This window comes from Oncorhynchus gorbuscha, linkage group LG05, assembly GCF_021184085.1.
Source record: "Oncorhynchus gorbuscha isolate QuinsamMale2020 ecotype Even-year linkage group LG05, OgorEven_v1.0, whole genome shotgun sequence".
NCBI lineage: Eukaryota > Metazoa > Chordata > Actinopteri > Salmoniformes > Salmonidae > Oncorhynchus > Oncorhynchus gorbuscha.
This window is the reverse complement of record NC_060177.1, coordinates 88072353-88216531: the sequence shown is the minus strand read 5'-3', so window position 1 is coordinate 88216531 and position 144179 is coordinate 88072353. Positions and strand designations below refer to the sequence as shown.

The window sequence follows — 144179 nt, the reverse complement described above, 5'->3', positions numbered from 1 at the left end:
CAGCCCTTTCAATAATAGGTAACAGAATTTATTCTCGGAGCGCGCTGCCACGTTACCACGAGCAACAGTTTATATACCATAACATGATGTCATTTCAATGCTTAATTAACATCTGCTAACCATGTGTATGTGACCAATAAAATTGGATTTGATTAGTGAAAAATGAATGTGAAAAGTACACGTGAAAAATGTATGTCAAATCACGTGCATCTGAAAACCACATGTGAATTATTGATTTTAAAAAGTATAAAAAAATTCAGATGTGATTGGTTCAAACGTGTCTGGAAACCACATTACTTTTTTACACATGATATTTTCAAGCTTTTTTGTAAGGGAAAGCACTGTCTCCTGATATTCTGACTTTCTCACTTTGAAACCCATCAAGACTGTTATCACCACTATGGACTGTTATCACCATGACAGAACACTGAACTCAACCTTATGACTTAATATTGAACTAAACACAGAACTCACCCTTAGTACTAAATATTGAACTGACCACTGAGGTCAACCTTGTGACTGAACAGAACTCAACCTTATGACTGAACACTAAACTGAGCACAACCTTATAACTAAACACTGAGCTGAATACTAAGGTCAAACTTATGACTGAACACTGAGGTGTTTGTGTATATCTCAAAGAAGGGCACACTATCTCTGGTTTCAGTCTTATCCTTGTCTCCCAGTCTTTCACTGGACTGGACCAAAGTCAGGGATTCAATCAAAGGCACATTGTTGACAAGTGCACTGAAAATGTGTTTCTATAAGAAAAGGCCCATCCATTCTTTAACCATCCCACTATAAAGTAACAGTCTGATTTGTTAAAAGCTCTATCCAAAGTACTAAATGCTCTGCACCCCGTCATACAGTTGAAGTCGGAAGTTTATATACACTTACAGTTGAAGTCGGAAGTTTACATACACTTAGGTTGTAGTCATTAAAAACGTGTTATGTCTAGGGGGCAGTATTCGCAAGTTCGGATGACTGACATGCCAAAAGTAAACTGCCTGTTACTCAGGCCCTGAAGCTAGGATATACATATAATTGGTGGTATTGGATAGAACACACTCTGAAGTTGTTGGGAAAATTATGATTAAATGACTGAACAAATCGTTTTAAATGGACCTGTAACTAAGTAAACTTATACTCTGTTTTATTATATTTGAGATTGTGTGACACGGACAAGGAGTAATTAAAGTTAATGAACACCATTCCAACTAGGCAGAAACTAATGGGTTGTGGATTAAGTAAACCGATAAGGTAGTTAACCTATGGTTGAACTGACCAAACTGAGCTCTGGGGTGTTTTAGATAAGACAGTGAGTGCATTCCTAGGTTTTCTGTTAATTAGAACTGTCAGCTAAGTGGTGATCGATAATGTTGGGGGGTCAAAAGTTAATTCAGTTATGTTGTGTGACCTGTGAGTGTGTTAGTAAGTTAGAATTAACTATTGACCTCACTTTGTCCCGGTCGAGAGGAGGGGATTCTGTTAAACGACTATTGCCCCGTAGCACTCACTTCTGTCATCATGAAGTGCTTTGAGAGGATAGTTAAGGATCATGTCACCTCTACCTTTCCTGACACCCTAGACACCACTTTAAGTAGCTTACTGACCCAATAGATCCACAGAGAATGCAATTGCCATCGCACTGCACACTGCCCTATCCCATCTGGACAAGAGGAATACCTATGTAAGAATGCTGTTCATTGACTACAGCTCAGCATTCAACACCATATTGCCATATTACACACAGACAGTGTGGTGATGAAGGCACAACAGTGCCTCTTCAAACCTCACAAACTTCTACAGATGCACAATTGAGAGCATCCTGTCGGACTGTGTCACCGCCTGGTTTGGCAACTGCCCAACACATCACGGGGGGTAAACTACCTGGCCTCCAGGACACCTAAAGCACCCAATGCCACAGGATGGCCAAAAGGATCAGCAAGGACATCAATCATCCGAGCCATGGTCTGTTCACCCCGCTATCATCCAGAAGGCGAGGTCAGTACAGGTGTATCAAGCGAGAGATTGAAAAACAGCTTCTATCTCAATGCCATCAGACTGTTAAATAGCCATCAATAGCTGGCTTCCCCTGGTTATGCAACCCTGCACCTTAAAGGCTGCTGCCCTATATACATAGACGTGGAATCACTGGCCACTTTAATAATGGAACATTCGTCACTTTAATAATGTTTACATAATTACATAATGTTTACATACTGCTTTACTCATCTCATATGCATATACTGTATTCTATTCTACTTTATTTTAGTCAATGCCACTCTGAAATTGCTCAATCTGATATTTATATTCCATTCTTTAACTTTTAGATTTGTGTGTGTTGTTGTGAATTGTTAGACACCTCTGCACTGTTGGAACACAAGCAATTCGCTACACCCGCAATAATATCTGCTAAATCTGTGTACGTGACCAATGCAATTGGATTTGAGTTGGAGCCACGGGAGGCCAAGGATGACTTCACCTCACTGCGGAGGTAAAGAGAAAGTGAAGGCTTTTTAGGTGCTTGGGTCCCACGGTGGGGGTGAGTGTTGCAATGTGAACGCCAAGGCTGTGGTGTCTTGGTCCCACGGTGGGGGTGAGAGTTGCAATGTGAACGCCAAGGCTGTGGTGTCTTGGTCCCACGGTGGGGGTGAGAGTTGCAATGTGAACGCCAAGGCTGTGGTGTCTTGGTCCCACGGTGGGGGTGAGAGTTGCAATGTGAACGCCAAGGCTGTGGTGTCTTGGTCCCACGGTGGGGGTGAGAGTTGCAATGTGAACGCCAAGGCTGTGGTGTCTTGGTCCCACGGTGGGGGTGAGAGTTGCAATGTGAACGCCAAGGCTGTGGTGTCTTGGTCCCACGGTGGGGGTGAGAGTTGCAATGTGAACGCCAAGGCTGTGGTGTCTTGGTCCCACGGTGGGGGTGAGAATTGCAATGTGAACGCCAAGGCTGTGGTGTCTTGGTCCCACGGTGGGGGTGAGAGTTGCAATGTGAACGCCAAGGCTGTGGTGTCTTGGTCCCACGGTGGGGGTGAGAGTTGCAATGTGAACGCCAAGGCTGTGGTGTCTTGGTCCCACGGTGGGGGTGAGAGTTGCAATGTGAACGCCAAGGCTGTGGTGTCTTGGTCCCACGGTGGGGGTGAGAGTTGCAATGTGAACGCCAAGGCTGTGGTGTCTTGGTTTGTGCTCTTTGCTAACACCATTGCTATCTTTGTCAAACAATGTTTGATGCTCCATCCTGTTGTTCAAAGTCTGTGGTTAACCCAGATGTCAGTCATCTGTGATAAATGCAAAGACTGTCTGCATCTTTGAGAAGTATATATGTCCTGCACTAAATCTAGGGCAGAGTGAAGAAGATGTTCAGTAAGAAAACTATGCCTTTAATCTAAGAGAGACTTGTCACAATGAGAGACTCCACTGCATAAACATGTTCAGTGTTGCAATGTGAACACCATAGCTGTGGTGTCTTGGTCCCAGATTTGTTTGTACTCTTGCTTGTGTAACAGTGTTGCTTCCGTCCCTCTCCTTGCCTCAACCTGGGCTCGAACCAGGGACCCTCTGAACAAATCAACAAATGCCTCCCACGAAGCAATAATAATAATAATAATAATAATAATATATTATATTATATATATTATATTATATTATATTATATATATGTTACCTATCGCTCCACAAAAGCCACGGCCCTTACAGCTCAGGGGAAACAACTACTTCAATGTCTCAGAGCGAGTGACGTCACCAATTGAACGCTAATAGCGTGCACCGCGCTAACTAGCTAGCAATTTCACACCGGTTACTCACACCCCCCTTTGACCTCCTCCTTTTCTGCAACAACCAGTGATTTGGGTCACAGCACCAATGTAACAGTGTTGCTTCCCTCCACAAACAATGTTTGAGGTCATCAAATGAACCTAATACAGTATAGTAAGGCACAGGGAATATAATTACAATGTTTCAGTTGATAACCAGTCACATCTAGTTCATGGTGAATATTATTACAATGTTTCAGTTGATAACCAATCACATCTAGTTCATGGGGAATATTATTACAATGTTTCAGTTGATAACCAATCACATCTAGTTCATGGTGAATATTATTACAATGTTTCAGTTGATAACTAATCACATCTAGTTCATGGGGAATATTATTACAATGGTTCAGTTGATAACCAGTCACATCTAGTTCATGGTGAATATTATTACAATGTTTCAGTTGATAACCAATCACATCTAGTTCATGGTGAATATTATTACAATGTTTCAGTTGATAACCAATCACATCTAGTTCATGGTGAATATTATTACAATGTTTCAGTTGATAACCAATCACTTCTAGTTCATGGTGAATATTATTACAATGTTTCAGTTGATAACCAATCACTTCTAGTTCATGGTTGTCACGCCTTGGTCATTGTATTTTGTGTTTTTGTTATGTTTGGGTAGGCCAGGGTGTGACATGGGTTTATATGTAGTTTTCGTATTGGGGTTTGTATTATTTGGGATCGCGGCTGATTAGGGGTATTGTATAGGCTTGGCTGCCTGAGGCAATTCTCAATCAGAGTCAGGTGATTCTCGTTGTCTCTGATTGGGAACCGTATTTAGGGAGCCATAGTTTCGCTTTGTATTTCGTGGGTGATTGTTCCTGTCCTTGTGTAGTGTTCACCAGATAGGCTGTAATAAGTTTCACGTTCTGTTTGTTGTTTTGTATTTATGAGTTATTTCATGTTACGCTCTTCATTTATTAAAGTCATGAGTAACCAACACGTTGCATTTCGGTCCGACTCTCTTCCTTCAACAGACGAACACCTTTACAATGGTGAATATTATTACAATGTTTCAGTTGATAACCAATCACATCTAGTTCATGGACCAAAGGGCCACATTTCACATATTTGGCCACTTTGGGGTGACAAAGTCTAATGATGATTTTCAGTAAGGTCCATGTCTGTGGGCTATATTTTGGTTTGATAGACATGTATTGGAAGCAGCTAAATGTGGTTATCACTGCATTATAAGTCTAATAAGAAAATTATGCCTTTAATTTTAGAGACGTATCAAAATGAACAGCATACACAAGTATAGTATTGCAAAGACTGTTAGTATTATTATACGTGTTATAATTGTTATTTTAAAGGTCGACAAAGACAGAATATAATCAACAGCAACAAAATATGAATTTTAGCATCAAAGTCCAAATACAATAATTCACTGGTTAAATTAAGACATATTCATTAATGAAGGTTATATTGTTTATAGTCTAGAAATAAAGAGGACCATCACTGTGGTCTAACAGACTCATGTTTTTAGTATTTCACTTGAAAGCTACAGTTTTCACAAACAGTTCAAATACAGTGTATGTGATAGTAGTAATGTCTATATCATTTTACATATTTTATTTTTAAAAATGTCACTTTTCACACATTTAATGCAGCAATCTATATTATACCATTGACCAATATTACACCACAGTTAGGGTTGAGGGCCTTCCTCAGGTAGTGGCATCTAGCCACTTCTTCAGTTATCGTTCCTTGAATTTGTTTAGCTCTTTTCTGGTTTCCGTTTTTGTTCCATGAACTGTGGCTCAGCTGAGTTCAAAATCAAAAACAAGAGCTCATTATATCAGAATATAGATCTGATATCTTGTCAAAATCAAAGTCCTTAAGGGTGTAAATTTGGATCAGTCCATTTTGCACATCAGTATAGGTGGTGCTGCTGTTTTCCCAGACTCCTTCCTCTGTGGTTGTTTACATTTACATTTACAATTTACATTTACATTTACATTTAAGTCATTTAGCAGACGCTCTTATCCAGAGCGACTTACAAATTGGTGCATTCACCTTATGACATCCAGTGGGACAGTCACTTAACAATAGTGCATCTAAAACTTAGGGGGGGTGGGGTGAGAGGGATTACTTAACCTATCCTAGGTATTCCTTAAAGAGGTGGGGTTTCAGGTGTCTCCGGAAGGTGGTGATTGACTCCGCTGTCCTGGCGTCGTGAGGGAGTTTGTTCCACCATTGGGGGGCCAGGGCAGCGAACAGTTTTGACTGGGCTGAGCGGGAGCTGTACTTCCTCAGTGGTAGGGAGGCGAGCAGGCCAGAGGTGGATGAACGCAATGTTATAACCTAGCCTGGGTGCCAGACATGACAATTATGTAAGGAGTTGGCAAGCCAGCCATGGAGGAATCACAGTAGGCTACAAATAAAAAAATATTTATTATTATTATTCTTGGAGGAACGAACAACCCAACCATCACAATGCACTTTACAGTTCTCTCAGAAGATTGTTCATTGACAGGAGGTTGCAGAAGCTCTTTATAAAAGAGGAAATACCTTGTAGACATTCACAGGGCCAGTTTCCCGGTCACAGATTAGGCTAAGCCTGGTCCTGGACGAAAAAGCACTTTCAATGGAGGTTCTTGTTGAGATTGCTTTACAAATCAAATCAAATTTTATTGGTCACATACAAGTGTTTAGCAGATGTTATAGCGAAATGCTTGTGCTTCTAGCTCCGACAGTGCAGTCATATCTAACAAGTAATATCTAACAATTACACAACATATACACACAAATCTAGTAATGGAATTAAGAATATACAAATATATGGACGAGCTATGTCAGAGCTGCATAGAATAAGATACAGTAGAATAGGATACAGTATATACATATGAGATGGGTAATGCAAGATTGGTTGTTAGTCCAGCACAAGAATCAATCTGTCTGAGAAACTAACCCATAGTGCCTTGGCTTGGGAAAAATTGGGTAATTATATAAAATGTTGATCTCCTAATTTGTTGTTTAGCTAGCTTTTGTTGTTTAGCTAGCTAACCATGGCCTTTTTCCACAGCTAAGCATGCAAGCTCTCATCTCTTTTTTTGTTCCATAGGTCAATATCTTTGAAGTATGGTTATGTAATCCTAGAAATGCAGGAATGGCCTGCACTCACATATAAAACTATATAAAAAAAATGTATTGTATGTATGTGTATACGACTTCAGCGCTAGTTATAAATAAAACAAATTGAATACATTTGCATTTTATGCATGCGTTTGTGAGAAGGGGGAGGAGTTGAACAAATATAGAGGTCAAAGGTCACACCTGTGTTGGAGTCGACAGCCTGCAGTTTGAAGTAGCTAGCTGTTTTTAGTTATTGAAACCAAGGTTCCGCTATATCAATGTCCACTTAGGAAAGAATTGCAAAAACCACAGATCTGTTAATATTGAAATAGAAAATTCCTGTCAATATTTTCTGTTTGTCTGCTAGCTAACGTTAGCTATTTTGCTTACCTCGCGCTAGCTAGGGAGACCAAGGCACCATCTTAGACCCTCGAAATGCTATCAAATTCAAGTCATGTGGTAAGGAGCAAGTTGCCCATAAACTGATCATTATGTTGTTGTTTTGGTTACTTAGTAACTTGATAATGTGTCTCGACATAGCCATGTCACTAACTTTACTCTTCTTGATTGCCAAACTGTCAATCAGCCAAATAACTAGTTGTTAACGCTAGCTAACTTGACTACATACTGTTAACTAGCTAACTAATAATCCTTCGTGCTTCCCTGTATCCTCCTTGAAAACCCCTCCAGCCGAAGCTCTACCTGTCCATCATAGATGATGTGATTGAGAGCATGCGGGAGGTGTTTCTGGATGAAGGACTGGAGGACCGTGTCCTTGATGACCTGAGACAGGTGAGTCAATTAAGTCATTTAGCAGACGCTCTTATCCAGAGCAACTTACAAATTGGTGCATTCACCTTATGACATCCAGTAGAACAGTCACTTTACATCTAAATCTTAAAGGGGGGGGGTGAGAAGGATTACTTATCCTATCCTAGGTATTCCTTAAAGAGGTGGGGTTTCAGGTGTCTCCGGAAGGTGGTGATTGACTACGCTGTCCTGGCGTCGTGAGGGAGTTTGTTCCACCATTGGGGGGCCAGAGCAGCGAACAGTTTTGACTGGGCTGAGCGGGAACTGTACTTCCTCAGTGGTAGGGAGGCGAGCAGGCCAGAGGTGGATGAACGCAGTGCCCTTGTTTGGGTGTAGGGCCTGATCAGAGCCTGGAGGTACTGAGGTGCCGTTCCCCTCACAGCTCCGTAGGCAAGCACCATGGTCTTGTAGCGGATGCGAGCTTCAACTGCAAGCCAGTGGAGAGAGCGGAGGAGCGGGGTGACGTGAGAGAACATGGGAAGGTTGAACACCAGACGGGCTGCGGCGTTCTGGATGAGTTGTAGGGGGAGCCCAGCCAACAGCGAGTTGCAGTAATCCAGACGGGAGATGACAAGTGCCTGGATTAGGACCTGCGCCGCTTCCTGTGTGAGGCAGGGTCGTACTCTGCGGATGTTGTAGAGCATGAACCTACAGGAACGGGCCACCGCCTTGATGTTAGTTGAGAACGACAGGGTGTTGTCCAGGATCACGCCAAGGTTCTTAGCACTCTGGGAGGAGGACACAATGGAGTTGTCAACCGTGATGGCGAGATCATGGAACGGGCAGTCCTTCCCCGGGAGGAAGAGCAGCTCCGTCTTGCCGAGGTTCAGCTTGAGGTGGTGATCTGTCATCCACACTGATATGTCTGCCAGACATGCAGAGATGCGATTCGCCACCTGGTCATCAGAAGGGGGAAAGGAGAAGATTAATTGTGTGTCGTCTGCATAGCAATGATAGGAGAGACCATGTGAGGTTATGACAGAGCCAAGTGACTTGGTGTATAGCGAGAATAGGAGAGGGCCTAGAACAGAGCCTTGGGGGACACCAGTGGTGAGAGCGCGTGGTGAGGAGACAGATTCTCGCCACGCCACCTGGTAGGAGCGACCTGTCAGGTAGGACGCAATCCAAGCGTGGGCCACGCCGGAGATGCCCAACTCAGAGAGGGTGGAGAGGAGGATCTGATGGTTCACAGTATCGAAGGCAGCCGATAGCTCTAGAAGGATGAGAGCAGAGGAGAGAGAGTTAGCTTTAGCAGTGCGGAGCGTCTCCGTGATACAGAGAAGAGCAGTCTCAGTTGAATGACTAGTCTTGAAACCTGACTGATTTGGATCAAGAAGGTCATTCAGAGAGAGATAGCGGGAGAGCTGGCCAAGGACGGCACGTTCAAGAGTTTTGGAGAGAAAAGAAAGAAGGGATACTGGTCTGCAGTTGTTGACATCGGAGGGATCGAGTGTAGGTTTTTTCAGAAGGGGTGCAACTCTCGCTCTCTTGAAGACGGAAGGGACGTAGCCAGCGGTCAGGGATGAGTTGATGAGCGAGGTGAGGTAAGGGAGAAGGTCTCCGGAAATGGTCTGGAGAAGAGAGGAGGGGATAGGGTCAAGCGGGCAGGTTGTTGGGCGGCCGGACGTCACAAGACGCAAGATTTCATCTGGAGAGAGAGGGGAGAAAGAGGTCAGAGCACAGGGTAGGGCAGTGTGAGCAGAACCAGCGGTGCCGTTTGACTTAGCAAACGAGGATCGGATGTCGTCGACCTTCTTTTCAAAATGGTTGACGAAGTCATCTGCAGAGAGGGAGGAGGGGGGGAGGAGGATTCAGGAGGGAGGAGAAGGTGGCAAAGAGCTTCCTAGGGTTAGAGGCAGATGCTTGGAATTTAGAGTGATAGAAAATGGCTTTAGCAGCAGAGACAGAGGAGGAAAATGTAGAGAGGAGGGAGTGAAAGGATGCCAGGTCCGCAGGGAGGCGCGTTTTCCTCCATTTCCGCTCGGCTGCCCGGATCCCTGTTCTGTGAGCTCGCAATGAGTCGTCGAGTGGAGGGGAGTTGCAATGAGGTTAGTGGAAGAACAGCATCTAGTAAAGATGAGGTCGAGCGTATTGCCTGCCTTGTGAGTAGGGGGGGAAGGTGAGAGGGTGAGGTCAAAAGAGGAGAGGAGTGGAAAGAAGGAGGCAGAGAGGAATGAGTCAAAGGTAGACGTGGGGAGGTTAAAGTCGCCCAGCACTGTGAGAGGTGAGCCTTCCTCAGGAAAGGAGCTTATCAAGGCATCAAGCTCATTGATGAACTCTCCGAGGGAACCTGGAGGGCGATAAATGATAAGGATGTTAAGCTTGAAAGGGCTGGTAACTGTGACAGCATGGAATTCAAAGGAGGCGATAGACAGATGGGTAAGGGGAGAAAGAGAGAATGACCACTTGGGAGAGATGAGGATCCCGGTGCCACCACCCCGCTGACCAGAAGCTCTCGGGGTGTGCGAGAACACGTGGGCGGACGAAGAGAGAGCAGTAGGAGTAGCAGTGTTGTCTGTGGTGATCCATGTTTCCGTCAGTGCCAAGAAGTCGAGGGACTGGAGGGAGGCATAGGCTGAGATGAACTCTGCCTTGTTGGCCGCAGATCGGCAGTTCCAGAGGCTACCGGAGACCTGGAACTCCACGTGGGTCGTGCGCTCTGGGACCACCAGATTAGGGTGGCCGCGGCCACGCGGTGTGGAGCGTTTGTATGGTCTGTGCAGAGAGGAGAGAACAGGGATAGACAGACACATAGTTGACAGGCTACAGAAGAGGCTACGCTAATGCAAAGGAGATTGGAATGACAAGTGGACTACACGTCTCGAATATTCAGGAAGTTAAGCTTACGTAGCAAGAGTCTTATTGACTAAAATGATTAAAATGATACAGTACTGCTGAAGTAGGCTAGCTGGCAGTGGCTGCGTTGTTGACACTACACTAATCAAGTCGTTCCGTTGAGTGTAATAGTTTCTGCAGTGCTGCTATTCGGGGGCTAGCTGGCTAGCTAGCAGTGTTGTTTACGTTACGTTGCGTTAAAAGAACGACAATAGCTGGCTAGCTAACCTAGAAAATCGCTCTAGACTACACAATTATCTTTGATACAAAGACGGCTATGTAGCTAGCTATGTAGCTAGCTACGATCAAACAAATCAAACCGTTGTACTGTAATGAAATTAAATGAAAATGTGATACTACCTGTGAATGCGACCGGGTTGTTGAGTCTATTCGGTAGACGTTGGCTAGCTGTTGGCTAGCTGTCGGCTAGCTGTTGGCTAGCTGTTGGCTAGCTGTTGGCTAGCTAGCAGAGTCTCCTACGTTAAGGACGACAAATAGCTGGATAGCTAACCTCGGTAAATTAAGATAATCACTCTAAGACTACACACTCTAAACTACACAATTATCTTGGATATGAAGACAGCAAAGACAGCTATGTAAGTAGCTAACACTACACTAATCAAGTCGTTCCGTTGAGTGTAATAGTTACTACAGTGCTGCTAATCGGTGGCCGTTTGCTAGCTGGCTAGCTGGCTAGCTGCTGGGCAAATAGCAGTGAAGACTACGTTAGGACGACGAAATACGATAATTATGCAATTATCTTTGATACAAAGACGGCTATGTAGCTAGCTAAGAAGAAATTGCTAAGATTAGACAAATCAAACCGTTGTACTATAATGAAATGTAATGAAAAAGTTATACTACCTGCGGAGCGAAGTGCCGATGCGACCGCTCGCTCCAACCCGGAAGTGGTTGTGGTTGTAATGGTTGGTCCACCTTCTCCCTGTATGGCTGTGGTTGTGATGGTTGGTCCACCTTCTCCCTGTGTGGTTGTGGTTGTAATGGTTGGTCCACCTTCTCCCTGTGTGGTTGTGGTTGTAATGGTTGGTCCACCTTCTCCCTGTGTGGTTGTGGTTGTAATGGTTGGTCCACCTTCTCCCTGTGTGGTTGTGGTTGTGATGGTTTGTCCACCTTCTCCCTGTATGGCTGTGGTTGTAATGGTTGGTCCACCTTCTCCCTGTGTGGTTGTGGTTGTAATGGTTGGTCCACCTTCTCCCTGTGTGGTTGTGGTTGTAATGGTTGGTCCACCTTCTCCCTGTGTGGTTGTGGTTGTAATGGTTGGTCCACCTTCTCCCTGTGGGGTTGTGGTTGTGATGGTTGGTCCACCTTCTCCCTGTGTGGTTGTGGTTGTAATGGTTGGTCCACCTTCTCCCTGTGTGGTTGTGGTTGTAATGGTTGGTCCACCTTCTCCCTGTGTAGTTGTGGTTGTAATGGTTGGTCCACCTTCTCCCTGTGTGATTGTGGTTGTAATGGTTGGTCCACCTTCTCCCTGTATGGCTGTGGTTGTAATGGTTGGTCCACCTTCTCCCTGTGTGGTTGTGGTTGTAATGGTTGGTCCACCTTCTCCTTGTGTGGTTGTGGTTGTAATGGTTGGCCCACCGTCTCCCTGTATGGTAAAGGTTGTAATGGTTGGCTCGCCTCCCCCCTGTGTGGTGGCGATTGTAATGGTGGGCCTGCCTTCTCCCTGTGTGTTGGTGGCTGTAATGGTTGGCCCGCCTTCTCCCAGTATGGTGATGGTTTACGGGCTGCATTCGAAAGGCGCGGTAGTCGTTTTTTACTATGATAGGCTTTTTCAATATGAATTTCAATAAGAAATTTTTCAATAAGAATTTCTGTCTCTTCCCAAATATTCTCCTCAAATAGTGCCCTGTGGTAAGGTTTGACATCCATGCATTGTCTACAACATCAATTCCTCCAAAGTATTACAGTCAGAATAAAATTCCCAACAAGCAGAACCAGAATCGGTCCTGAGGCAAGAACTTGAAACAAAATGTGAAAATGTTCAATCCCCCCTAGACTCAATCCCCCCTAGACTCAATCCCCCCTAGACTCAATCCCCCCTAGACTCAATCCCCCCTCAATACTCTGGTAAAGACATCAGAAACACACGCAGACCCAGTGGTGAAACAGAGAAGAAACTGTCTGTACTGTAGAGTTTTGATGCAGATGTTTTACCAGATAAAGTCAAATTAGGTTGTCAGTTATCCTGTGAAAGCTTTTGTTGTAAGAGGTGCGTACTGGCGGCAGAGAAGTCAGACGCAAAAACTGCGTTTCCATGGAAACGGCGCAGTTTAATAAATAAAAACACAGGAAAACAGAACAATCAAATAATAGGTACATAACCCGACTCACACCAGGACAGACGTGCACAAGCACTTACAATAAACAATCACCGACGAAGACATGAGGGGGAACAGAGGGTTAAATACACAACATGTAATTGACGGGATTGGAACCAGTTGTGATGGAAGACAAAACCAATGAGGAAATGAAAAGAGGATCAGCGATGGCTAGAAGGTCGGTGGCTTCGACCGCCGAACGCCACCGGAACAAGGAGAGGAACCAACTTCGATGGAAGTTGTGACATTTGACATGAACCCATTACAATGTTTTAGGTGCCAATATGCCCTAAAAGGTCAAGTGGCAGCAGTGTGTAGGAGGAAGATTCCAAGATGTGAGAAGTGTGCAGGAGGACATGAGACAAATTAATGTGTACTATCGGTGGAAAAGTTCTGTATGTAAACTGAGAGAAAAGGCAGGTTGAGCTTGCCAGGATCAGAGTAGTGCAGAAGGTGTCATATGCTGAGGCAGTGAAGAAAGTAGAGGAAGATGGGTCCTGGGTCAGGGATTCTAAGATCATCATCCATCTTTGAATCAGTTTGTCTAACAGTTACAAAATCACAGGCTTTCTAAGCTAGCAGCTAACTAACAGTCAGATACGGAGGAGAATGATGTTGTCATGATGGAATAAGAATTCAATGTGAAGCTAGACACAATAGGGATGAGCCACAATAGTGAAATTTGTTGTTTACCTTAGTGAGATCAGACGGTGAGATTGTGCCACAACATAATTAATAGCTTAGCTATGAATCCACCTAAAAAATGTTATTTTTATTGTGTCTAGGCACAGATCTGGGGAAGGATGCGCCTCAAAAACATCTGCCGAATTTGCATTCATCAGAATGCACTCCCAGGAATCCCAGTTCCACAATAAATGTTTGTCTTGTTCGATAAAGTCCATCATTTATGTCCAAATACCTCCTTTTATTAGCATGTTTAGTTCAAAAATCCAAACTCACGAGGCACGGGCAAGTCCAGGCGAAAGTTCAAACGAAAAGTCCAAAAGGTTATATTACAGTTCGTAGAAACATGTCAAACGATGTATAGAATCAATCTTTAGGATGTTTTTATCATAAATCTTCAATAATGTTTCAGCCGGACAATTCCTTTGTCTTTAGAAATGCAATGGAACGCAGGTCGCTCTCACGGCCTTCTGCCAGACACATGATTGAAACAGGTCTCATTCGCTCTCCCTTCACAGTAGAAGCATGAAACACGATTCTAAAGACTGTTGACATCTAGTGGAAGCCTTAGGAAATGCAATATGACCCCATAGACACTGTATATTCGATAGGCAATGAGTTGAAAAACTAAAATCTCAGATTTCTCACTTACTGGTTGGATTTTTTTTCTGGTTTTCGCCTGCCATATGAGTTCTGTTATAATCACAGACATCATTCAAACAGTTGTAGAAACTTCAGAGTGTTTTATATCCAATATACTAATAATATGCATATATTAGCTTCTGGGCCTGAGTAGCAGGCAGTTTACACTGGACACACTTTTCATCCAAATGTGAAAATGCTGCCCCCTATCCCAAACAGGTTAGAACTTCTTCAGGATCGGTGTCCCATCCATGGGACAGTTGAGCTAATGTAGGCTAATGCGATTAGCATGAGGTTGTGAGTAACAAGAACATTTTCCAGGACGTAGACATATCTTATATTGGCAGAAAACTTAAATTCTTGTTAACCTAACTGCGCTGTCCAAATTACAGTAGCTATTACAGTGAAATAATACCATGCTAATGTTTGAGGAGAGTGCACAATTTTGAACATGAAAAGTTATTAATTAACAAATTAGGCACATTTGGGCAGTCTTGATACAAAATGTTGAACTGAAATGCAATGGCTCATTGGATCAGTCTAAAGCTTTGCACATACACTGCTGCCGTCTAGTGGCAAAAATCTAAATTGCAGCTATGCTGGAATAATACATGATGGCCTTTCTCTTGCATTTCAAAGATGATGGTACAAAAAAATATAAAGAATGGTTGTTTCTTTCTTTGTATTATTTTTTTTACCAGATCTATTGTGTTATATTCTCCTACATTCCTTTCACATTTACACAAACTCCAAAGAGTTTCCTTTCAAATGGTACCAAGAATTTGCATATCTTTGCTTCAGGGTCTGAGTTACAGGCAGTTAGATTTGTGTATGGAGATGGAGATTATATAAGGGGGATATAGATATAATTTTAGGCGAAAATTATAAAAAGGGGCGGACCCTTTATCATTGATGCAGTAAAGGACCCTTTATCATTGATTCAGTATTGGACCCTTTATCATTGATGTAGTAACGGGCCCTTTATCATTGATGTAGTAACGGACCCTCTATCATTGATGTAGTAACGGACCCTCTATCATTGATGTAGTAACGGACCCTCTATCATTGATGTAGTAACGGACCCTTAATCATTGATGTAGTAACGGACCCTTTGTCATTGATGCAGTAACGGACCCTTTATCATTGATGCTGTAACATAGTCTTTATTATTGATGCTGTAACATAGTCTTTATTATTGATGCTGTAACATAGTCTTTATTATTGATGCTGTAACATAGTCTTTATCATTGATGCTGTAACATAGTCTTTATCATTGATGCTGTAACATAGTCTTTATCATTGATGCTGTAACATAGACTTTATCATTGATGCTGTAACATAGTCTTTATCATTGATGCTGTAACATAGTCTTTATCATTGATGCTGTAACAAAGTCTTTATTATTGATGCTGTAACATAGTCTTTATCATTGATGCTGTAACATAGTCTTTATCATTGATGCTGTAACATAGTCTTTATCATTGATGCTGTAACATAGTCTTTATCATTGATGCTGTAACATAGTCTTTATCATTGATGCGGTAATGGCCCCTTTATCATTGATGCTGTAACATAGTCTTTATCATTGATGCTGTAACATAGTCTTTATCATTGATGCTGTAATATAGTCTTTATCATTGATGCTGTAACATAGTCTTTATCATTGATGTCGTAATGGACCCTTTATCATTGATGTAGTAACGGACCCTTTATCATTGATGCGGTAATGGCCCATTTATCATTGATGCTGTAACATAGTCTTTATCATTGATGCTGTAACATAGTCTTTATCATTGATGCTGTAACATAGTCTTTATTATTGATGCTGTAACATAGTCTTTATCATTGATGCTGTAACATAGTCTTTATCATTGATGTCGTAACGGACCCTTTATCATTGATGCGGTAATGGCCCCTTTATCATTGATGCGGTAACGGACCCTTTATCATTGATGCGGTAACGGACCCTTTATCATTGATGCGGTAACGGACTCTTTATCATTGATGCAGTAACGGACCCTTTATCATTGATTCAGTATTGGACCCTTTATCATTGATGTAGTAACGGGCCCTTTATCATTGATGTAGTAACGGACCCTCTATCATTGATGTAGTAACGGACCCTTAATCATTGATGTAGTAACGGACCCTCTATCATTGATGTAGTAACGGACCCTCTATCATTGATGTAGTAACGGACCCTTAATCATTGATGTAGTAACGGACCCTCTATCATTGATGTAGTAACGGACCCTTAATCATTGATGTAGTAACGGACCCTTTGTCATTGATGCAGTAACGGACCCTTTATCATTGATTCAGTATTGGACCCTTTATCATTGATGTAGTAACGGGCCCTTTATCATTGATGTAGTAATGGACCCTCTATCATTGATGTAGTAACGGACCCTCTATCATTGATGTAGTAACGGACCCTTTATCATTGATGTAGTAACGGACCCTTTATCATTGATGTAGTAATGGACCCTCTATCATTGATGTAGTAATGGACCCTTTATCATTGATGTAGTAACGGACCCTCTATCATTGATGTAGTAACGGACCCTCTATCATTGATGTAGTAATGGACCCTTTATCATTGATGCAGTAATGGCCCCTTAATCATTGATGCTGTAACATAGTCTTTATTATTGATGCTGTAACATAGTCTTTATTATTGATGCTGTAACATAGTCTTCATCATTGATGCTGTAACATAGTCTTTATCATTGATGCTGTAACATAGGCTTTATCATTGATGCTGTAACATAGTCTTTATTATTGATGCTGTAACATAGTCTTTATCATTGATGCGGTAATGGCCCATTTATCATTGATGTCGTAACGGACCCTTTATCATTGATGCGGTAACGGACCCTTTATCATTGATGCAGTAACGGACCCTTTATCATTGATTCAGTATTGGACCCTTTATCATTGATGTAGTAACGGGCCCTTTATCATTGATGTAGTAACGGACCCTCTATCATTGATGTAGTAACGGACCCTTAATCATTGATGTAGTAACGGACCCTCTATCATTGATGTAGTAACGGACCCTCTATCATTGATGTAGTAACGGACCCTCTATCATTGATGTAGTAACGGGCCCTTTATCATTGATGTAGTAACGGACCCTCTATCATTGATGTAGTAACAGACCCTCTATCATTGATGTAGTAATGGACCCTTTAACATTGATGTAGTAACGGACCCTTTATCATTGATGTAGTAACGGACCCTCTATCATTGATGTAGTAACGGACCCTTAATCATTGATGTAGTAACGGACCCTTTGTCATTGATGCAGTAACGGACCCTTTATCATTGATGCAGTAATGGGCCCTTTATCATTGATGTAGTAACGGACCCTCTATCATTGATGTAGTAACGGACCCTCTATCATTGATGTAGTAACGGGCCCTTTATCATTGATGTAGTAACAGACCCTCTATCATTGATGTAGTAACGGACCCTCTATCATTGATGTAGTAATGGACCCTTTAACATTGATGTAGTAACGGACCCTCTATCATTGATGTAGTAACGGACCCTCTATCATCGATGTAGTAACGGACCCTTAATCATTGATGTAGTAACGGACCCTTTGTCATTGATGCAGTAACGGACCCTTTATCATTGATTCAGTATTGGACCCTTTATCATTGATGCAGTAATGGGCCCTTTATCATTGATGTAGTAACGGACCCTCTATCATTGATGTAGTAACGGACCCTCTATCATTGATGTAGTAACGGACCCTCTATCATTGATGTAGTAATGGACCCTTTATCATTGATGTAGTAACGGACCCTCTATCATTGATGTAGTAATGGACCCTTAATCATTGATGTAGTAACGGACCCTCTATCATTGATGTAGTAATGGACCCTCTATCATTGATGTAGTAACGGACCCTCTATCATTGATGTAGTAACGGGCCCTTTATCATTGATGTAGTAACGGACCCTCTATCATTGATGTAGTAACGGACCCTCTATCATTGATGTAGTAATGGACCCTTTAACATTGATGTAGTAACGGACCCTCTATCATTGATGTAGTAACGGACCCTCTATCATTGATGTAGTAACGGACCCTTAATCATTGATGTAGTAACGGACCCTTTGTCATTGATGCAGTAACGGACCCTTTATCATTGATTCAGTATTGGACCCTTTATCATTGATGTAGTAACGGGCCCTTTATCATTGATGTAGTAACGGACCCTCTATCATTGATGTAGTAACGGACCCTCTATCATTGATGTAGTAACGGACCCTCTATCATTGATGTAGTAATGGACCCTTTATCATTGATGTAGTAACGGACCCTCTATCATTGATGTAGTAACGGACCCTCTATCATTGATGTAGTAACGGACCCTCTATCATTGATGTAGTAACGGACCCTTTATCATTGATGTAGTAACGGACCCTCTATCATTGATGTAGTAATGGACCCTTTATCATTGATGTAGTAACGGACCCTCTATCATTGATGTAGTAACGGACCCTTTATCATTGATGCAGTAATGGCCCCTTAATCATTGATGCTGTAACATAGTCTTTATTATTGATGCTGTAACATAGTCTTTATCATTGATGCTGTAACATAGTCTTTATTATTGATGCTGTAACATAGTCTTTATTATTGATGCTGTAACATAGTCTTTATCATTGATGCTGTAACATAGTCTTTATCATTGATGCTGTAACATAGTCTTTATCATTGATGCTGTAACATAGACTTTATCATTGATGCTGTAACAAAGTCTTTATTATTGATGCTGTAACATAGTCTTTATCATTGATGCTGTAACATAGTCTTTATCATTGATGCTGTAACATAGTCTTTATCATTGATGCTGTAACATAGTCTTTATCATTGATGCTGTAACATAGTCTTTATCATTGATGCTGTAACATAGTCTTTATCATTGATCCTGTAACATAGTCTTTATTATTGATGCGGTAACATATTCTTTATTATTGATGCGGTAACATAGTCTTTATTATTGATGCGGTAATGGCCCATTTATCATTGATGCTGTAACATAGTCTTTATCATTGATGTCGTAACGGACCCTTTATCATTGATGCGGTAACGGACCCTTTATCATTGATGCGGTAACGGACCCTTTATCATTGATGCGGTAACGGACCCTTTATCATTGATGCGGTAACGGACCCTTTATCATTGATGTGGTAACGGACCCTTTATCATTGATGCGGTAACGGACCCTTTATCATTGATGTGGTAACGGACCCTTTATCATTAATGTGGTAACGGACCCTTTATCATTGATGTGGTAATGGCCCATTTATCATTGATGCTGTAACATAGTCTTTATCATTGATGTCATAACGGACCCTTTATCATTGATGCGGTAACGGACCCTTTATCATTGATGCGGTAACGGACCCTTTATCATTGATGTGGTAACGGACCCTTTATCATTGATGTGGTAACGGACCCTTTATCATTGATGTGGTAACGGACCCTCTGTTGACTATTTATCAGACCACTGGCAGAACAGCATCTCTCCTTTGTAAAGGACACCAGCATAGTTATCTATATTATTGAATCTCTTGATCCTCTCCGTGAAAGTACTTACTTGTTAGTTACTTTTGAAATTGAGTCGTTATACACAAATATTCCACACGAGGGCGGTATTGAAGCACTGGAACATTTTTTTCTGCATCGTGACCCTAAAGAATTACCTTCCAGTGCATGCATTATAACATTGGCTGAAAGAGCACTCACACACAACTAATTCATGTTTATAAAATATTTCTTTATCCTGACGGAGGGTATTGCCATGGGATCCCCCATGGCTCCTAACTATGCTAATTTTCATGTGGTTTACATGGAGAAACACGCAATTCTTAATCCTGTCAAAAAAAATCTTGCCTAACATCATTATTTGGAAAAAGGTACATTGATGATATTTGTGTTCTATGGAGGGGTGATGTTAAACAGCTCTAGACATTCCATGCTTTTCTTAACTCTTGTTCTGATTACCTGAGATTTACTCTGCAATCTGACACATGTCAAATCAATTTACATTTACATTTACATTTAAGTCATTTAGCAGACGCTCTTATCCCAATTTCCTTGATCTTCTGATTTTGTGTGAAGATCATGTTCTATACACTGATCTTTACAGGAAACCTACTGATCGTAACAGTTTGTTGAGGGCTGATAGCTGTCACCCCTCTTCCCTTGAAGAACAGTTTGCCCTACAGCCAATTCTGTCAAATCAAAATAATAATTATCCCAGTTATAGATAATTTCGATTCAGAAATTGGGGAGTGGTTTCTTCCTACAACAGCACAAAACTTTAGCATTTCTAGGCATCGTTCTTCTTCTTCTTCTACGTCTTCTTCTATGATATAATGGTGGTCCGCAAACCAACGTTGAAGGTGCATGCTGCCACCTACTGTGCTGGAGTGTGTGGTCAATCACGGTGTACAACATTTCTTAATCCTCGTACCTACTCAGTACTTCTGAGAAAATCAAAAAGAGCCCTACTAACTGCTAATAGACCCTCTCCCATCCCCCAAATCCCCCCCAACTCTGTCCAATGACCCTACACTTCAATCTTTCCCTCTCTTCAACATACAGTATTACAATGTTACAGCACGTGCTCCACCGTTTCATCAACCACACACTCCTCTAGCCGTCTTTGTAAAGCCAGTCAGGTAAATAGATGTTTTTCTCTATTAAAGGGGCAGTGCTGTATTTTGAGACAGGCTTGAATAAGCTCAGTAGCTTTATAGGAAGGTGGCATCATTTGTCTGATTCTCTGTAATAATGGAATAGGAATAATAATTCACTTTATTTTGTAAAGTTGTTTCTTGTGTCTAACAACACATTTTCAGTCACCTCCTTGTCTGAAGGACAAGTGGATAAACATGTTAATGTCGAGCCCTGCATATGTTTTACAAAATTCTCACGGAATGTAGGGCTGTCACGCCTTGGTCATTGTATTTTGTGTTTTTGTTATATGTTTGGGTAGGCCAGGGTGTGACATGGGTTTATATGTTGTTTTTCATATTGGGGTTTGTAGTATTTGGGATCGCGGCTGATTAGGGGTGTTGTATAGGCTTGGCTGCCTGAGGCGATTCTCAATCAGAGTCAGGTGATTCTCGTTGTCTCTGATTGGGAACCGTATTTAGGTAGCCTGAGTTTCGCTGTGTATTTTGTGGGTGATTGTTCCTGTCTTTGTGTTTGCACCAGATAGGGCTGTTGGTGGGTGATTGTTCCTGTCTTTGTGTTTGCACCAGATAGGGCTGTTGGTGGGTGATTGTTCCTGTCTTTGTGTTTGCACCAGATAGGGCTGTTGGTGGGTGATTGTTCCTGTCTTTGTGTTTGCACCAGATGGGGCTGTTTGGTATTTATTTTAGAGACTCTTCAAAATGAACAGCATAAACATGTATAGAAATGCAAAGCGAACACCACAACTGTGGTACATTGAAGACAGGAGATACAGATTGTTAGTAATATTATATATAAATATATTTTTTGTTAAAGGTAGACATAAAGGCAGAATATAATCAACAGTAACAACATATGAACAAAAAGACAAAAACAATATTTCATTGGTTATATTAACACATATTCATTAATGAAGGTTACATTGTTTATAGTCTAGAAATAAAGATGACGTTGAACAGCCTGTCAATCATCACTGTGGTCTAACAGGCTCATTTTTGCCACCCGGCTCACATTTCCACCCTGTGACATTATGAAAGCTCATACAGGGTCGTTGTTGAGGTTTATCACCCACAGTTGTTCGCTCCCCCTCATATAACCCCTTCTAGTTGTATTGTACCAAACTACTGCTGCCACCTTAACCAGAAACACAGTTTATTGTGAGACAGATGTATCCTTATAAACACTACAGTTAATTTTTGTGTGACTGATTTGAGTATTTCACTGGAAAGCCACAGTTTTCACAAACGGTTCACATACAGTGTATCATACTATTAATGTATATATAACATTACATATTTGATGCTAAATATATTACACCAAAGTTAGGGTTGAGAGCCTTCATCAAGTACAGGCATCTGGCCACTTAATTAAGTTATCGTTTCTTGAATGTGTTTGTTCTGGGAACATCGAGCGGATTATTTTAGAATAAAGCTCTGTCAACCATCACTGTTTTCTAACAGGCACATGTTGTCACGTATGTCGTATTGCAGCGTGGTGAGCGTACATGTTCCTTTTTATTAGAAATGTCACCAACAAAACAATAAACAATACAAAATGACCGTGAAGCTTAACAGGGTAAAATGCCTCTAACAAAGTCAACTACCCACAAAGACAGGTGGGAAAAAGGGCTGCCTAAGTATGGTTCCCAAACAGAGACAACGATAGACAGCTGTCCCTCATTGAGAACCATACCAGGCCAAAACAAAGAAATACAAAACATAGAAAATAGAACATAGAATGCCCACCCCACATCACACCCTGACCTAACCAAATAGAGAAATATAAAGCTCTCTAAGGTCAGGGCGTGACACGTTTGCCACCCGGCTCACATTTCCACCCTGTGACATTATGAAAGCTCATACAGGGTCGTTGTTGAGGTTTATCACCCACAGTTGTTCGCTCCCCCTCATATAACCCCTTCTAGTTGTATTGTACCAAACTACTGCTGCCACCTTAACCAGAAACACAGTTTATTGTGAGACAGATGTATCCTTATAAACACTACAGTTAATTTTTGTGTGACTGATTTGAGTATTTCACTGGAAAGCCACAGTTTTCACAAACGGTTCACATACAGTGTATCATACTATTAATGTATATATAACATTACATATTTGATGCTAAATATATTACACCAAAGTTAGGGTTGAGAGCCTTCATCAAGTACAGGCATCTGGCCACTTAATTAAGTTATCGTTTCTTGAATGTGTTTGTTCTGGGAACATCGAGCGGATTATTTTAGAATAAAGCTCTGTCAACCATCACTGTTTTCTAACAGGCACATGTTGTCACGTATGTCGTACGAAGGAGACCAAGGTGCAGCGTGGTGAGCGTACATGTTCCTTTTTATTAGAAATGTCACCAACAAAACAATAAACAATACAAAATGACCGTGAAGCTTAACAGGGTAAAATGCCTTTAACAAAGTCAACTACCCACAAAGACAGGTGGGAAAAAGGGCTGCCTAAGTATGGTTCCCAAACAGAGACAACGATAGACAGCTGTCCCTCATTGAGAACCATACCAGGCCAAAACAAAGAAATACAAAACATAGAAAATAGAACATAGAATGCCCACCCCACATCACACCCTGACCTAACCAAATAGAGAAATATAAAGCTCTCTAAGGTCAGGGCGTGACACGTTTGCCACCTGGCTCATATTTCCACCCTGTGACATTATGAAAGCTTATACAGGATAGTTGTTGAGGTTTATCACCCACAGTTGTTCACTCCCACTCATATAACCCCTTCTAGTTGTATTGTACCAGATTATTGCTGCCATTTTAACCAGAAACAAAGTTTGTAAACACAGTGTCGCTGCTCACTATAGTTGATTTGTGTGTGGCTGATTTGAGGATTTCACTGGAAAGCCACAGTTTTCACAAATGGTTCACATACAGTGTATGATAGTATTAATGTCCATATCATTTTACATATTATAACCAAATATGTGACATTTCACACATTTGATCCAAAAATCTATATTATAGGAGTTTACCAGTATTACATCACAGTTAGGGTTGAGGGCCTTCCTCAAGTAGTGACATCTGGCCACTATCGTTCCTTGAATTTGTTTGTTATTTTCTGGTTTCCTAAATGATTCTGTTGCGGCTTGGCCTGTCTTCTCCCTGTTTGGGCTGTGGGTGGGCTGCAGGGGCTGTAGAGACTGCAGAACTGGGCAGTTCATCTAACAAAGATCTGAACATATTAGAATGGAGATCAGATATCTTGTCAAAATCAAGGTTGTCAAGGGTGATCACTCTATCTTCCACCTCAGGACAGGTGGTGCTGCTCCTACTATCTTCCATCTCAGGACGGGTGGTGCTGCTGCTTGCCCTGTCTCCTCCCTGTGTGGCGTGGGTTGGAGGGGCTGCATTCGAAGAGGGCGGTAGTAGTTCTCTGATTTTAAGAACTACACACTCCTTAGCTGTTTTCTTTAACTCTTTTTCAATAACAATGTCTATCTCTTCCAAAATACTCTCCTCATAAAGCATCTTGTGATACATTTTGATTGTACTGCAATCGTTAATGTTCTGGTACCCTGTACATTTTCTGCGTATAACAGAACAGACATCCCTCCATGGTACTGCAGTCAGAATAGAAGTCACAACAAGCAGAACCAGAACCAGAACCAATCCAATAACCTGAAACAAAATGTGTTTTCATGTTAAAGGTAATCAAATATATTTAGACCAAACTATACTCTGGTTCCCCCCCCTCAATATTCTGGTTTCCATAAACCCCCTCCCAATACTCTGGTTCCCCCCTCAATACACTGGTCTTCACCCCCCTCAATATTCTGGTTTCCATAAACCCCCTCCCAATACTCTGGTTCCCCCTCAATACTCTGGTCTTCACCCCCCCCTCAATATTCTGGTTTCCATAAACCCCCCTCCCAATACTCTGGTTCCCCCTCAATACACTGGTCTTCACCCCCCCTCAATATAAATATGAATAATATGCCATTTAACAGACGCTTTTATCCAAAGCGACTTACAGTCATGTGTGCATACATTCTATGTATGGGTGGTCCCGGAATTGAACCCTCTACCCTGGCGTTACAAGCGCCATGCTCTACCAACTGAGCTACAGAAGGACCGTATTCTGGTTTCCATAAACCCCCCTCCCAATACTCTGGTTCCCCCTCAATACTCTGGTCTTCACCCCCCCTCCCAATACTCTGGTCTTCACCCCCTCAATATTCTGGGCGGCGTCAATCTGTTTTTATGTTCTGAAACATTCAGTTTTAGGGAAACAGCATTGCACTGAACGGGCAGATGAAAAACTTGGAGGGGTTGTGTTGTGTCTGGGGGAACGCTGTCAGCATGGCCACTGTCCTTTAAATACGTCTCTCATTGCTTCAAGCCACTCCTCCCGGGACCACCCATACGTAGAATGTATGCACACATGACTGTAAGTCGCTTTGGATAAAAGCGTCTGCTAAATGGCATATATTATTATTATTATTATTATTAAAAGGGAGAAAACATTCCTTAAAGTCTGGACTGATCTGTTCAAGAATCTAAACGTGGGGAAACATATTCAGTACAATCCGTTCCGCAATGTGGCAAACGTTCAAGCATACTGAACACACCACTGGTCTCCACCCACCCCTCCCCAGTACTCTGGTCCCCCCCCTCAATTTCTGGGGAATTTAATAATCAATAACAAGTAAATAATGAAAGGTACTCACCATGGACTCCGTTTTGAAACGAGCTTCGAGTTGCTTTTCTAGTTCCTCTTGGAAGGGTGTGGTGATGTTCCTGCAGGGAAGCATCACTCTTTTAAAGCACACGTACCAGTCCCCATCAAAAAGCACAGACACAACCCACAGCGACCCTATAGCGACCGCCTTAAAGAGCATTGCGAAAAATCTTCTCCACAAATTACATCTGCATATGTGTATAATTCTCAGGACTCGTTGAAACTCTCCGTCCATCCAGAGAGTCAAGAGAAACAAGATCAGAGCTGGAAACAACATGTAGATGGTACACTGGTTATAGGTAACCTCTGGTTTAACACCGTCTTTACATGAGCATTTTAGGTGCTCATCCAACACAACTTGGTAAAGAAAAAGAACGAAGAAGGTCACTGTAAAACTGGCTGTTTTTCTCAGTTGGTCGATCAGACTGTTAAATGCTGGCTTGAAGTGCTCCATGTTTCACCTTATTATAACCTATTAGTATCAGAGTTTCTACAGCGTCTCCTGACTACCCTCCTGTCTACTTTCCTCTCCCCAGAAGAACAGAGTGATGATGTTAGTTGCTGGTACACCTCTGTTTGTCTGGTTACACCTCTGAAAAACATGCCTCAGTTGCAGCTCCATCCTGTTGTTTTACAGTCTTGTGTTTTGTGTCCCAAGATTGGACAGATACAGAGCAAATGAGTACACCTTGCACTTTACTGACAAACAACTTGTTCAATAAGAAAAGTAGGCCTTTAATTTCAGAGTGACTTTTCAAAATGAACAGCATAAACATGTTCAAAATCTGGTCTCAATACAGCAAATTTGAAAGTGTTAATTTTAACACTCGTCCAGTGTTAATATAGGGCCACTCTTATTTTAACACTTTTAGTACTTTAATATTGAAACACTCTGAGTTTTAACACTTCTCTAGGATAGGCGGCAGCATTTTCACATTTGGGTGAAAAGCATACCCAAATTCAACTGCCATCTACTCATCCCCAGAAGATAAGATAAGGATATTATTAGTGGATCTGGATAGACAACACTTTGAAGTTTCTAAAACTGTTTGAATCATGTCTGTGCGTATAACAGAACTTATGTAGCAGACGAAACCCAGAGGACAAACAATTCAGATTTTTTTTTGAGGTCACTCTCTTTTCAACGGATTTTCATTGGGAATCCAGATTTCTAATTGACCTTCTTGCAGTTTCTACCGGTTCCACTGGATGTCACCAGTCTTTAGAAATTGGTTGAGGTTATTCCTTTGTGTAATGAAGAAGTACGGCCATCCAGAATGAGGGTAACTAGAAAGCTAGCAGTTTGTTTTAATCCTGTATTGAACACAGATCATCCCGTCTTCAATTGTATTGATTATTTACATTAAAAAATGCCTAAAGTTGTTTTACAAAAGTAGTTTGAAATGTTTTGGCAAAGATTACAGGTAACTGTAATGCATCCTGTAGCTGAATTGACACCAGGAATCACTAATTATTCACACTAGGAAATAACATTTGTTGTTTGGTATTATCCCACTCATAAATCAAGCCTGCACGTTTTAGCTGAGTTAAACAAGGGCAATAAAGGGTTCCTTACCAGAGTAATGACTCTGCTCTGTTTCCTTTATTTAGGCCAAAGTGAGAACAGTACATCACAGGCATAATAAAATGAAATTACTGCATCCCAGGTGCATCAGAATGAAATCAATGCATCACAGGAAGACCAGAATGAAATCAGTGCATCAGAATGAAATCAGTGCATCACAGCTGCATCCGAATGAAATCAGTGCATCCCATGTGCATCAGAATGAAATCAATGCATCACAGGAAGACCAGAATGAAATCAGTGCATCAGAATGAAATCAGTGCATCCCAGGTGCATCAGAATGAAATCAGTGCATCACAGGCACCTCAGTACATGTACTATATGAGAACAAGAGTATTTGCAAAGTTGCTATTTAACACAAGTGGAAGTCCTCCTAAGACTAGGTATGCAAATGTCTTGACAAAGTTGACAATAATCTGACTATTACTTAATCATGTCAAACAAAGGAAGAACGTAAAGGCTCTCCTCACCACCGCAAGCACTTTGAAGGACAGAATTTCAGATACACTTTTACCACAACTTTGTCATCAGCACAAACAAACACAGTGAATGCTTGGTAATGTTCACTGAAATTACCAGTATGAAACTTGTCCAGCAATAGGTATACAATATTGTCAACCATAAAATACTGGTATTTCATGCTCCATCTTACTGCTGTCACGCCCTGATCTGTTTCACCTGTCCTTATAATTGTCTCCACCCCCTCCAGGTGTTGCTGATTTTCCCCAGTGTATTTATCCCTGTGTTTCCTGCCTCTCTGTGCCAGTTCGTCCTGTATGTTTCCAAGTCAACCAGCGGTTTCCCCGGTCTCCTGCTTTTTGCTATTCTCCTTTTTCTTGTCCTCCCGGTTTTGACTCCTGTTTCTGGACTTTGTACCCCCCTGCCTGAACATTCTGCATGTCTTGACCACAAGCCTGTCTGCCACTCTGTACCTCCTGGACTCTGATCTGGTTTGAACCTTTTGCCTGTCCACAACCATTCTCTTGCCTAGTCCTTTTGGAATAATAAACATTGTAAGACTCCAACCATCTGCCTCCTGTGTCTGCATCTGTCTCGCCTTGTGTCACGATAACTGCAACCTAACAGTCCCTCTCTGTACTCCGTGTCAACAATCTTAACCCAGCTGGTAGAGTAAATGGCTTTTTGCATAGTTACCTGAAGTGACGCTTCCAACTCCTCACCACCAGTAAAACTACTCAGGGAAAATGCTTTCATACTCAGTATGTAGCCATGCTGATGTCTCCCAGTGATGGCCTTTAGCAAATTGGTGTTTTTGGGCAAGGGACTTAGTAATGTTCTTGAAGTTTGAGGGTGTTCTTAAAGAATTTGTGCTTTGCCTCAAACCTCCACATACAGTTGAAGTCGGAAGTTTACATACACCTTAACCAACTAGATTTAAACTCAGTTTTTCACAATTCCTGACATTTAATCCTAGTAAAAATTCCCTTTCTTCGATCTCAAGGCCATCAGACTGTTAAAGGTCTTACTCACATCGGCTACAGAGAGCATGATCACACAGTCGTATGGAACAGCAGATGCTCTCATGCATGCTTCGGTGTTGCTTGCCTCAAAGCGAGCATTGAAGTAATTTAGCTCGTCTGGTAGGCTTGTGTCACTGGGCAGCTTGAGGCTATGCTTCCCTTTGTTGTCTGTAATAGTTTGCAAGCCCTGCCACATCCGACGAGCATCGGATCTGGTGTCATACGATTCAATCTTAGTTCTGCTTTGCCTGTTTGATGGTTAATTGGAGGGCATAGCAGGATTTCTTATCAGCTTCCCGGGTTCGAGTCCCGTTACTTGAAAGTGGCAGGTTTTTTACATGGATGATAAATTGGAGATTATGTAAGAAACAATAGAACACTATGAACAATCTGGGACAACAGGTCTGGTACTCATAGTTGACGTAGAAAAGGTATATGATAAAGTATGAATAGAATTGATATATAAATGCCTGGAATCTTTTAATTTAGGAGAATCTCTTATAAAATGGTTTAAAGTGATGCATAGGAATCCCAGGTGTAAACTAGTAAATAATGGCTACTTCTCAGAAAGTATGTCTAGAGGAGTGAAACAAGGTTGTCCACTGTCGGCATATCAATGTATAATTATCATTAAAATATTAGCTATTAAAATCAGATCCAACAATAGTATTAAGGGGAAATCCAGGGCTTAAAAACAAAAGTGTCATTGTATGTTGCTGATTTGTATTTCATTTTTAATCCACAATCTGGATCTCTGCACAGCCTCATATAGGATCGAGACAATTTCACAAACCTCTCCGGATTACAACAGAACTATGATAAGTGTACTAGTTGTGAAATTGTTAGATTACTTGTTAGATATTACTGCATGGTCAGAACTAGAAGCACAAGCATTTCGATACACTCGCATTACCATCTGCTAACCATGTGTATGTGACCAATACAATTTGATTTGTATTGGATCACAAGAAAATACTAGATTTACATTACAGTGTAGTTTACTAATAAAATGACAGTGAAGTGGACATACTCGGTACTCATACCTCGAAAGAAAGAAACAATCTCACTCCAATATATTCTAATAGAAAGTTAATAAAAATAGATAAGATCTTGCCACCATGGTAAGGTAAATACCTGTCTATTCATGGAAATATCACCCTGATTTTGTCATATCCCAGTTGACCTATTTACTTTGGCCCTGCCTACACCAAAGAACTTTATTTGGAATGGCTAGCCAGACAATTGAATGGGTGTAACGGCTGTCGTGGGAAGAAGAGGACCAAAGCGCAGCGTAGTAAGTGTACTTAATGAAAAAACTGAACACTGAATAACAAACAAAGAAACAGCCGAAACAGTTCTGTCTGGTGCAGAGACTGACAATAACCACCCACAAAACACAAATGAAAACAGGCTACCTAAATATGGTTCTCAATCAGGGACAACGATTGACAGCTGCCTCTGATTGAGAACCATACCAGGCCAAACACAGAAATAGAAAATCATAGAAAAACTAACATAGACAACCCACCCAACTCACGCCCCGACCATACTAAAACAAAGACAAAACAAAGGAACTAAGGTCAGAACGTGAAAATAGGCCTATTCATTTAACTAGTATGAATTTGGAGGCCTGAAATTATTAAATATTAAAGCATTGAACCAAAGGCTTCTGTCAAACCAAAGTTGAACTTACAGTACCAGTCAACATTTTGGACACAGCTACTCATTCAACGGTTCTACATTGTGGAATAACAGTGAAGAAATCAAAACTATGAAATAACACATATGGAATCATGTAGTAACCAAAAAAGTGTTAAACAAATCAAAATAGACTTTGTATTTGAGATTCTTCAAAGTAGCCACCCTTTGCCTCGATAACAGCTTTGGACACTCTTGGCATTCTCTCCTCTTCTTGTGCTCTCTTTATTTTTCTCTTCTTTTTCTTGTCTGTCCATCTCCAAGAGATGCAAACAGAAGCAAATTGACATGGACGAGGAAGAAAGCGAGACAGAGAAAGAGAGAAAGAGAGAGAGAATGGATAAGAGACAGAAAAAATGTAAAGGGAAAAAGAAGAGGAAGGACAGAGAGAGGTGGAAGAACAAAAAAAAGATAACCGAGAATAAACAGAGAGGAAGGAGAGCGAGGGAGAAAGGAGAGAGAGGAAGAAGAGGGAGAACAAAACTCAGAGAGAGGAAGGGCAAAAAAAGATAGAGAGAAGAACAACAAGAGTAGAGAAAGAGAAAAAAATAAGACAGGAACTGAAGCAAATTGACATGGAGAATGAGGGAAGAGAGAGAGAGAGAACAAGAGAGAGAGAAGAGATAAGAAAACTAAAAGAGGATAGATGGAAACAAATGGAGAGAGGGAGAGAGAGAGAGAATGAAAAACAGAGAGAGATAGAATTAAAAGAACAGAGACAGAAAGATATGGAAATAAAAAACAGCGACAGAAAGAGATGAAGAGAGAGAGAAGATGATTATGAGAGAGAGGGAGGAAGTGAGAAGAGAGGAGGAGCAGAGAACAAGTTTAAATTGTGCGACAGAAAGAGCAGGAGAGAGAGAAGAGAAAAGCAGAAACTGATTGAGGAAGCAGAGGAGGAGGAAAGAGAGGAGGTACAGCTAGAGGAACGGCGAGGTCTCTCTTTGTCACTCAATGATGGAATTAAAGTAGAAGATTTACAAGCAAAGGAACGGCTCAATGGGCGTAAAGTGAGGAGTCTAGAAATATTGAAGGGGGAAAGAGAACAGATAGAAAAATAACAGCGAATCAGGAGGGAAAAGCAGGATAAAAACTGCAGATTGAAGAGGATACGACAACAAGAAGAGCAGGATAAAAACTGCAGATCGAAGAGGGTACGATAACAAGAAGAGCAGGATAAAAACTGCAGATTGAAGAGGGTATGACAACAAGAAGAGCAGGATAAAAACTGCAGATCGAAGAGGATACAACAACAAGAAGAGCAGGATAAAAACTACAGATCGAAGAGGATAAGACATCAAGAAGATCAGGATAAGAACTACAGATCAAAATGGCAAGACAAAAGAAACTGACAGACTTAGAGAGGAGGAGAGGCAAAGGAGGAAGAGAGAGAGGAGGAGAAGAGAAAGACAGCCATTGAAGGCCACATATCTTTAATCAGAGAAAGAGAGCCATTCACGGCCACATAGCTTTAATCAGAGGAAGAGAGAAGATGACAGAGGCAAAAAAAGAGAAAGGAGATGAAAGAAGGGAGGAGAAGTACAAGAGGGGTGAGTTAGAGAAGACTGAAGATGAAGAGAAGAACCCTGAAGAGAAGGAGGATGACAAGGAGGACCTTCCCCAGCCAATACAATTATCAGAAGCAGAGCTGTACACTGGGTGAATAAGAAGTGGGAGAAGAGGAACATCAAAAGACAGAGAGAATGTATCAGAGAGGAGGAGGGCTACGAGATCATCAACATAGGAAAGACCTGTTTTCCTTATGACATCATCATCTTTAGTCTCCTCTACACAAATTAGTTCCACCACCTGTCATCATGTTGTGTCATTGTTTCACTGTAAAACTATTGACCAAACTTGTCAAACTGATCTGGTATCGACACAGGGAATCTAGAATAGAAAACCCCATGGGATCTCAATGACCCTGATCAAAAGTAGTTCACTATATAAAGAATACGGTAGGGATTCATATTTTTCTGAAAATCTACCAAATTCCAATATCGTGAATAAGTAGGCCTCGATAAAGAGCACGCTAAGGATGCAGAGAGCATGCCCCGAGTAGGCTATAGCGTTTTGTCGAATCATGCAGACTTTGTCACAGCAGTAAAACAAAAGACAAATCACCAAAGTTGCTAAGCTTCCTAGATAACCTCCAACGAATGACAGAATATCACCAATTTGGCCAAATTGAGTTCATGGTTATACAGACAGCAGATCAGCTGATGAATAACGGAGAGATGAAGAGAGGACATACTGTAAAAATCAAGCTGTCTTAACCGTGTCATGTTTGTCATTTATTATCATGTCTTGTCCCTGTGCTCCCCATTCTATTCGCTTCCCTCTGCTGGTCTTATTTGGTTCTTTCCCTCCTTCTATCCCTCTCTCTCCCCCTCCCTCTCTCACTCTCTCGCTCTCTCTTCTCTCTATCGTTCCGTTCCTGCTCCCAGCTGTTCCTATTCCCCTAATCATCATTTAGTCTTCCCACACCTGTTCCCGATCCTTTCCCCTGATTAGAGTCCCTATTTATTCCTTTGTGTTCCGTTCCTGTCCCGTCGGTTCCATGTTTAGTATTCACCATGCTGTGATTGCGTTTCGCCCTGTCCTGTCGTGTTTTTGCTGTGATTGTGTATCGCCCTGTCCTGTCGTGTTTTTTGCCTTCATCAGATGCTGCGTGTGAGCAGGTGTCTCTGTCAACTACGGCCTGCGCCTACCCGAAGCGACCTGCAGTCTGTGGCCGCTTCTCCAGTTATTCCCCTCTACAGAATAGAGGATTTCTGTTATTCCCTGTTTGGACTTAAATAAACTCTGTTTCTGTTAAGTCGCTTTTGGGTCCTCTTTCACCTGCATGACAGAAGGAACCGACCAAGGAATGGACCCAGCGACTTCAGACGCTCGTTACACTGCCGTCGAGATCCAAGGAGCCATGCTCGGCAGACACGAGCAGGAATTGTCTGCTGCTCGCCATGCCGTGGAGAACCTGGCCGCTCAGGTTTCCGACCTCTCTGGACAGTTCCAGAGTCTCGTCTCGTGCCACCTGTTACTTCCTGGCCTGCCGAGCCTCCAGAACCTAGGGTTAATAACCCACCTTGCTACTCCGGGCAGCCCACTGAGTGCCGCTCCTTTCTCACGCAGTGTGAGATTGTGTTCTCTCTCAACCCAACACATACTCTAGAGAGAGAGCTCGGGTTGCTTACGTCATTTCACTCCTTACTGGCCGGGCTCGAGAATGGGGCACAGCTATCTGGGAGGCAAGGGCTGATTGCTCTAACAAGTTCCAGAACTTTAAAGAGGAGATGATTCGGGTTTTTGACCGTTCAGTTTTTGGTAGGGAGGCTTCTAGGGCCCTGGCTTCCTTATGCCAAGGTGAACGGTCCATAACGGATTATTCTATTGAGTTTCGCACTCTTGCTGCCTCTAGTGAGTGGAACGAGCCGGCGCTGCTCGCTCGTTTTCTGGAGGGACTCCACGCAGTGGTTAAGGATGAGATTCTCTCCCGGGAGGTTCCTTCAGATGTGGACTCTTTGATTGCTCTCGCCATCCGCATAGAACGACGGGTAGATCTTCGTCACCGGGCTCGTGGAAGAGAGCTCGCATCAACGGTGTTTCCCTGCTCCGCATCGCAACCATCTCCCTCCTCTGGCTCAGAGTCTGAGCCCATGCAGCTGGGAGGGATTCGCATCTCGACTAAGGAGAGGGAACGGAGGATCACCAACCGCCTGTGCCTCTATTGCGGAGTTGCTGGACATTTTGTTAATTCATGTCCAGTAAAAGCCAGAGCTCATCTGTAAGCGGAGGGCTACAGGTGAGCGCAACTACTCAAGTCTCTCCATCAAAATCCTGTACTACTTTGTCGGTCCATCTACGCTGGACCGGTTCGGGTGCTACATGTAGTGCCTTGATAGTCTCTGGGGCTGAGGGTTGTTTCATGGACGAAGCATGGGTTCGGAAACATGACATTCCTTTCAGAGAGTTAGATAAGCCTACGCCCATGTTCGCCTTAGATGGTAGTCATCTTCCCAGTATCAGATTTGAGACACTACCTTTAACCCTCACAGTATCTGGTAACCACAGTGAGACTATTTCTTTTTTGATTTTTCGTTCACCGTTTACACCTGTTGTTTTGGGTCATCCCTGGCTAGTATGTCATAATCCTTCTATTAATTGGTCTAGTAATTCTAGACCAAGGCTCTCGAGGATTATTTGTCTGTGTCTCTTGACGCCGGTACCATAGTGCCTTCTTCTTCTCCGGCCGGGGCGGGGTTCTTTTTTGTTAAGAAGAAGGACGGTACTCTGCGCCCCTGCGTGGATTATCGAGGGCTGAATGACATAACGGTTAAGAATCGTTATCCGCTTCCCCTTATGTCATCAGCCTTCGAGATTCTGCAGGGAGCCAGGTGCTTTACTAAGTTGGACCTTCGTAACGCTTACCATCTCGTGCGCATCAGAGAGGGGGACGAGTGGAAAACGGCGTTTAACACTCCGTTAGGGCATTTTGAGTACCGGGTTCTGCCGTTCGGTCTCGCCAATGCGCCAGCTGTTTTTCAGGCATTAGTTAATGATGTTCTGAGAGACATGCTGAACATTTTTGTTTTTGTCTATCTTGACGATATCCTGATTTTTTCTCCGTCACTCGAGATTCATGTTCAGCACGTTCGACGTGTTCTACAGCGCCTTTTAGAGAATTGTCTCTACGTAAAGGCTGAGAAGTGCTCTTTTCATGTCTCCTCCGTTACTTTTCTCGGTTCCGTTATTTCCGCTGAAGGCATTCAGATGGATTCCGCTAAGGTCCAAGCTGTCAGTGATTGGCCCGTTCCAAGGTCACGTGTCGAGTTGCAGCGCTTTTTAGGTTTCGCTAATTTCTATCGGCGTTTCATTCGTAATTTCGGTCAAGTTGCTGCCCCTCTCACAGCTCTTACTTCTGTCAAGACGTGTTTTAAGTGGTCCGGTTCCGCCCAGGGAGCTTTTGATCTTCTAAAAGAACGTTTTACGTCCGCTCCTATCCTCGTTACTCCTGACGTCACTAGACAATTCATTGTCGAGGTTGACGCTTCAGAGGTAGGCGTGGGAGCCATTCTATCCCAGCGCTTCCAGTCTGACGATAAGGTTCATCCTTGCGCTTATTTTTCTCATCGCCTGTCGCCATCTGAGCGCAACTATGATGTGGGTAACCGTGAACTGCTCGCCATCCGCTTAGCCCTAGGCGAATGGCGACAGTGGTTGGAGGGGGCGACCGTTCCTTTTGTCGTTTGGACAGACCATAAGAACCTTGAGTACATCCGTTCTGCCAAGCGACTTAATGCCCGTCAAGCTTGTTGGGCGTTGTTTTTCGCTCGTTTCGAGTTTGTGATTTCTTACCGTCCGGGTAGCAAGAACACCAAGCCTGATGCCTTATCCCGTCTGTTTAGTTCTTCTGTGGCTTCTACTGATCCCGAGGGGATTCTTCCTTATGGGCGTGTTGTCGGGTTAACAGTCTGGGGAATTGAAAGACAGGTTAAGCAAGCACTCACGCACACTGCGTCGCCGCGCGCTTGTCCTAGTAACCTCCTTTTCGTTCCTGTTTCCACTCGTCTGGCTGTTCTTCAGTGGGCTCACTCTGCCAAGTTAGCTGGTCATCCCGGTGTTCGAGGCACTCTTGCGTCTATTCGCCAGCGCTTTTGGTGGCCGACTCAGGAGCGTGACACGCGCCGTTTCGTGGCTGCTTGTTCGGACTGCGCGCAGACTAAGTCGGGTAACTCTCCTCCTGCCGGTCGTCTCAGACCGCTCCCCATTCCTTCTCGACCATGGTCTCACATTGCCTTAGACTTCATTACCGGTCTGCCTTTGTCTGCGGGGAAGACTGTGATTCTGACGGTTGTCGATAGGTTCTCTAAGGCGGCACATTTCATTCCCCTCGCTAAACTTCCTTCCGCTAAGGAGACGGCACAAATCATTATTGAGAATGTATTCAGAATTCATGGCCTCCCGTTAGACGCCGTTTCAGACAGAGGCCCGCAATTCACGTCACAGTTTTGGAGGGAGTTCTGTCGTTTGATTGGTGCGTCCGTCAGTCTCTCTTCCGGGTTTCATCCCCAGTCTAACGGTCAAGCAGAGGGCCAATCAGACGATTGGTCGCATACTACGCAGCCTTTCTTTCAGAAACCCTGCGTCTTGGGCAGAACAGCTCCCCTGGGCAGAATACGCTCACAATTCGCTTCCTTCGTCTGCTACCGGGTTATCTCCGTTTCAGAGTAGTCTGGGTTACCAGCCTCCTCTGTTCTCATCCCAGCTTGCCGAGTCCAGCGTTCCCTCCGCTCAAGCGTTTGTCCAACGTTGTGAGCGCACCTGGAGGAGGGTGAGGTCTGCACTTTGCCGTTACAGGGCACAGACGGTGAGAGCCGCCAATAAACGCAGGATTAAGAGTCCAAGGTATTGTTGCGGCCAGAGAGTGTGGCTTTCCACTCGCAACCTTCCTCTTACGACAGCTTCTCGTAAGTTGACTCCGCGGTTCATTGGTCCGTTCCGTGTCTCCCAGGTCGTCAATCCTGTCGCTGTGCGACTGCTTCTTCCGCGACATCTTCGTCGCGTCCATCCTGTCTTCCATGTCTCCTGTGTTAAGCCCTTTCTTCGCTCGGTGAGTGGGGGGGTACTGTCATGTTTGTCATTTATTATCATGTCTTGTCCCTGTGCTCCCCATTCTATTCGCTTCCCTCTGCTGGTCTTATTTGGTTCTTTCCCTCCTTCTATCCCTCTCTCTCCCCCTCCCTCTCTCACTCTCTCGCTCTCTCTTCTCTCTATCGTTCCGTTCCTGCTCCCAGCTGTTCCTATTCCCCTAATCATCATTTAGTCTTCCCACACCTGTTCCCGATCCTTTCCCCTGATTAGAGTCCCTATTTATTCCTTTGTGTTCCGTTCCTGTCCCGTCGGTTCCATGTTTAGTATTCACCATGCTGTGATTGCGTTTCGCCCTGTCCTGTCGTGTTTTTGCTGTGATTGTGTATCGCCCTGTCCTGTCGTGTTTTTGCCTTCATCAGATGCTGCGTGTGAGCAGGTGTCTCTGTCAACTACGGCCTGCGCCTACCCGAAGCGACCTGCAGTCTGTGGCCGCTTCTCCAGTTATTCCCCTCTACAGAATAGAGGATTTCTGTTATTCCCTGTTTGGACTTAAATAAACTCTGTTTCTGTTAAGTCGCTTTTGGGTCCTCTTTCACCTGCATGACAAACCGGGACCAACTCTGTTTCAATAAATATCCATATCTACTCTCATGCTGTTTGTTGATCACAAATTATCTACCGAAGCTCTCATATGGGCAGCAATACGAGACGGCACAAAGAAGCAGGAGAAATATTGTAGCATTTTGTGGCATGCATAGGCAAGAAGTGCTTTGATACTGCAACCTATAGATTATAGAATACAATTAGGGATTTTCATGCGAGATAGGAGTCAGGAATTTGGGTTTCTGTCATGTTTTGTCTTAGATTGTCTTGTCATTTTGCTTTTCCTTCTGTTCGTTTTCCCCCTGCTGGTCTTTTTAGGTTCGTTCCCCTTTTTCTCTCTCCCTTCCTCTCTCTCTTCTCTCTATCGTTCCGTTCCTGCTCCCAGCTGTTCCTATTCCCCTAATCAATCATTTAGTCTTCCCACACCTGTTCCATATCTTTTTCCCTGATTAGAGTCCCTATTTCTCCCCTTGTTTTCCGTTCCTGCCCTGTCGGATCCTTGTCTATTGTTCACCGTGCTGTGTCTGTGTATCGCCCTGTCGTGTCGTGTTTCCCTCAGATGCTGCGTGGAGAGCAGGTGTCTGAGTCTGCTAGGTTCAAGTGCCTTCCCGAGGCAACCTGCATTTCTTGATCGAGTCTCCAGTCTGTTCTCGTCATTACGAGTGGAATTATGTTTTATGTTTGTAGAATTACTTTACTGGATTAAAGACTCTGTTTTCGCCAAGTCGCTTTTGGGTCCTCATTCACCTGCATGACAGAAGGATCCGACCAAGAATGGACCCAGCGACTATGGATTCTCTCTACTCTACTCTCGAGTCCCAAGGAGCCATGCTCGGCAGACACGAGCAGGAATTGTCTGCTGCTCGCCATGCCGTGGAGAACCTGGCCGCTCAGGTCTCCGACCTCTCAGGACAGTATCAGAGTCTTCGTCTCATGCCACCAGCTACTTCCGGGTCTTCCGAGCCTCCGGAACCTAGGGTTAATAACCCACCATGTTATTCTGGGCAGCCCACTGAGTGCCGCTCCTTTCTCACCCAGTGTGATATAGTGTTCTCTCTCCAACCCAACACATACTCAAGAGAGAGAGCTCGGATTGCCTACGTCATATCACTCCTAACTGGTCGGGCTCGGCAGTGGGGCACAGCTATCTGGGAGGCAAGCGCTGAGTGTACTAACAATTATCTGAACTTTAAAGAGGAGATGATAAGGGTTTTTGATCGCTCAGTTTTTGGGAAAGAAGCTTCCTGGTCCCTGTCTTCCCTATGTCAAGGTAATCGATCCATAACGGATTACTCTATAGAGTTTCGCACTCTTGCTGCCTCCAGTAACTGGAACGAGCAGGCGTTGCTCGCTCGTTTTCTGGAGGGACTCCACGCTAAGGTTAAGGATGAGATTCTCTCTCGGGAGGTTCCATCCAGCGTGGATTCTTTGATTGAACTCGCTATTCGCATTGAACGACGGGTAGATCTTCGTCACCGAGCTCATAGAAGAGAGCTCGCGTTAACTGTGTCTCCCCTCTCTCCGACACTACCGTCTTTCCCCACTGACTCAGGTGTTGAGCCCATGCAGCTGGGGGTATTCGCATCTCGACTAAGGAGAGGGAACGGAGAATCACCAACCGCCTCTGTCTCTATTGCGGTTCCGCTGGTCATTTTGTCATTTCATGTCCAGTTAAAGGCCAGAGCTCATCAGTAAGCGGAGGGCGACTGATAAGCGCTACTAGACGGTCCTCTCCGTCAAGTACATGTACTACCTTACCGGTCCATCTACGCTGGACCGGATCGGCAGCTTCCTGCAGTGCATTAATAGACTCTGGGGCAGAGGGCTGTTTTATGGACGAAGCCTGGGCGCGGGAACATGACATTCCTCTCAGACAGTTAGGGGAGCCCACGGTCATGTTTGCCTTGGATGGTAGTCCTCTCCCCAGTATATTATATGAAACACTACCTTTAACCCTCACTGTATCTGGTAACCATAGTGAGACCATTTCTTTTTTTATTTTTTGTTCACCTTTTACACCTGTTGTTTTGGGTCATCCCTGGCTAGTGTGTCATAATCCTTCTTTTGATTGGTCTAGTAATTCTATCCTTTCCTGGAACGTTTCTTGTCATGTGAAGTGTTTAATGTCTGCTATTTCTCCTGTTTGTTCTGTCCCCTCTTCTCAGGAGGAACCTGGTGATTTGACAGGAGTGCCGGAGGAGTATCATGGTCTGCACACGGTCTTCAGTCGGTCCAGAACCAACTCCCTTCCTCCTCACCGGTCGTATGATTGTTGTCCTGTTCTCTTCAAGAAGCGTTTTGCATCCGCTCCTATCCTTGTTGCACCTGACGTCACTAAACCGTTTATTGTTGAGGTTGACGCGTCGGGGGTGGGCGTGGGAGCCATTCTGTCCCAGCGCTCCGATACTGACGATGGGGTCCACCCTTGTGCGTATTTTTCCCATCGCCTGTCACCGTCGGAACGTAACTATGATGTGGCTAACCGCGAACTGCTCGCCATCCGTTTAGCCCTAGGCAAATGGCGACAGTGGTTGGAGGGGGCGACCGTTCCTTTTGTCGTTTGGACTGACCAAAAGAACCTTGAGTACATCCGTTCTGCCAAACGACTGAATGCGCGTCATGCTCGTTGGGCGTTGTTTTTCGCTCGTTTCGAATTCGTTATTTCTTATTGCCCGGGTACTAAGAACACCAAGCCTCATGCTTTATCCCGTCTCTTTAGTTCTTCTGTGGCTTCGACCGATCCCGAGGGGGATCCTTCCTGTTGGGCGTGTTGTCGGGTTGACTGTCTGGGGAATTGAGAGACAGGTTAAGCAAGCACTCACGCACACTGCGTCGCCGCGCGCTTGCCCTAGTAACCTTCTTTTCGTTCCTGTTTCTGCTCGTCTGGCTGTTCTTCAGTGGGCTCACTCTGCCAAGTTGGCTGGCCATCCCGGCGTTCGGGGTGCGCTTGCTTCTATTCGCCAGCGGTTTTGGTGGCCTACTCAGGAGCGTGACACGCGCCGTTTCGTGGCTGCGTGTTCAGACTGCGCGCAGAAGTCTGGTAATTTTTTTTTCTGCTCCTGGTCTTGCTGGGTCTCAGTCTGTTCCCTGCCATCGCATCTCTCCTGTTCTTGTTCCTGCCCTTGCTGTGTCTCAGTCTGTCCCTAGTTGTTACTCTCCTGGTCTGTTTGGTCCTGTTTGCTCTAAAGCTTTCAGTTCTCTACCCGTGTCTCATTTTTATTTTAGAGTAGTACCCTAGTTTCCCTTTTTTTTCGTTTTTTCCGTTACGGTCCTGAGGAGAGGAGTTGGGTTCTTTCTCGGGACGTGCTGGACCGTTTGTGATCTATGATTTCCTCCGTTGCCGCCAGTGTTCCTCCTCGAGAGCGCCAGGAGGCGCTCGGTGAGTGGGGGGGTACTGTCATGTTTTGTCTTAGATTGTCTTGTCATTTTGCTTTTCCTTCTGTTCGTTTTCCCCCTGCTGGTCTTTTTAGGTTCGTTCCCCTTTTCTCTCTCTCCTTCCTCTCTCTCTTCTCTCTATCGTTCCGTTCCTGCTCCCAGCTGTTCCTATTCCCCTAATCAATCATTTAGTCTTCCCACACCTGTTCCATATCTTTTTCCCTGATTAGAGTCCCTATTTCTCCCCTTGTTTTCCGTTCCTGCCCTGTCGGATCCTTGTCTATTGTTCACCGTGCTGTGTCTGTGTATCGCCCTGTCGTGTCGTGTTTCCCTCAGATGCTGCGTGGAGAGCAGGTGTCTGAGTCTGCTAGGTTCAAATGCCTTCCCGAGGCAACCTGCATTTCTTGATCGAGTCTCCAGTCTGTTCTCGTCATTACGAGTGGAATTATGTCTTATGTTTGTAGAATTACTTTACTGGATTAAAGACTCTGTTTTCGCCAAGTCGCTTTTGGGTCCTCATTCACCTGCATGACAGGTTTCAGTGGGATTGGAGCGATAGGAAAACAGCCTCGGCTCTATATGTGGCTATTTAAAGCTACTACGTGAGTCAATAGATGAATAATACTCTTGATTAAGGCATCATTATTACACGCTAAATGTTTCTGATCAGTGATATATGAGCAAACAAATAAATTATCTACCACTTCCACTTGTCCAGCCAGAGATCAATAAACCAAATATTATACAGACAGATTCTGTAAAATTCAGGCTAGCTTTTTCAAACTGAAATTGTCATGCTGTAGGACAAACTACAAACAGTTCTGAGACACTGTAAAGTCAATGGAGAATAAGGGGACCTCCTCCCAGCTGCTCACTGCACTGAGGCTAGGAAACACTGTCACCACCGATAAATCTACGGCAATCGAGAATTTCTGGATGCATTTTTCAACGGCTGCCCATGCTTTCCAAATGGCTACCCGTACCCCGGTCAACAGCTCTGCACCCCCCACAGCAACTTGCCCAAGCCTCCCCCATTTCTCCTTCACCCAAATCCAGATAGCTGATGTTCTGAAAGAGCTGCAAAATCTGGACCCCTACAAATCAGCTGGGCTAGACGTTCTGGACCCTTTCTTTCTAAAATTATCCGCCGCAATTTTTGCAACCCCTCAACCTCTCTTTCATATCTTCTGAGATCCCTAAAGATTGGAAAGCTGCCACAGTCATCCCTCTACCCTGCCTTTCAAATTTTTTCAAAAGCCAAGATAGCAAACAGATCACTGACCATTTAGAATCCCACCGTACCTTCTCAGCTATGCAGTCTGTTTTCTCGAGCAGGTCATGTGTGCACCTCAGCCACGCTTAAGGTCCTAAACGATATCATAAACGGCATCGATAAAAGACAATACTTTACCACAGTTGTTGGCTAATGGTTGCTAGCAGCTATACTGTAGTTAGATCAATGATCCTGGACCCATGTCAACTCCAACTCCTCGTTGCTTGGAGGCGTGGAAAGAAGGCCACAACAACTTTCTCTGTTTGGTAGTGTTATTACCAACTTGTAAATAATACAATTCACTTAGACCGACTAGCTCCAACATGAGAACTAGCTTGGTTCCATGCTGGGGTAATATATAATTGTCACGAATATTACCGAAGGTGACTCCCCTTCTTGTTCGGGTGGCGCTCGGCGGTCGTCGTCGCCGGTCTACTAGCTATCGCCGATCCGTTGTTCTGTGTTCGTTTAGTTTTGTCTAATTGGTAGCACCTGTTTCTAGTTTGATTGTTAGGATAGGGTATATATAGTCTGTTTAGCCCGCTTCTGTTTCGTGCGGGCTTGTTCGTCTGTTTTGTTGGTTGAGTGTATTTTGTTGTATTTTGGGTTACACGCTGTCCGGTTATATTTCTGTTCATTTGTATTTTCACTTTGTACATGTATTGTTTCGGGTCATTAAAGCGTGTTGTTTTTCCCACATCTTTGCTCTCTGCGCCTGACTCCACACCTCTTCACTCAATACTGTGACAGAAGCCCGCACCACGATATGGAGTCAGCAGGAGCAGCGACCACTCCTCTTCCCACTATGGAGGAGAGAGTCCAACATCACACATCCATCCTCCATCGCCTAGGATCAGCGATGGAACGGATGATGGAGAGGATGGATCGTTGGGAGAGGAATGGTTTCCCTACTACTCCACCGACCCTCCCACCAGCAACTCTACCATCTTCCCCATCTGGATCCGGTTCCAGCGCTCTGCTCATGACGCCTCCGAGGAAATACGATGGAACAGCGACAGGGTGCCAGGGATTCCTGCTGCAATTAGACCTCTACCTGTCCACCGTTCGACCGGCCCCCTCAGAGGAGGAGAGAGTAGGGGTCCTCATCACCTGCCTGTCTGGTAGAGCCCTGGAGTGGGCTAATGCGGTCTGGAACGGGCCCGACTCGGCAAGAGACAACTACTCAGAGTTCATCCGCCGTTTCAGGGCCGTGTTCAATCATCCTCCAGAGGGTCGTGCGGCAGGTGAGAGATTGTTCCATCTGAGACAGGGGAAGAGGAGCGCGCAGGACTTCGTGCTGGAGTTCCGGACCTTGGCTGCGGGAGCAGGGTGGAACGACAGGGCCCTGATAGACCATTACAGGTGTAGCCTGAGAGAGGACGTCCGTAGGGAGCTGGCCTGTCGGGATACTACACTTGGCCTGGATGGACTGATAGACCTGTCGATCCGGTTGGACCATCTGCTAGCTGCTCGTGGACGTTCTGAAAGGGTCTTGTCAGTTCTACCACCTGATCCTCCTGCCCCTATTCCGATGGAGTTAGGAGGTACCGCATCAAGGGAGATCGGAGGAGGAAGCTCCTCCTGTACCAGTTGTGGCCGGAGAGGGCACACGTCTGGTCGGTGCTGGAGGAATTCATCTGGGAATCATGAGGGCAGGCAGAATACTCATCGGTCACCCCAGGTGAGTAAGCACCACACTCTCCCAGAGTTTCCTGTTGGTCACATGTTTCTATTAATTTGTTTCCTAAATTATTCTCCTTCTATCCAGCATAAGGCACTGGTAGATTCAGGCGCAGCTGGAAACTTTATAGATCGCGGACTCGCTCAGAGGTTGAGGATTCTGTTAGTTAAAGTAAACCCCCCTTTTCCCGTGCACTCTTTAGATAGTCGACCATTAGGGTCAGGGCTGGTGAAGAAAGCCACAATTTCGTTGGAGATGATTACGCAGGGGAATCACAAGGAGCGAATTAGTTTGTTCCTTATCGATTCACCTGCGTTTCCAGTTATTCTGGGGATTCCCTGGTTGGCTATTCATAATCCTACGATTTCGTGGAAACAGGGAACTCTACAGGGGTGGTCTGATGAGTGTTCAGGCAGGTGTGTAGGGGTTTCCATCGGTGCTACAACGGTGGAGAGTTCAGACCAGGTTTCCACCGTGCGCATTCCAGCTGAGTATGAGGATTTGGCTATCGTTTTCAGTAAAAAGAAAGCGACCCAATTACCACCCCATAGGCAGGGGGATTGCGTGATAAATCTCCAGTTTAACGCTGCACTTCCCAGGAGTCATGTGTATCCTTTGTCTCAGGAGGAGAAGGTGGCTATGGAAAATTATATCACCGAGGCTCTGGGACAGGGGTACATTCGGCCCTCCATGTCACCTGTCTCTTCGAGTTTCTTTTTGTGAAGAAAAAGATGGTGGTTTGCGTCCGTGTATTGATTATAGAGGTCTAAATTCCATCACAGTGGGTTTTAGTTACCCACTACCTCTCATTGCTACGGTAGTGGAATCATTTCACAGAGCGCAGTTCTTCACTAAACTGGATCTCAGGAGTGCTTATAATTTGGTGCGTATTCGGAAGGGAGATGAGTGGAAAACTGCATTTAGTACTACGTCGGGCCATTATGAGTATCGCGTCATGCCATACGGTTTAAAGAATGCTCCAGCTATATTTCAATCCTTCGTGGATGAAATACTCAGAGACCTGCACGGGCAGGGTGTAGTGGTTTATATTGACGATATTTTGATCTACTCCGCTACACGCACTGCGCATGTATCTCTTGTGCGTAAAGTTCTTAGACGACTGCTGGAGCATGACCTGTATGTGAAGGTGGAGAAATGTGAGTTTTTCAAACAATCAGTTTCCTTCCTGGGTTATCGTATTTCTAGCTCTGGTTTGGTAATGGAGGGTGATCACGTTAAGGCCGTGCGTAATTGGCCGACTCCGACCACGGTAAAGGAGGTGCAGCGGTTCTTGGGATTTGCCAATTACTACCGGAGGTTTATCCGGGGTTTTGGTCAGATAGCTGCCCCTATTACCTCACTGCTGAAGGGGGGACCGGTGCGTTTACAGTGGTCAGCAGAGGCGAACGGAGCTTTTCATAAGTTGAAGGCGATGTTTACTAAAGCGCCGGTGTTGGCACATCCGGACCCTTCTTTGGCGTTTATAGTAGAGGTGGATGCATCCGAGGCTGGGGTTGGAGCTGTGCTCTCACAGCGTTCGGGTGTGCCACCGAAGCTCCGTCCCTGTGCTTTTTTTTCTAAGAAACTCGGGCCAGCGGAGCGGAATTATGATGTGGGGGATAGGGAGTTGTTGGCTATGGTTAAGGCCCTGAAGGTGTGGAGACACTGGCTTGAGGGGGCTAAGCACCCTTTCCTTATCTGGACTGACCATCGTAACCTGGAGTATATCCGATCAGCTAGGAGAATGAATCCTCGTCAGGCAAGGTGGGCCATGTTTTTCACCAGATTTAATTTCACTGTCTCATATAGACCAGGTTCCCTCAACACTAAGGCTGACGCGCTGTCAAGACTTTACGACACTGAGGACAGGTCCATCGATCCTACTCCTATCATTCCGGCAGCTAAGCTGGTGGCACCGGTAGTATGGGATGTGGACGCGGACATTGAGCGGGCACTAAGGGGGGAACCTACGCCTCCACAGTGTCCGGAGGGTCGTAGGTACGTGCCGCTGGCTGTTCGTGATCAATTGATTCGATGGGCTCATTGTCTACCCTCGTCTGGTCACCCAGGTGTTTATAGGACCGTGAGAGGTCTTGAGAGGAAGTACTGGTGGCCCACTTTGAGGAGGGATGTGCGATTCTATGTTTCCTCCTGTTCGGTGTGCGCCCAGAGTAAGGCTCCTAGACACCTGCCAAGAGGTAAATTACAACCTCTTCCCATTCCACAACGGCCGTGGACCCATCTTTCGGTGGATTTTCTTACTGACCTTCCCCCCTCTCAGGGTAACACTACTATCCTGGTTGTTGTGGATCGGTTCTCTAAGTCCTGCCGTCTTATCCCATTGCCCGGTCTCCCTACGGCCCTACAGACTGCGGAAGCTCTTTTCACCCATGTCTTCCGGCACTACGGGGTGCCCGAGGATATAGTTTCTGATCGGGGCCCCCAATTTATCTCCCGTGTTTGGAGAGCATTTATGGAACGTCTGGGGTCTCGGTCAGCCTTACCTCAGGGTATCACCCGGAGAGTAATGGTCAGGTGGAGAGAGTCAACCAGGAGGTGGGTAGGTTTCTGCGGTCGTATTGCCAGGACCGGCCAGGCGAGTGGGCAAGATATATTCCCTGGGCAGAAATAGCCCAGAATTCACTAAGCCACTCTTCTACCAACATGTCACCATTTGAGTGCGTGTTGGGGTACCAGCCGGTCTTGGCACCGTGGCATCAGAGCCAGACTGAGGCTCCTGCGGTGGAGGAGTGGGTACAGCGCTCTAAGGAGACCTGGAGGGCAGTCCAGGAGTCATTACGCCAAGCTAGTATAAGGCAGAAGAAGAGCGCTGACCGTCACCGCAGTGAGGCCCCCGTGTTTGCACCAGGGGACAGGGTCTGGCTCTCGACCCGTAACCTGCCTCTCCACTTGCCCTGCCGGAAGCTGGGTCCGCAGTGTATAGGGCCATTTAAAGTCCTGAGGAGAATAAATGAGGTTTGTTATCAATTATCACTTCCTTCGTATTATCGTATTAACCCCTCATTTCATGTGTCTCTTCTCAGGCCGGTGGTAGCTGGTCCCATGCAGGAGAATGAGGTACCGGAGGTTCCTCCACCCCCTCTGGACATCGAGGGGTCCCCGGCGTACAAGATACGAGCTATTCTGGACTCGAGACGCCGGGTGAGAGGCTTGCAGTACCTCGTCGACTGGGAGGGGTACGGTCCGGAGGAGAGGTGCTGGGTTCCGGCGAGGGATATTCTAGACCCATCCATGTTGAGTGAATTTCATCGCCTCCGCCCGGATCGCCCAGCGCCTCGGCCTCCGGGTCGTCCCCGATGCCGACGTCGGCGCGCTGCGGGAGCTGCGCGTCAGGAGGGGGGTACTGTCACGAATATTACCGAAGGTGACTCCCCTTCTTGTTCGGGTGGCGCTCGGCGGTCGTCGTCGCCGGTCTACTAGCTATCGCCGATCCGTTGTTCTGTGTTCGTTTAGTTTTGTCTAATTGGTAGCACCTGTTTCTAGTTTGATTGTTAGGATAGGGTATATATAGTCTGTTTAGCCCGCTTCTGTTTCGTGCGGGCTTGTTCGTCTGTTTTGTTGGTTGAGTGTATTTTGTTGTATTTTGGGTTTCACGCTGTCCGGTTATATTTCTGTTCATTTGTATTTTCACTTTGTACATGTATTGTTTCGGGACATTAAAGCGTGTTGTTTTTCCCACATCTTTGCTCTCTGCGCCTGACTCCACACCTCTTCACTCAATACTGTGACAATAATGTCAAAATCTGATGCTTAAACCAGAACGCAACAAATATAACTGATCAACTCTCATGTGATTGGCTGGTAAACCATCACTCATACAATAAATACATAGGCAGAATCTCTACTTACAACAGTATTATACAGTATGTTATGAATTTGCAAAAATTACTATATGTTACGAATTTGTAGAACGTATAAAATGTTAGCTAAAATAGGGGTTAGAGGTTAGGATTAAGGTCAGAGTTAGGGGAAGAGTTAGCTAACATGCAAAGTAGCACAAAAGTAGTAAGTCATTGAAAAGTTGCTAAAAGGCTGAAGTTGTCCATGATGAGATTCAAACTTGCAACCTTTGGGTTTGTTAAAGATTTTGTGCTCTGCCTCAAACCTCATTCTCCACATGCTATATGTAAGAACAAAAATATATTTGTCTAATGCATGCTGGGTAATGTATCATAAAGTAATGTTTGGGTATTACGTTTTCATGTGGGTACAACTGTTTGAAAAGTGTGTTCAATGATCAACTGCTTCAGATACACAGCCCTGCCAAAGAAAATGGGAAGCAACCATGTTGATTATTTGCAGTAAGATGAGCATCACATTCTAGTTCACCCAAAATCAAGGAAACGTTTCTCACAAGACACAGAGTTTGAATAGAATTAAGTGCTACGTTATTTCCACTGTTCTCTTGGTTGACTTTAGTTGGGCGGTTTTTGCACTCTAAGTACCCATAGTCAAACAAGTGGATTCTAGAGAGAAGCGCACGTTTCAAAATACAATGTTCAGAGACATTTGTGACAATTTTTTTTAAGTTCAAGCAGCTCTCCTGTGACATTCGCCAAGTTTCCTGAATCACATATTCAAATAACAAATTTAACTCAAACTGGCCCACCCCTATAAGAATGTCTTGCATAATGTCCACAAAAAAAATCGCTACAAACATGGAAGTGCTGCAAACTGTTTAGTTTAGAATTTTTCTTTACACAGAACACAGATGGAAGCTGTGGGTGTGTTTGCAACTGATTCAAATGATAGTCTTGACCACACAAGACAATCTTAGGGTCATCCTCATGGTAAACCGTCTGAGCTTTAGACTTTTCTATGAAACAAAACCGGCAAAAGTAATGACCACTGAAGGACTCTGTGAAACCAAGGACTGCAGCATCCCCAAATGGACTACCGTTATTTGACAGACAGTGTCATGAACTCTATCAGTGGAAAAAGGGTCATTTACACCATCACTCTCTAGTTTTTTAACATAATTAACCAAGAAGTCTAGAATGGCATCAAAGGCATATTTCTTTAGATCTTGATAGTGAAATAATGACACCAAATTACTATTCATCACAGCAGAATTAAACTTGGGTGACGGATTCCTGAGGACAAAATAAATGGCTCCTATCTTGTGAACACCACTCTTGGATCCTAGCGGGTTGGCAGTTTCACAGTCATCATAGTGGATCTGTAAATTGCTTCTATGTTTTGATAACAAGGGATGAGTCTTACAGTAACTTTCTTCACAAAAGTCTTCATAAGTGTCTCCCACAGATGTATCCCTGGGTGCATTATCCACATGAACATCAATGTTTTCAGTATAGGAATGTACACAAAATTGTCTTTCACTGGGACTTGATCATACGTGCCTGTTTGTTTATTTCGCCTGCTATCAATGCTATCAAATCTCACTCCCAACACTACTTCTACTGGCTCCACAACAAACCATTTTTGGTTGAAGTACATTGTTCTCTTAGTTTCTGTGTTAAAACTGGCAAATGGGTTTTCAAAGTTCTCAAAACTATCCTTTCCAGCAGATGTAGAGAGGTTATCCATAGGCAGAACTGACAGAACATATTGTTTAATTTGGGAGTGCAGCCTAATAGTTCTAGCCTAGCTCTTCTAAATCACATACTACTGTTGACACAACACTATTTGCAACACCACTAGCTTGCAACTTGGCAATGATGGAGGCACACATATCTTCAGCAAGACTCTGTCCATTCTTCTCAAAACATTCACTTGAGTGTTATGTCGTGGAATTATTATAATCAAAGCAGAGAGACATTTAGATTTTCTTCAAAGCAATTGAACTTTATTATTTAATTACTGCAGTCTTGGAGTTGGTCGGTAACTGAGGAACTCTACAAGCAGAACTAAGTCACAGCAGTTTATAGTTGAGACACTTCCTCCTGAATACGTGACAAACAACAGATGTGTGGAATGGGTCAAAAGGTTTGGATATGTTATGAAATTAAATGAATACTTCAGATCAGATAGTATCTACTGTGAAGACTGTTTTCATTGTATGGAAACCAGGGTTTGGCCCCAAAGACGAGGTTCTTCTTATCAGCTAATCATAACATATCTCGTCCCTGGTACCTTACAGACACCAATTCAGTCTATGAAATGCAGGCTCAATCAGACAGAGACATCTCCCTCATATGCACCACTGATCATAGAATGGAATGTGGCTGTTGCTTTCATCACCATCACTTAATCAGATGCCAGCCCACGTTCCAGAGGTTCAACTAAGATCACACAGACTCAAATGAGAGAGTTCTAAGAACCCTATTCTATTGCATAAAACAACCATTCGATGCATAAACAGTATTATAACATAATCTTGTAATTTCTCCACCACAGTTAGCATGTGGGACACCAATGTCGCCACCCATTTGTGGAGCTTCTGACTTGACTGGAGAATCAGCAACATTAGAGGGGCCTTCTAAGCTTAATGCATCAACTACTTGACCAATATCCTTATGAATACTATTCGAATGTTTTTTGAAACCTGAGTATGTTGAAAACTGCCATCTACAACCATCTGGAGCACAGACCAATCTGATCTTGGTGGAGGGATAGAAGCTATGCTCAATTCTCAAATGAGATATCAATGACTGGCTGTTTCTGTGCAATGCTTGACAACAAAAGCACCTTAACATACATTTATCTAGTTAAGACATTTTGTCGTCAACTCTATCAAGTTAAGGGCCTCTCTTGTTTGGCATCAACATCAATGTTGTAGATGGTTGTCTGCACAAATGTGTAGAAGTTGACAACAGCATCATCATGGTCCTTCTGTAGCTCAGTTGGTAGAGCATGGCGCTTGTAACGCCAGGGTAGTGGGTTCGATCCCCGGGACCACCCATATGTAGAATGTATGCACACATGACTGTAAGTCGCTTTGGATAAAAGCGTCTGCTAAATGGCATATATTATTATTATTATTATCATACGTCAGGTTAAAGACAAAGTGGGTTTTGACCAGTTCATCAAATGAACACAGACCACTAGTTGCCTGGCAGGAAACAAGCCTCTTGTCCACCACGATGTTAGTAGTTGTCAATGTTGCTCTGTCTTCTTTCCGACGGCAAGGAGGTATGTCTGTCGACCATGGCTCCCATCGAGATGGTGTTCAATGCTGCAGCATGACTGCAACACACAAAGGGTCTTTTGAAGTCACTCGCATGGTGAGACAAAGAGACAACCCAAAAAAGAAATTACACAGAAATGACTGTATCAGTTTACCTTATGAAAGTGCACTAGTCTAGCCACAGCTTCACTGGCACAAGGACTTTGCAGCTGTGTCATGATGTTTGACAGCCAAGATGGTACATATAGCAATGCAAATGTTAGAGTGCACAGCATGTTGTCTCCTTGTTATTGTGTTAGGATGTTCTGTGACTTTGCTCCATGTTATTGTGTTAGGATGTTCTGTGACTGCTCCTTGTTATTGTGTTAGGATGAACTGACAGAAAGAAGGAAACACATACAGTAGATACTACTGTATGTGTGCAAGGTCATTATCAGCTTATTTCACCCTGAGAGTAGAGACGCCTAGAATGAGTATTTGTGCTAAAGGGGAACACCCCGTCAGAGATTTTAACAGACTTGTTCTTTGAGTGTTAAGTTTGTTGTAACCTCTCCAACCGAATATTTGTTCATTTAACTAGCTACGTAACATTGCAAAAAAAAATTCTGTCCAAAAATGATGTTGAAAAATGTATCTGTTATGCAGGTGAGTGAGGACCCAAAAGCGGTTTAACAGAAACAGAGTCTTTTAATGTTCAAACAGAGAGAGAAATAGAGACCTAATCAGAGGGAAAAGAGGGAACAGGTGTGAGAGAGTAAACGAGGTCGTTAGAGGAGATTGAGGGACAGCTGGGAGAAGGAAAGGGACCATAGAGAGAGAGAGAGATAGAGGGAGAGAAGGTAACCTAAAACGACCAGCAGGGGGAAACGAGAAGAAGAGAAAGAACAGGAACAAGACATAACATGACAATACATGACAGTATCCATGCTTTTGTCACTTCTAGGTTAGACTACTGCAATGCTCTACTCTCCGGCTACCCGGATAAAGCACTAAATAAACTTCAGTTAGTGATTAATACGGCCTCTAGAATCCTGAGTAGAACCCCAAAATGTTATCATATTACTCCAGTGCTAGCCTCACTACCCTGGCTTCCTGTTAAGTTCTGGTCAGATAATCAACAAATAACACAACTTTTTGTCTATGCAACTCCCTAAAATTGTTACTTTCTATACTTTGCTGAAATGACACAAGAATGTTAATGGCGCCCTATTGATGCAGTATCGGCCCATCTATCGAAGGGCTCCACTCTTTTTTAAAGGACACCAGCAGTATGATCTCAGAACAGCCCCCCTCCTTTGTAAAGGACACCAGCAGTATGATCTCAGAACAGCTCCTCTCCTTTGTAAAGGACACCAGCAGTATGATCTCAGAACAGCTCCTCTCCTTTGTAAAGGACACCAGCAGTATGATCTCAGAACAGCCCCCCTCCATTATAAAGGACACCAGCAGTATGATCTCAGAACAGCCCCCCTCCGTTATAAAGGACACCAGCATTATGGTCTCAGAACAGCCCCCCTCCGTTATAAAGGACACCAGCATTATGGTCTCAGAACAGCTCCCCTCCTTTGTAATAATAATATAATATATGCCATTTAGCAGACACTTTTATCCAAAGCGACTTACAGTCATGTGTGCATACATTCTACGTATGGGTGGTCCCGGGATCGAACCCACTACCCTGGCGTTACAAGCGCCATGCTCTACCAACTGAGCTACAGAAGGACCACAGCTCCCCTCCTTTGTAAAGGACACCAGCAGTATGATCTCAGAACAGCTCCCCTCCTTTGTAAAGGACACCAGCAGTATGATCTCAGAACAGCTCCCCTCCTTTGTAAAGGACACCAGCAGAGTGATTTCTATTATTGAATCTCTTGATCCTCTCCTTGATAATACTTTGTTAGTTATTTTTGATTTTGAGTCGTTAAACAGAAAATATTCCACACGAGGGCGGTATTGAAGCTATGGAACATTTTCTTCTGCAACGTGACCCTAAAGAACTACCTTCCAGTGCTGCATTATAACATTGGCTGAAAGAGCACTCACACACAACTAATTCATGTTTATAAAGTATTTCTTTATCCTGACGTAGGGTACTGCTGTGGGATCCCCCATGGCTCCTAACTATGCTAATTTGTATGGGGGTTACATGGAGAAACAGTCTATTTTCAATCCTCTCAAAAAATGTTTTCATGACTAACATCATTATTTGGAAACAGTACATTGATGATATTTTTGTTATATTTAGCGAAGATGTTAAACAACTCCAGGCATTCAATGCTTTTTTTAAATGTTGTTCTGAGCACCTGAGATTTACTCTGCAATCTAACACGCGTCAAATCAGTTTCCTTGATCTTCGGATTTTGTGTGAAGATAATTATCTATACAGTGATCTTTACAGGAAACCTACTGATCGTAACAGTTTGTTGATGGCTGATAGTTGTCACCTGCTTCCAACGTCTCAGACAAAACAACTTGCATACTAACACTAACACAACATTAAACAAAACTATAAACACACATACCATCCAACAATTACATATTATGTTAAAAAACACGAAAGTGACTAAGATGCAAAGAAAATTCAAGGAGAGGCGCTACGAAATAGTCAGATTAATACTAATATTAATATTAATACAGATTAATACAGATTAATACAGATTAATACAGATTAATGGTCAGATTCCCATTGAGAACATCCAAAACAAGTCTAGACATGATCTCTTTCAAGGACAGTCTCGCAAAAAGAAGCATTCTTGTGTTCTTACTACGCTCTATTCATAGTGCTGAACAAATTAAGGGAATCTTTCAGGAACATTGGCACATTCTAAGGTCAAGGGACGTAACTTTGGTTTTAGAAGTGGGGGGGACATCAGTCGGATAAACACTACAAACAGCCTACCCGACCACTTGGAGGTGTCAGCTTGGTCCTACAGCACACCCTTGCCTGGTTATGTATCACATTACAATTATGCACGTGCTCATACTCTTTGCTAGTAAGAGAGTTATTATCCCAGTTATAGCTCATTTTTGCTGTTATCTAGTGTACTATATAAAATAGACGTACCTCCTATTCTTAGCACTTTGCGCGATCATAATCAAGGTTACAACTATCTTTCTAGGGCTTCTGATGCTTCTAGCCTTGAGATGCATTTTGATAACACATCTACAGTATTTCACTTGTTAATGTGTATAGCATTGTTTACTAATTGTTGTCCAATGAATTCTGTAACCACTCCCTCTTCAAGTCAGGGTTGATTAGAATAAGCTGTTCAGAAGAGGACATAGTATTATCATATCTTTGTACTCCCTGACGAAGGCCGTGAAGCCAAAACGTTTCCCTTGAACATGCCATACAAATGAAGGCATTTTAATTAATTATGTGAAGAGTGCCTTAGTCCTCCTTTGTTTGTGATGACTAATTTACTTCTATTACCAAAGAGCACCTTCTGTCTACCAAAACCTACTGTTGTGTAGCTTAGTACCTTCTGTCTACTAAAACCTACTGTTGTGTACCTTACCATCTTCTGTCTACCAAAACCTACTGTTGTGTACTTTAGTACCTTCTGTCTACTAAAACCTACTGTTGTGTACTTTAGTACCTTCTGTCTACTAAAACCTACTGTTGTGTACCTTACCATCTTCTGTCTACCAAAACCTACTGTTGTGTACTTTAGTACCTTCTGTCTACTAAAACCTACTGTTGTGTACCTTAGTACCTTCTGTCTACTAAAACCTACTGTTGTGTACCTTAGTACCCAGCTAGCAATGAGGAATCAGCCCAGAAGCGGCCCTCTTCCTGGGGGCCGGAACTAATTGAATCTCTCAGCCCGGAATCAAAATGAATGACTGACCAGAATCGGCCCAAGTACATCGGGTCGTTTCCGTCTACCGGAATTTTAAAACATTACTATACAAATGATACAAATGCATAAAAATGATATCTATCCACCCCAAAAAATGGTTATGTCGGAGGAAACACATAAACCCGGTGACTGTGTCAGCGTGCATGCCCCTGGCCCGCCACAGGAGTCGCTACAGCGCGATGGGACAAGGACTTCCCCAGCCGGTCAAACCCTTCCCATAATTTGGACGACGCTAGACCAATTGTGCGTCGCCTCATTGGTCTCCTGGTCGCTGCCTGCACGGGGAGCGAACTAGCATCTGCTGTAATGCAGTTTACACTATGCAGTGTCTTAGACCACTGTGCCACTCGGGAGGTTCCATCCACATTAGTTTTTAATGCTGATCAATTGCCTTGCAGAAAGTATCAAAATACTACTTAAAGAAGACTCTTCATTAAATAATTGAATTGACCTGTTCATTGTATTTTTTGATCACAGAAACAATAAGAAAATGTGTCTAAATAAATAAATAATTAAATGTTTCTCCTCTGCCTGGTCTTCGTACCACTGCCTCAACACCGTTTTGCCACTCTCTGACTGACTGGCCAGGGCTGCCCTGCAGAGAACCCACCCTGGTGAAGTCACCTCTCCCCTCCCATCTCACCCTCCCTGCCCATCTTACCCAGACCTTCCATCCTGAATGTAGCTTGTTTGAGTTGGAGTTTCAATGTGACTTTAAAAATCGTAAAGGACTTGGGTTGATGCATCTGAACATTAGGAACATACCTACTAAACTGGATTACATCAAGATCTGGGCTGTAAAGACACATCTGGACATTCTGGTGTTGACTGAAACTTGGATCTCTGGGGACATTCTGGACTCTGATATTAATATTGAGGGTTAGTTATCATGTGTTCAGACCTGACAGACAGGGTAGCGGTGTTGGAGTGGTAATTTTTATTTACAATTATTTCTCTCTCTTTACTGAAATCCATTTTCCTTGACAATTATTTTTTGCTACTATCTTTAAGCCTTTGTGTGGGAAAATGTATTCATAACTTTTATAGGGGTCTACCATCCTCCCTCTGCTGACCTGTGTGCACTCGAGGAGTTAACTACTTTGTCTTCTTTTACTAAATCAGAAGTTATTATCCTGGGCGACCTAAATTATGATTGGAAAATGAAGCCTTCAGACAATCTAACCCAGCTGGTGACTAAGTCTACATGGCCTAACCCTAGAGATATTTCAAAGTCAGCTCTAATTGATCTTATTTTAATAAATACATTAGTGACATTGCCCAGCTGTTTGTGTTAGAGATGTGAGAATAAAAAAATCTAAGCCTTGAAGAGGGGAGGAACTTTAAAGAGGAACTTTAAAAACTTCAGTGAACAGGCTTTTATACATGACCTTTATTTTAGTGACCTTGATGGTATTTCAGCTATCCCTGAACCCGATTAGGCTTTGAGCCTCTTTTACACGCTCCCTTCAATAAATTAAGGGTTAAAGATAGATCGAATGCCTGGTACACTACGGAATTATCAGAAGTCATTCATAAAAGAGATTATGCTTGGGACAGGGCCCGGAACACAGGCTTAGGCCAGGACTGGCAAGCTTTTAATAAGCAACTGAGGAATCATTGTGTAAAACAAATCAAAAAGGCAAAATCTTTTGTTTGTTTTTTGGTACTTTTTACCCCCTTTTTCATGTTATCCAATTGGTGGTTACAGTCTTGTCCCATCGCTGCAACTCCCGTACGGACTCAGCAGAGGCGAAGGTCGAGAGCCATGCGTCCTACGAAACACGACCCTGTCAAGCCACACTGCTCGCTTCACCTGGAAGCCCCACCAATGTGTGGGAGGAAACACCATCCAAATGGGGACTGAAGTCAGGGTGCTTAGACCCAGCCCGTCACAGGGGGTTGCTAGAGCGCCATGGGGCAAGGAAATATACCGGCCGGCCGAAAAAGCCCTCCCCTAACCCAGACAACGCTGGGCCAATTGTGCGCCACCTCATGGGTCTCCCGGTCGCGTCCGTCTGAACACAGCCTGAGATCAAACCCAGATCTGTAATGATCCCTCATGCACTGCGATGCAGTGCATTAGACCGCTGCGCCAATCGGGAGGCAGAAATGCTAAATCTGATTATTATGTAACCTCTCTTTCAGATTGTAATGGGAACCCGGCTAAATTCTGGAAACTTTCAAATCCCTGAAGGGTTCTACTTCCTCTTCTCTGTCACAACAAATTAATTCAGACACTGGCCTCATAATGGGAAAAAAATTGCATCATTGATGCATTTAATCAACATTTTATTTCAGATGTCTATCTCTCTTTGAAATGACAACTAAGTCTATTTACAATGATATTGGCTGGTTGCTGGTAGGAGAAACTTGCTGAATGATCAGAGAAATAAAAGCTTTTCTTTTAGGCTGTTTACAGAAAAATAACTGTATTCATTACTACATTTCGCTAACATTAAATAGTTAATCCAGAGATTATTACCTTTGTCTTGATTTGGCCATCCTGTCTTGATCATCCTGTAGTTCTTTATGATAGCCACATTAGCAGCTAATTAGCATTACATTTTTGTGGGGTAAATACGGGCGAGAGAGAGATTTACATGGTTATCAGTACGTCACGCCAGGGTAAACCAACATGACACACAGCCCTTATTTGAAGTGTTTCTAAAATCCCCTATGGGAAGAATGAATGGTGGACAAATGATTGGAATCATTTCCCTGTTTGACCCGCTAGGTATTATGGGTATTATGACGAATCAATTAATTTATTGGATGTGTATGACAGCTCCTCGATGCTCAAGAAGTACGAATGCTCTGGCTTCTGCGGAGGCCACATCGCAGCAAATGCTGTAAGGTCACTTCTAAAATCGGATTTACCACGCAGACCCTAATACGGAGCTCATTTTGGACTCTGCAATGCTTCGGATGCTCCGCAATTGCATCACACTCTCCATACGGTGCCTTTACACCACATAGCCAGATCAAGCATACTGTAAATAAGCTATGATCAGATCAAAACTACAAGGGTTCTGTGCTTTGATCAACAGATGCTGCTAAACTATACATGCACTCCATGATTATGTCCCATCTCTGGTACTGTGTCAACCTGGTCACAAGCTAGTTTCACAGCAATGAAACCATTTCAAAAGCTTTATTTTTAATACATTTGCAAACATTTAAAAAAATATGTTTTTCCTCTTTGTCATTACGTGGTATTGTGTGTAGATTGATGAGGAAAAACATTGATTTGATCAATTTTAGAACAAGGCTTTGACGTAACAAAATGTGGAAAAAGTCAAGGGGTCTGAATACTTTCCCGAAATGCAACTGTACATGCACAAAAATGTGTGCACTCACTGCTGTAAATTGCTCTGGATAAGAGAGTCTGTTATATTACTCAAATGTAAACATACAGATTGTGTCAGAAAAAGTTACTTTCAACTTTCCAATGTTATTTAGGTAGTCTACGCAAATGAGTATGGAAGCTGATCAATGTATACATGTGTTGACGTGATAGCTCAGTTGAAACGAACACAGCTGGTTTCCAAAACGAAGCAGGGTACATAGAGGTAGTCCCTTGGAAGCTAGACTTGTTCTCACTGAAGTGTAGTACCCCTCGTATACCAGTAGGTGTCACTGTTCAGGCAAGAATTGTTGGACTGTGGCTTCACTTTTTATTTCAATATACCACTTTATTTAGGTTGCATTAAAACAATGATGTTGATTCAAATATACCATTTAACTATCAACATTGAAACCAGGTCAAATATGTCTAATCAAATATGAAATTAAACAATTTCAACCACCCAATATATAGTCTATAGGATAACAAATGTTTTACATATCTACCTGCAATCTTTTACGCTAGTTCTAAATATAAAGTGATGATGATTATTAGATTAAGGAAACAACCTGTTAGTCAGGTTAAGTCATAGTATTTAAGTACTAGTTGGGGACGTATTCCAAATATAATATGTGTTTTCTACGTAGATTCCACGTCACGATATGTTGACAAATGATATTGACACAATGTTGATTCAACCAGTGTATGCCCACTGGGGTAACACTTTACTATAGCACCGACCGGACCGACATCAAGTACAGCCACTAAACAGGCTAACAGATAGCATGCTAACCATGTCACTCGCCCATTGAGATATAGCCGCTCCACAGGCTAACAGCTAGCATGCTAACCATGTCACTCTCCCATTGAGATATAGCTGCTCCACAGGCTAACGGCTAGCATGCTAACCATGTCACTCGCCCATTGAGATATAGCAACACCACAGGCTAACAGCTAGCATGACAACCATGTCACTCTCCCATTGAGATATAGCTGCTCCACAGGCTAACGGCTAGCATGCTAACCATGTCACTCTCCCATTGAGATATAGCTGCTCCACAGGCTAACGGCTAGCATGCTAACCATGTCACTCTCCCATTGAGATATAGCTGCTCCACAGGCTAACGGCTAGCATGCTAACCATGTCACTCTCCCATTGAGATATAGCTGCTCCACAGGCTAACGGCTAGCGTGCTAACCATGATACTATCTCATTCAGGATGAGGTGGTCCACAGGCTAATGGATAGCATGCTAACCCTTTCACTATCCCATTCAGGATGAAAACGTATTCAGCCCTTGGATGAACAACACTGAACAGAAGATAGCTCTTCTATTTCCTCTATAAAAAAAAAAAAATGTCTAACATCACTGGATCAAGTCCATAGTGAGATGTGCTAAATGTGTATATATATACAAAAAAATACATTCCATGGTGTAAAGGGCAAAATCACTTGTCCATACAATCAGGATTTTGCTAGTGATAGCCTCCATCTTACCTCCCACAATCTTCTTCTGTGGATTTTGTATGACGGTTGGCAACCAACATTAAGGTGCATTACCGCCACCAACTGGAATGGAGTGTGGACCAGAGACAGGAAAGGTATACATCCTACCAACTCCCTCCAAGGTTAGTGTTGGAGTGTACAGTACATCTCTACACCTGTGTGATTGTAGACTGGTATTATCACAGCGGGAGAAGAGAGGGCTTGTTGCTGGTGAGGATAGAAGAAGGAATAAAGCCCACGACTCTGAGAGGTTTGGTCTGGTCTTTGGTTTAGTGCGTTCCTATGGCGTCACAGTACAAAGTCATACTGTGGTATACACTGAGTGGACAAAACATTAAGAACACCTGCTATTTCCATGACACAGACTGACCGGGTGAATCCAAGTGAAAGCTATGATCCCTTATTGCTGTCAATTCAATCAGTGTAGATGAAGGGGAGAAGACGGGTTAAAGAAGGATTTTTAAGCCTTGAGACAATTGAGATGGATTGTGTGTGTGTGTGTGTGTGTGTGTGTGTGTGTGTCTTTCAAAGGGTGATTGGGCAAGACAAAATATTTAAGTGCCTTTGAACAGGGTATGGTAGTATGTGCCAGGTGCATCTGTTTGTGTCAAGAACTGCAACGCTGCTGGGTTTTTCATGCTCAACATTTTCCCATGTGTATCAAGAATGGTCCACCAACCAAAGGATATCCAGTCAATTTGACACAACTGTGGGGAGCAATGGAGTCAACATGGGTGGGTGGGTGGGGGGTTGTGACTCAATATTTTTAAGGTGTTCTTAATGTTTTAATGTCTTAATGTTCCTATGGTGTCACAGCACTGAGTACAGAGTCATACGATCCTATGGTGTCACAGCACTGAGTCATACTGTAGTATAGTGTAATAGTTTATCCTCAGTTGACAGACAATATAGCATGCAGTTAACCTGTAGAGGTTTATTTCCCCATGACAACAGTCCTGATGGAACACGAGGCCATTGATTGGAACAGGAGAGGTTTGTTTCCCCATGACAACAGTCCTGATGGAACACAAGGCCATTGATTGGAACAGGAGAGGTTTGTTTCCCCATGACAACAGTCCTGATGGAACACGAGGCCATTGATTGGAACAGGAGAGGTTTGTTTCCCCATGACAACAGTCCTGATGGAACACAAGGCCATTGATTGGAACAGGAGATTGGAACAGGAGAGGTTTGTTTCCCCATGACAACAGTCCTGATGGAACACAAGGCCATTGATTGGAACAGGAGAGGTTTGTTTCCCCATGACAACAGTCCTGATGGAACACAAGGCCATTGATTGGAACAGGAGAGTTATGTTTCCCCATGACAACAGTCCTGATGGAATACAAGGCCATTGATTGGAACAGGAGAGGCAATGAAGCGGGGGGGAGAGTGTGACCAATCAGATACGAGGGCCTGTTTTTGGAACGCTACGACAAGTCAGTCGTCATAGAGATTTGTGTGTGTACAGTTACAGTATGTGTCAATGTTTAGGATATATATTTTTTACATATCACACCCACTGATTTGGTCCTCTGTAAACAACAACTCCTCCACATCCTCTTCCTCTCTTCCCTCAGAAGGAGGGGTCTCGCACTGTGCAGTTCTTCAGAAGGCGGGGTCTCGCACTGTGCAGTACTTCAGAAGGCGGGGTCTCGCACTGTGCAGTTCGTCAGAAGGCGGGATCTCGCACTGTGCAGTACTTCAGAAGGCGGAGTCTTGCACCATCCGGTACATCTGTAGTGATGTCACCTCCACCTCCTGTGGTCTGGAGTTCAGAGCGTTCCCAGTGGGGCTGTATCCTGCCGAGCGGCCCATGGGGCTGAACCCCGTGGTGCGCCCCAGAGGGGTGAAAGTGGTGGAGCGCGTGATGGCGGGACGGCGCAGGAAATGGTTGGACGTCACCAGGTCCCCGTAGCCCTGTGCGTGCGAGAAGGCGTATCCAGAGCGGCGGGAGCTGGTACGCCGCATCCTGACTCGTCGTGCTGGGAGAGGGGGCGTGGCCTTGGCCTGTCTCACCTTGAACATCACCTGGTAGGGAGGGGAGGGGAGTAGGACAGGAGAGCAGAGTTTAAGATTAGAAAGTATTGTAGGTCAGTAATGATTGCCTTTTTTTATAGAAAGAACAAAGTAAAAATAATAAGGAATACAGGCGAACAAAAACAACAATACCAGGGAATTACAACCCTTCAAAAGGTCCCCAATTGTCTTTCTGATTCCCATGTAAAAATACCATTTTGAGTGACTAAAATATCCCTCTAATATTTGTTTTGTATAGAAATGCTAAATAATAAGAAGTTTGAAAAAGACAGGACAAGTGGGCGGGGAGTTTACATTCATGAGCTCGCCTTGACTGACAGCTCTTTGAAACGCCTACGTCAAGAAACCTGGATGCAATGAGCAGTGTTGCAGTAAAAAAAACATCTCAAGCAAATGGTGGTGGTGATTAACAAGAGCAACTCAAACAACATTGAAATCTCAATGGGGCAGCAGGGTAGCCTAGTGGTTAGAGGGTTGGACTAGCAGCCGAAAGGTTGCAAGTTCAAATCCCCGAGCTGACAAGGTACAAATCTGTCGTTCTACCCCTGAACAGGCAGGTAACTCACTGTTCCTAGGCTGTTATTGAAAATAAGAGTTTGTTCTTAACTGACTTGCCTGGTTAAAAAAAAAACAAGTACAGAGCCCTGGGGGACACCAGTAGTGAGACATTAAAGAGGACCTAGTACGGAACCCTGGAGGACACCAGTAGTGAGACATTAAAGAGGACCTAGTATGGAACCCTGGAGGACACCAGTAGTGAGACATTAAAGAGGACCTAGTACGGAACCCTGGAGGACACCAGTAGTGAGACATTAAAGAGGACCTAGTACGGAACCCTGGAGGACACCAGTAGTGAGACATTTAACCTCTAAAATAAATAAATGATGACACATGTTTTCTCCCGTTTGGCATGTGTCTTGTGATCAGATTCACACTGGCGGATGTGTTGACCGACCCGTACCCCTCTTTCGTTCCATGCCAGTAACTAGCGAACACCAGACACAGACGAAAGGGGAAACATATACAGTAACTATTTTTTTTTGCCATAGATGAATAGGGTCAACTTTTAATTATATTGGCAGTCAAAGGTTGGCACCAGTAGAGTAGCTATACAGCTAAGTAAAACCACGCCTCTCTGCAAACATACCTTCTCCGGTGTTGGTTACAAGGTGGTACTTATTTAAATGAGGTAAGAGAATATCATGTTACCATTGGTGTATTCAAATGAAAGAGTTCGGGTGATGTCACCCTATCCCGTGAATTCAAGTGTTTGACACAGGGGAGGGGACCAGTAACTTTATGATAAAACGTTATCAGTTTAGAAGCAACAGTCATTTTTCATACTTTAATCCCCAAAACCAGAGTGTGATTGGTCAGGGGTTCCTAGAAGACAGCATGTGGTTGGTCAGTGTTCCCACCTTGTCGTTGATAGTGGGGCGGAGCTGTATCAACAGGAAGCGGTAGGCAACCACAGGAAGTACACAGAGGATGGAGGTAAGCAGGATGGTCAGCCACACATTGGGCTGGTTCAGGGAGTTCCTGGCTGTGCCTGATGCAGGGAGACACACACCTTTAACATGAATGTAAACCACACTGCTTACTCATATATTTCTCCTTCAGCTCTATGGGCTAGGAGATAGGAGATAGGGACTAGGGGCTAGGAGCTAGAATTAGTCTCGGGTCAAGATAGTGTTTCATGACGAGTAGTGTTGTGTAGTGTTGTGTACAATGACTTGTATTTTTTTCTGTCATTGTAAGTAAGAATTTGCTCTTAACTGACGTGCCTAGTTAAATAAAGGTTAAATGTTTTTTTTAAATGTGTAGGGTTGTAGTGTTATGTAGGGTTGTAGAGTAGTGTAGTAGTGTAGGGTAAGGTTGTAGTGTAGGGTAGGGTTGTGTAGGTTTGTAGTATAGTGTAGGGTAGTGTAGTGTAGTGTAGTGTAGTGTGGTTGTGTAGGGTAGGGTTGTAGTTTAGGGTAAGGTAGTGTAGTAGGGTAGGGTTGTGTAGTGTGGTTGTGTAGGGTTGTAGTATAGTATAGTGTAGGGTAGTGTGGTTGTGTAGGGTTGTAGTGTAGTGAAGTTGTGTAGGGTTGTAGTGTAGTGTAGTGTGGATGTGTATGGTTGTAGTGTAGTGTGGTTGTGTAGGGTTGTAGTGTAGTGTGGTGTGGTTTTGTAGGATTGTAGTGTAGTGTGGTTGTGTAGGATTGTAGTGTGGTGTAGTGTTGTGTGGGGTAGGGTAGTGTAGTAGGGTACTGTAGTGTAGTGTGGTTGTGTAGGGTTGTAGTGTAGTGTAGTGTGGTTGTGTAGGATTGTAGTGTTGTGTAGGGTAGTGTAGTAGGGTAGTGTTGTGTAGTGTAGTGTGGTTGTGTAGGGTTGTAGTGTAGTGTAGGGTAGTGTAGTAGGGTAGGGTTGTGTAGGGTAGTGTGGTTGTGTAGGATTGTAGTGTAGTGTGGTTGTGTAGGATTGTAGTGTAGTGTGGTGTAGTGTTGTGTAGGGTAGGGTAGGGTAGTGTAGTAGGGTAGGGTTGTGTAGTGTGGTTGTGTAGGGTTGTAGTGTAGTGTGGTTGTGTAGGATTGTAGTGTAGTGTGGTGTAGTGTTGTGTAGGGTAGGGTAGTGTAGTAGGGTAGTGTAGTGTGGTTGTGTAGGGTTGTAGTGTAGTGTAGTGTGGTGTAGTGTTGCGTAGGGTAGGGTAGTGTAGTAGGGTAGTGTAGTGTGGTTGTGTAGGGTTGTAGTGTAGTGTAGTGTGGTGTAGTGTAGGGTAGGGTAGTGTAGTAGGGTAGTGTAGTGTAGTGTGGTTGTGTAGGGTTGTAGTGTAGTGTAGTGTGGTGTAGTGTTGTGTAGGGTAGGGTAGTGTAGTAGGGTAGTGTAGTGTGGTTGTGTAGGGTTGTAGTGTGGTGTAGTGTTGTGTAGGGTAGGGTAGGGTAGGGTAGGGTAGGGTAGGGTAGGGTAGGGTAGGGTAGTGTAGTAGGGTAGTGTAGTAGGGTAGTGTAGTGTAGTGTGGTTGTGTAGGGTTGTAGTGTATTGTAGTGTGGTGTAGTGTGGTGTAGTGTGGTGTAGTGTTGTGTAGGGTAGGGTAGTGTAGTAGGGTAGTGTAGTGTGGTTGTGTAGGATTGTAGTGTAGTGTGGTGTAGTGTTGTGTAGTGTAGTAGGGTAGTGTAGTGTAGTGTGGTTGTGTAGGGTTGTAGTGTAGTGTAGTGTGGTTGTGTAGGGTTGTAGTGTAGTGTAGTGTAGTGTAGTGTGGTGTAGTGTTGTGTAGGGTAGGGTAGTGTAGTAGGGTAGTGTAGTGTAGTGTGGTTGTGTAGGGTTGTAGTGTAGTGTAGTGTGGTGTAGTGTTGTGTAGGGTAGGGTAGTGTAGTAGGGTAGTGTAGTGTAGTGTGGTTGTGTAGGGTTGTAGTGTAGTCTAGTGTGGTTGTGTAGGGTTGTAGTGTAGTGTAGTGTGGTGTAGTGTTGTGTAGGGTAGGGTAGTGTAGTAGGGTAGTGTAGTGTAGTGTGGTTGTGTAGGGTTGTAGTGTAGTGTGGTGTAGTGTTGTGTAGGGTAGGGTAGTGTAGTAGGGTAGTGTAGTGTAGTGTGGTTGTGTAGGGTTGTAGTGTAGTGTAGTGTTGTTGTGTAGGGTTGTAGTGTGGTGTAGTGTTGTGTAGGGTTGTAGTGTAGTGTAGTGTGGTGTAGTGTTGGGTAGGGTAGTGTAGTAGGGTAGTGTAGTGTATTGTGGTTGTGTAGGGTTGTAGTGTAGTGTAGTGTGGTGTAGTGTTGTGTAGGGTAGGGTAGTGTAGTAGGGTAGTGTAGTGTGGTTGTGTAGGGTTGTAGTGTAGTGTAGTGTGGTGTAGTGTTGCGTAGGGTAGGGTAGTGTAGTAGTGTAGTGTAGTGTGGTTGTGTAGGGTTGTAGTGTAGTGTAGTGTGGTGTAGTGTAGGGTAGGGTAGTGTAGTAGGGTAGTGTAGTGTAGTGTGGTTGTGTAGGGTTGTAGTGTAGTGTAGTGTGGTGTAGTGTTGTGTAGGGTAGGGTAGTGTAGTAGGGTAGTGTAGTGTGGTTGTGTAGGGTTGTAGTGTAGTGTAGTGTGGTGTAGTGTTGTGTAGGGTAGGGTAGTGTAGTAGGGTAGTGTAGTGTGGTTGTGTAGGGTTGTGGTGTGGTGTAGTGTTGTGTAGGGTAGGGTAGGGTAGGGTAGGGTAGTGTAGTGTGGTTGTGTAGTGTGGTTGTGTAGGGTTGTAGTGTAGTGTAGTGTGGTGTAGTGTGGTGTAGTGTAGTAGGGTAGTGTAGTGTGGTTGTGTAGGGTTGTAGTGTAGTGTGGTGTAGTGGTGTGTAGGGTAGGGTAGTGTAGTAGGGTAGTGTAGTGTGGTTGTGTAGGCTTGTAGTGTGGTGTAGTGTTGTGTAGGGTAGGGTAGTGTAGTAGGGTAGTGTAGTGTTGTTGTGTAGGGTTGTAGTGTAGTGTAGTGTGGTGTAGTGTTGTGATGGCTCACCGATGAAGGGGAAGGATGCAGGGAAGGTGATATGCGTGCCATTACTGTACATGCTGAAGGTGACAACAAAGTACATGGCCAGACTCCCCCACACAAAGAACTGGTTGACCGCTGTCCAGTAGGACATGTCCAGACACAGCTACAGGGAGAGAGAGGGGAGGGGAGGGGAGGAGGGGGGGGGGGGTTAGGACCATCCTCTTGCAAGGAACAGGAAATAGACACATGAGAATATATACCTGACGAATAAACACCTGAGGCGGACAAACGACTGTCCATGGACAGACCGTTGGCTATTCAGTCAGGCCAGGTACAGGCAGTTTACATAAATGAACTCACACGGTCTTCCGGAACAGCTGATGCTCTCATACATGCCTCAGTGTTGCTTGCCTCGAAGCGAGCATTGAAGTAATTTAGCTCGTCTGGTATAGACTGTACGCTCAAAGTTCAGAGATTCTACCTTGATTTATGTTTCCAGTCGTTGACTGTGTTGTACTGTACCTGTATACAGACTGTAATGACCAGACAGGTCTGGGCCAGCAGGGCGAAGGACTGGTAGTCAGCAATGTCTCGCCCGTCGTCTCGGACCGTGTCGTACATGGCAGCGTAGGGGATGAAGAACAGCACTACAGAGCTGTAGACACTGTGGAGGGCACACTTAAAGAAGGCTGTCTTACTGAAGTACTGATTCAACTGGCCTGGAACGTACAGACTGGGGTGCTGGAAACTCCACATGTCATTCACATCCTGGACACCAGAGGGAGACAGAGATAGATACACTCGTAATGCTGTGTTTTCTTACCTGGTTAAACAGACTCATGCCTAGTCAAATCAAATCGAATTTTATTAGTCATATGCGCCGAATACAACAGGTGTAGACACTGTAGACCTTACAGTGAAATGCTTACTTACGAGCCCTTAAAAAAATCTGGATAAGAATAAGAGATACAAGTAACAAGTAATTAAAGAGGGGCAGTAAAAAATAATATATACAGGGGGGAGCTGGTACAGAGTCAATGTGGAGGCTATATACAGGGTATTATGGTACAGAGTCAATGTGGAGGCTATATACAGGGTATTATGGTACAGAGTCAATGTGGAGGCTATATACAGGGTATTATGGTACAGAGTCAATGTGGAGGCTATATACAGGGTATTATGGTACAGAGGTCCTTCTGTAGCTCAGTTGGTAGTGCATGGTACAGAGTCAATGTGGAGGCTATATACAGGGTATTATGGTACAGAGTCAATGTGGAGGCTATATACAGGGTATTATGGTACAGAGTCAATGTCCTTCTACAGGCTCATTTGGTAGAGTCAATGTGGAGGCTATATACAGGGGGTTATGGTACAGAGTCAATGTGGACCTATATACAGGGTATTATGGTACAGACTGTCAATGCTGGAGGCTATAAAGGATATATGGTACAGAGTCAATGTGGAGGCTTTGTACAGGCGGTACCGGTACAGAGTCAATGTGGAGACTATATACAGGGTATTATGGTACAGAGTCAATGTGGAGGCTATATACAGGGTATTATGGTACAGAGTCAATGTGGAGGCTATATACAGGGTATTATGGTACAGAGTCAATGTGGAGACTATATACAGGGTATTATGGTACAGAGTCAATGTGGAGGCTATATACAGGGTATGTACATGGTACAGAGTCAATATAGGAGGCTAATGATACTCTTACCTGGTCAAACAGACTCATGCCCAGTACAGGTATTATGGTACAGGAAGTCAATGTTCTCTTACCTGGTCAAACAGACTATAGTACAGGAAGTATTATCTTACCTGGTCAAACAGACTCATGCTATAGTACAGGAAGTATTATGGTACAGAGTCAACCTGGTCAAACAGACTATAGTACAGGGTATTATGGTACAGAGTCAACAGGAAGTGCTGGTTCTCTTACCTGGTCTCATGCCCAGTACAGGAAGTGCTGTGTTCTCTTACCTGGTCAAACAGACTATGCCCAGTACAGGAAGTGCCGTTATCATGCCCAGTACAGGAGTGCAATGTGGTCAAACAGACTTTGTACAGGAAGTGCCGTGTTATCTTACCTGGTCAAACAGACTCATGCCCAACAGGAAGTGCTGTGTTCTCTTAGGTCAAACAGACTATGCCCAGGGAAGTGCTGTGTTCTCTTACCTGGTCAAACAGACTTATGCCCAGTATGTGGTTCTATATACCTGGTCAAACAGACTTATGCCCAGTACAGGAAGTGCATTGTTCTCATTGTTCTCTTACCTGGTCAAACAGACTCATGCCCAGTACAGGAAGTGCCGTGTTCTCTTACCTGGTCAAACAGACTCATGCCCAGTACAGGAAGTGCTGTGTTCTCTTACCTGGTCAAACAGACTCATGCCCAGTACAGGAAGTGCTGTGTTCTCTTACCTGGTCAAACAGACTCATGCCCAGTACAGGAAGTGCTGTGTTCTCTTACCTGGTCAAACAGACTCATGCCCAGTACAGGAAGTGCTGTGTTCTCTTACCTGGTCAAACAGACTCATGCCCAGTACAGGAAGTGCTGTGTTCTCTTACCTGGTCAAACAGACTCATGCCCAGTACAGGAAGTGCTGTGTTCTCTTACCTGGTCAAACAGACTCATGCCCAGTACAGGAAGTGCTGTGTTCTCTTACCTGGTCAAACAGACTCATGCCCAGTACAGGAAGTGCTGTGTTCTCTTACCTGGTCAAACAGACTCATGCCCAGTACAGGAAGTGCTGTGTTCTCTTACCTGGTCAAACAGACTCATGCCCAGTACAGGAAGTGCTGTGTTCTCTTACCTGGTCAAACAGACTCATGCCCAGTACAGGAAGTGCTGTGTTCTCTTACCTGGTCAAACAGACTCATGCCCAGTACAGGAAGTGCTGTGTTCTCTTACCTGGTCAAACAGACTCATGCCCAGTACAGGAAGTGCTGTGTAGACCAGGTTATACAGAGTGATGAACCACTCATCATAGACCGTCTGGAGACATGAGACATGAAAAATGATGTGAACACTGAATAGTTGTTAAGGAAATATGTGTATACTGTACAATCAATAGGTATAGACTGTACAATCAATATGTATATACTGCAGGAGTTGAATTGGGTGAAGGTTTGGATAGAATTATAGAAATAAAAACCATGAGAGGGTCTCTCTCTCCCCTCTCCCTCTTACCTGTGCTGAGAAGCCGCAGAAGAAGGCGTACCAGAAGTGGACGAAGGTAAAGGTGAAGTTCTTGTAGAAGAAGTAGCGCAGGAACTTACACATCCTCAGGTAGGACCAGCGGCCGTGGACCAGCAGGAGGCGCTGTAGAGAACATTTTAAATGGCTCCACACTTTACAGTAAAACAACTAAATTCAAACAATAAAAACACATTATAAAAATGATGAATAAAATAAGGTAAAAGTTCCCTGGTGTGTGGCGCTCTTACCTCGAGAAAGCGGAACTGAGCGAAGGAGTAGTCTGAGGACAGAACCGCCTGCATACCCTCCTGACCGCTTATACCTACACCTATATGAGCAGCTAGAGAGAGAGAGGAGGACGAAAGTGGAGGGGGAGAGAGAGGAGGAGGAGGGAGAGAGAGAGATGGAGAGGGGAGGAGAGAGAGAGAGGGAGAGGGGAGGAGAGAGAGAGGGAGAGGGGATGGGAGAGAGGGGGAAGGAGGGAGGGAGGGAGGGAGAGAGGGAGAGGGAGGCAGAGAGGGAGAGGGGAGGAGAGAGGGAGAAGGAGGGAGAGAGAGAGGGGGAAGGAGGGAGAGAGAGAGGGGGAGGGAGGCAGAGAGAGAGGGGTGGGAGGCAGAGAGAGAGGGGAGGAAGGAGAGCAGGAGGGAGAAAGAGAGAGAAAGGGATAGAGGTGGAAGAGAAAAGGTCAGAGGTCAGCTATGTCTTAAGTATTGAAATAGGGTGCTGTTTGGGACTCTTCCCGGGGTCAACACAGAACATGGGTCTCTTCCCGGAGTCCACACAGACCATGGGTCTCTTCCCGGGGTCCACACAGAACATGGGTCTCTTCCCGGGGTCTACACAGAACATGGGTCTCTTCCCGGGGTCTACACAGAACATGGGTCTCTTCCCATGGGACCACACAGAACATGGGACTCTTCCCGGGGTCTCTTCCCGGGGTCCACACAGAACATGGGTCTCTTCCCGGGGTCCACACAGAACATGGGTCTCTTCCCGGGGTCCACACAGAACATGGGACTCTTCCCGGGGTCCACACAGAACATGGGACTCTTCCCGGGGTCCAAACAGAACATGGGACTCTTCCCGGGGTCCACACAGAACATGGGTCTCTTCCCGGGGTCCACACAGAACATGGGTCTCTTCCCGGGGTCCACACAGAACATGGGTCTCTTCCCGGGGTCCACACAGAACATGGGACTCTTCCCGGGGTCCACACAGAACATGGGACTCTTCCCGGGGTCCACACAGAACATGGGTCTCTTCCCGGGGTCCACACAGAACATGGGACTCTTTCCCCACACAGGGTCCACACAGAACATGGGTCTCTTCCCGGGGTCCACACAGAACATGGGACTCTTCCCGGGGTCCACACAGAACATGGGTCTCTTCCCCACACAGAACATGGGTCTCTTCCCGGGGTCCACACAGAACATGGGACTCTTCCCGGGGTCCACACAGAACATGGGTCTCTTCCCGGGGTCCACACAGAACATGGGACTCTTCCCAGGGTCCACACAGAACATGGGTCTCTTCCCGGGGTCCACACAGAACATGGACCATGATGTAATATAGAGCATTAATAGACAAGAACAGCTCAAGGACAAAAATATATATAAAAGAATAAATGCATACACACAAACTATCTTGGTCAAATAGGGGAGAGGTGTTGTGCTGTGAGGGGTTGCTTTATCTGTTTTCGGAAACCAGGTTTGCCTTTTATTTTAGCAATATGAGATGGAACAGAGTTCCATGCAATATTGGCTCTATATAATACTGTACACTTTCGAAAATTAGTTCTGAATTTGAGGACTGTGAAAAGACCCCTGGTGTCAGAGCTGTGTGTAAGTTGACGAAACATTTGGAATTTTCAACGCATTAATGTTTCTTGTAAAATACAAAGAAGTGATGCAGTCAGTCTTTCCTCAACTCTTAGCCAAGAGAGACTGGCAGCATAGTATTGATATCAGCCCTCTGATTACAATGAAGAACAAGACGTGCCGTTCTGTTCTGGGCCAGCTGCAGCTTAACTAGGTATTTCCTTGGAGCACTGGACCACACGACTGCCTAATAATCAAGATTAGAAAAAACTAGGGCCTGCAGAACTTGCTTTTTTGAGTGTGGTGTCAAAAAAAGCAGAGCATCTCTTTATTACGGACAGACTTCTCCCCATCTTTACAACCATTAAATCTATATGTTTTGACCATGACAGTTTACAATATAATGTAACACCAAGGAATTTAGTCTCCTCATTGTGTTCAACAGACACACCATTCATTAGTAGATTCAGCTGAGGTCTAGAACTTAGGGAATGATTTGTACTAAATACAATGCTCTTAGTTTTAGAGATATTCAGGACCAGTTTATTACTGGCCACCCATTCCAAAACAGACTGCAACTCTTTGTTAAGGGTTTCTGTGACTTCATTAGCTGTGGTTGCTGATGCGTACAGTATATGGTTGAATTATCAGCATACATGGACACACATGCTTTGTTTAATGCCAGTGGCAGGTCATTGGTAGAGGGCCTAGAGAGCTGCCTTGCGGTACACCACACTTTACTTGACATTAGAGAAGCTTCCATTAAAGAAAGCTCTTAGAGTTCTATTAGATAGATTGCCATATCGTGGATTCAGAGCTGAGGTAAGCCAAAACGCATTCGTTTACTCAACAACAGGTTATGGTCAATAATATCAAAGGTTGCACTGAAATCTAACAGTACCGCTCCCACAATCTTCTTTATATAACATTCTTTTTATTATCAATTTCTTTGTACCTTTAATCATGCTGACGTCATTGGCCCCGTCTCCTATGGCCAGAGTGACAGCCTGTTTGTATTTCTTGACCAGCTCAACCACCTGGGCTTTCTGTAGTGGTGTCACTCTACAGCAGATCACTGTCTTACACAGACAGGCTGCACGCAGGAACAACAGCTCCATGCTATGCTCCAGGGCATAGGCCTGATGGGGAGAGAGAGGAGGTTAGATGGTAAGCCTGATGGGGAGAGAGAGGAGGTTAGATGGTAGGCCTGATGGGGAGAGAGAGGAGGTTAGATGGTAGGCCTGATGGGGAGAGAGAGGAGGTTAGATGGTAGGCCTGATGGGGAGAGAGAGGAGGTTAGATGGTAGGCCTGATGGGGAGAGAGAGAGGTTAGATGGTAGGCCTGATGGGGAGAGAGAGGAGGTTAGATGGTAGGCCTGATGGGGAAAGAGAGGAGGTTAGATGGTAGGCCTGATGGGGAGAGAGAGAGGAGGTTAGATGGGGAGAGAGGAGGTTAGATGGTAGGCCTAGACCTGATGGGGGAGAGAGGAGGTTAGATGGTAGGCCTGATGGGGAGAGAGAGGAGGTTAGATGGTAGGCCTGATGGGGAAAGAGAGGAGGTTAGATGGTAGGCCTGATGGGGAGAGAGAGGAGGTTAGATGGTAGGCCTGATGGGGAGAGAGAGGAGGTTAGATGGTAGGCCTGATGGGGAGAGAGAGGAGGTTAGATGGTAGGCCTGATGGGGAGAGAGAGGAGGTTAGATGGTAAGCCTGATGGGGAGAGAGAGGAGGTTAGATGGTAGGCCTGATGGGGAGAGAGAGGAGGTTAGATGGTAGGCCTGATGGGGAGAGAGACGAGGTTAGATGGTAGGCCTGATGGGGAGAGAGAGAGGAGGTTAGATGGTAGGCCTGATGGGGAGAGAGAGGAGGTTAGATGGTAGGCCTGATGGGGAGAGAGAGGAGGTTAGATGGTAGGCCTGATGGGGAGAGAGAGGAGGTTAGATGGTAGGCCTGATGGGGAGAGAGAGGAGGTTAGATGGTAGGCCTGATGGGGAGAGAGAGGAGGTTAGATGGTAGGCCTGATGGGGAGAGAGAGGAGGTTAGATGGTAGGCCTGATGGGGAGAGAGGTAGGCCTGAGGTTAGATGGTAGGCCTGATGGGGAGAGAGAGAGGAGGTTAGATGGTAGGCCTGATGGGGAGAGAGGTAGGAGGTTAGATGGTAGGCCTGATGGGGAGAGAGAGGAGGTTAGATGGTAGGCCTGATGGGGAGAGAGAGGAGGTTAGATGGTAGGCCTGATGGGGAGAGAGAGGAGGTTAGATGGTAGGCCTGATGGGGAGAGAGAGGAGGTTAGATGGTAGGCCTGATGGGGAGAGAGAGGAGGTTAGATGGTAGGCCTGATGGGGAGAGAGAGGAGGTTAGATGGTAGGCCTGATGGGGAGAGAGGTTAGATGGTAGGTTAGATGGTAGGCCTGATGGGGAGAGAGGTTAGATGGTAGGCCTTAGATGGTAGGCCTGATGGGGAGAGAGAGGAGGTTAGATGGTAGGCCTGATGGGGAGAGAGAGGTAGGCCTGAGGAGGTTAGATGGTAGGCCTGATGGGGAGAGAGAGGAGGTTAGATGGTAGGCCTGAGGAGGTTAGATGGTAGGCCTGATGGGGAGAGAGAGGAGGTTAGATGGTGAGGCCTGATGGGGAGAGAGAGGAGGTTAGATGGTAGGCCTGATGGGGAGAGAGAGGAGGTTAGATGGTAGGCCTGATGGGGAGAGAGAGGAGGTTAGATGGTAGGCCTGATGGGGAGAGAGAGGAGGTTAGATGGTAGGCCTGACTTGAATAAAATAGAATAGGAAAGGAGGAAGGAAAGCCAGTGGTCTCTGAGACCTTGATTGAGAAAAACTGTTCTAAATAAAGTTACCAATTTTGTGGATTCGTCCCAGTAAATACCAAGAGAAACAGTACTGTAAAACCATGTCTTAGTAAATACCAGGAGAAACAGTACTGTAAAACCATGTCTTAGTAAATACCAGGAGGAACAGTACTGTAAAACCATGTCTTAGTAAATACCAGGAAGAACAGTACTGTAAAACCATGTCTTAGTAAATACCAGGAGGAACAGTACTGTAAAACTGTGTCTTAGTAAATACCAAGTGGAACAGTACTGTAAAACCATGTCTTAGTAAATACCAGATGAAACAGTACTGTAAAACATTGTCTTAGTAAACACCAGGAGAAACAGTACTGTAAAACCATGTCTTAGTAAATACCAGGAGAAACAGTACTGTAAAACCATGTCTTAGTAAATACCAGGTGGAACAGTACTGTAAAACCATGTCTTAGTAAATACCAGGTGGAACAGTACTGTAAAACCATGTCTTAGTAAATACCAGGTGGAACAGTACTGTAAAACCATGTCTTTGTGTGTCTCACCAGACTGTGTCCGTTGATGACCAGGCCGTACTCCCCGTTCACCTCCTCGTCCCTGACCACCTTCGGCTTGTTACCCAGCGTCCTCTCTGGCATGAAGATGGCCTCCTCCTCTGCACCTGGTTTCATGGTGCCCATTACATTCCTGGTTCAACACCAAAACAATTCCTGTCATCTCATACTATTCCATCATGTTATCAACATGTGGTGTGCGATTCTGGTTATAGAGAGCTACATTAATGACAGGTTTTAGCTATAGCACACCTGAATCAAATAATCAACTAATCAGTCTCCCAGGCCATGATTAGTTGAATAAGATGTATTAGTGCAGGGTTGGAGTAAATCCTGCACACAGGGTGTTAGTATTGGGGTCAGTGTGGGCAGGGTGATGTGGTTATGATGTCACTTCCCCTGACCTCAGTTCCTGTCTGACATCATCCGGGTTGTTGGCCGACACGATGAAGATGTCGTTCATCTCCTCACGCAGCATGTTGCACGAGTAGCCAATGTTCTCCGCCGTCTCTGTCACATGACCACAACACACAATGTAATTGGTGGAGACAGACAGTGAAAAGGACAGAATTACATGTATGTTGTTCATGTTCCAGGCTGAATACATTGCAGTCGCCTGCCAGATCTCACATTGCGTGAATAGGTGTTTAACATAGCGTGACTGCAATGTAGTCGTCCTGGAACGCAACCATGGTTATACCAGAATAGAGGCTTAGATAAATAGGTAAAGAGGTAAATTTAGATAGATAAAGTTAGATAATGTTAGAGGTAATGTTAGATCATTTTAGAGATAAGGTTAGATAGATAATGTTAGAGGTAAGGTTAGATAATGATAGAGATAATGCTATAGGTAAGTCCAGATAGATAATGTTAAAGGTAATGTTAGATATATGATTAGATAACGATAGCGATAATGTTCGATAGATAATGTTAGAGGTAAGGTTAGATAGATAAGGTTAGAAAAGTTGCTTGGTGGCTAACCCTGTATCTTTGATTGATTGGCTAACCCTGTATCTTTGATTGATTGATTGGCCAACCGTGTATCTTTGATTGATTGATTGGACTAACCCTGTATCTTTGATTGATTGGACTAACCCTGTATCTTTGATTGATTGACTAACCTGTATCTTTGATTGATTGACTAACCCTGTATCTTTGATTGATTGACTAACCCTGTATCTTTGATTGATTGATTGGACTAACCCTGTATCTTTGATTGATTGACTAACCCTGTATCTTTGATTGATTGATTGGACTAGCCCTGTATCTTTGATTGATTGATTGACTAACCCTGTATCTTTGATTGATTGACTAACCCTGTATCTTTGATTGATTGATTGGACTAACCCTGTATCTTTGATTGATTGATTGGACTAACCCTGTATCTGTGATTGATTGATTGGACTAACCCTGTATCTTTGATTGATTGATTGGACTAACCCTGTATCTTTGATTGATTGATTGACTAACCCTGTATCTGTGATTGATTGATTGGACTAACCCTGTATCTTTGATTGATTGATTGACTAACCCTGTATCTGTGATTGATTGATTGGACTAACCCTGTATCTTTGATTGATTGGACTAACCCTGTATCTTTGATTGATTGGACTAACCCTGTATCTTTGATTGATTGATTGATTGATTGATTGGACTAACCCTGTATCTTTGATTGATTGGACTAACCCTGTATCTTTGATTGATTGATTGGACTAACCCTGTATCTTTGATTGATTGATTGGACTAACCCTGTATCTTTGATTGATTGATTGATTGATTGGACTAACCCTGTATCTTTGATTGATTGATTGATTGATTGATTGATTGATTGATTGATTGATTGGACTAACCCTGTATCTTTGATTGGACTAACCCTGTATCTTTGATTGATTGGACTAACCCTGTATCTTTGATTGATTGATTGATTGATTGATTGATTGGACTAACCCTGTATCTTTGATTGATTGATTGGACTAACCCTGTATCTGTGATTGATTGATTGACTAACCCTGTATCTTTGATTGATTGATTGGACTAACCCTGTATCTTTGATTGATTGATTGATTGATTGATTGATTGATTGATTGGACTAACCCTGTATCTTTGATTGATTGGACTAACCCTGTATCTTTGATTGATTGGACTAACCCTGTATCTTTGATTGATTGATTGATTGATTGATTGATTGATTGATTGGACTAACCCTGTATCTTTGATTGATTGATTGGACTAACCCTGTATCTGTGATTGATTGATTGACTAACCCTGTATCTTTGATTGATTGATTGGACTAACCCTGTATCTTTGATTGATTGATTGATTGATTGACTAACCCTGTATCTGTGATTGATTGATTGGACTAACCCTGTATCTTTGATTGATTGATTGGACTAACCCTGTATCTTTGATTGATTGATTGATTGATTGATTAATTGATTGATTGATTGGACTAACCCTGTATCTTTGATTGATTGGACTAACCCTGTATCTTTGATTGATTGGACTAACCCTGTATCTTTGATTGATTGATTGATTGATTGATTGGACTAACCCTGTATCTTTGATTGATTGATTGATTGATTGACTAACCCTGTATCTGTGATTGATTGATTGGACTAACCCTGTATCTTTGATTGATTGATTGGACTAACCCTGTATCTTTGATTGATTGATTGATTGATTGATTGGACTAACCCTGTATCTTTGATTGATTGATTGACTAACCCTGTATCTTTGATTGATTGATTGACGAACCCTCTATCTTTGATTGATTGATTGGACTAACCCTGTATCTTTGATTGATTGACTAACCCTGTATCTTTGATTGATTGATTGACTAACCCTGTATCTTTGATTGATTGATTGACTAACCCTGTATCTTTGATTGATTGATTGACTAACCCTGTATCTTTGATTGATTGATTGGACTAACCCTGTATCTTTGATTGATTGGACTAACACTGTATCTTTGATTGATTGATTGACTAACCCTGTATCTTTGATTGATTGATTGACTAACCCTGTATCTTTGATTGATTGATTGACTAACCCTGTATCTTTGATTGATTGATTGATTGATTGATTGATTGATTGATTGATTGATTGATTGGACTAACCCTGTATCTTTGATTGATTGATTGATTGATTGACTAACCCTGTATCTGTGATTGATTGATTGACTAACCCTGTATCTTTGATTGATTGATTGGACTAACCCTGTATCTTTGATTGATTGATTGATTGATTGATTGGACTAACCCTGTATCTTTGATTGATTGATTGATTGATTGACTAACCCTGTATCTGTGATTGATTGATTGGACTAACCCTGTATCTTTGATTGATTGATTGGACTAACCCTGTATCTTTGATTGATTGATTGATTGATTGATTGGACTAACCCTGTATCTTTGATTGATTGATTGACTAACCCTGTATCTTTGATTGATTGATTGACTAACCCTCTATCTTTGATTGATTGATTGGACTAACCCTGTATCTTTGATTGATTGACTAACCCTGTATCTTTGATTGATTGACTAACCCTGTATCTTTGATTGATTGATTGACTAACCCTGTATCTGTGATTGATTGATTGACTAACCCTGTATCTTTGATTGATTGATTGGACTAACCCTGTATCTTTGATTGATTGATTGATTGATTGATTGATTGATTGGACTAACCCTGTATCTTTGATTGATTGATTGATTGATTGACTAACCCTGTATCTGTGATTGATTGATTGGACTAACCCTGTATCTTTGATTGATTGATTGGACTAACCCTGTATCTTTGATTGATTGATTGATTGATTGATTGGACTAACCCTGTATCTTTGATTGATTGATTGACTAACCCTGTATCTTTGATTGATTGATTGACTAACCCTCTATCTTTGATTGATTGATTGGACTAACCCTGTATCTTTGATTGATTGACTAACCCTGTATCTTTGATTGATTGATTGACTAACCCTGTATCTTTGATTGATTGATTGACTAACCCTGTATCTTTGATTGATTGATTGACTAACCCTGTATCTTTGATTGATTGATTGGACTAACCCTGTATCTTTGATTGATTGGACTAACACTGTATCTTTGATTGATTGATTGACTAACCCTGTATCTTTGATTGATTGATTGACTAACCCTGTATCTTTGATTGATTGATTGACTAACCCTGTATCTTTGATTGATTGATTGATTGATTGATTGATTGATTGATTGATTGGACTAACCCTGTATCTTTGATTGATTGATTGATTGATTGACTAACCCTGTATCTGTGATTGATTGATTGACTAACCCTGTATCTTTGATTGATTGATTGGACTAACCCTGTATCTTTGATTGATTGATTGATTGATTGATTGGACTAACCCTGTATCTTTGATTGATTGATTGATTGATTGACTAACCCTGTATCTGTGATTGATTGATTGGACTAACCCTGTATCTTTGATTGATTGATTGGACTAACCCTGTATCTTTGATTGATTGATTGATTGATTGATTGATTGGACTAACCCTGTATCTTTGATTGATTGATTGACTAACCCTGTATCTTTGATTGATTGATTGACTAACCCTCTATCTTTGATTGATTGATTGGACTAACCCTGTATCTTTGATTGATTGACTAACCCTGTATCTTTGATTGATTGATTGACTAACCCTGTATCTTTGATTGATTGATTGACTAACCCTGTATCTTTGATTGATTGATTGACTAACCCTGTATCTTTGATTGATTGATTGGACTAACCCTGTATCTTTGATTGATTGGACTAACACTGTATCTTTGATTGATTGATTGACTAACCCTGTATCTTTGATTGATTGATTGACTAACCCTGTATCTTTGATTGATTGATTGACTAACCCTGTATCTTTGATTGATTGATTGACTAACCCTGTATCTTTGATTGATTGATTGACTAACCCTGTATCTTTGATTGATTGATTGACTAACCCTGTATCTTTGATTGATTGATTGACTAACCCTGTATCTTTGATTGATTGATTGACTAACCCTGTATCTTTGATTAATTGATTGGACTAACCCTGTATCTTTGATTGATTGATTGACTAACCCTGTATCTTTGATTGATTTATTGATTGATTGGCTAACCCTGTTTGTCGCCGGTGAGCACCCAGATCTTGATGTCAGCTTTGGCGAGCTGCTCGATGGTCTGTGGCACACCATCCTGGAGCTTATCCTCTATGGCTGTAGCCCCCAGCAACTACACACACACACACACACACACACACACACACACACACACACACACACACACACACACACACACACACACACACACACACACACACACACACACACACACACACACACACACACACACACACACACACACAGAGAGAGAGAGAGAGAGAAATTATATAATTACTACCATCAGGTCTTACTCTTTATCAAAATGTAAAAACTAAATCTGTTCCTGGTTCAGTGTTAAAGCCTTCCTACCACCAGGTCTTTCTCTATCTCCTCATAGAGCAGGTCTAGCTTGTCCTCTCGGTCCTCCAGGGCTGTGCTGGCCTCATGGTGGCGCTGTTTCCACCTGCTAAAATACTCCTCATCCAAGTCCTTATAGGCCAAAGCCAGGGTCCGCAGGCCCTCACCAGCATACTCCTGCATGGACAGGACACACACACGATACACACACATTGCATGTTTCTGTTTTTTACGTTACGGGATTATGTAACGTGATCCACCACCCTGACCACCATGCTCCGGTTTTGTTTTAACAGAATGTCATGTCGGGAGATCAGGATGGTGAAAAGAGGATATGACAGATGCATGGGGAGGGAGGGAGACAGATAGGCATACAGACTAACACATGTACAGACATAAATACTCTCCCCCACCCTAACCTTAAACCCCACCACCACCCTCACATATGTTTACATTGCCAAATCAAGTGAAATAGATAATAAACTAAAGTGAAATATAAAAAATAAAAAATTACAGTCGTGGCCAAAAGTATTGAGAATGACACAAATATTAATTTTGACAGTCTGCTGCCTCAGTTTGTATGATGGCAATTTGTATATACTCCAGAATGTTATGAAGAGTGATTAGGTGAATTGCAATTAATTGCAAAGTCCCTCTTTGCCATGCAAATGAACTGATTCCCCTCAAAAAACATTTCCACTGCCTTTCAGCCCTGCCACAAAAGGACCTGCTGACATCATGTCAGTGATTCTCTCGTTGACGAGGACAAGGCTGGAGATCACTCTGTCGAGCTGATTGAGTTCGAATAACAGACTGGAAGCTTCGAAAGGAGGGTGGTGATTGGATTCATTGTTCTTCCTCTGTCACCCATGGTTACCTGCAAGGAAACACATGCTGTCATCACTGCTTTGCACAAAAAGGGCTTCACAGGCAAGGATATTGCTGCCAGTAAGATTTCACCTAAATCAACCATTTATCGGATCATCAAGAACTTCAAGGAGAGCAATTCAATTGTTGTGAAGAAGGCTTCAGGGCGCCAAAGAAAGTCCAGCAAGCGCCAGGACCATAACCTAAAGTTGATTCAGCTGCGGGATCGGGGCACCACCAGTACAGAGCTTACTCAGGAATGGCAGCAGGCAGGTGTGAGAGCATCTGCACGCACAGTGAGGCAAAGACTTTTGGAGGATGGCCTGGTGTCAAGAAGGGCAGCAAAGAAGCCACTTCTCTCCAGGAAAAACATCAGGGACAAACTGATATTCTGCAATAGGTACAGGGATTGGACTGCTGAGGACTGGGGTCAAGTCATTTTCTCTGATGAATCACCTTTCCAATCGTTTGGGGCATCCGGAAAAAAGCTTATCCGGAGAAGACAAGGTGAGCGCTACCATCAGTCCTGTGTCATGTTAACAGTAAAGCATCCTGAGACCGGCCATGTGTGGGGTTGTTCCTCAGCCAAGGGAGTGGGCTCACTCACAATGTTGCCTAAGAACACAGCCATGTATAAAGAATGGTACCAACACATCCTCCGAGAGCAACTTCTCCCAACCATCCAGGAACAGTTTGGTGACGAACAGTGCCTTTTCCAGCATGATGGAGCACCTTGCCATGAGGAGAAAGTGATAACTAAGTGGCTCAGGGAACAAAACATCAATATTTTGGGTCCACAGGCAGGAAACTCCCCAGACCTTAATCCCATTGAGAACTTCTGGTCAATCCTCAAGAGGCGGGTGGACAAACAAAAACCCACACATTCTGACAAACTCCAAGCATTGATTATGCAAGAATGGGTTGCCCTCAGTCAGGATGTGGCCCAGAAGTTAATTGACAGCATGCCAGGGCGGATTACAGAGGTCTTGAAAAAGAAGGGTCTACACTGCAAACATTCACTCAATGCATCAACTTCATGTAATTGTCAGTAAAAGTTTTTTTCACTTACAAAATGCTTGTAGTTATACTTCAGTATTCCATAGTAACATCTGACAAAAATATCTAAAGACACTGAAGCAGCAAACTTTGTGAAAATTAATATTTCTGTCATTCTCAACTTTTGGCAGAAGTTCCATTTCATATATTATTATTATTATTATTAAGTATATATACAGTGATGTAACAATGTGCAAACAGTTAAAGTACAAAAGGGAAAAATAAATAAAAATAAATATGGGTTGTATTTACAATGGTCACACATCTTGCTGCTGTGATGGCACACTGTGGTATTTCACCCAGTAGATCTGGGAGAATATCAAAATTGTATTTGTTTCAAATTATTTGTGGGTCTGTGTAATCTGAGGGAAATATGCAGCTCAGTTTCCACCTCATTTTGTGGGCAGTGTGCACATAGCCAGTGTTCTCTTGAGAGCTAGGTCTGCCTACAGCGGCCTTTCTCAATAGCAAGGCTATGCTCATTGAGTCTCTACATAGTCACAGCTTTCCTTCATTTTGGGTCAGTCACAGTGGACAGGTATTCTGCCACTGTATTCTCTCTGTTTAGGGCCAAATAGCATTCTAGTTTGCTCTGTTGTTTTTGTTAAATCTTTCTTACGTGTCAAGTAATTATCTTTCTGTTTTCTCGTGACTCTCTCTCTCTCTCTCTCACACACACACACTCTCTCTTACGTTGAGGTGTTCAGTGGTGACGTCCATCAGCTTGGTACAGGACTGGTGCAGCCTCTCATAGACCATGGTGTCTGCTCCTTTACAATACAGACACAGCTTCCCCTCTGGACTCCGCACTGTAGTGCACACACACAGCACCCCCCCCCCCAGACACACACACACACACACACACACACACACACACACACACACACACACACACACACACACACACACACACACACACACACACACACACACACACACACACACACACACACACACACACACACACACACACACACACACACACACACACACACACACAGTTAGGCTACATCCCTTACATACATAGTACAGTGAGAAAGAAGCTAAATCTCTCATGTTTTGTGTTCACCGATGACGGACATCCTCTTGCGGACGTTGTTGAAGTCGAGGATGGCGAGCAGCTCGTAGCTGCGTTGTTTTCCCATCTCTACGATAGTGACACTCTCTGGCGTGCGCGAGCGGAACACGAAGCCAAAGTTGCGCGCTGCGGTTACCAAAGCACCTTCGTCAGGTGACTGGGCCTGGTACAGCAACTCACCTGTACAGAGGTAGTGAGGTCATTTCCTGTTGTTAGAGGAAGTGGTCATAGCTATCGTTCTCTCTTTTTGTTGCCTACATACATGAATATGGATAAACATGCAGTCTTCCCTTTCTGACACAATTTCATAATCTCAACAAGCAAAAACAAACATGCTCCTCACTTTCACAAACACTCTCTCTCTATCCCTACCCCCATCTCTCCTCTCACTCTCCCTGCCTCCCTCCCTCCCCCTTGCTCTCTTCCCGTCTCTCCCTCCTACTCTCCCCTCCCTCCATCCCTCCCCTCGCCTCTCCTCCCTCTCTTCCCTCCCCCTCTCCTCCCCCTTGCTCTCTCCCCGTCTCTCCCTCCAACTCTCCCCTCGCCTCTCCTCCCTCCCTCCCTCCCTCCATCTTCTCACCCTCTGTCTTCTCCTCAGCCATAACAGTGTGACAGAGGGCCAGTGTTCTGAAGAAGGAGTGGACCTCCACATTCTCCAGCTTTACAGCCTCCACCAGGGAGTGGTCATGGAAGGAGAATTGATGGTCAGCAAGAGGGTTGAAGGACCAGTCCACTGTCTCTGTTTGCTCGTTGATCTCCAATCTCTGGCCAGTGTAGTCAAATACATCTCCTGAAGAACAGAATAGAGACTTGATGAGTTCATATGGGGTTCCTCACAATGGAGGAGGGATTCATGTTCATTGGGTGTGTGTTCATGTGTGTGCGACATGCATGTTTGTTTCTGTATCCTTCCATACACACTTCCTTGCCTGCCTATGTATTTTATTTTATTTATTTTTTTACCTTTATTTTACCTTTATTTAACTAGGCAAGTCAGTTAAGAACAAATTCTTATTTTCAATGACGGCCTAGGAACAGATTTGTTCAGGGGCAGAACGACAGATTTGTACCTTGTCGGCTCAGGGGTTTGAACTTGCAACCTTCCGGTTACTAGTCCAACGCTCTAACCACTAGGCTACCCTGCCGCCCCATCTGATCCTCACCGTAGCCCTTCCTAGTTACCATCTGATCCACACCGTAGCCCTTCCTAGTTACCATCTGAACCTCACCGTAGCCCTTCCTAGTTACCATCTGATCCTCACTGTAGCCCCTCCTAGTTACCATCTGATCCACACCGTAGCCCTTCCTAGTTACCATCTGATCCTCACCGTAGCCCTTCCTAGTTACCATCTGAACCTCACCGTAGCCCTTCCTAGTTACCATCTGATCCTCACCGTAGCCCTTCCTAGTTACCATCTGAACCTCACCGTAGCCCTTCCTAGTTACCATCTGATCCTCACCGTAGCCCTTCCTAGTTACCATCTGAACCTCACCGTAGCCCTTCCTAGTTACCATCTGAACCTCACCGTAGCCCTTCCTAGTTACCATCTGATCCTCACCGTAGCCCTTCCTAGTTACCATCTGAACCTCACCGTAGCCCTTCCTAGTTACCATCTGATCCTCACCGTAGCCCTTCCTAGTTACCATCTGATCCTCACCGTAGCCCTTCCTAGTTACCATCTGATCCTCACCGTAGCCCTTCCTAGTTACCATCTGATCCTCACCGTAGCCCTTCCTAGTTACCATCTGAACCTCACCGTAGCCCTTCCTAGTTACCATCTGATCCTCACCGTAGCCCTTCCTAGTTACCATCTGATCCTCACCGTAGCCCTTCCTAGTTACCATCTGAACCACACCGTAGCCCTTCCTAGTTACCATCTGAACCTCACCGTAGCCCTTCCTAGTTACCATCTGATCCTCACCGTAGCCCTTCCTAGTTACCATCTGAACCACACCGTAGCCCCTCCTAGTTACCATCTGATCCTCACTGTAGCCCTTCCTAGTTACCATCTGATCCTCACCGTAGCCCCTCCTAGTTACCATCTGAACCACACGGTAGCCCTTCCTAGTTACCATCTGAACCTCACCGTAGCCCTTCCTAGTTACCATCTGAACCACACCGTAGCCCTTCCTAGTTACCATCTGAACCACACCGTAGCCCCTCCTAGTTACCATCTGATCCTCACCGTAGCCCTTCCTAGTTACCATCTGATCCTCACCGTAGCCCTTCCTAGTTACCATCTGATCCTCACCGTAGCCCCTCCTAGTTACCATCTGAACCACACCGTAGCCCCTCCTAGTTACCATCTGATCCTCACTGTAGCCCTTCCTAGTTACCATCTGAACCTCACCGTAGCCCCTCCTAGTTACCATCTGAACCACACCGTAGCCCCTCCTAGTTACCATCTGATCCTCACTGTAGCCCCTCCTAGTTACCATCTGATCCTCACCGTAGCCCTTCCTAGTTACCATCTGATCCACACCGTAGCCCTTCCTAGTTACCATCTGAACCACACCGTAGCCCTTCCTAGTTACCATCTGAACCTCACCGTAGCCCTTCCTAGTTACCATCTGAACCTCACCGTAGCCCTTCCTAGTTACCATCTGATCCTCACCGTAGCCGTTCCTAGTTACCATCTGAACCTCACCGTAGCCCTTCCTAGTTACCATCTGATCCTCACTGTAGCCCCTCCTAGTTACCATCTGATCCTCACCGTAGCCCTTCCTAGTTACCATCTGATCCTCACCGTAGCCCTTCCTAGTTACCATCTGATCCTCACCGTAGCCCTTCCTAGTTACCATCTGAAGCACACCGTAGCCCTTCCTAGTTACCATCTGAAGCACACCGTAGCCCTTCCTAGTTACCATCTGATCCTCACCGTAGCCCCTCCTAGTTACCATCTGATCCTCACCGTAGCCCCTCCTAGTTACCATCTGATCCTCACCGTAACCCTTCCTAGTTACCATCTGAACCACACCGTAGCCCTTCCTAGTTACCATCTGATCCTCACCGTAGCCCTTCCTAGTTACCATCTGATCCTCACCGTAGCCCTTCCTAGTTACCATCTGATCCTCACCGTAGCCCTTCCTAGTTACCATCTGATCCTCACCGTAACCCTTCCTAGTTACCATCTGATCCTCACCGTAACCCTTCCTAGTGACCATCTGATCCTCACCGTAGCCCTTCCTAGTCACCATCTGATCCTCACCGTAGCCCTTCCTAGTTACCATCTGATCCTCACCGTAGCTCTTCCCGTTGATGGAACACTTGTTGAAGATCATGATGTTCTGAGTGAGTGTTCCGGTCTTGTCTGAGAAGATGTATTTGATTTGACCCAGCTCCTCGTTCAGCGTGGTGGTCCGGGCCTTGGCCGGGGTGTCACTACGGGCATGGTACATCTTCCTGTCCCAGTCGATGTAGAAACTGTTGCCCAGACGGATGACCTCCACACTGCAACACACATACAGGAATAATTCATTACATTACATACAGTAGAAAACAAAGCGCAGACAATGTATCTGCAAGGTACAGTATCTCGAATAGGCAGAAATAGACTCTCTCTCACTCTCACTCTCACTCTCACTCTCACTCTCACTCTCACTCTCACTCACACACCTGACGTAGAGGGAGATGGGTACGACGGTGTTGAGGATGATAACGTAGGACCAGAAGGTGAGGAAGGAGGAGAAGGGAGTGTCGACTCCGTCCTGTCTGGGCAGGAAGGCCGTGAACTCTGACCCCCAGCGTTGCTCCCAGATCCGGTTGCCGATGGCCAGGATCATGCACATGAACGCCAGGAAGCCAAAGATCTGACGGGGGAAAGAGGGGTCAATAGGTCAACAGGTGAGAAGAGAGATGTAAAGGCTGACAGAAACTATAGATAATTAAACTGAACCCAGTGTAATAGATAAAACACCATTTTGGAAATGAGAGATGCTCAGTGAATGTTAAAATGAAGATCTTAATGAAACCAACAACAGTCTAACAGCTGGACTCACACAAAGGACGAGCACGTTCATCAGGCGGTCGATGCTGGTCCTCTTGAACGTGGTCTTCCCACAGTTCTGCATCAGTTTAGTTTCTGGACCTGGACCACGACCGGACCACAGGGTTAGTATTAAATAAGAATTTAGAAGACAACTAAACAGCTGATAATTGACACAACCTCAATGTATAGAAGAATAGCTTTTAATAAAGGTTAGAAGCTGTTAGTGTTAGGTATTCCCAGTTGAGGATTATTATCTACACTGGCCAGCAGAGGGCGGTGTTAACTAACCTGTGAGCCAGCACTTGCCCTTACCTCTGCAAGCATTTCACTGTAAAGTCTACACCTGACAAATACAAGTTTATTGGATTTGACCCTTATCCTCTCACCCTCCAAACAGCACCAGTCCTGACCTCTAACCTCTCACCTCCCAACAGCACCAGTCCTGGCCTCTCACCTCTCAACAGCACCAGTCCTGGCCTCTCACCTCTCACCTCCAAACAACACCAGTCCTGACCTTTAACCTCTCAGTTCCCGAACAGTACCACTCCTGACCTCTAACCTCTCACCTCCGAACAGCACCAGTCCGAAGCACCACTCTGTGTTCCTGAGGGTGCAGCCCCTCAGCAGGATCTTGTTGTTGTCCAGAGAGTATTTCTGACCAGCGTTTGTCAATGTTCCTGTGAAACGGTCCAGCCGGTTGTTGGGTGGCTCACAGCGCACCTCCCCTGGACAGGGTTAGGAGAAGAGGATGAGACACAGGGTTAGAAGGAGAGGATGAGACACAGGGTTAGAAGGAGAGGATGAGACACAGGGTTAGGAGAAGAGGATGAGACACAGGGTTAGGAGAAGAGGATGAGACACAGGGTTAGGAGAAGAGGATGAGACACAGGGTTAGGAGAAGAGGATGAGACACAGGGTTAGGAGAAGAGGATGAGACACAGGGTTAGGAGAAGAGGATGAGACACAGGGTTAGGAGATGAGGATGAGACACAGGGTTAGGAGAAGAGGATGAGACACAGGGTTAGGAGAAGAGGATGAGACACGGGATTAGAAGGAGAGAAGAGAGGGTATTCATATGTTTAAAATATCATTCATTTACTAGAGCACTGAACCCACACCTGATTTAAATATGCTGCTGAAACTATGTTTTTCTCTGGCATTTAGCTTTATGCTTTTATGATGATTATGGCGTGGCTACAAAGCAAGAGCAGTATGACTTTTCCCCCAGACTCTGATCAAAGGTCAGTTCATGCAGTTCCCCCTTAATGGTTAATATTAGGATTTGGCTGATCCTGGATCTGTATCCAAGGGAAACTTCTACCCAGAGATACTACGTAGAAAGTGTCTAACCAACCCTCTGAGTGTAACTCACCATTGAAAGCAGCCAGGCTGTGGATCTTGTCTCCCATGTCTCCTGTTACCGTCAGAGCCTGCTTCACTTTTAGATTGGTCTCTCTGAGAGGTGGAGGAGAGAGGAGGAGGAAGAAGAGGTGGAGGAGAGAGGAGGGGAGAAGAGAAGGAGGAGGAGAAGGAGGAGAAGATGGGCAGAGGATGAGGAGAAGGGGAGAAGAAGAAGAGAAGAAGAGGAGGGGGAGGAGAAGAGGAGAAGGAGGAGAAGATGGGCAGAGGATGAAGAGAAGGGGAGAAGAGGAAGAGAAGAAGAGGAGGAGGAGAAGAGGAGAAGGAGGAGAAGATGGGCAGAGGAGGAGGAGGAGAGAAGAGGAAGAGAAGAGGAGGAGGAGGAGGAGAAGAAGATGGGCAGAGGAGGAGGAGAAGGAGAGAAGAGGAAGAGGAAGAGGAGAAGGAGCAAGGAGGGAGATAAGGTATGAGGAGTGAGTACTAATAGACATAAGCTTTGTACAGTAGATGGACTAGTAAAATGAAACACACACACACAGACACAGACCCATCCAGTTCAGCAGTCTCTATGTAGACCAGGTTGAGAGGTTCACTACTAGAGAGCAGCAACAGGTCTGCCTGAAATCACACAGAGATTCACAGAATCAGATTCCCTGACTATCAAACACATTGAATATAGGCACCAGATTCACACCCAGTCTATCAGTATGTTTCAGGGCTGAATCAGTATGTTTCAGGGCTGAATCAGTATGTTTCAGGGCTGAATCAGTATGTTTCAGGGCTGAATCAGTATGTTTCAGGGCTGAATCAGTATGTTTCAGGGCTGAATCAGTATCTTTCAGGGATGAATCAGTATGTTTCAGGGCTGAGTCAGTATGTTTCAGGGATGAATCAGTATGATTTAAGGAACTAACAGTGAGGTACAGTATGTTTCAGGGCTGAATCAGTATGATTTAAGGAACTAACAGTGAGGTACAGTATGTTTCAGGGCTGAGTCAGTAGGTTTTAAGGAACTAACAGTGAGGTACAGTATGTTTCAGGGCTGAGTCAGTAGGTTTTATGGAACTAACAGTGAGGTACAGTATGTTTCAGGGCTGAGTCAGTATGTTTCAGGGCTGAATCAGTAGGTTTTAAGGAACTAACAGTGAGGTACAGTATGTTTCAGGGCTGAGTTAGTATGTTTCAGGGCTGAGTCAGTATGTTTCAGGGCTGAGTCAGTATGTTTCAGGGCTGAGTCAGTATGTTTCAGGGCTGAATCAGTATGTTTCAGGGCTGAATCAGTATGTTTCAGGGCTGAGTCAGTATGTTTCAGGGATGAATCAGTATGTTTCAGGGCTGAGTCAGTATGCTTTAAGGAACTAACAGTGAGGTACAGTATGTTTCAGGGCTGAATCAGTATGCTTTAAGGAACTAACATTGAGGTACAGTATGTTTCAGGGCTGAATCAATATGATTTAAGGAACTAACAGTGAAGTTGGTTCAGTTCTGTTCTCACCGTAACAAACTGGTTGTTTTCCAGTTTGATGATGTCGCCCACCTGAACGGCCATCCATTTCTCACTCCGTAGTCTAGAGAGACAAATATGGAGAAGGAGAGGTGGGGTGGGGGGGTAGAGAGAGAGGGAGAGAGGGGGAGAGAGGGAGAGAGAGAGTGTGTTGGTGGAGAGAGAGAGAGAGAGAGAGAGTGTGTTGGTGGAGAGAGAGAGAGAGAGAGAGAAAGAAAGAAAGAAAGAAAGAAAGAAAGAAAGAAAGAAAGAAAGAAAGAAAGAAAGAAAGAAAGAGTGTGTGTTGGGGGAGGGAGGGAGGGGAAAGTGAAAGTGAGAGAGAATTGTGAGTAGACATTAGGGATTCCCTGTTGTTTGGGGACAGTCAGGAGGAAATATAAGACGAAACATAAACAGAAGGGTCAGACTGTATTTTCCTTTGAACCACTCTGTCTGTTAGTGTCCTCGAGTCAGGAGTCACATCAACAGGAAGAAAACAAGCACTTCCTGTTGTCCTGCAGCTGCTTCCTTATTGCCCCCGAGAAAAGCGGACGCGGTGCCTTACTGTCCCTGCCTTACGAACACACATTTGTTGTGGGAATGGATTTGTGTGGAGGACAGTGGCGAGAGTAGGATGGGGACAGGGAGGGCCAGACAATATCTGACCACACACACACACACACACACACACACACACACACACACACACACACACACACACACACACACACACACACACACACACACACACACACACACACACACACACACACACACACACACACACACACACACACACACACGTGACACCAATAGTAGATCTGATGAACTTACTCTCCATCCATGAGCACTGTGACCTTTCTGTTGTTCACCTGGTTGTCACTCCTGTGGCGGTTCTGGTAAAACAGAGAGGATTATAAAATTCATTAGACATTAGTTTCTAACCTCCAGGTTCATTTCCTGGTTAAATCCTGTTTAAATGGGACTGGTGAATGGAGTTAATCGTTAAACGTTTGTTCAGGTCAGCGGTTGTGTAAATGTTTGGTTTCGGTCTGGAGACTCACCAGACCACCCAAAACTCGGACATCCCACCACTGCGTCGCCAAAGATGGCCACCATCTCCTCACCAACAGCCAATCATGATAAGCCAAATACGATGACCTCACTAAAGCTGTCGCTGGACCGTGAAGGCAGGAAAGGTCTGTTTCAACGTCCCAAATGGCACATTATTCCTTATATAGTGCACTACCTTTTTGACCAGAGTCTATGGGTCCTGGTCTAAAGTAGTGTACTACAGCTCTATTGGTCCTGGTATAAAGTAGTGTACTACAGCTCTATTGGTCCTGGTCTAAAGTAGTGTACTACAGCTCTATTGGTCCTGGTCTAAAGTAGTGTACTACAGCTCTATTGGTCCTGGTCTAAAGTAGTGTACTACAGCTCTATTGGTCCTGGTCTAAAGTAGTGTACTACAGCTCTATTGGTCCTGGTCTAAAGTAGTGTACTACAGCTCTATTGGTCCTGGTCTAAAGTAGTGTACTACAGCTCTATTGGTCCTGGTCTAAAGTAGTGTACTACAGCTCTATTGGTCCTGGTCTAAAGTAGTGTACTACAGCTCTATTGGTCCTGGTCTAATGTAGTGTACTACAGCTCTATTGGTCCTGGTCTAAAGTAGTGTACTACAGCTCTATTGGTCCTGGTCTAAAGTAGTGTACTACAGCTCTATTGGTCCTGGTCTAAAGTAGTGTACTACAGCTCTATTGGTCCTGGTCTAAAGTAGTGTACTACAGCTCTATTGGTCCTGGTCTAAAGTAGTGTACTACAGCTCTATTGGTCCTGGTCTAAAGAAGTGTACTACAGCTCTATTGGGCCTGGTCTAAAGTAGTGTACTACAGCTCTATTGGTCCTGGTCTAAAGTAGTGTACTACAGCTCTATTGGTCCTGGTCTAAAGTAGTGTACTACAGCTCTATTGGGCCTGGTCTAAAGTAGTGTACTACAGCTCTATTGGTCCTGGTCTAAAGTAGTGTACTACAGCTCTATTGGTCCTGGTCTAAAGTAGTGTACTACAGCTCTATTGGTCCTGGTCTAAAGAAGTGTACTACAGCTCTATTGGTCCTGGTCTAAAGTAGTGTACTACAGCTCTATTGGTCCTGGTCTAAAGTAGTGTACTACAGCTCTATTGGTCCTCGTCTAAAGTAGTGTACTACAGCTCTATTGGTCCTGGTCTAAAGAAGTGTACTACAGCTCTATTGGTCCTGGTCTAAAGTAGTGTACTACAGCTCTATTGGTCCTGGTCTAAAGAAGTGTACTACAGCTCTATTGGTCCTGGTCTAAAGTAGTGTACTACAGCTCTATTGGTCCTGGTCTAAAGTAGTGTACTACAGCTCTATTGGGCCTGGTCTAAAGTAGTGTACTACAGCTCTATTGGTCCTGGTCTAAAGTAGTGTACTACAGCTCTATTGGTCCTGTTCTAAAGTAGTGTACTACAGCTCTATTGGTCCTGGTCTAAAGTAGTGTACTACAGCTCTATTGGTCCTGTTCTAAAGTAGTGTACTACAGCTCTATTGGTCCTGGTCTAAAGTAGTGTACTACAGCTCTATTGGTCCTGGTCTAAAGTAGTGTACTACAGCTCTATTGGTCCTGTTCTAAAGTAGTGTACTACAGCTCTATTGGTCCTGGTCTAAAGTAGTGTACTACAGCTCTATTGGTCCTGGTCTAAAGTAGTGTACTACAGCTCTATTGGTCCTGGTCTAAAGTAGTGTACTACAGCTCTATTGGTCCTGGTCTAAAGTAGTGCCCTACAGCTCTATTGGTCCTGGTCTAAAGTAGTGTACTACAGCTCTATTGGTCCTGGTCTAAAGTAGTGTACTACAGCTCTATTGGTCCTGGTCTAAAGTAGTGCCCTACAGTTCTATTGGTCCTGGTCTAAAGTAGTGTACTACAGCTCTATTGGTCCTGGTCTAAAGTAGTGTACTACAGCTCTATTGGTCCTGGTCTAAAGTAGTGTACTACAGCTCTATTGGTCCTGGTCTAAAGTAGTGTACTACAGCTCTATTGGTCCTGGTCTAAAGTAGTGTACTACAGCTCTATTGGTCCTGGTCTAAAGTAGTGTACTACAGCTCTATTGGTCCTGGTCTAAAGTAGTGCCCTACATAGGGAATAGGGTGCCATTTGGGACCTGGTCTGTGTCTCCACCTGACCCAACAAACAGATCCTTGTTTTGCTACGGAGGTTAACGTGTTACCAGGTGAGATCACATTTCCCAGACCGGTTCAGTATCAGGTTGCCAAATTCACTCCACAGCCAGTAAAGTAGCAATAGTGTTTGTTTAACTTGACAGCTGGAACTGAAAGTCATTTCCTTTTTATTGTTTTGGTATTGAAACTAAATTCCTGCTTGATTCAGGAAGTAGAGAGAGAGAGAGAGAGAGAGAGAGAGAGAGAGAGAGAGAGAGAGACCCACGGGTTGCCCTCTAGGTTACAGAGAGCTGGTAGTCCCATCCACCAAACTACCAGGTGTGAAACAGGGAAGGGACTCAGGGGGTATGCTAATTTGGTATAGAGCAGACCTAACTCACTCCATTAAATTAATCAAAACAGGAACATTCTACATTTGGCTAGAAATTCAAAAGGAAATTATCCTAACAGAGAAAAATGTCCTCCTGTGTGCTACCTATATCCCCTCACTAGAATCCCCATATTTTAATGAAGACAGCTTCTCCATCCTGGAGGGCAAAATCAACCATTTCCAGGCCCAGGGACATGTACTAGTCTGTGGCGACCTAAATGCCAGAACCGGACAAGAACCTGACACCCTCAGCACACAGGGGGACAAACACCTGCCTGGAGGTGACAGCATCCCCTCCCACATATGCCCCCCTAAGCACAACTATGACAACATAACCAACAAAAATGGGTCACAACTCCTGCAGCTTTGTCGCACGCTGGGTATGTACATAGTCAACGGTAGGCTTCGAGGAGACTCCTATGGTAGGTACACCTATAGCTCATCTCTTGGCAGTAGTACTGTAGACTACTTTATCACTGACCTCAACCCAGAATCTCTCAGAGCATTCACAGTCAGCCCACTGACACCCCTATCAGACCACAGCAAAATCACAGTCTACTTGAACAGAGCAATACTCAATCATGAGGCATCAAAGCCAAAGGAACTGAGTAACATTAAGAAATGCTATAGATGGAAGGAATGCAGTTTGGAAACCTACCAAAAAACAATTAGGCAACAACAAATTCAATCCCTTTTAGACAATTTCCTGGGTAAAACGTTCCACTGTAATAGTGAACGTGTAAACTTGGCAGTAGAAAATCTTAACAGTATATTTGACCTCTCAGCTTCCCTATCAAATCTAAAAATCTCAAATAGAAAACCGAAGAAAATTAACAATAATGACAAATGGTTTGATGAAGAATGCAAAAATCTAAGAAAGAAATTGAGAAACCTGTCCAACCAAAAACATAGAGACCCGGAAAACCTGAGTCTACGCCTTCACTATGGTGAATCACTAAAACAATACAGAAATACACTACGGAAAAAGAAGGAACAGCACATCAGAAATCAGCTCAATGCAATTGAAGAATCCATAGACTCTAACCACTTCTGGGAAAATTGGAAAACACTAAACAAACAACAACACGAAGAATTATCTATCCAAAATGGAGATGTTTGGGTAAACCACTTCTCCAATCTTTTTGGTTCTATAACAAAGAATAAAGAGCAAAAACATATACATGATCAAATACAGATCTTAGAATCAACTATTAAAGACTACCAGAACCCACTGGATTCTCCAATTACATTGAATGAGTTACAGGACAAAATAAAAACCCTCCAACCCAAAAAGGCCTGTGGTGTCGATGGTATCCTCAATGAAATGATCAAATATACAGACAACAAATTCCAATTGGCTATACTAAAACTCTTTAACATTATACTTAGCTCTGGCATCTTCCCCAATATTTGGAACCAAGGACTGATCACCCCAATCCACAAAAGTGGAGACAAATTTGACCCCAATAACTACCGTGGAATATGTGTCAACAGTAACCTTGGGAAAATCCTCTGCATTATTATTAACAGCAGACTCGTACATTTCCTCAATGAAAACAATGTACTGAGCAAATGTCAAATTGGCTTTTTACCAAATTACCGTACAACAGACCATGTATTCACCCTGAACACCCTAATTGACAACCAAACAAACCAAAACAAAGGCAAAGTCTTCTCATGCTTTGTTGATTTCAAAAAAGCCTTCGACTCAATCTGGCATGAGGGTCTGCTATACAAACTGATGGAAAGTGGTGTTGGGGGTAAAACATATGACATTATAAAATCCATGTACACAAACAACAAGTGTGCGGTTAAAATAGGCAAAAAACACACATTTCTTCACACAGGGTCGTGGGGTTAGACAGGGATGCAGCTTAAGCCCCACCCTCTTCAACATATATATCAACGAATTGGCGGGGGCACTAGAAAAGTCTGCAGCACCCGGCCTCCCCTGCTAGAATCCGAAGTCAAATGTCTGCTGTTTGCTGATGATCTGGTGCTTCTGTCACCAACCAAGGAGGGCCTACAGCAGCACCTAGATCTTATGCACAGATTCTGTCAGACCTGGGCCCTGACAGTAAATCTCAGTAAGACCAAAATAATGGTGTTCCAAAAAGGTCCAGTCACCAGGACCACAAATACAAATTCCATCTAGACACTGTTGCCCTAGAGCACACAAAAACTATACATACCTTGGCCTAAACATCAGCGCCACAGGTAACTTCCACAAAGCTGTGAACGATCTGAGAGACAAGGCAAGAAGGGCATTCTATGCCATCAAAAGAAACATAAATTTCAACATACCAATTAGGATTTGGCTACAAATACTTGAATCAGTCATAGAGCCCATTGCCCTTTATGGTTGTGAGGTCTGGGGTCCGCTCACCAACCAAGACTTCACAAAATGGGACAAACACCAAATTGAGACTCTGCACGCAGAATTCTGCAAAAATATCCTCCGTGTACAACGTAGAACACCAAATAATGCATGCAGAGCAGAATTAGACCGATACCCACTAATTATCAATATCCAGAAAAGAGCCATTAAATTCTACAACCACCTAAAAGGAAGCGATTCACAAACCTTCCATAACAAAGCCATCACCTACAGAGAGATGAACCTGGAGAAGAGTCCCCTAAGCAAGCTGGTCCTGGGGCTCTGTTCACAAACACACCCTACAGAGCCCCAGGACAACTGCACAATTAGACCCAACCAAATCATGAGAAAACAAAAAGATAATTACTTAACACATTGGAAAGAATTAACAAAAAAACAGAGCAAACTAGAATGCTATTTGGCCCTACACAGAGAGTACACAGCGGCAGAATACCTGACCACTGTGACTGACCCAAAATTAAGGAAAGCTTTGACTATGTACAGACTCAGTGAGCATAGCCTTGCTATTGAGAAAGGCCGCCGTAGGCAGACATGGCTCTCAAGAGAAGACAGGCTATGTGCTCACTGCCCACAAAATGAGGTGGAAACTGAGCTGCACTTCCTAACCTCCTGCCCAATGTATGACCATATTAGAGAGACATATTTCCCCCAGATCACACAGATCCACAAAGAATTCGAAAACAAATCCAATTTTGAAAAACTCCCATATCTACTGGGTGAAATTCCACAGTGTGCCATCACAGCAGCAAGATTTGTGACCTGTTGCCACGAGAAAAGGGCAACCAGTGAATAACAAACACCATTGTAAATACAACCCATATTTATGCTTATTTATTTTATCTTGTGTCCTTTAACTATTTGTACATTGTATATATATATATATAATATGACATTTGTAATGTCTTTACTGTTTTTAAACTTCTGTATGTGTAATGTTTACTGTTAATTTTTGTTGTTTTTCACTTTATATGTTGTCTACCTCACTTGCTTTGGCAATGTTAACACATGTTTCCCATGCCAATAAAGCCCTTGAATTGAATTGAATAGAATAGAAAGAGAGAGAGAGAGAGAGAGAGAGAGAGAGAGAGAGAGAGAGAGAGAGAGAGAGAGAGAGAGAGAGAGAGAGAGAGAGAGAGAGAGAGAGAGAGAGAGAGAGAGAGAGAGAGAGAGAGATGAAAAGGAAAAGCTAAGAAGATATCTGCTTGGGGCGGCAGGGTAGCCTAGTGGTTAGAGCATTGGACTAGTAACCGGAAGGTTGCAAGTTCAAATCCCTTGCTGACAAGGTACAAATCTGTCATTCTGCCCCTGAACAGGCAGTTGACCCACAGTTCCTAGGCCGTCATTGAAAATAAGAATTTGTTCTTAACTGACTTGCCTAATAAATACATAAATAAAAATTGGAATGGCGAAGGGCTGTGAAAGGTAAGGAGGATGGGCCATATGCAGGATCCTCTTATATGTATATGAATAACTCACTATGTCATCGGTGGCATCTTTAGCAGCAGTCACAGACAGCACCAGGACCAGAGGGACTACGGTCGTGAACCAGGACAGAGAGGAGATGGCAGGAATCACCTACACAACATTCAACAAACACTCAGGTAACATTTATACAACATTTCACATTAATATAACAGACACCCCCAAGATAGGGAGGAGATGGTGGTCGTGCAATTAGGAATTAGAATATTAGAATGATCATGAACCTTCTACTGATGGTATAAAGGGGCTGCAGGGTAGCCTAGTGGTTAGAGCGTTAGACTAGTAACCGAAAAGTTGCAAGATCGAATCCCCGAGCTGACAAGGTACAAATCTGTCGTTCTGCCCCTAAACAGGCAGTTAGCCCACTGTTCCTAGGCCGTCATTGAATATATGAATTTGTTCATAACTGACTTGCCTAGTAAAATAAAGGTAAAATTAAGGTCAGACATTTTGGTCGGTAAGTTGGTGTGCCATGGTTTGCCAATGCCTTGATAAGATTTTGTGTAAAATAATGAATTTGAAGAGTTGATCTTCCCTGTATGTTTGTTAGCTAGCCAGACAGTTTTAGAGGAATGATTCCATTAATTGTTCAAATTAACTGCCAATATTCCAACATTCCATTCAAACAATGTAGCCAATCCACAGCCAGACACTGTCTGACATCATGATGGGTCTTAGACAAGTTGTAAATGCAACAAGTACTGATATTGTATCATATAATAGCACTCACAGATTTCCAAGAAAACACAACATTTTGTCATTTATCGTCTGTTTACATATATTTTTAGAGGCTATTTATACACAACTTTTGTATAAAACCTGCTTAAACTGCATTTATAATTAAATGGCAAATTTTTAAAAATCTAATAAACAATATCTGATATAACAACTTTTATTTTCCTGCACAAGTCCAATCTGGATCCTGCCTCTACTGCCATTCATTCCAATTAGACTGGTTTGGATTTTTCCCTGACCAATATGGCTGACATTTCCAGCGCATTCTGGAACTTCAAATCAAATCCAATTTTTTGGGGTCACACACACACGTGTTTAGCAGATGTTATTGCATGTGTGGCAAAATGCTTGTGTTTCTAACTCCGGCAGTGCAGTAATATCTAACAATTTCACAACATACACATAAATCTAAGTAAATGAACAGAATTAAGAATTTATGGACAAGCAATGTCAGAGCAGCATAGAGACTCTGCTCTCTACTGGTTTCCACAGCTGTTTCTACTGTACATACTGTATGCTGTGATGAGATCTCTCTACTGGTCTCCACAGCTGTTTCTACTGTACATACTGTATGCTGTGATGAGATCTCTCTACTGGTCTCCACAGCTGTTTCTACTGTACATTCTGTATGCTGTGATGAGATCTCTCTACTGCTCTCCATAGCTGTTTCTACTGTACATACTGTATGCTGTGATGAGATCTCTCTACTGGTCTCCATAGCTGTTTCTACTGTACATACTGTATGCTGTGATGAGATCTCTCTACTGGTCTCCATAGCTGTTTCTACTGTACATACTGTATGCTGTGATCTCTCTACTGGTCTCCACAGCTGTTTCTACTGTACATACTGTATGCTGTGATCTCTCTACTGGTCTCCACAGCTGTTTCTACTGTACATACTGTATGCTGTGATGAGATCTCTCTACTGGTCTCCACAGCTGTTTCTACTGTACATACTGTATGCTGTGATGAGATCTCTCTACTGCTCTCCATAGCTGTTTCTACTGTACATACTGTATGCTGTGATGAGATCTCTCTACTGGTCTCCATAGCTGTTTCTACTGTACATACTGTATGCTGTGATGAGATCTCTCTACTGGTCTCCATAGCTGTTTCTACTGTACATACTGTATGCTGTGATGAGATATCTCTACTGATCTCCACAGCTGTTTCTACTGTACATACTGTATGCTGTGATGAGATCTCTCTACTGGTCTCCATAGCTGTTTCTACTGTACATACTGTATGCTGTGATGAGATCTCTCTACTGGTCTCCACAGCTGTTTCTACTGTACATACTGTATGCTGTGATGAGATCTCTCTACTGGTCTCCACAGCTGTTTCTACTGTACATACTGTATGCTGTGATGAGATCTCTCTACTGGTCTCCATAGCTGTTTCTACTGTACATACTGTATGCTGTGATGAGATCTCTCTACTGGTCTCCACAGCTGTTTCTACTGTACATACTGTATGCTGTGATGAGATCTCTCTACTGGTCTCCATAGCTGTTTCTACTGTACATACTGTATGCTGTGATGAGATCTCTCTACTGCTCTCCATAGCTGTTTCTACTGTACATACTGTATGCTGTGATCTCTCTACTGGTCTCCATAGCTGTTTCTACTGTACATACTGTATGCTGTGATCTCTCTACTGGTCTCCATAGCTGTTTCTACTGTACATACTGTATGCTGTGATCTCTCTACTGGTCTCCATAGCTGTTTCTACTGTACATACTGTATGCTGTGATCTCTCTACTGGTCTCCATAGCTGTTTCTACTGTACATACTGTATGCTGTGATCTCTCTACTGGTCTCCATAGCTGTTTCTACTGTACATACTGTATGCTGTGATGAGATCTCACTACTGGTCTCCATAGCTGTTTCTACTGTACATACTGTATGCTGTGATCTCTCTACTGGTCTCCATAGCTGTTTCTACTGTACATACTGTATGCTGTGATCTCTCTACTGGTCTCCATAGCTGTTTCTACTGTACATACTGTATGCTGTGATCTCTCTACTGGTCTCCATAGCTGTTTCTACTGTACATACTGTATGCTGTGATCTCTCTACTGGTCTCCATAGCTGTTTCTACTGTACATACTGTATGCTGTGATGAGATCTCTCTACGTCAGGTATTTTTCATTTAACCTTTATTTAACAAGTCAGTTAAGAACAAATTCTTATTTACAATGACAGCCTCCTCTTGCGGCCAAACCCAGACGACGCTGGGCCAATTTTGCTCCACCCTATGGGACTTCCAATCACAGCCAATTGTGATACAGCCTGGAATCGAACCAGGGTCTGTCATGACGCGTCTAACACTGGTGATGCAGTGCCTTAGACCACTGCGCCACTGAGGAGCCTGGTATGTTTTGTGTTGTTTGTAAACCTCTATACAACAATGAGCTAAGTTGCAAAGAGTCAACTTCCTCTCTCTCTTCCTCACTTCCTCAGTCACTGCACTTCATATCCTGTTTTCTTATTGGACTGATTGTAGTTTTACTGTGGAAATCTCATCTCCAACAAGGTCTGTCTCCAGCAGATACTGTACCTTCTCAGGACACAGACTCTGTGAGACATACGAGGACAGACAGGTCTAATGGTGTCCGAGAGGATGTAGTGTTACTGCCAACCAACAGCACGGGTGGTGAAATGACATGTAGAATTATTCACATCAAACATCGTTGATCTTACGCTTCATAAACCACAGCTATAGAATAACAGTGAAATTCTTACTACTGACAGTCCCAACAATGTAGAGAGAAAAATAAGAAATTATAGAAAAATAGAAGAATAACACGAGGAATAAATCCACAAATAAATCCACAATAATGAGGCTGTATACACAGGGTACCTGTACTGAGTAACTATAACACGGGGTACCTGTACTGAGTAACTATAACACGGGGTACCTGTACTGAGTAACTATAACACGGGGTACCTGTACTGAGTAACTATAACTAGGCTGTATACACAGGGTACCTGTACTGAGTAACTATAACTAGGCTGTATACACAGGGTACCAGTACTGAGTAACTATAACTAGGCTGTATACACGGGGTACCTGTACTGAGTAACTATAACTAGGCTGTATACACGGGGTACCTGTACTGAGTAACTATAACTAGGCTGTATACACGGGGTACCTGTACTGAGTAACTATAACTAGGCTGTATACACGGGGTACCTGTACTGAGTAACTATAACTAGGCTGTATACACGGGGTACCTGTACTGAGTAACTATAACTAGGCTGTATACACGGGGTACCTGTACTGAGTAACTATAACTAGGCTGTATACACGGGGTACCTGTACTGAGTAACTATAACTAGGCTGTATACACGGGGTACCAGTACTGAGTAACTATAACTAGGCTGTATACACGGGGTACCTGTACTGAGTAACTATAACTAGGCTGTATACACGGGGTACCTGTACTGAGTAACTATAACTAGGCTGTATACACGGGGTACCTGTACTGAGTAACTATAACTAGGCTGTATACACGGGGTACCTGTACTGAGTAACTATAACTAGGCTGTACTGACTATAACTAGGCTGGGTACCTGTACTGAGTAACTATAACTAGGCTGTATACACGGGGTACCAGTACTGAGTAACTATAACTAGGCTGTATACACGGGGTACCTGTACTGAGTAACTATAACTAGGCTGTATACACGGGGTACCTGTACTGAGTAACTATAACTAGGCTGTATACACGGGGTACCTGTACTGAGTAACTATAACTAGGCTGTATACACGGGGTACCAGTACTGAGTAACTATAACTAGGCTGTATACACGGGGTACCAGTACTGAGTAACTATAACTAGGCTGTATACACCTGGAGTACCAGTACTGAGTAACTATAACTAGGCTGTATACACGGGGTACCTGTACTGAGTAACTATAACTAGGCTGTATACACGGGGTACCAGTACTGAGTAACTATAACTAGGCTGTATACACGGGGTACCTGTACTGAGTAACTATAACTAGGCTGTATACACGGGGTACCAGTACTGAGTAACTATAACTAGGCTGTATACACGGGGTACCTGTACTGAGTAACTATAACTAGGCTGTATACACGGGGTACCAGTACTGAGTAACTATAACACGGGGTACCTGTACTGAGTAACTATAACTAGGCTGTATACACAGGGTACCTGTACTGAGTAACTATAACTAGGCTGTATACACGGGGTACCTGTACTGAGTAACTATAACTAGGCTGTATACACAGGGTACCTGTACTGAGTAACTATAACTAGGCTGTATACACGGGGTACCTGTACTGAGTAACTATAACTAGGCTGTATACACAGGGTACCTGTACTGAGTAACTATAACTAGGCTGTATACACGGGGTACCTGTACTGAGTAACTATAACTAGGCTGTATACACGGGGTACCTGTACTGAGTAACTATAACTAGGCTGTATACACGGGGTACCTGTACTGAGTAACTATAACACGGGGTACCTGTACTGAGTAACTATAACTAGGCTGTATACACGGGGTACCTGTACTGAGTAACTATAACTAGGCTGTATACACAGGGTACCTGTACTGAGTAACTATAACTAGGCTGTATACACGGGGTACCTGTACTGAGTAACTATAACTAGGCTGTATACACGGGGTACCTGTACTGAGTAACTATAACTAGGCTGTATACACGGGGTACCTGTACTGAGTAACTATAACTAGGCTGTATACACGGGGTACCTGTACTGAGTAACTATAACTAGGCTGTATACACGGGGTACCTGTACTGAGTAACTATAACACGGGGTACCTGTACTGAGTAACTATAACTAGGCTGTATACACGGGGTACCTGTACTGAGTAACTATAACACGGGGTACCTGTACTGAGTAACTATAACTAGGCTGTATACACGGGGTACCTGTACTGAGTAACTATAACACGGGGTACCTGTACTGAGTAACTATAACTAGGCTGTATACACGGGGTACCTGTACTGAGTAACTATAACACGGGGTACCTGTACTGAGTAACTATAACTAGGCTGTATACACGGGGTACCTGTACTGAGTAACTATAACACGGGGTACCTGTACTGAGTAACTATAACTAGGCTGTATACACGGGGTACCTGTACTGAGTAACTATAACTAGGCTGTATACACGGGGTACCTGTACTGAGTAACTATAACACGGGGTACCTGTACTGAGTAACTATAACTAGGCTGTATACACGGGGTACCTGTACTGAGTAACTATAACACGGGGTACCTGTACTGAGTAACTATAACTAGGCTGTATACACGGGGTACCTGTACTGAGTAACTATAACACGGGGTACCTGTACTGAGTAACTATAACTAGGCTGTATACACGGGGTACCTGTACTGAGTAACTATAACTAGGCTGTATACACGGGGTACCTGTACTGAGTAACTATAACTAGGCTGTATACACAGGGTACCTGTACTGAGTAACTATAACACGGGGTACCTGTACTGAGTAACTATAACACGGGGTACCTGTACTGAGTAACTATAACACGGGGTACCTGTACTGAGTAACTATAACACGGGGTACCTGTACTGAGTAACTATAACTAGGCTGTATACACGGGGTACCTGTACTGAGTAACTATAACTAGGCTGTATACACGGGGTACCTGTACTGAGTAACTATAACTAGGCTGTATACACCTGGGTACCTGTACTGAGTAACTATAACTAGGCTGTATACACGGGGTACCTGTACTGAGTAACTATAACTAGGCTGTATACACAGGGTACCTGTACTGAGTAACTATAACTAGGCTGTATACACGGGGTACCTGTACTGAGTAACTATAACTAGGCTGTATACACGGGGTACCTGTACTGAGTAACTATAACTAGGCTGTATACACAGGGTACCTGTACTGAGTAACTATAACTAGGCTGTATACACGGGGTACCTGTACTGAGTAACTATAACTAGGCTGTATACACTATAACTAGGGTATACACGTACCTGTACTGAGTAACTATAACTAGGCTGTATACACGGGGTACCTGTACTGAGTAACTATAACTAGGCTGTATACACGGGGTACCTGTACTGAGTAACTATAACTAGGCTGTATACACGGGTACCTGTACTGAGTAACTATAACTAGGCTGTATACACGGGGTACCTGTACTGAGTAACTATAACTAGGCTGTATACACGGGGTACCTGTACTGAGTAACTATAACTAGGCTGTATACACGGGGTACCTGTACTGAGTAACTATAACTAGGCTGTATACACGGGGTACCTGTACTGAGTAACTATAACTAGGCTGTATACACGGGTACCTGTACTGAGTAACTATAACTAGGCTGTATACACAGGGTACCTGTACTGAGTAACTATAACTAGGCTGTATACACGGGGTACCTGTACTGAGTAACTATAACTAGGCTGTATACACGGGGTACCAGTACTGAGTAACTATAACTAGGCTGTATACACGGGGTACCTGTACTGAGTAACTATAACTAGGCTGTATACACGGGGTACCTGTACTGAGTAACTATAACTAGGCTGTATACACGGGGTACCTGTACTGAGTAACTATAACTAGGCTGTATACACCTGGGGTACCTGTATACACGGGGTACCTGTACTGAGTAACTATAACTAGGCTGTATACACGGGGTACCTGTACTGAGTAACTATAACTAGGCTGTATACACGGGGTACCTGTACTGAGTAACTATAACTAGGCTGTATACACGGGGTACCTGTACTGAGTAACTATAACTAGGCTGTATACACAGGGTACCTGTACTGAGTAACTATAACTAGGCTGTATACACGGGGTACCTGTACTGAGTAACTATAACTAGGCTGTATACACAGGGTACCTGTACTGAGTAACTATAACTAGGCTGTATACACAGGGTACCTGTACTGAGTAACTATAACTAGGCTGTATACACGGGGTACCTGTACTGAGTAACTATAACTAGGCTGTATACACGGGGTACCTGTACTGAGTAACTATAACTAGGCTGTATACACGGGGTACCTGTACTGAGTAACTATAACTAGGCTGTATACACGGGGTACCTGTACTGAGTAACTATAACTAGGCTGTATACACGGGGTACCTGTACTGAGTAACTATAACTAGGCTGTATACACGGGGTACCTGTACTGAGTAACTATAACTAGGCTGTATACACGGGGTACCTGTACTGAGTAACTATAACTAGGCTGTATACACGGGGTACCTGTACTGAGTAACTATAACTAGGCTGTATACACGGGGTACCTGTACTGAGTAACTATAACTAGGCTGTATACACAGGGTACCTGTACTGAGTAACTATAACTAGGCTGTATACACAGGGTACCTGTACTGAGTAACTATAACTAGGCTGTATACACGGGGTACCTGTACTGAGTAACTATAACTAGGCTGTATACACGGGGTACCTGTACTGAGTAACTATAACTAGGCTGTATACACGGGGTACCTGTACTGAGTAACTATAACTAGGCTGTATACACGGGGTACCTGTACTGAGTAACTATAACTAGGCTGTATACACGGGGTACCTGTACTGAGTAACTATAACTAGGCTGTATACACGGGGTACCTGTACTGAGTAACTATAACTAGGCTGTATACACGGGGTACCTGTACTGAGTAACTATAACTAGGCTGTATACACGGGGTACCTGTACTGAGTAACTATAACTAGGCTGTATACACGGGGTACCTGTACTGAGTAACTATAACTAGGCTGTATACACGGGGTACCTGTACTGAGTAACTATAACTAGGCTGTATACACGGGGTACCTGTACTGAGTAACTATAACTAGGCTGTATACACGGGGTACCTGTACTGAGTAACTATAACTAGGCTGTATACACGGGGTACCAGTACTGAGTAACTATAACTAGGCTGTATACACGGGGTACCTGTACTGAGTAACTATAACTAGGCTGTATACACGGGGTACCTGTACTGAGTAATGATAACTAGGCTGTATACACGGGGTACCTGTACTGAGTAACTATAACTAGGCTGTATACACGGGGTACCTGTACTGAGTAACTATAACTAGGCTGTATACACAGGGTACCAGTACTAAGTAACTATAACACAGGGTAACAGTACTGAGTAACAATAACTAGGCTGTATACACAGGGTACCAGTACTAAGTAACTATAACACAGGGTAACAGTACTGAGTAACAATAACTAGGCTGTATACACAGGGTACCAGTACTGAGTAATGATAACTAGGCTGTATACATAGGGTAACAGTACTGAGTAATGATAACTAGGCTGTATACACAGGGTACCAGTACTGAGTAACAACAACTAGGCTGTATACACAGGGTACCAGTACTGAGTAATGATAACTAGGCTGTATACACAGGGTACCAGTACTGAGTAATGATAACTAGGCTGTATACACAGGGTACCAGTACTGAGTAACAACAACTAGGCTGTATACACAGGGTACCAGTACTGAGTAACAACAACTAGGCTGTATACACAGGGTACCAGTACTGAGTAACAACAACTAGGCTGTATACACAGGGTACCAGTACTGAGTAACAACAACTATGCTGTATACACAGGGTACCAGTACTGAGTAACTACAAATAGGCTGTATACACAGGGTACCAGTACTGAGTAACAATAACTAGGCTGTATACACAGGGTACCAGTACTGAGTAATAATAACTAGGCTGTATACACAGGGTACCAGTACTGAGTAACAACAACTAGGCTGTATACACAGGGTACCAGTACTGAGTAACTATAAATAGGCTGTATACACAGGATACCAGTACTGAGTAATGATAACTATGCTGTATACACGGGGTACCAGTACTGAGTAACAATAACTAGGCTGTATACACAGGGTACCAGTACTGAGTAACTATAACTAGGCTGTATACACGGGGTACCAGTACCGAGCAGATGTGTTGTGGTATGAGGTCATTGAAGTAGATATGTACATATAGGTAGGGATGAAGTGACTAGGCAACAGATAATATACATTAACAGCAGCTAATGGGATGAGTCAAGAGTTATTGCAACAAGTATCCATGCAGAAAGTCTGGGTAGCTATTGGTTAACTATTTAAATAACTATTTATGGCTTAGTTTTAGAAGCTGTTCAGGCTCCAGACTTGGTGAAACGGTATCCCTTGCCGTGTGGTAGAAGAGAAAAGATGACTTGGGTGGCTGGAGTCTTTGACAATGTTTAGGCCCTTCCTCTGACACCACCTTGGTATAGAGGTCCTGGATGGCAGGGAGCTTGGCCCCAGTGATGGTAGTGCGTACTGGGCCGTACGTACTACCCTTTGTAGCGCCTTGTGGTCAGATGCCAAGCAGTTGCCATACCAAGCGGTGATGCGGCCAGTCAAGATGCTCTCAGTGGTGCAGCTGTTGAAGGTTTTGAGGATCTGAGGGCCCATGACAAATATGTTCAGGCTCCTGAAAGGGAAGAGGTGTTGTCGTGCTCTCTTCACGAATGTGTTGAAGTGTGTGGACCATGACAATTCCTTAGTGATGTGGACACCGAGGAACTTGAATCTCTCGACCTGCTACACTATAGCCCCATCGATGTGGATGTGAGCATGCTTGGCTCTCCATTTCCTGTTGTTCACGATCAGCTCTTTTGTCTTGCTAACATTGAGGTAGAAGTTGTTGTCCTGGAACCACACAGCCAGGTCTATGACCTCCTCCCTGTAGGCTATCTCATCATTGTCGGTGATCAGGCCTACCACTGTTCTGTCATCAGCAAACTTAATGATGGAGTTAGAGTCGTGTGAGGCCACACAGTTGTGGGTGAACAGGGAGTACAGGAGGGGACTAAGCATACACCCGTGAAGGGCCCCCATGTTGAGGATCAGCGTGACAGATGTGTTGTTGCCTACTCTCACCACCTGGGGGCGGCCCGTCAGGAAGTCCAGGATCCAGTTGCAGTCCCAGGGTTCTGAGCTTAGTGATGAACTTGGAGGGCACTATGGTGTTGAATGCTGAGCTATAGTCAATGAACAGCCTTCTTGCATAGGCATTCCTTTTGTTCATGTAGGAAAGGGCAGTGCAATAGAGATTGTGTCATCTGTGGATCTGTTGGGGCGGTATGCGAATTGAAGTGGGTCTAGTCATTCGGAACAGATGGTGCACTCATGAATGGTTCAGTGTTGCTAGCCTTGATGCGAGCATAGAAAGTATTTAGCTCACCTGATAGGCTCGCATCCCTGGACAGCTCATGGCTGAGGTTACCAATGTAGTCCGTGATAGTTTGCAAGCCCTGCCACATCCAACAAGTGTCAGAGCCAATGTAGTAGGATTCTATTTTGATCCTGTATTGACGCTTTCCCTGTTTGATGGCTCGACGGAGGGTGTAGCGGGATTTCTCATAAGAGTCAGGATTAGTGTCCCGCTCTTTGAATGAGGCACCTCTAGCCTTTAGCTCAGTGCAGATGTTGACTGTAATCCATGGCTTCTGGTTGGGATATGTATGTAAATAAAATCAAATTTTATTTGTCACATACACATGGTTAGCAGATGTTAATGCGAGTATAGCGAAATGCTTGTGCTTCTAGTTCCGACAATGCATTAATAACCAACGAGTAATCTAACTAACAATTCCAAAACTACTACCTTATACACACACAAGTGTAAAGGGATAAAGAATATGGTCAATGTGGGGACGACGGCGTCGATGCAATTATTTATGAAGCCAGTGACTGTGGTAAACTCCTCAATGCCATCAGATGAATCCCGGGAACATATTCCAGTCTGTGATAGCAGAACAGTCCTGTAGCTTAGCATCCGCTTCATCGGACCATTTCTGTATTGAGCGTGTCCTGGGTACTTCCTGTTTGAGTTTTTGCTTGTAAGCAGGAATCAGGAGGATGAGAGTTATGGTCATATTTGCCAAATGGAGGGCGAGGGAGAGCTTTGTAAGTGTCTCTGTGTGTAGACTATAGGTGATCTAGAGTGTTTTTGCCTCTGCACAGGAGATTTGCTGGTAGAAATTATGTAAACACGGATTTCAAATTTCCTGGATTAAAGTCCCCGGCCACTAGGAGCGCTGCCTTGGGATGAGCATTTTCTTGTTTGCTTATGGCCCTCTACAGCTTGTTGAGTGTGGTCTTAGTGCTCTTGGTCTGTGGTCTCTTGGTAAATAGTATGGTCAACAGCTTATCATGAGGTATTCTAACTCAGGAGAGCAGGACCTCCAGACTTCCTTCCTTAATCTTAGAGATTGCGCACCAGCTGTTGTTAACAAAGAGACACACGCCTCCTCTTGTGAGCTTCCCCGAAATTGCTGTTCTGTCCTGCCGATGTATAGAAACACCAGTTCGATTTATATTTACCATGTCCTTGTTCAGCCACGACTTGGAGAAATATAGGATATAACAGTTCTTCAGATCACGTTGATAGGATAGTCTCGAATGGAGATCATCCAGTTTATTCTCCAGTGGTTGCACGTTCGCCAGTAGAACGGTGGTTTATCCACTCTCCGACGTAGTCTCGTTAAGTATCCTGCACGTCGGTCTCTATAACACCATCTCCTCCTTCTTCGAGTGTCGGGATTTGAGTCTGTCTTTTGTGTCCGAAGCATTGAAGTAGAAGTCCTCGTCCAAACCGAGGTTAGTGATAGTTATTATCAATATTATTATTATCATTACTATGATGTCCAAAAGCTCTTTCCGGTCATAGGAAACAACGTTATGCTTGAAAAAAGTTGATATCAGCACAAAAGAAAATACACAAAATAGCACAATTGGTCATGAGCCTGTACTACTGCTGTTATTCCCTCCAGCGCCATTCTAGAAACTAGGTACTAGCTAGTGTGTACTAACTAGCTGCACAAGCAACAGTGGTTAACATAACATAATAATGGCGCCAACAGTTGTTTCCTTCTCACCAAGATGCTTGCCTATTGTCCTGTAGCCCACCCCAGACTCTTGCAGGTCTACAATTTTATCCCTGGTGTCCTTACACAGCTCTCTGGTCTTGGCCATTGTGGAGAGAAGGGAGTCTGTTTGATTGAGTGTGTGGACAGGTGTCTTTTATACATGTAACGAGTTCAAACAGGTGCAGTTAATACAGGTGGAGAACAAGAGGGATTCTTAAAGAAAAACGAACAGGTCTGTGAGAGCCGGAATTCTTACTGGTTGGTAGGTGATCAAATACTTATGTCATGCAATAAAATGCAAATTAATTACTTAAATATCATACAATGTGATTTTCTGGATTTTTTGCTTTAGATTCCGTCTCTCACAGTTGAAGTGTACCTATGATACAAATTACAGACCTCTCCATGCTTTGTAAGTAAGGAAAACCTGCAAAATCGGAGGTGTATCAAATACTTGTTCTCCCCACCATATGTGCATATGTGTGCGTCTGTTCCACTCACTTGGAGTAGCAGCAGAATGAGGAAGTAAGCGTTGGCTATTCTCTGGAACTGTTCGAAGAGGTTGAGGGGCAGGAAGGTGAACGCGTTGTATTTGGACGTCTTAATGGCATTGGTCTGGGGGAGGGAGGGAGGGGAGGGGGAGGGAGGGAGGGAGGGAGGGAGGGAGGGAGGGAGGGAGGGAGGGAGGGAGGGGGGAGGGAGGGGAGGGAGGGAGGGAGGGGGGAGAGAGGGAGGGTAGGGTAGGGTAGGGGAGGGGGGTAGGGTAGGGGAGGGAGGGAGGGAGGGAGGGAGGGAGGGAGGGAGGGAGGGAGGGAGGGGAGGGAGGGAGGGAGGGAGGGAGGGAGGGAGGGAGGGAGGGAGGGAGGGGGAGGGAGGGAGGGAGGGAGGGAGGGAGGGAGGGAGGGAGGGAGGGAGGGAGGGAGGGGAGGGAGGGGGGAGAGGGGAGGGAGGGAGGGACATAGAAAAAGAGAGAAAGTGTGTGAGTAAAAAAATAACATGATTTTAGAGAACACCATACATAGAGAAGCCAATGAGAACCCATACATTGAGAAGCCAATGAGAACCCATACATTGAGAAGCCAATGAGAACCCATACATTGAGAAGCTAATGAGAACCCATACATTGAGAAGCCAATGAGAACCCATACATTGAGAAGCCAATGAGAACCCATACATTGAGAAGCCAATGAGAACCCATACATTGAGTAGCCAATGAGAACCCAATCATTGAGAAGCCAATGAGAACTCATACAAACATGTTCTCTGAGTCAACTTCCCCATAGCTCTGTCTCTGCCTGGCCTGATGGCAGATCAGTGCTGCTGATAGTGTCTGCTAAATGACTTAAATGTAAATGTAAATGTAATTAGCCTAACTCAATCAAGGTTAAATAAGGGACACATTTCTACACTGAGATAGGAGGAAATGAAACCAACATGTTTTCCAACTGAGCAATGTGCAAGACAAGATGATACAATACAATACAAGATGACACAAAACAAGACGATACAAGACCTAGATGAGACAATATAATATAATCCAATAGACGACAAGACAAGATGATACAATACAATACAAGATGATACAAGACAAGACGAAACAATATAATATAATCCAATAGAAGACAAGACAAGATGATACAATACAATACAAGATGATACAAGACAAGACGAAACAATATAATATAATCCAATAGAAGACAAGACAAGATGATACAATACAATACAAGATGATACAAGACAAGACGAAACAATATAATATAATCCAATAGAAGACAAGACCATTTAATGTAAGACAATAGAAGATAAGATAATAGCAAATAAGACAATAAAAGGCAATACAATAGAAGACACGACGATAGAAGATAGGACAATAGAAGACAAGGCAATACAATAGAAGACACAACGATAGAAGATAGGACAATAGAAGACAAGACAATACAATAGAAGACACGACGATAGAAGACAGGACAATAGAAGACAAGGCAATACAATAGAAGACACAACGATAGAAGATAGGACAATAGAAGACAAGGCAATTCAATAGAAGACACGACGATAGAAGACAGGACAATAGAAGACAAGGCAATACAATAGAAGACACGACGATAGAAGATAGGACAATAGAAGACAAGGCAATACAATAGAAGACACAACGATAGAAGATAGGACAATAGAAGACAAGGCAATACAATAGAAGACACGACGATAGAAGACAGGACAATAGAAGACAAGGCAATACAATAGAAGACACGACGATAGAAGATAGGACAATATTAGACAAGGCAATACAATAGAAGACACAACGATAGAAGATAGGACAATAGAAGACAAGGCAATACAATAGAAGACACAACGATAGAAGATATGACAATAGAAGACAAGGCAATACAATAGAAGACACGACGATAGAAGACAGGACAATAGAAGACAAGGCAATACAATAGAAGACACGACAAAGATAGGACAATATTAGACAAGGCAATACAATAGAAGACACAACGATAGAAGATAGGACAATAGAAGACAAGGCAATACAATAGAAGACACAACGATAGAAGATAGGACAATAGAAGACAAGACAATACAATAGAAGACACGACAATAGAAGATAGGACAATAGAAGACAAGGCAATACAATAGAAGACACAACGATAGAAGATAGGACAATAGAAGACAAGACAATACAATAGAAGACAAGACAATACAATAGAAGACACGACGATAGAAGATAGGACAATAGAAGACAAGACAATACAATAGAAGACAATATACTAGAAGACAATATAATACATAACAATAGAATATAAGACAATACAATAGAAGACACGACAATAGAATACACTATAATACAATACAAGACAAGACAATATAAGATGAGACAATAGATGACAAGACAATATAAGATGAGACAATAGATGACAAGACAATATAAGATGAGACAATAGATGACAAGACAATATAAGATGAGACAATAGATGACAAGACAATATAAGATGAGACAAGACATTACAAGTGAAACGAATATAAGACACTGGAAGACAAGGCAATAGAAGACAAGAGCGGTTTGGTTTGCAAGCGCCTACTTCCTCTGGGGGCGGCATGGGATTTATTTAAGATACTCTTTGATGAGGCAGTGTTTCAGACGATGGGCCGGGACCCCGCTGTCTGAAAGATATTTAAATGAGAACCGGTAATGACATCACGTTAGGAGCTGTGTGTGTGTGTGTGTGTGTGTGTGTGTGTGTGTGTGTGTGTGTGTGTGTGTGTGTGTGTGTGTGTGTGTGTGTGTGTGTGTGTGTGTGTGTGTGTGTGTGTGTGTGTGTGCGTGCGTGCGTGCGTGCGTGCGTGCGTGTGTGCGTGCGTGCGTGCGTGCGTGCGTGCGTGCGTGCGTGCGTGCGTGCGTGCGTGCGTGCGTGTGTGTGTGTGTGTGTAAGAGAGTGAGCCTCCTTGATTTCAGTCTGGTTTAAACGGTGGACTACTTTGGATCGCTGCACACTTAGAAAGAAAAGGTGACATCAGACATCTAAAAGAGTTCTTTGGCTGTCCCCATAGGAGAACCCTTTGGAGAACACTTTTTGGTTCCAGGTAGAACCTTTTTGAGTTCCATGTAAATCCAGATGGTTCTACATGGAACCAAAAAGGGTTCTCCTATTTGGGACACCCAAAAAACCCTTTTGGGAAGAGTGTACTTTCCAACAGGCAGCGTTTAGTTTAATTCCATTAGAAGCTAACATCTCAGAGGTCAGGGACTTGTGGTGCTGGCTACAATCCTAGAAGAACATACATAGAAGAACTGGATGTTTATATTACTCTGGTCTCGAAACTCAAGAGTTGTTCCCTAAACAAGAGAGATCTTGGAGAATAAAAACTTGGGAATGGGATGGGATGGGATGGGATGGGAGAGGAGAGGAGAGGAGGAGAGGAGAGGAGAGGAGAGGAGAGGAGAGAGAGAGAGAGAGAGAGAGAGAGAGAGAGAGAGAGAGAGAGAGAGAGAGAGAGAGGAGGGACAGCTAGCTGTAGAGGGTTGATCTCAGTAGTAAACTAAAGTGTGGTTATAATATGAATGTAATCTGAAACTCCTCAGTAGATGTCTGAAACAACGTCCTGTCCACTCAGATCTTTGAACACAGTAAAACCATCTGTTTCTATGTTTACGTGAGGTCCACTCAACATGCTGTTTCCTGTGTAATGACCCATGTGAAATACAGGAAGTGCTTGACATGTCCCCATGCTGTTTCCTATATTACTCCCATGTAATGTTTCCCCTCTCCTGTAGTAATAGTATAGTATAATATAATAGTGTAACTACTAAACCAGACCAGACCACCAGACACTATGACCCCTGGCCGGGAGCCAGCCACATGACAATAACCAGACAGTAATATATATAGTCTGGTCCCAGGGACTGATCTATACTTAGTAACTGTGAGATATATAGTCTGGTCCCAGGGGACTGATCTATACTCAGAACAGTAATATATATAGTCTGGTCCCAGGGACTGATCTATACTCAGTACTGTAACATGTATAGTCTGGTCCCAGGGGACTGATCTATACTCAGTACTGTGAGATATATAGTCTGGTCCCAGGGGACTGATCTATACTCAGTACAAAAAGCCTACCCAAACACACATGCACACACACACAAACCAGGATGGTGAAACATACGTTTTACCCCTGTGAATACCATGTACATAGGCACCCTCATACACACACACTCAAGTAAACTCACCGCATATCTGAAGGAGAGGTTATGCTCTCTGTCGTTTGCCCTCAGTTTCCTCTCCAACTCTGAGAGAATCAGACAGACAGACAGAGGGGGAGACCGAGGGGGAGACAGAGGGGGAGACAGAGGGGGAGAAAGAGAGCCGGACAGAAGACACAGCAAGAGAGAGAGAGAGAGAGAGAGAGAGAGAGAGAGAGAGAGAGAGAGAGAGAGAGAGAGAGAGAGAGAGAGAGAGAGAGAGAGAGAGAGAGAGGACAGGACAGAGAGACAAAGAGGGAGAGAGAGAGAGAGAGAGAGAGAACAGGACAGAGAGACAAAGAGAGAGAGAGAGACAAAGAGGGAGAGAGAACAGGACAGAGAGATAGAGAGGGAGAGAGATAGAGACCCAGGAGAGCAACACAATTAGACCCAGCCAAATCATGAGAAAACAAAAAGATAATTACTTGACAGTGAATACTGTAGTAATTAACTTAGACTATATAGTCAGGTAATACTGCAGTAATAAAGAGTACATTTGCAGTAATGTCTGAGTGTCTGAGACGGGGAGATGGGAGAGGAAAAGAGAAAAGGAGAGGACAGATGGCGGGGTAGACATTCTCTGTATTTTTAACTATGAAACATCATGAGAACAGGGAGGTTGGTCGCCTCCTCACCTCTCTCTTTCTTCTTGGCACAGTCCAGCCCAAACAACGTCATCTTCTCTGCTTCTTCATCTACCCGTGGTGTGTGTCTGGGGAAAGAGAGACCAGGATATGTTGTGTACTGACCTACCATTCCATTCTCACAATAACACAAGTAACACCTTGGCTTTAAACTATCATTGCGACTTCCGTCACAGTGTGAAACTTGTATCTTTAAAAGTACGTTGTCGATCCTGAATGGGTTCTGCTTCTCCTGGAGAGGTGGTTTTGAGTTGGTAGACAAACTTACGTAGGAGAGGTTGAATTCTCCCCGACAACCACGCAGTTCAGTGCAGGGTGTTTAGTGTAACAGGGCTGGACCATGCTGCCATTTCATTGCTATTAAATCATTTTCCATAAAGTGCTCTATGAGGTGTTCTCTCTCTCTCTCTCTCTCTCTCTCTCTCTCTCTCTCTCTCTCTCTCTTTCTCCAACCCCTATCTCTATCTCTGTCTCTCTCTCTTCTCTCTCTCTCTCTCTCTCTCTCTCTCTCTCTCTCTCTCTCTCTCTCTCTCTCTCTCTCTCTCTCTCTCTCTCTTTCTCTCTCTCTCTCTCTCTCTCTCTCTCTCTCTCTCTCTCTCTCTCTCTCTCTCTCTCTCTCTCTCTGGGATGTGGTGTCTCTGTCTCTGTCTCTGTCAAAGGGAGGTGTCTCTGTCTCTGTCTCTGTGGCCAGACACCCTCCCCATGGTCTAAACACACTCCATATCTACTGTCCATTGTTATCACCACAATGGACTGTTATCACCACAATGGACTGTTATCACCACAATGGACTGTTATCACCATAATGGACTGTTATCACCACAATGGACTGTTATTACCACAATGGACTGTTATCACCACAATGGACTGTTATTACCACAATGGACGGTTATCACCATAATGGACTGTTATTACCACAATGGACTGTTATCACCACAATGGACTGTTATTACCACAATAGACTGTTATCACCACAATGGACTGTTATCACCACAATGGGCTGTTATCACCATAATGGGCTGTTATCACCATAATGGGCTGTTATCACCATAATGGACTGTTATCACCACAATGGACTGTTATCACCATAATGGCCTGTTATTACCACAATGGCCTGTCTGTATGCATTTGTGTAAGGGGGGGCTGCTGTTCAGTATTCCGAGACAGGAAACAGACATTTTAGGATCCAGCCCCTCAGGACTGGCTGCCATGGTGACCTCAGCTCTGGATCTATTTAAAACACACATGTGTGTGTGTGTGTGTTTAAGAATGAGTATCTTAAAACAGAGGCACAGAAAGGCCCCAGTCTTCTAAAACACACACACACACACACACACACACACACACACACACACACACACACACACACACACACACACACACACACACACACACACACACACACACACACACACACACACACACACACACACACACACACACACACACACACACACACACACACACACCTTCCAGTGTCACCTTCAACCCTACCAGACGGCTATACAGCCCGCTCAAAAACACTTCACAGTACATTTTCCATCCCACTATGGGGTAGGTTGCCAAACAGGGCACATCATTAAAGCAATGAGGAGAAGCTGATTTTAACCAACCCTACCCGATGTAGCTTTTTAAATGAGTTGTAAGAGAATGTCAACAGGAATATGATATCACCCCCAGAGTGATCATACTGTATAATCACATCCTTCCTAAAGTAAGATTGGGTTTGAATTCTAAAGGTTAAACGTTAAACTTTTAAAATGTTGAGAATATTTTGTGTTTTTGGCAAAAAATCTCTATATTTCCAGCCTTGACAGCCTCCACACACACATACCGCAAGACCACAGAGAGGCAAGGCTGCTAGGAGTGTGTTTGTGTGCGTGTGTGTGTGTGCGCGCGTGTGTGCTGGAGAGAGAGAGACAGACAGAGGTGTTTGTGTCTGAGGTGTTTGTGTATACTTCTTCTATAAGAAAAGGCCAATCCATTCCTTAACCATCCCACTATAAAGTAACAGTCTGATTGTTAAAGCTCTTTCCAGAGTCCTGAGTGCTCTGCACCCCAGCTAAATGTCTTGTCATTCTGAGACGTCATGTTCAGTTGATCTTAGTTCTGTCAACAGATAACACCTCTCTGCTGTTATCAGCTACCTGGTTATAATTAGACGTCTCTGTTAATGTACTGTATGTATGTATGCTGCACTGAAGCTGGCCTTTTTCCTGAGCGCAAAAATGCAGTTTCAGTTAGAGCTGCTTGAAGGAGAGAGGAGGAAGTGGAGTGGAGATTGCTAAGGGTGGCCTCCCCGTGTGTGTGTGTGTGTGTGTGTGTGTGTGTGTGTGTGTGTGTGTGTGTGTGTGTGTGTGTGTGTGTGTGTGTGTGTGTGTGTGTGTGTGTGTGTGTGTGTGTGTGTGTGTGTGTGTGTGTGTGTGTGTGTGTGTGTGTCAGAAGACTAATGTGACTCCTATACAATATTCACAAGGGCTGCATAAGATGTCGCACCTCTTGAGCCCTTGTTACACGTTACAGGTACACACAGTATCTACACTGCTGACCCATTTACACACTAACTAACACACAAAGTGTGACACAATCTCCTTCTCTCTAAAGTACTTTTAGGAAGTATGATAATACATAAATAAAACCTGTAGCCGACAGAAAGCCTTGATTATCTGCTGATAGTAGATCACAATAGAAGGAAGCCTTGATGACAGACCAGACCAGACTGGACTAGACCAGAACAGACTGGACCAGAATAGAACAGAATAGAACAGACTGGAACAGAATATAACAGAATATAACAGAATATAACAGAATAGAACAGAATAGAACAGACTGGAACAGAATAGAACAGAATATAACAGAATAGAACAGAATAGAACAGAATAGAACAGAATATAACAGAATAGAACAGAATAGAACAGAATATAACAGACTGGAACAGACTGGAACAGACTGGAACAGACTGGAACAGAATATAACAGAATAGAACAGAATAGAACAGAATATAACAGAATATAACAGAATAGAACAGAATATAACAGAATATAACAGAATAGAACAGAATAGAACAGAATAGAACAGAATATAACAGAATAGAACAGAATAGAACAGAATATAACAGAATAGAACAGACCGTTCCAGAACAGACTGGACCAGAATATAACAGAATATAACAGAATATAACAGAATAGAACAGACTGGAACAGAATAGAACAGAATAGAACAGAATAGAACAGAATATAACAGAATAGAACAGAATAGAACAGAATAGAACAGAATATAACAGAATATAACAGACTGGAACAGAATATAACAGACTGGAACAGACTGGAACAGACTGGAACAGACTGGAACAGAATATAACAGACTGGAACAGAATATAACAGACTGGAACAGACTGGAACAGACTGGAACAGACTGGAACAGACTGGAACAGAATATAACAGACTGGAACAGAATATAACAGACTGGAACAGACTGGAACAGACTGGAACAGACTGGAACAGAATATAACAGAATAGAACAGAATAGAACAGAATAGAACAGAATAGAACAGAATAGAACAGAATAGAACAGAATATAACAGAATATAACAGACTGGAACAGACTGGAACAGACTGGAACAGACTGGAACAGAATAGAACAGAATATAACAGAATATAACAGAATATAACAGAATAGAACAGAATAGAACAGAATAGAACAGAATAGAACAGACTGGAACAGAATAGAACAGAATAGAACAGAATATAACAGAATAGAACAGAATAGAACAGAATAGAACAGAATAGAACAGACTGGAACAGAATAGAACAGAATAGAACAGAATATAACAGAATAGAACAGACCGTTCCAGAACAGACTGGACCAGAATATAACAGAATATAACAGAATATAACAGAATAGAACAGACTGGAACAGAATAGAACAGAATAGAACAGAATAGAACAGAATATAACAGAATAGAACAGAATAGAACAGAATAGAACAGAATATAACAGAATATAACAGACTGGAACAGACTGGAACAGACTGGAACAGACTGGAACAGAATATAACAGACTGGAACAGAATATAACAGACTGGAACAGACTGGAACAGACTGGAACAGACTGGAACAGAATATAACAGACTGGAACAGAATATAACAGACTGGAACAGACTGGAACAGACTGGAACAGACTGGAACAGACTGGAACAGAATATAACAGAATAGAACAGAATAGAACAGAATAGAACAGAATATAACAGAATAGAACAGAATAGAACAGAATAGAACAGAATATAACAGAATATAACAGACTGGAACAGACTGGAACAGACTGGAACAGAATATAACAGACTGGAACAGAATATAACAGACTGGAACAGACTGGAACAGACTGGAACAGACTGGAACAGAATATAACAGAATAGAACAGAATAGAACAGACTGGAACAGACTGGAACAGAATATAACAGAATAGAACAGAATAGAACAGAATAGAACAGAATAGAACAGAATAGAACAGAATAGAACAGAATAGAACAGAATAGAACAGAATAGAACAGAATAGAACAGAATAGAACAGAATAGAACAGAATATAACAGACTGGAACAGAATAGAACAGACCGTTCCAGAACAGACTGGACCAGAATATAACAGAATATAACAGAATATAACAGAATAGAACAGACTGGAACAGAATAGAACAGAATAGAACAGAATAGAACAGAATATAACAGAATAGAACAGAATAGAACAGAATATAACAGAATATAACAGAATATAACAGACTGGAACAGACTGGAACAGACTGGAACAGAATATAACAGACTGGAACAGAATATAACAGACTGGAACAGACTGGAACAGACTGGAACAGACTGGAACAGAATATAACAGACTGGAACAGAATATAACAGACTGGAACAGACTGGAACAGACTGGAACAGACTGGAACAGACTGGAACAGAATAGAACAGAATAGAACAGAATAGAACAGAATAGAACAGAATAGAACAGAATAGAACAGAATAGAACAGAATATAACAGACTGGAACAGACTGGAACAGACTGGAACAGAATATAACAGACTGGAACAGAATATAACAGACTGGAACAGACTGGAACAGACTGGAACAGACTGGAACAGACTGGAACAGAATATAACAGAATAGAACAGAATAGAACAGACTGGAACAGACTGGAACAGAATATAACAGAATAGAACAGAATAGAACAGAATAGAACAGAATAGAACAGAATAGAACAGAATAGAACAGAATAGAACAGAATAGAACAGAATAGAACAGAATATAACAGAATAGAACAGAATAGAACAGAATAGAACAGAATAGAACAGAATAGAACAGAATAGAACAGAATAGAACAGAATAGAACAGAATATAACAGAATATAACAGAATAGAACAGAATATAACAGAATATAACAGAATAGAACAGAATAGAACAGACCGTTCCAGAACAGTCTGGACCAGAACAGAACAGACTGGAACAGAACAGAACGGACTGGAACAGAACAGAACGGACTGGAACAGAATATAACAGAATAGAACAGACCGTTCCAGAACAGACTGGACCAGAATATAACGGAATAGAACAGACTGGAACGGAACAGACGGGACCAGACCAGACTAGATGAGAGAAGAACAGCTCCCACTGAAGGACTGAAAGGAAAACAACTGTTTGGGGCTGACAGAGTATTACTGACCAACCAGACACTATGACAATACTACAGTATTACTGACCAACCAGACACTCTGTTAATACTACAGTATTACTGACCAACCAGACACTATGTCAATACTACAGTATTACTGACCAACCAGACACTCTGTTAATACTACAGTATTACTGACCAACCAGACACTATGACAATACTACAGTATTACTGACCAACCAGACACTCTGTCAATACTACAGTATTACTGACCAACCAGACACTCTGTTAATACTACAGTATTACTGACCAACCAGACACTGTAACGGCGTTCGTCTGTTGAATTAAGAGAGTCGGACCGAAATGCAGCGTGTAGGTTACTCATGACTTTAATGAAAGTTATGACGGTACACGAAATAACTGAAATACGAAAACAACAAACAGAACGTGAAACTAATTATAGCCTATCTGGTGAATACTACACAAAGACAGGAACAAACACCCACAAAATACAAAAAAGGCTACCTAAATACGGTTCCCAATCAGAGACAAAGATAAGCACCTGACTCTATTTGAGAATCGCCTCAGGCAGCCAAGCCTATACCACACCCCTAATCAGCCGCAATCCCAAATAATACAAACCCCAATACGAAACACAACATATAAACCCATGTCACACCCTGGCCTACCCAAACATATAACAAAAACACAAAATACAATGACCAAGGCGTGACAGAACCTCCCCCCTAAGGTGCGGACTCCCGGACGCACCTCAAGAGCATAGGGAGGGTCCGGGTGGGCATCTGTCCATGGTGGCGGTTCTGGCTCAGGACGTGGACCCCACTCCATTAATGTCCTAGTTCCTCCCCTTTGCGTCCTGGAATAATCCACCCTCTCCGCCGACCATGGCCTAATAGTCCTCACCCAGATCCCCACATAACTGAGGAGCAGCTCGTGACAGAGGGGCAGCTCGGGACAGAGGGGCATCTCGGGACAGAGGGGCATCTCGGGACAGAGGGGCATCTCGGGACAGAGGGGCAGCTCGGGACAGAGGGGCAGCTCGGGACAGAGGGGCAGCCCGGGACAGAGGGGCAGCCCGGGACAGAGGGGCAGCTTGGGACAGAGGGGCAGCTCGGGACAGAGGGGCAGCTCGGGACAGAGGGGCCCGGGACTGAGGGGCAAGCCCGGGACTGAGGGGAAGCCCGGTACTGAGGGGAAGCCCGGTACTGAGGGGAAGCCCGGTACTGAGAGGAAGCCCGGTACTGAGAGGAAGCCCAGTACTGAGAGGAAGCCCAGTACTGAGAGGAAGCTCAGGCAGGTAGTAGGCTCCGGTAAATCCTGGCTGGCTGGCGGAACTGGAAGAGTCAGGTTGTCTGGCAGATCTGGAAGAGACTGGTTGTCTGGCAGATCTGGAAGAGACTGGTTGTCTGGCGGCGCTGGGCTGACTGGCGGCACTGGCGGCGCTGGGCAGACTGGGAGCACTGGCGATGCTGGGCAGACTGGGAGCACTGGCGGCGCTGGGCAGACTGGCGGTACTGGCGGCGCTGGGCAGACTGGGAGCACTGGCGGCGCTGGGCAGACTGGGAGCACTGGCGGCGCTGGGCAGACTGGAACACTGGCGGCACTGGGCAGACTGGGAGCACTGGCGGCGCTGGGCAGACTGGGAGCACTGGCGACGCTGGGCAGACTGGGAGCACTGGCGGCGCTGGGCAGACTGGGAGCACTGGCGGCGCTGGGCAGACGGGAGACTCCGGCAGCGCAGGAGAGGAGAAAGGCTCTGGCTGCGCTAAACAGGCGGGAGACACCGACAGCGCATGAGAGGAGAAAAGCGCTGGCTGCGCTGAACAGGCGAGGCGCACTGGAGGCCTGGTGCGTGGTGCTGGAACTGGTGGTACTGGCGCGAGGACACGCACAGGAAGCCTGGTGCGGGGAGCTGCTACCGGAGGACTGGTGTGTAGAGGTGGCTCTGGATAGACCGGACCGTGCAGGCGCACTGGAGCTCTTGAGCACGGAGCCTGCCCAAGCTTACCTGGCTCGATGCCCACTCTAGCCCGGCCAATTGGAAGGGCTGGTATGTGCCGCACCTGGCTATGCACCCGCACTGGAAACACCGTGCGCTCCATAGCATAACACGGTGTCTGCCCGGTCTCTCTAGCCCACCGGTGAGCACAGGGAGTTTGCGCAGGTCTCCTACCTGGCATAGCCATACTCCCATTAAGGCCCCCCCAAAATATTTTTTGGAGGCTGCTTTTCGGGCTTCCAACCGCGTCGCCATGCTGCCTCCTCATGCCAGCGCCTCTCCGCTTTAGCCGCCTCTATTTCTTCCTTGGGACGGCGATATTCTCCAGGCTGCGCCCAAGGGTCCTTTACCGTCTAATATCATCTCCCAAGACCAGAAGTCCTTATATTGCTGCTCCTCACGATTAACAGGAGAGTAGGCTCAGGTCTGACTCCTGACTCTGCTACTCTCTCCCTGAGCCCTACTCCAATAAATATTTGGGGGTGACTTTCGGCTTTCGATCTGCGCCGCCGTGTCTTTTTTTCCGACTCCATTCGCCTATAGCCCTCCTCGCACTGCTACAGCGAATCCCAGGCGGGCTCCGGCAATCTCTCTGGGTCGGCCGCCCACCTGTCTATTTCTTCCCACGTCGTATTAGTTTGTAGAATGAGAGTCGGACCGAAATGCAGTGTAGTGGTTACTCATGACTTTAATAGAAAAAGTGACACATGAAATAACTATACAAAATACAAAACAACAAACGGAACGTGAAACCTAATTACAGCCTATCTGGTGAAACTACACAGAGACAGGAACAATCACCCACAAAATCCAAAGCGAAACCCAGGCTACCTAAATACGGTTCCCAATCAGACACAACGAGAAACACCTGACTCTGATTGAGAACCGCCTCAGGCAGCCAAGCCTATACAACACCCCAACTCAGCCGCGATCCCAAATACTACAAACCCCAATATGAAAATACTATAACATAAACCCATGTCACACCCTGGCCTGACCAAATATATAACGAAAACACAAAATACAATGACCAAGGCGTGACAATGTATTATTAGGTTCAGTGTAGGCCTCTAGTTGAATGAATATTCTACAGGCTACCTCTCTCCTAAATGTTACCTCTATGTTCAGTGGGAATGACTCACACGACTGCTATACAGTTGTTAGTGAATGTTGCCCTAAAATGTCACAATGACAATGTTACAATGAATATTGCACTAAAGTACAAGTTCAACTGTTACAATAAAGTTACAAGATTAATGTTTCAGTACATGTTGCACTAAAGTAACAATGTTGAGATACATTGATGGTTGTTGTCTTGTTGTCTTTGCTCTCAGTATTCATATCGGTGTTGTATAAGGGTTTTTGATGTGTAAAATAGTCACACTAGAATGTGACGGGGCATTCTAGAGGCAACGCTGGGGACTGCTAGTGACAGTTTTAAATGTGTTAATAACTGGGCTGGGGACTGCTAGTGACAGTTATAAATGTGTTAATAACTGGGCTGGGGACTGCTAGTGACAGTTTTAAATGTGTTAATAACTGGGCTGGGGACTGCTAGTGACAGTTTTAAATGTGTTAATAACTGGGCTGGGGACTGCTAGTGACAGTTATAAATGTGTTAATAACTGGGTTGGGGACTGCTAGTGACAGTTATACATGTGTTAATAACTGGGCTGGGGACTGCTAGTGACAGTTTTAAATGTGTTAATAACTGGGTTGGGGACTGCTAGTGACAGTTTTAAATGTGTTAATAACTGGGTTGGGGACTGCTAGTGAAAGTTATAAATGTGTTAATAACTGGGTTGGGGACTGCTAGTGACAGTTATAAATGTGTTAATAACTGGGTTGGGGACTGCTAGTGACAGTTTTAAATGTGTTAATAACTGGGTTGGGGACTGCTAGTGACAGTTTTAAATGTGCTCATAACTGGGTTGGGGACTGCTAGTGACAGTTTTAAATGTGCTCATAACTGGGTTGGGGACTGCTAGTGACAGTTTTAAATGTGTTAATAACTGGGTTGGGGACTGCTAGTGACAGTTTTAAATGTGCTCATAACTGGGTTGGGGACTGCTAGTGACAGTTTTAAATGTGCTCATAACTGGGTTGGGGACTGCTAGTGACAGTTTTAAATGTGCTCATAACTGGGTTGGGGACTGCTAGTGACAGTTTTAAATGTGCTCATAACTGGGTTGGGGACTGCTAGTGACAGTTTTAAATGTGCTCATAACTGGGTTGGGGACTGCTAGTGACAGTTTTAAATGTGTTAATAACTGGGTTGGGGACTGCTAGTGACAGTTTTAAATGTGCTCATAACTGGGTTGGGGACTGCTAGTGACAGTTTTAAACGTGTTAATAACTGGGTTGGGGACTGCTAGTGACAGTTTTAAATGTGTTAATAACTGGGTTGGGGACTGCTAGTGACAGTTTTAAATGTGCTCATAACTGGGTTGGGGACTGCTAGTGACAGTTTTAAATGTGTTAATAACTTGGTTGGGGACTGCTAGTGACAGTTATAAATGTGCTCATAACTGGGCTGGGGACTGCTAGTGACAGTTTTAAATGTGTTAATAACTGGGCTGGGGACTGCTAGTGACAGTTTTAAATGTGTTAATAACTGGGCTGGGGACTGCTAGTGACAGTTATAAATGTGCTCATAACTGGGTTGGGGACTGCTAGTGACAGTTATAAATGTGCTCATAACTGGGCTGGGGACTGCTAGTGACAGTTTTAAATGTGTTAATAACTGGGCTGGGGACTGCTAGTGACAGTTTTAAATGTGTTAATAACTGGGCTGGGGACTGCTAGTGACAGTTATAAATGTGCTAATAACTGGGTTGCTCACAGTAACTGGGTTGGGGACTGCTAGTGACAGTTATAAATGTGCTCATAACTGGGTTGGGGACTGCTAGTGACAGTTATAAATGTGCTCATAACTGGGTTGGGGACTGCTAGTGACAGTTTTAAATGTGCTCATAACTGGGTTGGGGACTGCTAGTGACAGTTTTAAATGTGCTCATAACTGGGTTGGGGACTGCTAGTGACAGTTATAAATGTGCTCATAACTGGGTTGGGGACTGCTAGTGACAGTTTTAAATGTGCTCATAACTGGGTTGGGGACTGCTAGTGACAGTTTTAAATGTGCTCATAACTGGGTTGGGGACTGCTAGTGACAGTTTTAAATGTGCTCATAACTGGGTTGGGGACTGCTAGTGACAGTTTTAAATGTGCTCATAACTGGGTTGGGGACTTTTAAATGTGCTAGTGACAGTTTTAAATGTGCTCATAACTGGGTTGGGGACTGTTAGTGACAGTTTTAAATGTGCTCATAACTGGGTTGGGGACTGCTAGTGACAGTTTTAAATGTGTTAATAACTGGGTTGGGGACTGCTAGTGACAGTTTTAAATGTGCTCATAACTGGGTTGGGGACTGCTAGTGACAGTTTTAAATGTGCTCATAACTGGGTTGGGGACTGCTAGTGACAGTTTTAAATGTGCTCATAACTGGGTTGGGGACTGCTAGTGACAGTTTTAAATGTGTTAATAACTGGGTTGGGGACTGCTAGTGACAGTTTTAAATGTGCTCATAACTGGGTTGGGGACTGCTAGTGACAGTTTTAAATGTGCTCATAACTGGGTTGGGGACTGCTAGTGACAGTTTTAAATGTGCTCATAACTGGGTTGGGGACTGCTAGTGACAGTTTTAAATGTGCTCATAACTGGGTTGGGGACTGCTAGTGACAGTTTTAAATGTGCTCATAACTGGGTTGGGGACTGCTAGTGACAGTTTTAAATGTGTTAATAACTGGGTTGGGGACTGCTAGTGACAGTTTTAAATGTGCTCATAACTGGGTTGGGGACTGCTAGTGACAGTTTTAAACGTGTTAATAACTGGGTTGGGGACTGCTAGTGACAGTTTTAAATGTGTTAATAACTGGGTTGGGGACTGCTAGTGACAGTTTTAAATGTGCTCATAACTGGGTTGGGGACTGCTAGTGACAGTTTTAAATGTGTTAATAACTTGGTTGGGGACTGCTAGTGACAGTTTTAAATGTGTTAATAACTGGGTTGGGGACTGCTAGTGACAGTTTTAAATGTGTTAATAACTGGGTTGGGGACTGCTAGTGACAGTTTTAAATGTGTTAATAACTAGGTTCGGGACTGCTAGTGACAGTTTAAATGTGCTCATAACTGGGTTGGGGACTGCTAGTGACAGTTTTAAATGTGTTAATAACTGGGTTGGGGACTGCTAGTGACAGTTTAAATGTGCTCATAACTGGGCTGGGGACTGCTAGTGACAGTTTAAATGTGCTCATAACTGGGCTGGGGACTGCTAGTGACAGTTTAAATGTGCTCATAACTGGGCTGGGGACTGCTAGTGACAGTTTAAATGTGCTCATAACTGGGCTGGGGACTGCTCGTGACAGTTTTTTAAATGTGTTAATAACTGGGCTGGGGACTGCTAGTGACAGTTTAAATGTGCTCATAACTGGGCTGGGGACTGCTAGTGACAGTTTAAATGTGCTCATAACTGGGCTGGGGACTGCTAGTGACAGTTTTAAATGTGTTAATAACTGGGCTGGGGACTGCTAGTGACAGTTTAAATGTGTTAATAACTGAGCTGGGATTTACAATAACTTTGATAACTGCATAGGAGAAATATGTTAATTCATTATATGTAACATTATCCCACCAGTCACAATTGTGACCCACCATAAAACACACTTTTTCACCTACTTTTCCATTAAACAATTGAGAAATAATGATTGATTACTTCAAAGGGTTACTAATGACACTTGATTTGGATATTTTCATGTCTGGGGAAAAAACCTGGGGATTAAATGTGTTTGAGGCATTAGAAGAAGACAACATGTATGTTAGCATTTTATTGACATCTATTGCAGGATAAATCCATGTTAAAGTTTACACAGCCGGCCTTATATGGATGTTACATTTTACTGTATGGGTTGGTTATGTGGGCTTCTTCTAACCCATCGCTTTCTGTTACGTATAATAATATGATTCAATTATATATCTACATTAAAAACCAAAGTCCTGTTCTGCCCCTGAACAGGCAGTTCCTAGGCCGTCATTGAAAATAACAATTTGTTCTTAACTGACTTAGCTCGTTAAATAAAGGTCAAATATATATAATCGGAATTCTAGTCATTGCAATAAAAATGTTATACCCCTTGATCTTCAAGAATAGGACTTGGAAAATATGGAAGTATAGATTAGTCAAATAGTTTTACCTGAGAATAACCCCAAAACTAAGGATTTATTTGCCAGCCCTACTGTGTTGTTTATCATTGTGCTGTCATGGAGGACTGATTGGGTCATTGAGTTGAGTTGAAAAATAAAAGGCTGTGCTCATGGAATGGCTTTGAGCACTACTGAAAAGTGCTATTTACATGTGAGAAATGAGATCCATATGCTGCATTTGCTACAGGCCTCTTGTTGACCTTTTTGTTAGTGACACGTTGGTATCTTGATAATATGCAGCTGTTTAAAGGGAAAATCCACAGATGAAACAATCACAAAACAGTCGCCCCGCCTCTGTTTTGGTTAAAAAGCTGAGGAATGGGCCTGGAGAAATGTAACCGTTCTCAGATTAATAGACAGAGCTATAGACGCAAAGAATGACCATCCATGATGTCACAATGATCGTTTTAACCATCTTATGAGGCTATACAGTGGTTTGTTTACATTTACAATGTTTACAAACATTAGAGAAAAACCTGTTTATATTTGTGGTTCTAATTTGTTGTGACAGTTGAACAACACTCATGAGGCATGTCATCATCTATTTCTTTTCAAAGGTATCTGTGATCTAATTACAATATTTTTTGCTGTTAACGTAACGGATTGTAGTTACCATTTTTTGGGGGGGGTTTCGGTATTCCGTTACTCCCCAACCCTGGGAATTACTCTCAGGATGGAGTGAACTTGGGTGCATCTTCAATGGCACCCTAATTCCTAGATAGTACACTACTTTGGACCCTGCTCAAAAGTACTGAACTAAAAAAAGGGAACAGGGAGCCATTTCAGACTCACACTTCCTGGTTGAGTCACTTACTTACTGTTGAGATGACATCATCGACTAGAGTAACATCATGTGTTGGGAGAGTTATCATTATGACTTTTAAACCACTTATCCAGGAACAGATGTAATATTAAGGTTCTGATCCATCTAGGTTTGACCTGGGCTGAGGAGAACTGATCAGAAATCAGTGATTAGGGGAGATACGGAAGCACCTTGGGTGGATACAGTCTGTAGATGAGTAACACTTCCTGTAAAGCAGTGGAATTCACCTGACCACGTACTGTCTGATGCACTGACGTCAATGTAAAGTTGTGGTGTTGGAGGGGAGAGAAGTGAGACGGATCAGTCTACACGACAGTGACAGTCTTTCACAGTACAACTCTTTTAGACCGGAGCACAGAGAACACAAAAACTCTCAACAATCAACTGCTGAATAATTCACCTGACCTGTCAGTCCACAAAGCCAGGTGTGAGTGTCCCTTCTCAGTTTACCAGATAACAACACAACGCCTTCATTGACCCTTTAAGTCTAATAGTTCTAATATTTATTTGTCGTTATAAAACAGTTTTGACTCGTTCCTTTGACCGTAGCACAGTCGTATCAATGATCTAACCAGATGATTTGACCCATTCAGTCTTTAGTTTGGCTGCAGGGGACTGTGAACTCACCAGATGAAAGTTACAGTGGCCTGAGAGGGACAATGCGGTGCGACAACAGATCTATGTCAAGGTAGTGCCCCAGCGTAACGCAGCAGTAACTCTGGAGAATAGCCTGTCTGTGGGTAATGACACACTAACACAACACCTGGTCAAACAGCGAGATCAAAACACAAGTATGCACAGGGCATTATGTTAAACTACCATCAGAATCTTCCTCCTCCTCCTCATCATCAAGATCAATCCCAAAATGACTTCTCAGTTCTGAAGAGTATTTCCCGTTCTGACATCCTCTCCAACAGAAAAATGTCAAACCTTGTTTACTAGAGAAATAAACCAGACCGTATGTAGAGAAACAATCAGCAATAAACATTCATGTCTAATATGTAACAGACTACATTGTACAGACAAAGAAAGCATTGAGCTGGTTGTTTAAAGGTTAGAAAGCATTGAGCTGGTTGTTTAAAGGTTAGAAAGCATTGAGCTGGTTGTTTAAAGGTTAGAGAGCATTGAGCTGGTTGTTTAAAGGTTAGAAGGCATTGAGCTGGTTGTTTAAAGGTTAGAAGGCATTGAAGTGATGTTGTAAAGATTGGAGAGAAAAAAAGTCACAAAAAGTATTCCAAAGTTATGGCTTTTTCTCTCTTTCCCTTTCTCCTTCTCTCACCCCCTCTCTCTTTCCCTTTCTCATTCTCTCACCCCCTCTCTCTTTCCCTTTCTCCTTCTCTCACCCCCTCTCTCTTTTCCCTTTCTCCTTCTCTCACCCCCTCTCCCACTCTCTTCCCTTTCTCCTTCTCTCACCCCCCCCTCTCTTTCCCTTTCTCGTTCTCTCACCCCTCTCTCTTTCCCTTTCTCCTTCTCTCACCCCCTCTCTCTTTCCCTTTCTTCTCCCCCCCTTCTCTTCTCACTCCCCCTTCTCTCTCTCTCTTTCCCTTTCTCCTTCTCTCACCCCCTCTCTCTTTCCCTTTCTCCTTCTCTCACCCCTCTCTCTTTTCCCTTTCTCTTTCCCTTCTCTCACCCCCTCTCTCTTTCCCTTTCTCCTTCTCTCACCCCACCTCTCTTTCCCTTTCTCCTTCTCTCACCCCCTCTCTCTTCTCCACCCCCCTTTCTCCTTCTCTCACCCCCTCTCTCTTTCCCTTTCTCGTTCTCTCACCCCCTCTCTCTTTCCCTTTCTCCTTCTCTCACCCCCTCTCTCTTTCCCTTTCTCCTTCTCTCACCCCCTCTCTTTCCCTTTCTCATTCTCTCACCCCCTCTCTCTTTCCCTTCTCTCCTTCTCTCTCACCCCCTCTCTCTTTCCCTTTCTCCTTCTCTCACCCCCCTCTCTTTCCCTGTCTCGTTCTCTCACCCCCTCTCTTTTCTTTCTCCTTTCCCTTTCTCATTCTCTCTTTCTCACCCCCTCTCTCTTTCCCTTTCTCATTCTCTCCCCCCTCTCTTTTCCCTTTCTCATTCTCTCACCCCCCCCTCTCTCTTTCCCTTTCTCTCATTCTCTCACCCCCTCTCTTTCCTTTCCCTTTCTCATTCTCTCACCCCCCTCTCTTTCCCTTTCTCATTCTCTCACCCCCATTCTCTTTCCCTTTCTCATTCTCTCCCCCTCTCACCCCTCTCTCTTTCCCTTTCCCTTTCTCATTCTCTTTCCCTTTCTCATTCTCTCACCCCCTCTCTTTCCCTTTCTCGTTCTCTCACCCCCTCTCTCTTTCCCCTTCTCGTTCTCTCTTTCCCTTTCTCGTTCTCTCTTTCCCTTTCTCGGTCTCTCACCCCCCCTCTCTTTCCCAAACTATTCACTCCTGGATCGTCATTCCTAGAAACCAACTCCTTCCTTCACTCATTCTTTCCACTGCTTTACTTCAGGAGTCCCCAGAAAAGAAAAGAGAGAAGATGGAGAGAGTGAACACTCAGTTTCGTTCACCACTACTTCCTGTATGTTTGCCCACCCCTCCCACACCCTAACCCTGATCCTGAGGTCAAGAGGCTTGCCATCGCTCTTACCGTTAGTCCCGGCTACAGCCGTGCGTGTGTCCGATAGGGAGTGTGTAAGACGTGCAGACCACCATGCAGTCTTGGGAAAGTCCGACCAGTGAAGAAGCTGTTGATTTCATCAAGGCTATCCCTTCATCGTTCACACACTAACTCCTCCTCCTCCTCCTCTAACCCTCCCTCATTCTCGGTATCCGCTCCCTCCTCTGGCTCTCTGACACTGTCCTACTCTCTCTGTCTCTCTCAACTCCTCCCTCCTCTGGCTCTCTGACACTGCCCTACTCTCTCTGTCTCTCTCAACTCCTCCCTCCTCTGGCTCTCTGACACTGTCCTACTCTCTCTGTCTCTCTCAACTCCTCCCTCCTCTGGCTCTCTGACACTGTCCTACTCTCTCTGTCTCTCTCAACTCCTCCCTCCTCTGGCTCTCTGACACTGTCCTACTCTCTCTGTCTCTCTCAACTCCTCCCTCCTCTGGCTCTCTGACACTGCCCTACTCTCTCTGTCTCTCTCAACTCCTCCCTCCTCTGGCTCTCTGACACTGTCCTACTCTCTCTGTCTCTCTCAACTCCTCCCTCCTCTGGCTCTCTGACACTGTCCTACTCTCTCTGTCTCTCTCAACTCCTCCCCTCCTCTGGCTCTCTGACACTGTCCTACTCTCTCTGTCTCTCTCAACTCCTCCCTCCTCTGGCTCTCTGACACTGCCCTACTCTCTCTGTCTCTCTCAACTCCTCCCTCCTCTGGCTCTCTGACACTGTCCTCCTCTCTCTCTGACACTGTCCTCTCTCTCAACTCCTCCCTCCTCTGGCTCTCTGACACTGTCCTACTCTCTCTGTCTCTCTCAACTCCTCCCTCCTCTGGCTCTCTGACACTGTCCTACTCTCTCTGTCTCTCTCAACTCCTCCCTCCTCTGGCTCTCTGACACTGTCCTACTCTCTCTGTCTCTCTCAACTCCTCCCTCCTCTGGCTCTCTGACACTGTCCTACTCTCTCTGTCTCTCTCAACTCCTCCCTCCTCTGGCTCTCTGACACTGTCCTACTCTCTCTGTCTCTCTCAACTCCTCCCTCCTCTGGCTCTCTGACACTGTCCTACTCTCTCTGTCTCTCTCAACTCCTCCCTCCTCTGTCTCTCTCTGTCTCTCCTCCCTCCTCTGGCTCTCTGACACTGTCCTACTCTCTCTGTCTCTCTCAACTCCTCCCTCCTCTGGCTCTCTGACACTGCCCTACTCTCTCTGTCTCTCTCAACTCCTCCCTCCTCTGGCTCTCTGACACTGCCCTACTCTCTCTGTCTCTCTCAACTCCTCCCTCCTCTGGCTCTCTGACACTGCCCTACTCTCTCTGTCTCTCTCAACTCCTCCCTCCTCTGGCTCTCTGACACTGCCCTACTCTCTCTGTCTCTCTCAACTCCTCCCTCCTCTGGCTCTCTGACACTGCCCTACTCTCTCTGTCTCTCTCAACTCCTCCCTCCTCTGGCTCTCTGACACTGCCCTACTCTCTCTGTCTCTCTCAACTCCTCCCTCCTCTGGCTCTCTGACACTGCCCTACTCTCTCTGTCTCTCTCAACTCCTCCCTCCTCTGGCTCTCTGACACTGCCCTACTCTCTCTGTCTCTCTCAACTCCTCCCTCCTCTGGCTCTCTGACACTGCCCTACTCTCTCTGTCTCTCTCAACTCCTCCCTCCTCTGGCTCTCTGACACTGCCCTACTCTCTCTGTCTCTCTCAACTCCTCCCTCCTCTGGCTCTCTGACACTGTCCTACTCTCTCTGTCTCTCTCAACTCCTCCCTCCTCTGGCTTTCTGACACTGTCCTACTCTCTCTGTCTCTCTCAACTCCTCCCTCCTCTGGCTCTCTGACACTGTCCTACTCTCTCTGTCTCTCTCAACTCCTCCCTCCTCTGGCTCTCTGACACTGCCCTACTCTCTCTGTCTCTCTCAACTCCTCCCTCCTCTGGCTTTCTGACACTGTCCTACTCTCTCTGTCTCTCTCAACTCCTCCCTCCTCTGGCTTTCTGACACTGCCCTACTCTCTCTGTCTCTCTCAACTCCTCCCTCCTCTGGCTCTCTGACACTGCCCTACTCTCTCTGTCTCTCTCAACTCCTCCCTCCTCTGGCTCTCTGACACTGCCCTACTCTCTCTGTCTCTCTCAACTCCTCCCTCCTCTGGCTCTCTGACACTGTCCTACTCTCTCTGTCTCTCTCAACTCCTCCCTCCTCTGGCTCTCTGACACTGCCCTACTCTCTCTGTCTCTCTCAACTCCTCCCTCCTCTGGCTCTCTGACACTGTCCTACTCTCTCTGTCTCTCTCAACTCCTCCCTCCTCTGGCTCTCTGACACTGTCCCTACTCTCTCTGTCTCTCTCAACTCCTCCCTCCTCTGGCTCTCTGACACTGCCCTACTCTCTCTGTCTCTCTCAACTCCTCCCTCCTCTGGCTCTCTGACACTGCCCTACTCTCTCTGTCTCTCTCAACTCCTCCCTCCTCTGGCTCTCTGACACTGCCCTACTCTCTCTGTCTCTCTCAACTCCTCCCTCCTCTGGCTCTCTGACACTGTCCTACTCTCTCTGTCTCTCTCAACTCCTCCCTCCTCTGGCTCTCTGACACTGTCCTACTCTCTCTGTCTCTCTCAACTCCTCCCTCCTCTGGCTCTCTGACACTGTCCTACTCTCTCTGTCTCTCTCTAACTCCTCCCTCCTCTGGCTCTCTGACACTGCCCTACTCTCTCTGTCTCTCTCAACTCCTCCCTCCTCTGGCTTTCTGACACTGTCCTACTCTCTCTGTCTCTCTCAACTCCTCCCTCCTCTGGCTTTCTGACACTGCCCTACTCTCTCTGTCTCTCTCAACTCCTCCCTCCTCTGGCTCTCTGACACTGCCCTACTCTCTCTGTCTCTCTCAACTCCTCCCTCCTCTGGCTCTCTGACACTGCCCTACTCTCTCTGTCTCTCTCAACTCCTCCCTCCTCTGGCTTTCTGACACTGCCCTACTCTCTCTGTCTCTCTCAACTCCTCCCTCCTCTGGCTCTCTGACACTGTCCTACTCTCTCTGTCTCTCTCAACTCCTCCCTCCTCTGGCTCTCTGACACTGTCCTACTCTCTCTGTCTCTCTCAACTCCTCCCTCCTCTGGCTCTCTGACACTGTCCTACTCTCTCTGTCTCTCTCAACTCCTCCCTCCTCTGGCTCTCTGACACTGTCCTACTCTCTCTGTCTCTCTCAACTCTTCCCTCCTCTGGCTCTCTGACACTGTCCTACTCTCTCTGTCTCTCTCAACTCCTCCCTCCTCTGGCTCTCTGACACTGTCCTACTCTCTCTGTCTCTCTCAACTCCTCCCTCCTCTGGCTCTCTGACACTGTCCTACTCTCTCTGTCTCTCTCAACTCCTCCCTCCTCTGGCTCTCTGACACTGTCCTACTCTCTCTGTCTCTCTCAACTCCTCCCTCCTCTGGCTCTCTGACACTGTCCTACTCTCTCTGTCTCTCTCAACTCCTCCCTCCTCTGGCTCTCTGACACTGTCCTACTCTCTCTGTCTCTCTCAACTCCTCCCTCCTCTGGCTCTCTGACACTTTCCTACTCTCTCAACTCCTCCCTCCTCTGGCTCTCTGACACTGTCCTACTCTCTCTCTCTCTCTCCCTCCCTCACACTACTCTCTCGTCTGTCTCATGTTCTCTCCCTCCCTCACACTCCTCTTTCTTCTGTCTCATGACTTTTGATTTGTCTCCTCTTCAGTGATATTCTGGTGTAACTCAGAATAGGTCACTACTTGTGAGGTGGTGAGACTGTGACAACGGGAATAATTGACTAACCTGCCATTATCTCTCTCTTTTACTCTCCCTCCCTCTCTATCTCTTACTCTCATTTTTTTCTCTCTCTCTCTCTCTCTCTCTCTCTCTCTCTCTCTCTCTCTCTCTCTCTCTCTCTCTCTCTCTCTCTCTCTCTCTCTCTCTCTCTCTCTCTCTCTCTCGTCTGTCTCATGTTCTCTCTCTCCCTCCCTCCCTCGCACTCCTCTCTGCTCTTGTCTGTTCTCACATCTGGCTAGTGAAAGGGAGGTGGGCTTGGAATCTATAGGGGAGTCAGACACACACACACACACACACACACACACACACACACACACACACACACACACACACACACACACACACACACACACACACACACACACACACACACACACACACACACAGAACACAGGGTGGGACTACACACACACACACAGAACACAGGGTGGGACTACACACACACACACACACACACAGAACACAGGGTGGGACTACACACACACACACAGGGTGGGACTGCACACACACACAGGGTGGGACTACACACACACACACAGGGTGGGACTACACACACAGAACACAGGGTGGGACTACACACAGAACACAGGGTGGGACTACACACACGCACACAGGGTGGGACTACACACAGAACACAGGGTGGGACTACACACAGAACACAGGGTGGGACTACACACACACACACAGGGTGGGACTACACACACACACACAGGGTGGGACTACACACACAGAACACAGGGTGGGACTACACACACACACACAGGGTGGGACTACACACACACACACACACACACAGGGTGGGACTACACACACACACACAGGGTGGGACTACACACACACACACAGGGTGGGACTACACACACACACACACACACACACACACACACACACACACACACACACACACACACACACACACACACACACACACACACACACACACACACACACAGGGTGGGACTACACACACACACACACAGGGTGGGATTACACACACACACACACAGGGTGGGACTACACACACACACACAGGGTGGGACTACACACACACACACAGGGTGGGACTACACACACACACACACAGGGTGGGACTAGACACACACACACACACACACACAGGGTGGGACTACACACACACACACACACACACACACAGGGTGGGACTACACACACACACACACACACACACACACACACACACACACACACACACACACACACACACACACACACACACACACACACACACACAGGGTGGGACTACACACACACACACACACACAGGGTGGGACTACACACACACAGGGTGGGACTACACACACACACACAGGGTGGGACTACACACACACACACAGGGTGGGACTACACACACACACACACACACAGGGTGGGACTACACACACACACAGGGTGGGACTACACACACACACACAGAACACAGGGTGGGACTACACACACACACAGGGTGGGACTACACACAGAACACAGGGTGGGACTACACACAGAACACAGGGTGGGACTACACACACACACACACACAGGGTGGGACTACACACAGAACACAGGGTGGGACTACACACACACACACAGGGTGGGACTACACACATACAAAGGGTGGGACTACACACACACAGGGTGGGACTACACACACACACACACACAGGGTGGGACTACACACACACACAGGGTGGGACTACACACACACACACACAGGGTGGGACTAAACACACACAGGGTGGGACTACACACACACACACAGGGTGGGTCTAAACACACACAGGGTGGGACTACACACACACACACAGGGTGGGACTACACACACACACACAGGGTGGGACTAAACACACACAGGGTGGGACTACACACACACACAGGGTGGGACTACACACACACAGGGTGGGACTACACACACACACACACACAGGGTGGGACTACACACACACAGGGTGGGACTGCACACACACAGGGTGGGACTACACACAGAACACAGGGTGGGACTACACACAGAACACAGGGTGGGACTACACACAGAACACAGGGTGGGACTACACACACACACAGGGTGGGACTACACACACACACACAGGGTGGGACTACACACTGAACACAGGGTGGGACTACACACACACAGGGTGGGACTACACACAGAACACAGGGTGGGACTACACACAGAACACAGGGTGGGACTACACACACACACACAGGGTGGGACTACACACACACAGGGTGGGACTACACACACACACAGGGTGGGACTACACACACACAGGGTGGGACTACACACACACACACAGGTGGGACTACACACACACACAGGGTGGGACTACACACACACACACAGGGTGGGACTACACACACACACACAGGGTGGGACTACACACACACACACACAGGGTGGGACTACACACACACACACACACACAGGGTGGGACTACACACACACAGAACACAGGGTGGGACTACACACACACAGAACACAGGGTGGGACTACACACACACAGAACACAGGGTGGGACTACACACACACAGAACACAGGGTGGGACTACACACACACACAGGGTGGGACTACACACAGACAGGGTGGGACTACACACAGACACAGGGTGGGACTACACACAGAACACAGGGTGGGACTACACACACACACACAGGGTGGGACTACACACACAGAACACAGGGTGGGACTACACACACACACAGGGTGGGACTACACACACACACACACAGGGTGGGACTACACACACACACACAGGGTGGGACTACACACACACACAGGGTGGGACTACACACACACACACACTACACACACACACAGGGTGGGACTACACACACACACACACACACACACAGGGTGGGACTACACACACACACACACACACACAGGGTGGGACTACACACACACACACAGGGTGGGACTACACACACACACAGGGTGGGACTACACACACACAGGGTGGGACTACACACACACACACAGGTGGGACTACACACACAACACAGGGTGGGACTACACACAGAACACAGGGTGGGACTACACACACACAGGGTGGGACTGCACACACACACACACACACAGGGTGGGACTACACACAGAACACAGGGTGGGACTACACACACACACACAGGGTGGGACTACACACACACAAAGGGGACTGGGACTACACACACACAGGGTGGGACTACACACACACACACACACAGGGTGGGACTACACACACACACAGGGTGGGACTACACACACACACACACAGGGTGGGACTAAACACACACAGGGTGGGACTACACACACACACACAGGGTGGGTCTAAACACACACAGGGTGGGACTACACACACACACACAGGGTGGGACTACACACACACACACAGGGTGGGACTAAACACACACAGGGTGGGACTACACACACACACAGGGTGGGACTACACACACACAGGGTGGGACTACACACACACACACTACACACACACAGGGTGGGACTACACACACACAGGGTGGGACTGCACACACACAGGGTGGGACTACACACAGAACACAGGGTGGGACTACACACAGAACACAGGGTGGGACTACACACAGAACACAGGGTGGGACTACACACACACACACAGGGTGGGACTACACACACACACACAGGGTGGGACTACACACTGAACACAGGGTGGGACTACACACACACAGGGTGGGACTACACACAGAACACAGGGTGGGACTACACACAGAACACAGGGTGGGACTACACACACACACACAGGGTGGGACTACACACACACAGGGTGGGACTACACACACACACAGGGTGGGACTACACACACACAGGGTGGGACTACACACACACACAGGGTGGGACTACACACACACACAGGGTGGGACTACACACACACACACAGGGTGGGACTACACACACACAGGGTGGGACTACACACACACACACACAGGGTGGGACTACACACACACACACACAGGGTGGGACTACACACACACAGGGTGGGACTACACACACACAGAACACAGGGTGGGACTACACACACACAGAACACAGGGTGGGACTACACACACACAGAACACAGGGTGGGACTACACACACACAGAACACAGGGTGGGACTACACACACACACAGGGTGGGACTACACACAGACAGGGTGGGACTACACACAGAACACAGGGTGGGACTACACACAGAACACAGGGTGGGACTACACACACACACACAGGGTGGGACTACACACACAGAACACAGGGTGGGACTACACACACACACAGGGTGGGACTACACACACACACAGGGTGGGACCACACACACACACACACACACACACACACACACACACACACACACACACACACACACACACACACACACACACACACACACACACACAGGGTGGGACTACACACACACACACAGGGTGGGACTACACACACACACAGGGTGGGACTACACACACACACAGGGTGTGACTACACACACACACAGGGTGGGACTACACACAGAACACAGGGTGGGACTACACACACACACAGGGTGGGACTACACACACACACAGGGTGGGACTACACACACAGAACACAGGGTGGGACTACACACACACACACAGGGTGGGACTACACACACACACACAGGGTGGGACTACACACACACAGGGTGGGACTACACACACACAGGGTGGGACTGCACACACACACACAGGGTGGGACTACACACACACACAGGGTGGGACTACACACACACACAGGGTGGGACTACACACACAGAACACAGGGTGGGACTACACACACACAGAACACAGGGTGGGACTACACACACACAGGGTGGGACTACACACACACAGGGTGGGACTACACACAGAACACAGGGTGGGACTACACACACACAGGGTGGGACTACACACACACACACACACAGGGTGGGACTACACACACACACAGGGTGGGACTACACACACACAGGGTGGGACTACACACACACATACACAGGGTGGGACTACACACACACACAGGGTGGCACCACACACACACAGGGTGGGACTACACACACACAGGGTGGGACTACACACACACACAGGGTGGGACTACACACACACAGGGTGGGACTACACACACACAGGGTGGGACTACACACACACAGGGTGGGACTACACACACACACACAGGTGGGACTACACACACACAGGGTGGGACTACACACACACACACACACACAGGGTGGGACTACACACACACAGGGTGGGACTACACACACACAGGGTGGGACTACACACACACACAGGGTGGGACTACACACACACAGAACACAGGGTGGGACTACACACACACACACAGGGTGGGACTACACACACACACAGGGTGGGACTGCACACACACAGAACACAGGGTGGGACTACACACACACAGGGTGGGACTACACACACACACAGGGTGGGACTACACACACACAGAACACAGGGTGGGACTACACACACACACAAAGGGTGGGACTACACACACACAGGGTGGGACTACACACACACAGGGTGGGACTACACACACACAGAACACAGGGTGGGACTACACACACACACACAGGGTGGGACTACACACACACACAGGGTGGGACTGCACACACACAGAACACAGGGTGGGACTACACACACACAGGGTGGGACTACACACACACAGAACACAGGGTGGGACTACACACACACACACACACACACAGGGTGGGACTACACACACACAGAACACAGGGTGGGACTACACACACACACACAGGGTGGGACTACACACACACACAGGGTGGGACTGCACACACACAGAACACAGGGTGGGACTACACACACACAGGGTGGGACTACACACACACACAGGGTGGGACTACACACACACAGAACACAGGGTGGGACTACACACACACACAAAGGGTGGGACTACACACACACAGGGTGGGACTACACACACACAGGGTGGGACTACACACACACAGAACACAGGGTGGGACTACACACACACACACAGGGTGGGACTACACACACACACAGGGTGGGACTGCACACACACAGAACACAGGGTGGGACTACACACACACAGGGTGGGACTACACACACACAGAACACAGGGTGGGACTACACACACACACACACACAGGGTGGGACTACACACACACAGGGTGGGACTGCACACACACACACAGGGTGGGACTACACACACACAGAACACAGGGTGGGACTACACACACACACACAGGGTGGGACTACACACACACAGGGTGGGACTACACACACACAGAACACAGGGTGGGACTACACACACACAGGGTGGGACTACACACACACACACAGGGTGGGACTACACACACACAGGGTGGGACTGCACACACACACACACACACAGAACACAGGGTGGGACTACACACACACACACACACACACACACACACACACACACACACACACACACACACACACACACACACACACACACACACACACACACACACACACACACACACACACGTTTGTATACTTCCCTAATCTCTCTCTTTCTCCTCTTCTTGTTTGCCCCACTAAGTCTCTCCCTCTGTGCTGTTCTCGTCTCTTTCCCTTCAGTTGGTTTTTGTTCTCGTCTCTTTCTCGCTCGCTAAAGTAGCAGTTTCCTGCACAAAATAAAGGAAACCACTTTCTTTTCTCTTTTTTCATTGTCTCTGTGCGTAAACAACACCACTCAAAACCAAACGGACCAGCACACACACACACACACACACACACACACACACACACACACACACACACACACACACACACACACACACACACACACACACACACACACACACACACACACACACACACACACACACACACACACACACACACACATATATATATAAACACACACTAAAGAAAGACATTTCCTTTTTTTTGGTGTGCACTTTAGCGATTACAGAAATGATCAAAGCGGCGATTGGTCGAGGATGGGGGCTTCGATGCCCTGTCTGCGTACAGTCAGTTGATATGTAGCCATTGTAAATGGTAGAGGATGGGGGCTTCGATGCCCTGTCTGCGTACAGTCAGTTGATATGTAGCCATTGTAAATGGTAGAGGATGGGGGCTTCGATGCCCTGTCGGCGTACAGTCAGTTGATATGTAGCCATTGTAAATGGTAGAGGATGGGGGATTCGATGCCCTGTCGGCGTACAGTCAGTTGATATGTAGCCATTGTAAATGGTAGAGGATGGGGCTTCCCCTGTCGGCGTATCAGTTGATATGTAGCCATTGTAAATGGTAGAGGATGGGGGCTTCGATGCCCTGTCGGCGTACAGTCAGTTGATATGTAGCCATTGTAAATGGTAGAGGATGGGGGCTTCGATGCCCTGTCGGCGTACAGTCAGTTGATATGTAGCCATTGTAAATGGTAGAGGATGGGGGCTTCGATGCCCTGTCTGCGTACAGTCAGTTGATATGTAGCCATTGTAAATGGTAGAGGATGGGGGCTTCGATGCCCTGTCGGCGTACAATCAGTTGATATGTAGCCATTGTAAATGGTAGAGGATGGGGGCTTCGATGCCCTGTCTGCGTACAGTCAGTTGATATGTAGCCATTGTAAATGGTAGAGGATGGGGGCTTCGATGCCCTATCGCCGTACAGTCAGTTGATATGTAGCCATTGTAAATGGTAGAGGATGGGGGCTTCGATGCCCTGTCGGCGTACAGTCAGTTGATATGTAGCCATTGTAAATGGTAGAGGATGGGGGCTTCGATGCCCTGTCGGCGTACAGTCAGTTGATATGTAGCCATTGTAAATGGTAGAGGATGGGGGCTTCGATGCCCTGTCAGCCTACAGTCAGTTGATATGTAGCCATTGTAAATGGTAGAGGATGGGGGCTTCGATGCCCTGTCGGCGTACAGTATATAGAAACAGACTACAACATGCCACAAAAACGTGACGGTCCTGATAGAGAAATGGGACAATGGCTGCTCTGCTCTCCGACACCATACGTGGCATAAACCACAGATCGTTGGACGTCTATGAACCCCCTGTCGTATACATTACAGCAAGGAGCCATCACACTGATGAGAGGTGGGACATGAAGTACGTACTGACAACTGAGAACATGGAGGAGAGGCACACAGCAGATAACAGCATTAAAGAGCTTGGTTGATGAGCGGGTGGGGGCAGTAAGCATCGTCTGGTAGCCATGACTATGGTAGAGGAAACTGCATTGACCCCTGGCGGTTATAGGCAAGGACCATCTCAATTCGTCAGGGCATGGACTCTACAAGGTGTTGAAAGCGTTCCACAGGGATGCTGGACCGTGTTGACTCCAATGCTTCCCGCAGTTGTATCAAGTTGGCTGGATGTCCTTTGGGTGGTGGACCATTCTTCACACGGGAAACTGTTGAGCGTTAAAAACCCAGCAGCGTTGCAGTTCTTGACACAAACAGGTGCTCCTGGCACCTACTACCACACCTCGTTCAAAGAACCTTAAATATTTTGTCTTGCTCATTCACCCTCTGAATGACACACATACACAATCCATGTCTCAGTTGTCTCAAGGTATAAAAATCCTTCTTTAACCCCGTCTCCTCCCCTTCATCTACACTGATTGAAGTGGATTTAATAAGTGACATCAATAAGGGATCATAGCTTTCAGCTGGACTCCCCTGGACAGTCTA

The 144179-nt window shown here is 44.7% G+C and overlaps 2 protein-coding genes across 4 annotated transcripts; both read right to left on the bottom strand.

The window, feature by feature from the left end:
- Window positions 1-23458: 23458 nt before the first annotated feature.
- LOC124035307 lies at window positions 23459-26180 on the bottom strand. The gene is made up of 2 exons (XM_046348772.1): window positions 25625-26180; window positions 23459-24575 (listed from the first exon to the last, which is right to left on the bottom strand). Exons 1-2 carry the CDS (start codon window positions 26087-26089, stop codon window positions 24024-24026), a joined length of 1017 nt encoding a protein of 338 aa, XP_046204728.1. The 5' UTR covers window positions 26090-26180; the 3' UTR covers window positions 23459-24023.
- Window positions 26181-60407: 34227 nt separating this feature from the next.
- On the bottom strand, window positions 60408-131995 carry LOC124036642 (phospholipid-transporting ATPase ID-like). 3 transcript variants are annotated; one of them, XM_046351463.1, is made up of 28 exons: window positions 131759-131994; window positions 115390-115466; window positions 114743-114801; window positions 110512-110625; window positions 97346-97444; window positions 90741-90802; window positions 89919-89991; window positions 88959-89041; window positions 88437-88519; window positions 87631-87789; window positions 87075-87163; window positions 86692-86885; window positions 86318-86526; window positions 83656-83865; window positions 83067-83255; window positions 82691-82806; window positions 80087-80251; window positions 79736-79847; window positions 75004-75109; window positions 74591-74732; window positions 72186-72369; window positions 69662-69753; window positions 69405-69536; window positions 69126-69209; window positions 66734-66979; window positions 66236-66374; window positions 63201-63331; window positions 60408-61773 (listed from the first exon to the last, which is right to left on the bottom strand). In XM_046351463.1, the coding sequence occupies exons 2-28, from the start codon at window positions 115430-115432 to the stop codon at window positions 61447-61449; spliced, it is 3642 nt and encodes a 1213-aa protein (XP_046207419.1). In that variant the 5' UTR covers window positions 115433-115466; window positions 131759-131994; the 3' UTR covers window positions 60408-61446. The 3 variants fall into 3 exon arrangements, with proteins under 3 accessions (XP_046207419.1, XP_046207420.1, XP_046207421.1); XM_046351464.1 differs by having other exon boundaries at window positions 88971-89041; XM_046351465.1 differs by lacking the exon at window positions 97346-97444 and having other exon boundaries at window positions 131759-131995.
- Between the last annotated feature and the right edge of the window lie 12184 nt (window positions 131996-144179).

What these genes read in the sequence shown, in the direction of transcription:
- LOC124035307 (XM_046348772.1), bottom strand. Translation starts at nt 26,089, where the DNA reads ATGGAGCACTTCAAGCCAGCATTTAACAGTCTGATCGACCAACTGAGA. An exon ending in GTTTCAAAACGGAGTCCATG is followed by an intron (nt 24,576 to 25,624) that starts GTGAGTACCTTT and finishes ATTTTGTTTCAG; the next exon opens with GTTATTGGATTGGTTCTGGT.
- LOC124036642 (XM_046351463.1), bottom strand. Translation starts at nt 115,432, where the DNA reads ATGACGTTGTTTGGGCTGGACTGTGCCAAGAAGAAAGAGAGAG. An exon ending in TCATTCTGCTGCTACTCCAA is followed by an intron (nt 97,445 to 110,511) that starts GTGAGTGGAACA and finishes AATGTTGTGTAG; the next exon opens with GTGATTCCTGCCATCTCCTC. An exon ending in AAGATGCCACCGATGACATA is followed by an intron (nt 90,803 to 97,345) that starts GTGAGTTATTCA and finishes CTGTTTTACCAG; the next exon opens with AACCGCCACAGGAGTGACAA.